The sequence below is a fragment of the Staurois parvus genome, unplaced genomic scaffold (genome assembly GCF_062004578.1).
Source record: "Staurois parvus isolate SC_StPar_1 unplaced genomic scaffold, SC_StPar_1.0 ptg000120l, whole genome shotgun sequence".
NCBI classification, from domain to species: Eukaryota; Metazoa; Chordata; class Amphibia; order Anura; family Ranidae; genus Staurois; species Staurois parvus.
Genome location: NW_028317916.1, coordinates 8,397,816 through 8,529,823, shown reverse-complemented (window position 1 = coordinate 8,529,823; position 132,008 = coordinate 8,397,816). Strand labels below are relative to the sequence as shown.

The 132,008-nt window shown below is 42.1% G+C and overlaps 1 protein-coding gene across 2 annotated transcripts; it reads left to right on the top strand.

Moving 5' to 3' along the window:
• Positions 1-36,060: 36,060 nt before the first annotated feature.
• Positions 36,061-115,339, top strand: WASL (WASP like actin nucleation promoting factor). Of its 2 annotated transcripts, XM_089672145.1 has the most exons (12): positions 36,061-36,384; positions 70,697-70,831; positions 71,555-71,641; positions 75,355-75,451; positions 78,005-78,028; positions 79,436-79,598; positions 89,035-89,077; positions 90,552-90,705; positions 109,052-109,069; positions 110,323-110,864; positions 111,970-112,081; positions 113,602-115,339. In XM_089672145.1, the coding sequence occupies exons 1-12, from the start codon at positions 36,265-36,267 to the stop codon at positions 113,661-113,663; spliced, it is 1,557 nt and encodes a 518-aa protein (XP_089528271.1). In that variant the 5' UTR covers positions 36,061-36,264; the 3' UTR covers positions 113,664-115,339. The 2 variants fall into 2 exon arrangements, with proteins under 2 accessions (XP_089528271.1, XP_089528272.1); XM_089672146.1 differs by lacking the exon at positions 109,052-109,069 and having other exon boundaries at positions 36,063-36,384.
• The last annotated feature ends 16,669 nt before the right edge of the window (positions 115,340-132,008 follow it).

The following is a 132,008-nucleotide window of genomic DNA, read 5'->3' as shown; positions in this document are numbered from 1 at the left end:
GATATTTGCACAACTGTTTACGAAATCTATATTTTCAAGAAAAAATGCACTGAAATTAATTTTAGCGCACACAAATACAATTTTTTTGCAAAAAAAAAAAAAGATGAGATAGTGTCAAACAAATAGATACCAAATATTTCAGCCCTCAAAACTGCATGTACCCATGTAATGGTGAAAAACCATGATACCGAAAATTATCAATAGGTTGTGCTTTAAATGCCTTTACAGCTCACCAGGTTAGAGTTAGTCATAAATAGGGGACCTAAAGTTATTGCTCTCACTCTGCTGTTGCAGTGATATGTCACGTGTGGCACAATCATTTACATACACGTGTTCTCTTTACATGCGTTGCACTTGTATGTGTGTGCGTGGAGCAATGGGGACGCTTTAACTTATTTCTGTTATTTTATTTATTTCTTTATATTTAATATTTTTAACAAGTTTTTTTACACCTATATTCATTGCTATCACAAGGGGCCTAATGAATCCTCTATGTGATAGCATGGACAGGTGACAGGTACTTTTTATGGAGAGATCAGGGGTCTTTTAGACCCCTAGGGGTTTATTTACTAAAGCTGGAGAGTGCAAAATCAGACTCACTTCTGCATAGAAACCAATCAGCTTCCAGGTTTCATTGCCAAAGCTTCATTGAACAAGCTGAGGTTAGAAGCTGATTGGTTTCTATGCAGAATGGAGTCTGATTTTGGACTCTCCAGCTTTAGTAAATAAACCCCCTAATGTCTCCCCAACCCTTTACTGCTGCTGTTCAAGCATAGACTGTACTTGATCAGCTGTGCCCCCACTGTCCTTATGTTTCCTGATCTCCTCCTGCTCGACTTTCTGGCAATATCTACTGTGGTCCAGTGAATGAGAGAGCCTGCGAACCACTGAGAATGGGTGCAACACTGGGGAGGAAGGGGGACCCTCCTGCAAGAATTGCAGAAATGATCGGGTGGTTCTTTAGCTGTCCGAATCACTTTTACTCTAATGCCAAATGGAATCTGAACAATGCAGAAATAAAATCAAGGCTGCAGTAGCAGCCGTGAGCTTGTTTCATTCTCTTCACATTTTGGGTGTCTTAGATATGTCCAAAATGCTGAACTAGTTAAGCGGGCCATACACTGGTAGATTTTTGTGTGAACATGCATATGAAAAATCTCATCAGCACATTTGATCGTGCCACCAAAGACTTAATGAATGTCATTCAAAAGTACTTCTAAATTTTGGTTGCGTTAGACATTCCTGAATGAAAACCACATTCAGTGTTAGAATTTTGTTCATTCAAAGGAAACATTTCCATCCTGTTCTTTCACCGCTATGGTCTAAAATGATTTGACCCCATTAGTTATGAGAATATTGAACAAGCATTCACATTTTTATCAAACAAAATTCTACCTGTGTATGGGTCAGCTTTTGTCTTGCCATCCTAAAGGGAACAACAGATAACAGCAATAAAAACCTGACAGTGGTTCTAACCACTCCATACCCTATACAAATCTAAAAATAACAATTCGGCAGGTGTTGGAACACTCTTACTATAAAACCACTATGGTCATTTAAAGCCAAACCCAAACCAAAACCTTGCTTTTAAATATTAGAGTCAATGCATTGTATGAGATCTTGCCTCAAATGTGATATATTTGCTTTAGACCTGGGGTGTACAACCTGTGGTACACAAGCATCGAGTGGCCAAAGATGGCTATAAATGCGGCCCCACACAAAATTGTAAACTTACTTTAAAATTTAGATTTTGGGGGGGATTTTTTTTTGTAAAAATGCATTTACATTTAGTGAACACATGGGACCAAAGAAAAAGTTTACAGTGGGGTAGATTACTAAAATTGGTGCACTCAGAATCTGGTGTAGCTGTTGTTGTTAGCTGTGTTTGGTAGCAATCAGCTTCTAACTTCAGCTTGTTCAATTAAGCTTTGGCAATAAAACCTGGAAGCTGATTGGTTTCTATGCAGATTTGCACCAGATTTTTCACTTTCCAGTTTTAGTAAATAACCCCCACTCTCTCTTTACTGGGCTTTTATAAGTTTTATCTTCTCAAAGAAAAATATCCCACTCTTCACAAACATGCCTTATTTATGACATCAGTTTTTGGCAGCAGCTATATTGGTGAGCAACTATTTTCAAGGATGAAGCACATGAAGGGCAAAATTAGAACCAAAATATTTGATGTCCACCTTGAGAATTCCTTGAGAATTGCTGCTATATCCATCGAACTATATACTGATGTGTTAGTTTATCAAAAACAGCGTCAAATATTGCACTGGTTTTATGTTGCCCTCTTTTACAGTACTAAAGCACGTGTGTTTTTTCAGGCAGGTTTCCTCCATGAAAGAGAGTGTTTCTGGCAAAAGAAATAGTGATCCCTTCTTGCCAAAGTGGGAACATAGAAGAGAGGTGACAGAAAAAAGACCAAGTGGTCCATTGAGTTATTTTTTTTTTTATTTTATGTCCCAGAACTTTTTTAGTCCTAGAATCCTAGAACCTGTCCTAGAAACCCAACTTTGGTCAAAACCTTTTTCCACCATTGATATATTGGTTAGAACATCTGTCAGGATTTTACTGCTGGCTATGTTTCTGCAGTGAGTTTCCCTTACATTTTCAGTTGTCACCCTGACAGGAAGTCAGCAGATTCTTTTCAATGGATTACTGTATAGTGCTACTCTGTTGAGGGTCACTGTTTTTCTGGTTCCTTCCAAGTTTTGCATGGCCAGATAACTCCATTTTCCACACTTGCATCCACTGTCAGTGAACAGTCCATGAGCTTGGTTTTTGTTATTTTTATTATTGGATATATCTTGGATAGGGTAATAGGGATTATGGGATGCCCAACTTGACTGAATTAATGTACAGGGGCAACTTATTTCCTATTTCCAGAAACAGATCCTGGGCTCTTCTTTTCCTTGAAAGTGGTTAGTCATTATGGATCAGTAGCAACTGACCGCTATGGGCTAGGGGCTCTCAACCCCTCTGAATGTTAGCTTAGATTGTTGCAGCTACATGCAGAGATATCTCCCCTCCCCTGTAGAACTGTTCCCAGCTCCACAGCCTGCAGACACTACCAGCCCTCCTGGCTGCTCTGAAGTTCTCTTAGGACAAGGATAAACGACTAAGCACTATGCTGTCCTTTGAAAGCTACATGTGTCAGTCTCTCCCCTTGTGAATCCTTGGGCGTGCTGATATACGCTCTCTGTCTTTCTTGATCCCACTGCTCCTATGCATGGATCCTGCTCATACCATGATGCTTAATGGATCCTCCCAAGCTAGCCCAAGCCCAGCATGGAGGCCAGTCCCCCTAGAGCTAGCGGATCACTTCCAGGCAACTGACAGCCTCCTCAGCACTCCATCTTCCACCATGGCAGCCTTATTCGCCCATATTTGTGGGTTGGCCACCACACTACAAGGGTTTCCAATCCTGGGATTTGTTAGATTCCCATAAACATACAAATTAGGTCTCCAGCCCTTCCGCCCACTGGCTTCTGGAAGCTTCCATGGTCCTCCAGAACCAGGTGGAGGCGATAAGAGTCCAAACCTGTTAAGCCATCCAGCCTGCAGTAATCTGACTTAATCACAGACTCACACAGTTATCATGAGTCATACAAAATAAATTTACCTACACTACCCTAGTAGCACACTAGAGGCTGCTACAACAGCAATAAATGTATTTTTCCATTGCAACAGTGGAAAGTTGCAGGTATGCACCTTCTGTCAAGGTTGGGGTTCATGGGAGATCTCCAACACAGTAAGTAAATTTTGCAACTTTTCTCTGAAAACTAAAATACACATTGCTTATACTTGTTACACAACGACAAAGCTGTAATCAGAGAAAGCAAACTGCAGGATTACATAATATTAGTAACCAAACTCCGCACTTAATTGGTAACTGCAATCCAAACAAAAAGTAAAAACAATAAACAGTGGACTAAAAAAAATTAACAAAATAATAAATGGTGATAAAAATCCCAAACCAAAAATAAAAAAAAACAAAAAAGCAGCAGCTGTATATAAATAGAGTATCTCCCAGAAGTGAGTACACCCCTCACATTTTTGTATATATTTTATTATATCTTTTCATGTGACAGCACTGAAGAAATGACAGTTTGCTACAATGTAAAGTAGTGAGTGTACAGCTTATATAATAGTGTAAATTTGCTGTCCCCTCAAAATAACTCAACACACAGCCATTATTGTCTAAACCACTGGCAACAAAAGTGAGTACACCCCTAAGTGAAAATGTCCAAATTGGGCCCAATTAGCCATTTTCCCTCCCCGGTGTCATGTGACTCGTTAGTGTTACAAGGTCTCAGGTGTGAATGGGGAGCAGGTGTGTTAAATTCACTTCAGTGAGATACTGTACATAGATCCCAACTGTCGCTGTTTTTGAGGGACTGTCCCTCATTCAGAACAAAGTCCCTCTGTCCCTCTTTCCTCCTCATTTGCCCCTCATTTTGGTCTGATCTATATAGTTGTATATAGGATAGACTACTTATATAACAAAAAGTGTTTTACTTGCTAAACGTTTCATCCAATTTCTAAAATGCTGCATTTGTAAATTACAAAAGCCAATATAAAGGAATAGTAGTGTTAAAAAAAGGACTTGTTGGTTTAACCACTTATTTTTTTTGTAAAATTCCCCTTTATGGGGTGTGGCAGGGGTGTGTGTCCTATGCCTACATACTTTTGCTAATATGTGTCCCTCATTCCCATCTCAGAAAGTTGGGAGATATGTAAATATCTGTAAATGTAGGGCTAATCCTTATTGACTATTGTAATGAGCAGGATCAGGGGCAGACTGACAACTCATGGGCCCCCCGGGCAATAGGGGATCATGGGGCCCCTGTGTCCTTGCCCACACTCAAAACACACCCAAAAAAAGCCTATAAAAGGTACCAGGGGCATTTCATGGGGCCCCCTACTGACCCCGGGCCCTTGGGCAGTGCCTGAGAGCTCGAATGGTCAGTCCGCCCCTGAGCAGGATGCAATTACCCAATTATACAATGCAACAGGTTTAAAAACATTAAGCACTAGCGTTTGCCAGCTCTTCTAAGTGCCAGGAGAAAAGATGCATCTAAAAAGCACCTATAGCTACCTTTAGGAGCATTTAGATCCATCTAGGTGTGCCAAGCATTTGGGTGTCTATTCTTTTCATTGGCCAGAATAATCATTCATTGTGGCCATGGAAATGAAGGAACACTTAAGCGTTTGATGTGCATAGCTATCAAGTACATTTAGACACGTTTAGGTGTATTGGGTGCTTTTTCTGCCAAAATGCTTCTGTTCCTGAACTCACTGGCAGTGGATTTTTTTTCTGCCTCTGAGTCTGGGTTCACACTGATGCGGTCCGGAATTCACAGCGTTTTCTGTGCGAATTCCGCACCACATCAGAATCACACCCCGTTCATGCGATCTGATGTGTATGTTAAGTTTACAACACCATGAAATTGGTCCGCAAAATGTGGTGCGATGTGCAGAATCAGATCGAATAGGTGTGAATACCCATGCGATCCGATTCTAGTGCGGACCAAAAAAAGGGTCCTGTACCTTTTTGGTGTGGGTGCGGTGCGATTAGAGCCATACAAAATGTATGGCTCCAATCGCACCGCACACAAGTCACATGTGATTTGCACAGGAATGCAGAGCGGTTCCTATGCAAATCACCTGCGATGTACCGCACAGCATGTACAGTATGTGAACCCAGGCTGAATGTCTGGAAATGTCTATGTGTGTATGGGCTATGAGGGGCATTTAGAAGCAGAAAAAAACGCAAAATGCTTCTAAATGCATAATTTAAAACATCAAATGTGCGTAAGGCCTTATTCCCCATTCATTTACTGTTTATAGCATAACATGAGGACTAAAAACCTTCAATTGTATGTATGCTAAGTGAATAATAATACAAATGAGTTGTACAAAATAATAAATATGTCATGTATGTGATTAATAATGAATTATACAAGACAATAACTATATAACTGTTTACGGTATGTTGACTGTATGACTCTATGATGGTGTCTCATGGTGTATGATGGAGATTCATTTGTATGAGACCTTTGGAGGCCACTGAGTGACCTCTAGTGGCCAACAATAAGACTGAATACAATTTTTGTATTGGGTTATCTATAAAATAGAAGAACGATGTTGCAAACTGAAAAGTCATAAACAGAATGCACAAATGTATTCATTTATTTATTAAAGTCAGTTTTTATTTATCACAAATCTGTATTTTGTTGTTATGAAAGGTCCTTGGTTTATTTATCGCAGCATAAATGCAAAGTCCCAAAGGAGACATTCCAGCTATATACTTGTATTTTCTCCCTATGGTGGACAAAACCACAAAGAGGAAATGTAAACCCAAATTAGGACAAAAATGGAATGAGTACTGACAATATCATTATTATTTACAACATGTATTCCAAAGATACAGATTGTTTGTGAATAACATTAATACTGCTTTGCACTTAGAATGTAAGGGCCATTTACATTGTTCCACTATGATAACATGCACGTTAGCAGGCACATTCTCACAAGGTACGTGTGTCAGTGTGCTGGAGTAGCATTCATTTTAAATGGCATCCCAAAGTATTAGGCAAGGCATCTGCTCTGCAGTGTGTCACAATCAACAGCAACGCATTACCGTGCATCAAGGTGTGTTAACTTATTGGAACAATGTGAACCTGGCCTCATAAAACCAGTCAATTACTTGGCAGCCACTCATACGAATAATTGTTCCAAGTAATATAACTGTGTATATTTAGCTTAGCAGAGTCATGGAATAATTGACTGCTTTACTAAAGGCTAATAGGCAGTTCAATTCACAAGAGAATTTTCCTTTAGCTTAGTGAATAGAATGAACCTAAAAATGTGTATAATAAATCCTGTGCCACCAACCTATATAAGATCTACTTCTTGTAATTATGGGTGGCTGCTCACAACAGAAAGGGTTCCCACCAAAAAAATCAATCCATCAATATATATTTTGCTGCTCCTAACTAAAGTGCAAAAATCTTCTCGAATAATCATAAATTCATATAATCTGAAAATGAAGTGAAAGTGCTAATACTATCAAAGTGCGAGTGCATATAGAATCATCCCCCACATTTGCCAAAAAATATGTAAATCTCATAAATCAGACAAATGTTGAAATAAAGTACTGTTCCTAATGTGCATATAATTTATATAAAAAAATGTCCATAGATTCATGCAATATCATAAATTAGAGTCCATGTGCTTTTCCAAACTCATGCATAGGTGCATAATCCTCCACCATTCAAAATCCTTTCTCACCTCCACTATGCGACCTGCCCTCTTACAGGTCAAAGTGCTTATTTCCTTATATTTGGATTCCTGAGGGTATTATACCTCTCATATATGGACTCTCTCCTATCCGATAAACTTGCTTTCAATTATTCAAATGGATCCTTCTATTTGTATGTGACTGGCCATTTAAAATAGTGATTTCTGGTCTGCGGTGAAAACTCACACAAGAGAGGGGATCCCCATAGTGTAGTATACAAAGAATTCACATTTATTAAATTAAAAAATGCTTGCAAGAAGTTAAAAACAAATGCGCATATCTGCAAATCACAGAACTAGTGTTCTTGCATCACTTCCGGTCCCGAGGTTCTTGGCACCCAGCTCCACCTATACGCGTATCGTCACAAATACATGACTTCCTCAGTAGTGCCACTACTACCAGGTACTACTGAGGAAGTTACGAACACGTGACAATACGTGTGTAGGTGGAGCCACGTGTTTGTGAAGCGTGTCGTCATGAACATGTGATTTCCTCAGTAGTACCACTACTACCAAGTAATACCAGGGAAGTCACGTATTCATGGCGATATGTGTGTAGGCAGAGCCGGGCGGCAGGAACCTTGGAACCGGAAGTGACGCAAGAGGGCTAGCTCCATGATTTACAGATATGCGCATTTGTTTTTAACTGCTTGTAAGTGCATTTTTTAAATTTAATATATGTGAATCCTTTGTATACTACACTATGGGGATCCCCTCTCTTGTGTGAGTTTTCATCGCAGACCAGAAACCGCTATTTTAAAGGGCCAGTCACATACAAATAGGATACATTTGAATCATTGAAAGCGAGATTATCAGATAGGAGAGAGTCCATATATGAGAGATATAATACCCTTAGGGATCCAAATATAAGGAAATAAGCACTTTGACCTGTAAGAGGGCAGGTCGCCTAGTGGAGGAGAGCGCGAATTTTAAATGGTGGAGGATTATGCACCTATGCATGAGTTTGGAAAAGCACATGGACTAATTTATAGTATTGCATGAGTCTATGGACTTTTTTTTTATAAATTGTATGCGCTTTAGGAACTGCACTTTATTTCAACATTTGTCTGATTTATGAGATTTGTATATTTTTTGGCACATGTGGGGGATGATTCTATATGCACTCTCACTTTGATAGTATTAGCACTTTCACTTAATTTCCAGGTTATATGAATTTATGATTATTTGAGAAGATTTTTGCACTTTAGGGAGGCGCAGCAATATATATATAGATGACTTGAATAGAATGAAGCTTTGCTGGCTGTTTCTTTTTTTATTTTCCTTGAATGTGATTGGGTATTCTTTGCAAAGTGAATTTTCACTGCATTCACTTAGGAAACATTTCTTTGCAAAGTGAAAAGAGAAAAATCCCTTTCAAAGTGAACAGTCTATCTGCCTTTCATATATCAACCCCTATGTGATTGACATGGGGCTTTAGACAATGAATACATATTTATAATCTGAGCAACCTTATTAGAATCCTACAAGCAATTAGATGAGGTGTCTGTAATTAATTACAAACAGTAAAAGTCAGATTATTGGGATTTCTTTGTTGCTTGCAGTGTGAAACACATGTTGGCTTATCAAGACTTACAATTGTAAGATATCCTCCTAGACTTCACAGTTCTCTCAGCTGCTTAACCCATTCACGCCTAAGGGTATAACAAATCTAAATGCCTAAGCACAATTTTGCAATGTTGACATGTGTTAGTAAAACCGTACATATCATCACAACTACTTTGTACATCCAGGTCAATTATCAAAGGAAAACTGGCCCAAAATAGTAAAAAAAATAATTCTTTTTTATTTAGCTGTGTGTTTCTTGTTACTACCATAATGTACCACCAAAGTACAACCCAAAATAAATTCTCCAGCTCTTGACGATCACAGCAATACCATATATGTGTATGTTATTTGTTGTTTGTACCCGGAGTACAGCCCAGAAACAATAGTGCACATTTTGTTTTTGTCTTTTTTTTTACCTAAAATACTGACAGTAACTGACAACGATACCAATTTTTTTGTTAAATTCTGATCTTTGACCCTGACCTTTTGACCTTAAACCAAACATTTACCCTGGCACTGAACTAGATCAAACCTTGATCTAGGTATTTTTTCTTTATTTTATTTTTTAATATTTGTTTATTTATTTATTTAATCCCCTCTATGCCATGAGTTAGAAAGATAAAATGTATCTCTCTCCTCCATTCATAGAAAGAGAGAAAAACAAGGAGGCCGGGCTGTACAGTGACTGATCACTGTGATAGCCAATCAGAGGCTATCACAGCCATCATGTGACCCGCAATCAGGACTCCCGGGTCCTGATCGTTAGAACGGGACCTGGTGCTCTCAGTGACACCGCAGTCTTTGTGCTGGGAGGGCGCCGGCGGGCTCCCAGGAGAAAGAAAGGTACACAAATATGCGGCCCCAGGGAAAAAAGCCCCGTTCTTTGAGGCCACATATTTGTGTTATGTCGGCGTCAAGGGGTTAATATAGTTACAAACTACAGCATCAGACTTCTTCTGATGGATTCTCCATTGTGTAGAATAGATGAATGCCTGAGAAATCCAGCTGCAAAAGAGAAATAAAGTCAGAAACTCATGTGGGAAAATTCTACTATTGCAGTTTCCATAAGATATTAGAAGAGAGATCATGGCTTAAAGCGGAAATAAACTTACTTTTCCATCACCCATCACCATCTTCTTCTGGGTACCAGTCTTCAGCTTCGTCCTTCTTCATTAGCCAGCATGGGATGATGTCACTCCTGTGCATGCGCAGGAATAAGTCATCCTGGCAAATAGCCGTGACAGCAATGTAAGCTGATCTGCACATGTGCAACTTAGTTTATAGTGAGCAGACAGGTAGGTATATTTTATTGCAGAACAGTAAAATACATTACAAAAATACAAAAATACAAGAAAGAGCCTTCCTGCTCGCAGTTTGTGACAACGGAACATCATTGCCCTCCCTAAACAAAAATATTACAGGCACTTTAGAAAAATGTGCGCATTATGCCAGCCATAGACGGTTCGAATCTCGTCCTGTTCAGCAAGAACAGTCCAAGATTCCAACCATGTATGGGCAGGCTGAATATACCAAGTTGAATGATCGATCAACTTGGGTACAGCTAGCCTGCCGGTTTTACATCATTAGTGCTTGCTATAGCCATTAGCAATAATCCTTGTTTTCTCCCGGTAGGGAAGCCCCCCCCACTGAGATAAAACAACAGCTCGGCAGGAGGGATTCCCCTGTCAGCAAGGTCTGTATTGATGGGGGAATCATGTGAAGTTCTTTCCTGCAAGCCTTGGTTGCAGGAAAGTAATTTGCACCGTCTATGGCGAAAAATGTTATTTTAGTTTCAAGACAGCACAGTCAGTGGCTTACTGATTAGCACCCCTGTCTTGCAGCACTAGGGTCTTTGGTTTGTATCCCAACCAGAACACTACCTACATAGAGTTTGCCTGTTCTAACTGTGCTTGCATGGGTTTCTTCCCACACTCCAGAACACATGCTGGTGGGATAATTGGCTCCTAAACTGTACCTTATATTTGTATGCATAATACTGAATACAAACTCGCCCATCCATGTCTCCCTGCTTTTTTTGGCTTTTAAATCACTTTGTAAAACACCTCCTATAATTTCTGACTGTGGCCATCTTGAGTAAGGGCAGATGATTGATGTAGCATTTACTTCCTGGAATCCATCTATCCTTAGTTCAGGTATGCAGGCAGGGGGGTGTATTTAGCTGAGAAAACGCTTCCTCTGCTCCTGAAAACTCTTGGGCTGTATGATATAATCTGCACTGAAACCAGGAACTAACTGAAAAAAAAATGTTAAAAATAAAATGTAAACCAGGAAAGTATATCATATTTACTTATCTATTTACTAATGCTAGTAGCCTAAGGATTAAAAACAGTCAATATTGATTGAGAAAGTGAAGTTCCTCTTTAAATTGTAAGCTCCCTGATTTCAGGGACTAATGTGAATGTACAATATGAAAAGCACTTTATAAATTGTTGGCACTATAAAAATACCAGGCAAAAAATCCCCCAAAAATATAATATATTGTAGCTTACCAGTCCTAAAATGTGGTGACTGCTTTAATTTTCAATTTCAATTTAACAACATCTCAGGAAGTACAGAAAATATCTGTTGATCTTATTAAAAATGCAACTTTCTTGTCACTTCTTGTAAGCTTAACTGAAATCAAGCATTTTTTACCTTCTGTAAACTACTGATCTCCCCATCCCTCCATGAAAAGGGAAAGATATGTTTGACTACCAACTATGGATCCCTCTATAGATACAGTGCAGTGATTGAGCGCAGGCACTCTAGGACATAAAGTGTGTTATTCACTGCATTTGCAGTATTTTCAGGTGAAACGTGAAAATAAAGGGCAAAAAAAGTCTGAAAGAGAAAACTAATGTAGCAATCTCATCTAAGAACTGGTGCATGTATTATGTTTTTGTTTTTGGACACTGTAATGCTAAGATGAGAATGGAGGCCAGTGGAAGGACATCACCATCCATTGGAACTACGGACTCGCGAACCTACGCGTTACGTCACCGTCTGCTCGTGACTTCCTCGGGGTCTTCCCGAGGAAGTCACGAGCAGACGGTGACGTAACGCGTAGGTTCGCGAGTGCGTAGTTCTGGTGCGTGGTGACGCACGTCCGGCATGCGACGCCATTTTGCTACACCCAGGAAGTCCCATTCACATGCAGTGTACCCACACATCAGTGAGGAGGGAGGACTGCTTAAAATGTGAGTGCGACTCTTTACCTTTCAAATAAATAAGTTTTATTGAAGTACTACACTTAGAGGTTTTTTCTTGGCTCACTGGATTGGTGAGCTATTATCCTTCAGAACTACCTTGGCTGATCAGGGGCAATAGGAGCCCCATAAAGGAGATCCAGGGAAGGAAGGAAGCTGCTGGCCCTTATAAATCAAGGATCCAGGGTGATCCTGCAAGCCTGTTGGCCCCTTGGGGTCACTGGGAGGAGGTGAGGAGGCAATCTAGCCGCTAATAGGAGAAGAGTTTTTTGACACAATCACGGATTTATTTATCACTATTGCACATTGCATGATTCTATTCATTTCCACAAAGGACATTGTTAAGATTGTTTTTCAATAGAGAGGACACTTTTTTTTGCACTGTGTGAGCACTGTAAATTATATGTAGATTTCCCCTATTGGACAAAGCTTCTTTGGTTATTTTCCATTGCCTATAATAGTAGATGTGTGTGCACTATATATATTTGTGTTAAGTATCAGTCACTTATTATTGGTATTAAACATGTTAATGTGGGTACACGTGTTTACAAGTGGGTGATAGAATTTTTTTTTTTGGAATCTTAGTTTGGCACTATTTATCTGTTTGTTACCAATGGTTATGGAGGAATATAATATATTTATTTATTTATTTTAGAGTTTCAATATTGTGTATTAGGCACATATTTCTTTATATTAATTAAGAGCGCTACACTATTTTTTATTATTCATTGGAGAGATGTTTCCTCATTTCCTGTCTCAGTGACAGTGGAACAGGATGTTGCGGGAAATCTTCCTAATGGTGACACAGACAGCAAAACTTGACAGGGATTTTAACCCTTCTCCATTTTATCCAAAAGTGAACCAAAAACCTAATACAGTGGGGGTGGAATATAGAAAATATTGTGTCAAAGCGTTTCATAGCAAACCCCTTTTTTTCCACATGGATGATATTGAGAATGGAACAACATTATTATTGTTTACAATGGTAAAATCAGTCAGTATATGTAGTAATGCATGCTTGTTATCCTCACTGTGGAACCTAAGGGGTTATTCCTCCACATTGTATAAAAAGGATGTTTGATCCTGTCTTCTCTGATGTTCCTCTTCTTCTACTGTCCCCAATCCATCTGATGATAGAACAGAGCCTTGGAGGAAAGCTGCACATGCCCAGTTTGATGTGTATTGCCAGAGAGTTTTATTTCTTAGGAGAGTGCATGTGATCAGCACAGGGCCAATCAGCGCTGTCCAGACAGAGGAGAGTGAAAACTCCTCCTACAAGCTTTAACCAGTGCTTGGCCAGACACTGATAAAAGTCACAAGACTACTCTAACTTCTGATGAGAAAAGGTATTTAGCAGTTTATATTTACTAAAATATTTGCATTTCCATGTTGTGTGTACTGTGGGAGACCAGATATAGTAGATGCAGGGTCCTGGGTTTAGTAACACTTTAATTATGAAAATCTATTCATTAGGTAGAAAAATTTCAACATCATAGTGTACACCTAAATGTTGTTTCTCTTTTCCAGTCCCATTATGGACTATTGATTCTTCACAGGAGCTATAGAGAACACTGGAGGAATCCCAGGCTTTCATTTTCATTAGTAATATTTTGTTGTCAGGAAGTTAATGTACTGGAGTGTTGTGATCTCCCTATTAAGCTCACAGGACCCATGAGAAGGCTAGAAAGGTTTGAGAACCTTGCCTGATTCCTAGTCTTCTCCTTTAAAATAAGGCAGCACCAAGAAGGTTTTTTCTCATCCTACTTCTTCAGGCAACCCAAGTATTAGGCTTCTTTTACACCGAGCTGAGCGTTTTTGAGGCTTTTATTCAAGCGTTTATTTCAGGCGGTTTTGAGTGTTTTTTTTTAGCAGATTTGCAAGTATTATAGGCAATTTTCCAGGCATTTTTCATTTAGGAGTTTTTGCTGTGGCCAAGAGAAATAGCTGCTGTGAAAAAACGCTTGAAAAAACATTTGAAAAAATGCTCATTTCCACCGTTCAGGCATTTTCCATTGAAGTCTATGGGGACAAAATGCTCAGATCTGCCTGAAAAGTAGCACAAGTACTTTTTTGAGCTACAGGCATTTTGCTACAGGAGACAGAATGCTCAAGTGTGAACAGAGGCCATTGGAAATAATAAGATTTTACTTTTTGCACGTTCACAGAATGCTCAAGTGTGAACAGCGTGTTTTAAAATCACAGGCAGAATCGCCATGATTTTAAAACGCGCCTTCAAAGTATGAAAACGCGTGATTGTGTTTTCAGGTGCTATTCAAATGTATGCCATGCGGAAAAACATTCCGCAATTGTGGCAAAAATGCCCTGCGTTTCCATACTTTGAAAGCACGTTTTCAAATCATGGGCAGAATTGTGTGAATGAAGCCTTAGACCCTGTTCACACTTGAGCGTTTTTCAGCTTTAAGCTTGATGCTCAGAAACGCTCTACAAATAATATCCTATTATTTCCAATTTGAAAAAGCATAGTGTGAATGGAGCCTAAAATATTTATAGACTTCTCTGTAAGGTCATGCCTGCTCATTCAACAGTTATCTGACAGCTATGACCACCTCTAGTTGTAATATATAAATCCATTCATCCACTTTTTTGTCCTAAAGTCAGATGGTATTTTTTTTCTTTATTAGTCTTGTTCATGCTAGAGGAGATGTCAAGTTGACGCTAAGCCAGGGGGCTTTGAACAGAAAGTAGGAACTGAAGAGGCACTGGGTCGTATTCACTCTTATACCTCACCATTGGACAAAGAGGCTTACCATCATGAGGCCAATAGTAATCCATTGAAGGTGGGAGGGAAAGCCAGTAAAATACCTTACTTCCTAAAGACACTATTTGTACATTAAAGGGCTTTATTGCTCCTCTGGGGCTCTACATGAGCATACAAGCAGGCATAGGCAGCAATTTTACTATACTTTCAATAAATAAGGGGCCCTTGTTCTCTTCCTCATCCTACCTATCTCATATATAGCATCCATTAATGACCTCAGATCAACTAGCAACCTCATCCACCTAGCATGGGCTTATCTTCACTGAGAAGGCCACCAAGGCACTCTGCGTATGCAAAGCCTTTTCTTAATAAACCGTACTGTAATGAAGAAGCTGTCTATTTTAAAACAGTATAGGCCATGGTCAGTAGAATGGATTGCCTGCTAAAATGAGCTCAGTAGTGGGGGATATATAAAATTAAGAGAGTTGGGGGGCAGTTGGCCCCAAGTTATTTTAACATATATTTTTCCTTTGAAGAGCACACACTTTTATTGTTCAAGTTTTGTTTGTGTTTTGAGGTCTTGTTGGGAGGTTCCTTATTATTTATTAACTTTTTGATAATGTATAGGCACAATAAGGAAAAATTTTTTTAAAGAAGCTCTTTCTTCCAGAACACTCATGCATATGCATGAAATCAATGCATAAAATCAATATTCTACCCTTAGATTATAACCTGTTCTGATCAGAGAGCCTTTTACTAGGCTTGATCTTAACTGATGCCATTGGATCAGTTGTAATTATTTGTTGATTCATCAGTTTTCAGAAGGTCTTTCAATGCCACTTAGCTCTATAGATGTTTATATCAGCCTGACTGATCAATATCAGTTCACATTTATCAATTTTCATGTGTTGTATCTATTTTGGTCAATGCCAAACAATTTGTCCATCAATACGAAATGTTCTACCGTCTGTGCCAAATGAGTTTTCCATCAATGTCTGTCTACCTGTTTTTGTCTGTTTTTTTTTCTCTTCTGTCTATGTCAATGCAAGCCTATCTGCACACTTATGTTTGTTTTATCAGGTCCATTAAAGCAAGCTTGTCTATCAATGTCAGTCAAGGTCTCCCTATATGTCCACCTATGTCAATGCCTGACATCTTCCCAAGTAATACCAATCAGTTGATCACTTTATATATGTCCACTTCTGAGTGTCTGTCTCTCTCTGTTAGAATTCAATAGTACAGCCAATTATTATATACATTGCTTAAAAAAATTAAAGGAACACTTTTTAATCAGAGTATAGCATCAAGTCACTGAAACTCCTGGGATATTGATCTGGTCAGTTAAGTAGCAAAGGGGGTTGTTAATCAGTTTCAGCTGCTTTGGTGTTAATGAAATTAACAACAGCTGCACTAGATGGGTAACAATGAGACCAGCCCCAAAACAGGAATGGTTTTACAGGTGGAGGCCACTGACGTTTTTCTTCTCTACTCATCTTTTCTGCCTGTTTTCACTAGTTTTGCATTTGGCTAGGGTCAGTGTCACTACTGGTAGCATGAGGCGATACCTGGACCCTACAGAGGTTGCACAAGCAGTCCAGCTCCTCTGTAATGGCACATCAACACATGCCATTGCCAGGAGGTTTGCTGTGTCTCAAGAGCATGGAGAAGATTCCAGGAGACAGGCAGTTACTCTAGGAGAGCTGGACAGGGCTGTAGAAGGTCCTTAACCTATCAGCAGGACCAGTATCTGTTCCTCTGTGCAAGAAGGAACAGGACGAGCACTGCCAGAGCTCTACAAAATGACCTTCAGCAGGCCACTGGTGTGAATGTCTCTGGCCGAACAATCAGAAACAGACTTCATGAGGGTGGCCTTAGGGCCCGACGTCCTCTGGTGGACCCTGTGCTCACTGCCTGGCACAATAGAGCTCAATTGGCATTTGCCATTAAACACCAGAATTGGCAGAACCACCACTGGCACCCTGTGCTTTTCACAGATGAGAGCAGGTTCACTCTGAGCACATGTGACAAACGTGAAAGGGTCTGGAGAAGCCATAGAGAACGTTATGCTGCCTGTAACATCGTTCAGCATGGTTGTTTTGGTGGTGGGTCAGTGATGGTCTGGGGAGGCATATCCATGGAGGGACACACAGACCTCTACAGGCTAAACAATGGTACCCTGACTGTCATTAGGTATCGAGATGAAATCCTTGGACCCATTGTCAGACCCTTCGATGGTGCAGTGGGTCCTGGCTTCCTCCGGGTGCAAGACAATGCCTGGCCTCATGTGGAGAGAGTATACAGGCAATTCCTGGAGGATGAAGGAATTGATACCATTGAATGGCACACACACTCGCCTGACCTAAATCCAATAGAACACCTCTGGGATGTCATGTTTCAGTCCATCTGACGCCGCCAGATTGCACCTCAGACTGTCCAGGAGCTCAGTGATGCCCTGATCCAGTTCTAAGAGGAAATACCCCAGGACACCATCTGCCGTCTCATTTGGAGCATGCCCTGACATTGTCAGGCATGCATACAAGCACGTGAGGGCCATACAAACTACTGAGGACCATTTTGAGTTGCTGCAATGCAATTTCAGTAAAATGGACTAGCCTGCTGCATCATTTTTTCACTTTGATTTCGGGGTGTCTTTGAATTCAGTCCTCTGTAGGTTGATAATTTTCATTTCCATCAATTGATGGGGCATCTTTACATTCCTAATACATTACCCAGTCCATATCAGTATAGATATTCTGCATGATATTTTTCTCTATTGAGATCTGATGTGTTTCAAAAGTGTTCCTTTAATTTTTTTTGGGCAGTGTATAATAATATATATTGCAGCTTACCAATCATTAGATGTGGTGGCTTCATTAGTTTTCTTTTTTTAGGCTTTTTCCCCTCTGTTTTCACCTGGTGATCTGGTCAGTAACACAGTATTATAGAGCCCCCACTCTGGACGAAGGAGCACAGAGGGCACATTTGGACACCAGCATTGGCAGTTGGGGAGTGTTAAATTGAAGCCAAATTCCATCTAATACTTTATAAGCGGTTACAGCAAACCACAAGCTGTAACAGCACGTTGTTTTCCTTCTGGGATAAAGGTTTCACATAAATAAAAGCTGATCATTGTAAGCACCCCTGTTGGTATTAAATGGTTTGTCTCATATTTGTAACTAATACATTCTGCTGGAGAGCTTGTTCTCTTGACAGACAACAGACTTACTGGCTGGAGCACCAAGTGAAAATAAAAAAAGAAAGCCTAAAAAAGAAAATGAATGCAGTCTTCACATCTAAGAATGGTTTAGCTGTAATATAATAAATCTTTTTGGGTTTTATGCCACTTTAATCCTTGAATGTCTGTCCATCTTTTTGGATGTGTTAGCTGCATGTAGCCTGTCCATTAATGTTTATCTTTATCCCTCCATTTCTATCTGGCTATTGTGTGTAGGGTTGGTGGGTTACGCTTCCTCCATGTTCTCCTCCTCATTGGGAGTCAAAATGTGTGTAACATAAGAGGCCTACCCCAGGGTGGATTCTTCTGGGCTATGCTAGGCACCTAGGACAGGGTCACTGCCTTGCACATGGGGTACCTTTACTTGTGCCATGCTCACCAATGCCCATGACCAGGGTGGAGGCCACTTTAAGGGACAACTCAACCTTAAGGTGGATCTCCAACTCAGAGATGGCAATGCACCGTGTACATTTGAGCAATTTACTGAACTCCACTTAACTCTCTCAGACCCTGTGTCAATATACACCACTACAGTCACTTGTTGTATCTAGGAGGGACATGCTGAGCCGATGCCTGCTCCATCTGTCCAGCGTATCTCTGCTACCTCTCTCGCAGTAACGGAATGGAATCCTGCTGTTCACCTAGGTCGGACTTCATGCGTGCATTCACTTTCTCTTCCGTACCTGTACACAGGCTGGGGACCTCTGAGTGCTGATCTGCTCCCTCTATGGAAGACGGACCATAAGGAGAGATAACGTTGACAACAATTCTCTCCTTACAAGTGAATTTCCCACCTTTCACAGGTACACACTTCGATACAGGCTCCTTGTTAGACCTCTGTTACACTTGGTAACCATTTCTGTCTTCATACCCCAATGTGCTTACTGACCCAGACTGGAAACCATGTGTGTGCTGGTTACTTGCATACACCCCTTTTGAATAATTACAGACCAGGCATAGGTAAGGTGTCACAAAGCTTTACTCCAAAAACTTAGGCATGACAGTCAAACAAGGGCAACAGTCTTTCTATGAACTAATTCCTAACTCAGGCATTTGGCTGCCCAAGCATACTGTTGTTGCACCCTCTAGTGTGCTACTAAAACAGTGTAGACAAATCTGTTGTTTGTGAATCATGGTAACTGTGTGAGTCAGTATGATTAAGGTTAGATTACTGTAGGTCAAGCTGGATGGCTTAACAGGTTGGGATGCTATCACCTCCACCTGGTTCTGGAGGACCATGGGAACCTTCCAGAAGCCAGTAGGTGGAAAGAGGTGGAGACCTAATCTGCATGTTTATGGGAGTCTAACCAATCCCAGGTTTGAAGGCCCTGGGGTAGAGTGGTGGTCCAGTCCATAAATATGGGATAGTCAGGCCTGCTGGGAAGTTGGGTGGAAAATGGAGTGCTGAGGAGACTGTCTGTGGCCTGGGAGGGATCCCCTAGGTCTAGGTGGGGGGCTGGCCTCCAGGTCGGGCTTGGGCTGGCTCAGCAGGATTCATTCAGCAGTATGGCATGAATAGGATCAAGGCCTGGGAGCAGTGGGAGCAAAGAGGACAGAGTAAGTACATCAGCACACCCTGGGATTCACAAGGGGAGAGACTGCCACATGTAGCCAGCTTTCAAAGGACAGCTCTTTTCTTAATCCTTTATCCTTGTCCATGAAGATCTTTAGAGCAGCCAAGAGGGCTGGTACTGTCCGATGTGCAAAGACTGACAGCTTTCAAAGAAAAGAACAGTCCAGGATCTGTTTCTGTAAAAAGGAAGTAAGTTGTCCCTGTGCATTGATTCAGTTAAATTGGGCATCCCATAATCCCTATTACCCCATCCAAGTTACTTCCCTTAATAAAATAACAAAAAACAAGCTCATGGACTGTTCACTGACTGTGGATGCAAGTGTGGAAAATGCACGTAGCCTGGCTGTGCAGAGCTTAGGGGTACCTAGAAAGACAGCGGCCCTCACGAGGGCAGCTCTACACCTGCAGACGTGAAGTCCACAACAAGGAAAAGTCCATAGTGGCAATCCCCTCCATTTTCCTCCTGAACCCACTGAAAGCCTGCTTCTTCTCGTCTCCCTCCCGCAGGCATTCAGTGGCTGCAGGAGAAAAATAGAGGGGATCAGTTCTTCTATATGCTGCCTCTGCTGCCCCTCTTATCCAGGTCCTGCTACCCAGGGGCCCCTGTGTGCTCTCCTGACCCTTCCTCACCACCTTCCACAGCACTATCAGTTTCCTCCCTTCACTCTCCCGCCGGCTACTGAGGAGGATTGTGTCAGGATTTCAGGAGGTGAATATGAAATTTACCAGCTCCTTCCTTTTCTCAATGAACCAGTGATTGGCACCAAACACTGACTCTGTCCATTCATAACTGAGGCATAGTAAACTGGGTTTGCTATGTTTCAGTTTGTGAATGAAAGGAAAGCTCAGTACAGGGCTGTTTCTGTCCTTTCATTCTGTGCAGCTGAGGCTGCAGAGATAGAGATGGAGAGCTCTGTTTTCAATCTCCTTTCTCTGTCTCAAAGGTGGAACATCAATGGTCTGTTTAGACCCCTGATATTACACCAAAGCCCCCAACGGGGAGCCTAAAAATTATATAAATAATTACAAATCAAATTATAAGAAAAAACAAAATAAAATAAAATGATAAAAAATATTAAAAAAAATAAAAATAAAAACTACTACACCGATGGTGGAACTACCAGGGTCGCAAAGGTCGCAAAGGGCCCTGGAATTCTGCCATCGTGGGGGGCCCCAAGAAAGCAGGAAGGGGGCTCACTGCAGAACCATAATAAAGGGTCCCACAATGGGAGTAAAGGGCCCAGGATCAGTGGGAAGTGCCCTGGCCAGGGGATGGGGGGGGGTCCTTCATGGTTTCTTGCACCGGGTTCTTGAAGGTTTTAGTTTTGCCTCTGTCTATCATTTTAATCTGTCTGTCCATTTGTATCTATGCATCTGGTAGTCAGTTTAAAGCCCAATGGAACTTTCAGTTAAAATGAGCTAAATACATTCCAGGTGCATAAAAAAAAGGCGTGCAGAGCGTTATAGTTTGTTTTCTTTGACAATCAGCAACAAGCTGAGTTGAAAACCAGGCTGCAGAATGGAACACTTGTTCTCTGTGTGGAAGCAGTGATCTCTCAGCTAAGGTCCACATCCTCCCTGCTGTGTGAGAGCAAGAGCTCTCCAATCAGCAGGAAATTTGACCTTTGTTGATTACATAGCTATAGGTCTGATGTATGGGACATGTTGGACTTCTGCAATGATACTACTGTATCCCACTCCCACTCTGCAAGAGGCTTTTACTACTTTGGCTGAAGCTGATTTAGAAAGAAAACTGTAAGGCATTTAATGCTTTTTTTGTTTTGATGCATCTGGTATGCATTTAGCTGATTTAAAGAAGACCTTGTGCTAAAATGTAAGGTTCACATATGTGGCTGACTCCACCCCCTATTGACAAAATACTCCATCCTTGTTGCTGATGCCATTGGGCCTCACAGATGGATCTTGGAAAAGTTCAGGATCCCAATTCTTGTAAAAGGACACAACAGCACTGTACAGAAGGTGTTCTTGCGGTATTTGGGATCCTCGATGTTATCGGGATCCTACAAGAAGATCCAATGACATCATTGTCCCTAGGCAGCCTGTCAGTATCCTAGGAGTAAGGTTTTTTGATGATTTTCTCCCAAAGTATTTGTTTTTATTTCCTTAACACATAATTTTTTAAACTGAGATTTTAATTGGACTTTAAGATCCAATCGATATGCCAATGATAGACAGTCTGCCTTTTTATGATGGTCTATCTTAGTGCCAAGAAGCCAGTTGTCAATATTTTCCTGTTTGTCCACCTCTCTGACTATGTCAGTGCCTGTCAAGCTGGCCATGGATGGCTGGTCATGGATGGACCATTTTTTTTTTTTTTCGATCAGCCAGTGGACTGATTGAAAAAAAATGAATGGATTTCTCCATCTACACAATTGAGATGGACAGAGGAATCCTCCCTACTGACATGTTGTATCCTGACAGCGAAGACTCTCTGTTCTCAGAATACACTGATAAGCGGCTGCAGCCCATTGGCTGCAGCTGCTGATTGAGCAAGGTTTTCTGACAAGTCTGTTTGACAGAAGTCAATCATTAGATCATTTTCTGTTGAGCAAGAGTGGTCACACATGGTTCAAAATTTGGCCAGTCCCAGCTGATCTGGACAAATTTTGATCCATCTATGACCAACTTTATTCTGTATCAATGCTTATTACACCTCCAGTCAGTGTCAGCCATATGGCATGCAAGAGCTTACACAGTGCTATAGACTCTTTCTTTGCTTCATGTCATAGTGCTAGGGCAATCACAACCTGCTAACACTGTCACATATGAGAGGAGAAGTGAGTTGCATGCCCTTTTAAAGCCAGAAGTTCCAGGTATTTCACTTTTCTCCTGGCAACTAAAAGATGTGACACAAGATGAAGGAAAGGTGAATATGTACTGTACTTCTGGGGAGGAGGAAATTTAAAGGGAAACCCCAGTTGTTTCCTAAAAAAATAAAAAGTCAGTAGCTACAAATACTGTAGCTCAGGGCTTAAAATTTAAGTCCTGAGCTACTAGCCAGGCCTTAAGAGTTACTCGCCACCAAAAAACACACACAAACAGAGACATCTGTACACACACACACAGACATGTACATACAGTCAGGTCCATAAATATTGGGACATCGACACAATTCTAACGTTGTTGTCTCTATACACCACCACAAATGGATTTGAAATGAAATTAACAAGATGTGCTTTAACTGCAGACTGTCAGCTTTAATTTGAGGGTATTTACATCCAAATCAGGTGAACAGTGTAGGAATTACAACAGTTTACATATGTGCCTCCCACTTGTTAAGGGACCAAAAGTAATGGGACAGAATAATAATCATAAATCAAACTTTCACTTTTTAATACTTGGTTGCAAATCCTTTGCAGTCAATTACAGCCTGAAGTCTGGAACGCATAGACATCACCAGACGCTGGGTTTCATCCCTGGTGATGCTCTGCCAGGCCTCTACTGCAACTGTCTTCAGTTCCTGCTTGTTTTTGGGGCATTTTCCCTTCAGTTTTGTCTTCAGCAAGTGAAATGCATGCTCAATCGGATTCAGGTCAGGTGATTGACTTGGCCATTGCAGAACATTCCACTTCTTTCCCTTAAAAAACTCTTTGTTTGCTTTTGCAGTCTGCTTTGGGTCATTGTCCATCTGCACTGTGAAGCGTCCAATGAGTTGTGAAGCATTTGGCTGAATATGAGCAGATAATATTCCCGAAACACTTCACAATTCATCCGGCTGCTTCTGTCAGCAGTCACATCATCAATAAATACAAGAGAACCAGTTCCATTGGCAGCCATACATGCCCACGCCATGACACTACCACCACCATGCTTCACTGATGAGGTGGTATGCTTAGGATCATGAGCAGTTCCTTTCCTTCTCCATACTCTTCTCTTCCCATCACTCTGGTACAAGTTGATCTCGGTCTCATCTGTCCATAGGATGTTGTTCCAGAACTGTGAAGGCTTTTTTAGATGTCGTTTGGCAAACTCTAATCTGGCCTTCCTGTTTTTGAGGCTCTCCAATGGTTTCCATCTTGTGGTGAACCCTCTGTATTCACTCTGGTGAAGTCTTCTCTTGATTGGTGACTTTGACACACATACACCTACCTCCTGGAGAGTGTTCTTGATCTGGCCAACTGTTGTGAAGGGTGTTTTCTTCACCAGGGAAAGAATTCTTCGGTCATCCACCACAGTTGTTTTCCGTGGTCTTCCGGGTCTTTTGGTGTTGCTGAGCTCACCGGTGAGTTCCTTCTTTTTAAGAATGTTCCAAACAGTTGTTTTGGCCACGCCTAATGTTTTTGCTATCTCTCTGATGGGTTTGTTTTGTTTTTTCAGCCTAATGATGGCTTGCTTCACTGATAGTGACAGCTCTTTGGATCTCATCTTGAGAGTTGACAGCAACAGATTCCAAATGCAAATAGCACACTTTAAATGAACTCTGGACCTTTTATCTGCTCATTGTAATTGGGATAATGAGGGAATAACACACCTGACCATGGAACAGCTGAGAAGCCAATTGTCCCATTACTTTTGGTCCCTTAACAAGTGGGAGGCAGATATGCAAACTCTTGTAATTCCTACACCGTTCACCTGATTTGGATGTAAATACCCTCAAATTAAAGCTGACAGTCTGCAGTTAAAGCACATCTTGTTCATTTCATTTCAAATCCATTGTGGTGGTGTATAGAGCCAAAAATGTTAAAATTGTGTTGATGTCCCAATATTTATGGACCTGACTGTACACACACAAAGAAACATGTACACACATGCACAGAGACACATGCACACACACACACACACACACACACACACACACACACATACAGACACATGTATACACACACAGGCACGTACAGACATGCATACACACAGATACATGTACATACACAGGAATACACACGCACAGACACATGTACATACACACAGACACGTGTACATACATACACAGACACATGTACACACAGACACATGTACATACACACAGACACGTGTACATACATACACAGACACATGTACACACAGACACATGTACGTACATACACACAAACACACACACACACGTACATGCACACACACACAGACGCATGTACACAGACACATGTACACACACACACACAGACACATGTACATGCATACACAGACACACACACACACTCACCTCCCCCCTAAAAAGTTGCAGTACTTTGTTGTTCACTCACAGAGCCAGGTACTGCACTCTAGGGGGAGGCAGAATGTGAACTCTTATATACTCTCCTTATAGACTGGATTTATAAAGAAGAATCCCAGGTATGGATATATTTACATAGTTACATTGGTCCGGATTGTATCACTGTAGTGTAGCACCCTCCTAGGAAAACTATGAGGAGCTAGTTGATTAATTTTTAGTTAGAGGCTGAATAGCAGCCTGTGCAGTAGTCAAGGGTAAAATTTTTAGTCAGGGCTAAGAAGCTCCCCCTGATCTAGAGACTTGGAGAAGTCTCTAGTATTCAGTGGGCGGGGGTGAGGAGGAGATGGTCTGCAATCTCAAGGGATTCTGGCCAATCCCCAAGCAGGAGGCTTAGTATGGGGTCAGGACAGCCCTTAAGGGTGACCGAGCCTGCTCAGTAGCAGGAGAGTTTGGGTGGAAGATGGAGTGAGCAGGATAGAGGATGGAGCCTGGAAGGGGGTCCAGGAGAGGGGCCTACCTATAGATGGAGGAGCTGGAAGGGAGGATCTCTCAGCCTCATTGTCTCCTGAGAGAGGAAAGCCTGGGAAGAAGGGAAAGAGCCATCCCAGCATAAGTCCTGAAGGCAGCCACCAACCTTCAAGCTTGCAGGAGAGACTGAGTGAGTAATCCCAAACCCCCTGGGCCAGATAAGGGGAAAGCGCATTTGGTTGGGAAACCTGACTAACCCCCATCTAGGACTGCTGATTTTAAGGAGGCAGATTCTGGGTCCTCTTGCCCAGGGATTCCCTCAGGCAGCTGTGTGAACAGGAGATTTCATCTGGGGTTTGCAGTGGTACACCAGGAGAGGCTGGATAGCTCTCCAAGAAGAGAAAACCCTTCTGAGCACTTGTACATAGTTCCAGGAAGTTGTCCTCATTTGAACAGTTCCTTGGGCATCCCATGTATCCCTCATCCCCATCTAAGTTAAAATCCCCCAATAAAATCCCAAAAAACAAGTTCAAGGACTTTTTACTATCTCTGGAGTGCAAGGCTGGAGGGAAATGCATGTTGCCTGGCTATGCAGGGCTATAGGGGGACCCAAATCTCTCTAGATCCCTGATGCCCAACCTGTGGCCCTTTGACACTTTTTTTGTGAAGTTCTTAGAGCCCCCACAGACACTGATCTGTGTTTCCATATAGCCCTGTTATAGTAGTGATTTCTAGCAGCCTCATGTAATATGTCTCTAGTCTATGACTGCTTCCTAAAGTATGTCCCCAGTCTCCAACAACCATTAAAGCATGGTCAGAGTCTCTGACAGTCTCCTGCATCATGTCTGAAGTCTCTGACCATCTCTTGTATAATGTCTGCAGTCTCTGACCATCTCTTGTATCATATCTGAAGTCTATGACAATCTCTTGTATCATGTCTGCAGTCTCTGACCATCTCTTGTATAATGTCTGCAGTCTATGACCATCTTGTGCATCATGTCCGCAGTCTCTGACCATCTCTTGTATCATGTTCGCAGTCTCAGACCATCTCATGTATCATGTCCACAGTCTCTGACCATCTCTTGTATCATGTCTGAAGTCTCTGACCATCTATTGTATTATGTCTGAAGTCTCTGACCATCTCTTGTGTTATGTCCGCAGTCTCTGACCATCTCTTGTATCATGTCTAAAGTCTCTGACCATCTCTTGTATCATGCATGATGTCTCTGATCACCTCTTGTATCATGTTCGCAGTCTCAGACCATCTCTTGTATCATGTCCGCAGTCTCTGACCATCTCCTGTATCTTGTCCGCAGTCTCTGACCATCTCTTGTATCATGTCTGAAGTCTCTGACCATCTCTTGTGTAATGTCCGCAGTCTCTGACCATCTCTTGTATCATGCCTGATGTCTCTGATCACCTCTTGTATCATGTTCGCAGTCGCAGACCATCTCTTGTATCGTGTCCGCAGTCTCTGACCATCTCCTGTATCATGTACGCAGTCTCTGACCATCTCCTGTATCATGTACGCAGTCTCGGACCATCTCTTGTATAATGTCTGAAGACTCTGAAAATCTCTTATGTTATGTCTAAAGTCTCTGACCATCTCTTGTATCATGTCTGAAGTATCTGACCATTTGTAAGGGAATTCCCATAAGACGGCTGGTGAATAGACGTGTGCATGTGCACAGAAATGCACGATAATGCACACGCACGGTGTAGATTGGCGCCAGACGGACTATTTAAAAAGTGAATCTGCCTGTGCTGAGTGCTGACTGGTCTTCAGCTGTTCCCCATTTCCTGCTCGTTCCTGTGTGTGATTTCCTTGTTGCTGATCTGGCTTGTTCCTGACCTGACTCTGATTACTCTCCTGCTTGATACTTGTTTCTGACTTCGACTCTGCTCCTGACTTTGGCTTGCTTATGAATTGGTACCTCGCTGTCTGCTCGTTGATGACCCTGGCTATTCCTTTGACACTGCTCCTGTCTGCCATCCCTGCTTCCTGCCTTGCTCTGGTGCACACCTAGCGATCTACCATACCAGCTCTGTATATTATTACTGTGCCTGAATCAGAGGTTCATCAGTCTTCCAAAGTCTCCAACTGCAAGAGCTGCAAACAACATCTGCTGGCGCTCTTGTCCTCCTGGTCCCTAGACACCCTCTGTTCCACTTCCAGTGGGGTCAGAGCTAGTGACACAAGTGAGGCCAACCTCGTCATTTCAGTCTCCAATCAGGTACGTGACAGTACCAGTCAGCCAGTGATGGAGTCTGAAAGGGAGGCCTCTGCAATGGGGGACATCTGTCAATCAATCTCTGCCTTGTCTTACATGGTGCAGAGTTTGCAAAGAAACCTTGAGAACATGGAAAACCAACAACCAACCAAGTCAGATGTCTCAACAGCCATGGGTCCTTCTGCAGTCTCAAACATAACTACCCAGACAGAGCTCAGCATGATTCATGGAACTTCTCCTCCACCGGAACCCTGGGTTCCAATACCTGAGTCAGATGTCTCAACAGCCATGGGCCCTTCTGCAGTCTCAGACATAACTACCCAGACAGAGCTCAGCATGATTCATGGAACTTCTCCTCCACCGGAACCCCTGGTTCCAATACCTGAGTGTTTCACGGGAGACCACAGGAGGTTTCGAACCTTTCGTAACGCCTGTGAGCTATATTTTTCTCTGCTACCAAGAACCTTTGCATCACAAAGCACCAGAGCAGGATTCATTATTTCACTCCTTCAGAATGAACCCCAATCCTGGGCACACCACCTTTGTAAGCAACATAATCCGGCTTTGACTTCTACGGACTCTTTTTTTCTCAGCGATGTGACAACTTTACGCTGATCCCTTCCATCGTCAGACTGCGGAATCTATGCTTAGCAAGCTACAGCAAGGCCAAAGGCCTATAGAGGAATATGTCACTGAGTTCCGTATATGATATCCATCAGTTTTGCCTTGGTCTCTCTAACATCTTGAAAGATGAGCTTGCCTGAGCTGGGGTACCAACCAGGCTAGAGGACCTGATTATCCTAGCCATTCAAATCGACCGACGGCTCCAGGAAAGGCTGGGCGAAAGAAAAGCAGGGGTGTCTTGATCTGCTCTGAAATAGAGACTCCTGTCCCCTCATCCACTGCTGTCGTATCAGACATACTCTCCAGCAAAAGGGGGCTTCGTAATTCTCCTCATAGGAGCTTTTGGAGACCACCGTTATCCTCTGCTGAACGTCTTCGACGACAAGACTCCAACCTCTGCCTCTACTGTGTTGATGCGGGTCACTATGTACTGACATGTCCAGTGAGACCTCCTAAGCCCTCTCCTAGCTGGTTCCATATGATGCACCCACAAGGAACGAGTCAAACGCACCTCTCCTTCCTTCTTCGCTTGCAACTTGTTAGAAGAATTATTTCTGTTTTAGCAATTATAGACTCTGGTGCCTGTAGCTGTTTCATGGATTCTACCTTTGCTCATCAATACAATATCCCTCTTTGTACCAAGAAACAAAGATTTTCAGTCCATCTGGCTGATGGCTCTGGTATCAGTTCTGGCCCAGTGATGCAAGAGACTATGCCAATCTTCTGCCACTCATCCTCAGGACATCAGGAACTTCTACGTCTGGATGTCATAACCTCACCAATGTTTCCGGTCATCCTCGGCATGCCTTGGCTAAGGATGCACAATCCCTCCATTAACTGGCTCTCAGGGGAAATCCTCTTTTCTTCTGAATACTGTCAGAACCATTGCATTCCAAAGGAACCATGCGCAGTGACTCCTCTTCTTAGCATCCATCCTGATTCAGAGATGATGAGACTTGTCCCTGCTTTCTACCATGATTACTTGGATGCATTCAACAAAAAGAGTGCCAATGTTCTTCCCCCGCACCGGCCCTACGATTGTCCTATTGAACTCCTACTCGGTGCTGAGATCCCTTTTTGGCAAATTTACCCTCTCTCTGAATTGGAACTAGAGGTCCTCCGGAATTACATAGATGAAAGCCTGGAAAAAGGGTTTATTCGACCCTCTACATCACCAGTGGGAGCTGGCATCTTCTTTGTCAAAAAGATAGATCATACTCTTAGACCATGTGTGGACTATCGTGTTCTAAATAAGATAACAGTCAATAACCGTTATCCTCTTCCTCTGATTCCTGAATTGTTCCAAAGGCTACGAGGGGCATGTGTCTTTTCAAAACTAGATCTGAGCGGTGCATACAATTTAGTCAGAATTCATGAAGGGGATGAATGGAAGACGGCCTTTCGAACACGCTTTGGGCACTTTGAGTACCTGGTTATGCCATTTGGGCTTTGTAATGCTCCAGCAACATTCCAACATTTCGTTAATGATATATTCCGGGACTATCTTGATTTATTTATCATTGTCTATTTGGATGACATCCTAGTCTTCCCAAGCTCAATAGAACAACACCGGGACCATGTGAAGAAGATACTGGGTAGGTTACGCCAACATCCCCTCTATGCCAAAGCTGAAATTGCGAATTTGAGAAACAGACCATTCAGTTCCTCGGACTTGTGATTACTCCTGATGGCATTGCTATGGATCCTCAAAATGTGACCACTGTGTTAGAGTGGCCCGTCCCAGGAGACAGGAAAGCGGTACAACGCTTTGTGGGATTTGCTAATTTCTATAGGAAATTAATTAAGAACTTTTCTGGTATCATTGCACCAGTCATGCAGTTAACCAGGCAACATGTTGCTTTCAAGTGGACTCCCGAGGCTTAAGCAGCTTTTGAACAACTAAAGACCTTATTCACTTCTGCTCCTATCCTGAAGCACCCAGATCCTGCTTTAGCTTATGTTCTCGAAGTAGATGCTTCTGAAAATGCTGTTAGAGCTATATTGTCTCAACGACAAGGACCCAAGTCCCTCCTTCACCCTGTTGCCTTCTTCTCTAGAAAGTTAAGCTCCCCTGAAAGGAACTATGATGTAGGAGATATGGAGCTTTTAGCCATCAAGGCGGCCCTCGAGGAATGGCGCTACTTGCTTTAGGGAGCTTCACACCCTATCCTCATTTTTACGGATCACAAAAATCTGGAATACTTGAGAACTGCAAAACGCCTAAGGCCACGGCAGGCAGGATGGGCACTTTTCTTCTCCCGCTTTGTGTTTCACTTGACATACCGTCCAGGATCAAAGAACGGCAAACCGGATGCGCTCTCATGCATCTATCATGACCCAATAGTACCATCTGTGCTGACACGATCCTGCCAGCTAAAAACAGTTTACTCCTGCAAGCAGACCTTGTATCACAAATAAAGGAAGCGGTTGATGAGCATCCACCCCCCTTGGAAATGCATCTTCAGCTAAGGGACGACCTGTATCTGCATAAAGAACAGATTTATATACCGGAACAACTCAGGACTCTCATTCTTAAAAGATGCCATGACCATTCTTTAGCGGGTCACTTCGGGATCCACAAGACCTCAAATTTGGTCTCCTTCGTTCTGGTGGCCAAACTTAATAAAAGATTGTAAAAATTACATTAGATCTTGCTTGGTATGCCTCCGAAACAAGTCAGATAGAGCCAAGACCTGGGGCCTATTGGAATCCCTTCCAGTACCTGAAAAACCATGGAGTATGATTTCTCTGGACTTTATTGTAGAGCTTCCCCGAATCTGAAGGGTTCATCACCATCTTTGTCGTGGTTGATCGTCTGTCAAAGATGGCCCATTTCATACCTCTGAGAGGGACTCCTTCTTCTGCTGAGACTGCTTCTGCTTTTATTAAAGAGATTGTGAGGTTACATGGTATTCCCAGCAATAGCGTATCTGATCAGGGAGTGCAGTTCACCTCTAAGTTCTGGAAAGCTCTGTGTGAGGCACTAGAGATCGAACTTCGCTTTTCTTCTGCGTATCATCCACAAACGAATTTGCAAACTGAGAGGACAAACCAGACCCTTGAACAGTATCTACGATGTTTCTCTTCTTACTCACAGGATGACTGGGTGTCTCTCCTTCCATTGGCAGAATTTGCATATAACAATTCCATCCACTCTGCTACCAAACAGTCCCCTTTTATGCCAACTATGGATACCATCCTTCCTTCTTGCCTGAAATGCCGGGGGAACCCGCGGTCCCGGCGGTACAAGAAAGGCTGGATTTCCTCAATAGGAATGGTCAAATGTTACAAGAAACTATTTTGGAGGCTCAGGCAAATAACAAGAGATTTTGTGACAAAAAAAGAAGGGGGAATCTGAATATGAAACCAGGAGATAAAGTCTGGCTATCTACAACAAACTTGAAATTTAGTTGCCCTTCAAAGAAGCTTGGTACAAGGTACCTGGGACCATTTACAATCAAAAGAAAGATTAATCCTTTTGCTTTTGAATTAGTGTCACCAAAGAATATGAAGATCCATCTGGTATTCCATGTCTCTTTATTAAAACCAACAGTTCCAAGTCTATTTACGGATCGAGGTCCAGAATCTCCTTCTCCACTGCTTGTCAAAGGTAATGAGGAATATGAAGTAAAAGCCATCCTGGACCGTAGAAAGAGGGGTGGTCAGACCCAGTTCCTCATCAAATGGAAAGGCTACGGTCCAGAGGATAGTTCCTGGGAACCATCCGCTAATGTCCATGCTCCACGGTTAGTGCAGGCTTACCTTCATCTTCAGCCTGAAAAACAAGCTTTAGTAGGCTGCCCCTAAGGGGGAAGCAATGTAAGGGAATTCCCGTGAGACGGCTGGTGAATAGATGTGCACATGTGCACAGAAATGCACGATCACGCACATGCACACGCACGGTGAAGATTGGCGCCAGACGGACTATTTAAAAGGTGCCTTTGCCTGTGCTGAGTGCTGCCTGGTCTTCAGCTGTTCCATTTCCTGCTCGTTCCTGTGTGTGATTTCCTTGTTGCTGACCCGGCTTGTTCCTGACCTGACTCTGATTACTCTCCTGCTTGATACTTGTTCCTGACTTCGGCTCTGCTCCTGACTTTGGCTTGTTTATGATTTGGTACCTCGCTGTCTGCCCGTTGATAACTCTGGCTATTCCTTTGACACTGCTCCTGTCTGCCATCCCAGCTTCCTGCCTTGCTCTGGTGCACACCTAGCGATCTACCATTCTAGCTCTGCATGTTATTACTGTGCCCGAATTGGAGGTTCATCAGTCTTCCAAAGTTTCCAGCTGCAAGAGCTGCAAACATCTGCTGGCGCTCTTGTCCCCCTGGTCCTTAGACACCCTCTGTTCCACTTCCAGTGGGGTCAGAGCTAGTGACACAAGTGAGGCCGACCTCGTCATTTCAGTCTCCAATCAGGTACGTGACACCATCTCTTGTTTCGTGCTTGCAGTCTCTGACCATATCTTGTATCATGTTCGCAGTCTTGGACCATCTCTTGTATCATGTCCGCAGTCTCTGACCATCCCTTGTATCATGTCTGCAGTCTCTGACCATCTCTTGTATCATGTCTGAAGTCTCTGACCATCTCTTGTATCATGTTTGGAGTTTCTGACCATCTTTTGTATCATGTCTGCAGTCTCTGACCATTTATTGTATCATGTCTGCAGTCCCTGATCATCTCTTGTATCATGTCTGAAGTCTCTGACATCTCTTGTATCATGCCTAATATCTCTGGCCACCTCTTTTATCGTGTCCGCAGTCTCTGACCATCTCCTATATCGTGTCCGCAGTCTCTGACCATCTCCTGTATCATGTCTGCAGTCTCTGACCATCTCCTGTATCATGTCCGCAGTCTCTGACCATCTCTTGTATCATGTCTGAAGTCTCTGACCATCTCTTGTATCATGTTTGCAGTCTCTGACCATCTTTTGTATCATGTCTGCAGTCTCTGACCAGTTATTGTATCATGTCTGCAGTCAGTAAAGAAAAAAATATAAAAAAATGTTCATAAATCAACTCGTGAGCCAGCTTGCCAACAACCAAATTAACCTGTCTAACAGTATGAGTTAAAAGCAGGGGTTTAGTTAGCACACATTTGCAAATACATATGAAAGCCACAGAGCCACATCAAGGCACCCCGGTAATCTGTGGTTCCTAACTCAACAAATTTGAGTCCCCTTAGTAGAGGCACATGCATTTAATGGATAGACCTCGGGCAGGTGCACATTAGGGAGCCCACCCCTCTTAAAGGCACAGGAGCGAAAAGAACACCCAGCAGTCTTGGACCATCTCTTGTATCATGTCCGCAGTCTCTGACCATCCCTTGTATCATGTCTGCAGTCTCTGACCATCTCTTGTATCATGTCTGAACTCTCTGACCATCTATTGTATCATGTCTGATGTCTCTGACCACCTCTTGTATCATGTTCGCAGTCTCGGACCATCTCTTGTATCGTGTCCGCAGTCTCTGACCATCTCTTGTATCATGTCTGAAGTCTCTGACCATCTCTTGTATCATGTTTGCAGTTTCTGACCATCTTTTGTATCATGTCTGCAGTCTCTGACCATTTATTGTATCATGTCTGCAGTTCCTGATCATCTATTGTATTAGGTCTGTAGTCTCTGACCATCTCTTGTAGAATATCTGCAGTCTCTAATCATCTCTTATATCATGTCTGCAGTCTCTGACCATCTCTTGTAGAATGTCTGCAGTATCTGACCATCTCTTGTATCATGCCCATAGTCTTTGACTATATCCTGTTGTGTGTCTGCTGTCTCTGATAATAAATATTCACTGAATTTTATGTATGATCCTTTGGTGATGTCAGGGACTACAGATGAAGAAAGTTGACCACCATTGCTCTTCTAGAAGCTGGAAGTCACTGTAATAGATTCCACTACTTCAGAGATCACTTACTTCCAGGTCCAATGTCGAGTGGCTACCCTGCTACACTGTAAACACAGGAGGGTGGTCGCTTGGCATAAGTGCCATTCAAAGAATTATTTGTAATTTCTGAATGAATGCAAATCATTCTCTGACTGGGCTTGGTAGAGAAGAGGGGCGGCGATGCACAAAGTTTGAGACGTGTATGACACCACAACAAATAGTTGTGTGTTCTCATATGTTGAAATACAGAACCCTCACAATCACTAAAGTGGTTGTAATCCCTTACATATACCCAGTGAAGTGATTGGCCTCAGGTGATACTCAGAGAATAAACAAATCCTCCTACATACATTGTACCTATTTATCTATAGCGTTCTTTCTCCATTAAAAGTGCAGAATTTACACAGTATCTCTCAAGGGGCAGCAAGATGAAATTCCATTAGCGAGGAGAGCTCTAAGAGCTGATTGGAGGGAAAAGACACACCCCCTTAACACAACACATAGGAACAAAGCTGAGGCTGTCAATCACAGGCTGTGCCCTCCCTCTATCACCATTTTTCTTTTGGTGTCAGGAAAATTTGTCAGAAGTGATTCATGCTTATAACTGAGCAACAGGGCAGCAGATAGAAATTACACTTAGTCTTCTGGATTGCGACACATACACACTATAGAGCAGGGGTGTCAAACTGGCAGCCCTCCAGCTGTTGTGAAACTACAAGTCCCATCATGCCTCTGCCTTTGGGAGTAATGCTTGTAACTGTCAGCCTTGCAATGCCTCATGGGACTTGTAGTTTGGCAACAGCTGGAGGGCCACCAGTTTGACACCCGTGCTATAGAGGGATAGGGTATGGAGGGCAGCACAGTGGCTAAATGATTAGCACTTCCAGCTGGCATCACTAGAGTTGGGGGTTCAAATCCTAACCATGGCACAACCTGCCTGGAGTTTACATGTTCTCCCTGTGTGTACTCCAAAGACATGCTGGTAGGTTAATTGGCCCTAGTATGTGTATGTATGTATGGATGTGAGTTAGGGACCTTCAAATGTATGCTCCTTGAGGGTTAGGAACTGGTGTGAATATACTATATATATATTTATGTAAATTGATGGCACTATATAAGGAAATAAATAGTTGTTCATATTTCATGTCTGAGGTTTACAACCACTTATGATGTTAACCTATGACAAAACGCGTTGGGTGAGACCAGTGACGTATGACGGCAGCACGCTGAACGCATCGGCCATATTGGATGGTTTGTTTACAAGTGCTTGCACATCGATTTTATGTGAGTGCATTATTTGTAATAAATTATATGCTTTGAGTGTACTTCACTATGATTGTCCACTCTACATTATTTGTATGAAGGGTTATTTCCATCACTGCTTCTGGAGCGACGGTATCTGGCCATAGTGTATGATTGGTTCTGAGAGGACACTTTGGTGACTGATGATATTGGGCTGTTATGACCATTCTGCAATTTGAGGGTCATATCCATCTGGTAAGCTGCTAGGCTCTATCACCTGAGGTGCAGTGTGTTTACATCTGCTCACAGAATTGGTGTTGGGATCCTATCCTTTGGATGAAGATTTTCCATTTTTTCTATTTAAAGACTTGTTTTAATTATATGGATGTTATTATTACCACTTAAGCGCTGCATCAGAATACCCTTTATGTTATATTTTACAACCACTTATACCCCAAAATGCCACCTATTGGCTGCACATGGTACATTTGAAACATTCATTCATACTTAGTTAACTAAAAAACAGCACACAAATAAATGTTTTACATGTTTACTCTTAGGCCCTAAACATAGTAATCAAGACACAGAAAACATTCTACATTCCCTTTAACAATAGCAACTTTTGCGTTTCTAAATAAGCTCTTCCGTATTTGTCTCCATTACAGGCGCCATTTTATTGAAGCCCTTATAGTGCTCTCGGCCTCATTATAATCGGCTGTCCTTCTATCCTTTCTACATTGAAACCGCAGACAGTTTTTATCTCCTCTAGTAGGCACAGCCCTCCATCACCCTGGGGTACTAGTTGAGGGCTGAGATACATGTGTACGCGCATTCCCTGTGGCTGGGAGCGAGCACGTCCCCTGCACGTCCTCCTCCGCAGCCCCAGCGCCGGCCTTCTAGTCCATCCAGGGAGGAAGCGGTGGCCACAGACACGCCCACAACACGACGACAAGCGCCCGGGACATGGAGCGGCCCTGATTCACCGCTTCCACAACGGAGACATAGCCGCCCAGAGCAAGGAGTCCGCCGGCACGGCACCATGAGTAACAACAACAACGCAGTGAACAGGCAGTCCAAGAGGGCCACCAACTCCGGCTCCATCCTGCTCACCCTGCAGGAGAACGAGGCGCTCTATGGATACCTGGGCAAGAAGTGTGTGGTGAGTGCAGCGGGCCTTCATACATATATAGAGGGGTGACAGGCAGTGCAGTGCGCACCTTACTAGACAGGAGGAAATGGTGGCTGATAGAGGTGTGTGTCCACTACCCTGCCCCATCCCAATCACACACCTCAGTCCAGGCGTATGGAGGATCTGAGCTGGAGAGCTTTCCTTGTACAGACAGCAGGCAATGTTTGCTGTTCTAAGGAGGAGTTCCAGGCAGTTATCTGTGGATTTTGTTCAGCTACATCTGACAGCTGTGTGGGAAATGGACATGTTTAGTATTGCGTTACCTAAATCCATGGATAAAACACATCTGAAAGAAATACTGTCTGTGCTGCTTGATGTGGACCTGTCAAGGACTTCACAAGTCTGACTCGTCTACATCCAGCAACCATGTCTTATTTCATCAATGCTCTGCCACCATTGAAAGCAGGCCTTCAGTTCACGTCCACTCACTTCCTAGGCTGAGGTGATGTCATCCTTCTGCAGTCAGGTGAGTGCATTTTCTCAGTCTCCTCCCCACAGTGATTACTCTGCTGCAGGCGGGAGGAAGCTTTTACTTAGTCTTCTCTTTCCCGGAGATCAGACTGTTGCAGGTGGGAGAATTTCCCTAGTCTCTTCTCCCTCAGTGATTAGTCTGCTGCAGACGGGAGGAGGCACTTCCTTATTCTCCTCTTCCCGTTGATTAGTCTGCTGCAGATGGGAGGAGGCACGTCCTTATTCTCCTCTGCCCGTTGATTAGTCTGCTGCAGACGGGAGGAAGCACTTCCTTATTCTCCTCTTCCCGTTGATTAGTCTGCTGCAGACAGGAAGAGGCACTTCCTTATTCTCCTCTTCCCGTTGATTAGTCTGCTGCAGACGGGAAGAGGCACTTCCTTATTCTCCTCTTCCCGTTGATTAGTCTGCTGCAGACGGGAAGAGGCACTTCCTTATTCTCCTCTTCCCGTTGATTAGTCTGCTGCAGACGGGAAGAGGCACTTCCTTATTCTCCTCTTCCCGTTGATTAGTCTGCTGCAGACGAGAAGAGGCACTTCCTTATTCTCCTCTTCCCGTTGATTAGTCTGCTGCAGACAGGAAGAGGCACTTCCTTATTCTCCTCTTCCCGTTGATTAGTCTGCTGCAGACGGGAGGAGGCACTTCCTTATTCTCCTCTTCCCGTTGATTAGTCTGCTGCAGACGGGAGGAGGCACTTCCTTATTCTCCTCTTCCCGTTGATTAGTCTGCTGCAGACGGGAGGAGGCACTTCCTTATTCTCCTCTTCCCGTTGATTAGTCTGCTGCAGACGGGAGGAGGCACTTCCTTATTCTCCTCTTCCCGTTGATTAGTCTGCTGCAGACGGGAGGAGGCACTTCCTTATTCTCCTCTTCCCGTTGATTAGTCTGCTGCAGACGGGAGGAGGCACTTCCTTATTCTCCTCTTCCCGTTGATTAGTCTGCTGCAGACGGGAGGAGGCACTTCCTTATTCTCCTCTTCCCGTTGATTAGTCTGCTGCAGACGGGAGGAGGCACTTCCTTATTCTCCTCTTCCCATTGATTAGTCTATATAAAATATGGAAAAAAAAGTGAGCGCACTCCAGTGAGCGACAAGTGCACAAAAAGGAACTACAAGCCCTTCCAACCAAAATAAAACAATATAAGTGCAGCGCTACAAACAATATTCAAATGACAAAAGGTGTAAACGATTGTCAGATGTAGGAATGTTGAAGATGATAGACAGTTCAGTGCAGGGGGAATCACAGGGCATATAGGTGTAATCCAATCCCAGGAATAGATAAATTGCCTGCTTACCAGAAGCGCAATTTAAATGCGCATGTACAGATTGCATGTAGCCGGAATCCCATGTAGGCGCTGCTTTCTAGTACCCAGATGGTCCGTCGGTGGTGGGACGATGATGGCCTGGTCGGAACACACTGCACCTTGGATCCACACAGAGAGCCTAAAAATTGCTGGGGCTGAGGTATGGGAACTCAGTACCAGGTGCAAGGAGTAAAAATACTCATAGTGTGGTATGTTTTAAAATTATTTATTCAAAACGTAAAGCCATATAAATTTACAAAAACGCATGCCTGCAGCCTGTAGCCAGTACGGCTACAGGCTGCAGGCATGCGTTTTTGTAAATTTATATGGCTTTACGTTTTGAATAAATAATTTTTACTCCTTGCACCTGGTACTGAGTTCCCATACCTCAGCCCCAGCAATTTTTAGGCTCTCTGTGTGGATCCAAGGTGCAGTGTGTTCCGACCAGGCCAGCATCGTCCCACCACCGACGGACCATCTGGGTACTAGAAAGCAGCGCCTACATGGGATTCCGGCTACATGCAATCTGTACATGCGCATTTAAATTGCGCTTCTGGTAAGCAGGCAATTTATCTATTCCTGGGATTGGATTACACCTATATGCCCTGTGATTCCCCCTGCACTGAACTGTCTATCATCTTCAACATTCCTACATCTGACAATCGTTTACACCTTTTGTCATTTGAATATTGTTTGTAGCGCTGCACTTATATTGTTCCATTGATTAGTCTGCTGCAGGCGGGAGGAGGCACTTCCTTATTCTCCTCTTCCCATTGATTAGTCTGCTGCAGACGGGAGGAGGCACTTCCGTATTCTCTTCCCATTGATTAGTCTGCTGCAGGCGGGAGGAGGCACTTCCTTATTCTCTTCCCATTGATTAGTCTGCTGCAGGCGGAAGGAGGCACTTCCTTATTCTCCCATCCCCATTGGTTAGTCTGCTGCAGACGGGAGGAGGCACTTCCTTATTCTCCCATCCCCATTGATTAGTATACTGCAGACGGGAGGAGGCACGTCCTTATTCTCCCATCCCCATTGATTAGTATACTGCAGACGGGAGGAGGCACGTCCTTACTCTTCTCATTGATTAGTTTGCTGCAGGCGGGAGGAGGCACTTCCTTTATTCTCCCATCCCCATTGATTAGTTTGGTGCTGGCAGGAGGAGGCACTTCCTTATTCTCCCATCCCCATTGATTAGTTTGGTGCTGGCAGGAGGAGACACTTCCTTATTCTCCCATCCCCATTGATTAGTTTGGTGCTGGCAGGAGGAGGCACTTCCTTATTCTCCCATCCCCATTGATTAGTTTGGTGCTGGCAGGAGGAGGCACTTCCTTATTCTCCCATCCCCATTGATTAGTTTGCTGCAGGCATGAGGAGGCATTTCCTTAGTTTCTTCTTCCCCTGGGATCAAACACCTGTAAGCTGGAGGAAGCAATTTATCAGTTGCCTCTTCCCCAATGCTCAGCCTGCTGTACCAGGTACAGGGGTTGGGCAAAAAAAAATGAACACAATACATGATTTGCAGGTGTGAAAGTGATGACATGTTTCTCATTGAAAGCGAAAGTGATGTATACAGGGGTTTATTTACTAAAGCTGGAGAGTACAAAATTAGATTTATTTCTGCATAGAAACCAATCGGCTTCCAGGTTTTATGGCCATAGCTTAATTGAACAATCTGAGGTTAGAAGCTGATTGGTTTCTATGCAGAAATCTAATTTTGCACTCTCCAGCTTTAGTAAATACACCCCACAGAGTCGTGTCAGAGCTTACTGAGCTTCAAAAAGGGCAAATTGTTGGTGCCCGCTTAGCTGGTGCCTCTGTGACTGAAGTTGCCAATTCATTTGCCCCTTCACGGGACTGAGATTGAACGCTGCTGTCACTTTTGCAGCGGTTTTCTAATTCTGGTTCACAATCTTGTGTAATGTCCTTTTTTTTTTTTTTTCCGTCAGTTGACCACGTCAACCGTGCTTATGCTCATCAGATGACATTTTCCCGAAAACTGCATATGTCATCATACCCTTTTGATATGGTTGCAACACGGCAAATAAACTGGCAACTTCAGCCATAGAGACACCAGTTTAGCGGGCACTAACCATTTGCCCTCTTTGAAGCTCAGTTAGCTCTGTCATGACTGAATTACTAGCAGCGCACGCAGTGAATGATGAAAGAGAGGCTTCCCACCTGTTAGCTAAGTGTCTCGTCGCACAGTGGAAGCAAAAGAATGTTACATCACTTTCAACGCTAAACATGTCATCTGCCACACCTGCAAATCATGTAGTGTTTCCATAATTTTGTCTAACCCCTGTATTTTCCCAGTACCACTTCCCCAGCGATTAGTCTGCTGCAGGTAGGGGGAGGCATTTCCTTAGGCTCATCTCCCAAGTAATTAGTGTTCTGCAGGCAGTAGGAAGTGTTTCTTTAGTCGTATCTTCCCCGGTGATTAGCCTGCTGCAGGAAGTAGTAAACATTTCCTTAGTCTCCTGTTCCCCAGTGATTGGTGTGCTGCAGGTAATAGGAAGCATTTCCCTGGTTTCTTCTCCCCAGTAATTATTCTGCTGCAGGCAGTAGGAAGCATATCTTTAGATTTCTCTTACCGGGTGAGTAGTCTTCTGCAAGCGATAGGAAACCTTTCCATAGTCTCCTGTTCCTCAGTGATTGGTGTGCTGTAGGTAGTAGGAAGCATTTTCCTGATTTCCTCTCCCCAGTGATTATTCTGCTGCAGGCAGAAGGAGCATGGTCATTAGTCTCCTTTCCCCCTGGGATCAGTATGTTTCAGGCAGGAGGAAGCATTTTATCGGTCACCATTCTCCAGGGATTAGCCTGCTATGGGCCAGAATAAGCATTTCTTAGTTTTTTTGTTTTTTTTTCCCCAGTGATGAGCCTTCTACAGGCAGGCAGGAAGAAATCTTTCCCTCAGTCTCCTCTACTTGAGTTATCAGTCTGTTTCAGGCACCAAGATTTGCATGGTTCTGTCATTTCTGGTCCAGGTCAGGGAGCACATGCTAACACTGCTTGGTGCCTGAACAAATATGGCTCCATCGTGGGAAGAAGAGTAGGTGACAGCATTGCAGAGCAGAGGAAGTAGTGTGATCTTGGAGACCTAATTGAAGAAGGCTCGCCAAAGTTGTTAGGTCTTAGTTACTCCTGTCCCTCAGGAGACCAAGTGCATGTAGCCTTTTTGTCCTGGCTTTCTAGGTGGTTGGGGTCCTGAGCTGGTGTTGTCAACCACTCCTTCCCTTCCCCCACTGCTGTTTGTCCACACTGCTTATAAGGAGGCAAGCATTCTTTAGTTCTGAGTTACAGTGCTTGTCCTGGGTAGCAGGCATGCACCTAAGATGAACACCATCACTACTCATTCAGGGGGAATGACAGGAGTCTGAGTGTAGGAGATTAGTGGAAGTAGGATGACTATGGAAGCCCAGGGGTGTGAATATAGGTTCCTGGAGAGATGAGGAGGAGATTGACGGAAGTGTAATGACTGTGAAAGACAAGGGGAGTGAATACAGGTTGCGGGAGATAGGAAGAGAAAGAGATTTCTTGCTGGAGCTGGGGAAATAGGAATAACTACAGGAGGCCAGGGAACTTAATACAGGTGCCAGAAGAGAAGAGGGTGAGAGATGAAGAATGAAATTGCTAGCAGGGGTTGAGGGAAGAGGAATAACAACAGGAGGGCACAGCAGAGACAGCAGCTATTGGTCTTTGCTGGAACTCCCCATGTAAACATCAGTAAATTGGGCTTCATACAGGGGTGGAGCTCACAGCCAGAAATACAAGATATAAACATTTTGCTTTCATGCCAAATGGTTCTGCATACATTTTCTGAAGTACAGATTATATTTTTTATGTGAATTACTGGACTAGCAAGTAAGTTTTTATTCCTGCTGAGACTACTTCTTTATTTCACTAAAGTGTTACACTTAGAATTCATATATAAACTATATCTGATGGTATAACTATATTAACCCCTTCACGCCAGCACCTCCAGCCCTTTAAGGGGTTTCTGCTGCCAAGAGGCAGGACAGGGTTTTATGATCATGTGACCACAGTGATTGGCTGGCACAGCGGTCACGTGATCGGAAAGCTTCAGATCACAAATACTATTCGGGAGCTTTCCATTAGGCACCATGGTGCACACTCAGTCCATTTGGCTTACATTTTGATAAGCGGCCTGTCGGCTTCAAGACCCAGCCACCGAGAGGCTGCATATTTGTGTACTCTTGGTACCGAGCAGTTAAAGGCCATCATCCTTTTGTTTGTAATCTGAAATAATTAGTTTAAGATTTGATTGTGTGTTCAGCACAGTTTTTTCCTTTTTAAATTGCAGTAGTAACACAATGGGGTTGATGTATTAAAACTGGAGTGTGAAATCTGGTGGAGCTCTGCATAGAAATCAGTCAGCTTACAGTTTTTTGGGTTTTTTTTTGGCAAAGCTTAATTGAACAAGCTGAAGTTAGAAGCTGAATGGCTGCCATGCACAGATTTTGCACACTCCAGTTTTAGTAAATCATCCCCAATGTGTGCTAAGTATTTAGCCAGTTTCTAAAGTTTATTAGGAACTATTATTGTCCTATTAGCATTCCTTTCTATGTATTTTTTTTTCCAACCAAAACTATGACTACTGAAGGGTGAGGTAGGCAAGATTTCCTATCTTCATGTACAGGATTGCTCAAGAGGTTTCATATATAGAATGTGTGATGCACCACTTATTGTTGTGAATCATTGATACTTACATAACTTGGTTTAACTGCATAGTCCTCTGCGCAAGAGATGATCCTCTGTGGAAGATGAATTACTATTTAGAATATTTCTCAGGAGCAGTGCCCTTTTAAGATTTTGTGACGTGTCTTTTGACACTAATATTACTTTACTGAAATCTGTGACATGTCAGTGTTGACTATCTCGCTGTTGGGCGCAGTCTTAACATTTGCACCGTAAGTGGCAGGACCTTTTTCGCTGTTACAGGCTGCCCAGAGTTACAAATATTCGAGTTACAAAGGACTCGTACTGACGAATAGAATGAGAGGAAATTTTCCCTTAGGAAGGGAAATTCACTCCTGTAAGAGTTATCACAGGAAAAAGGTGTCTCCACTGAAGGTTTATCACCCAATGCTTGTTTCCATAACAACCCAAAATTTGCACAATCCAATTCTCACAGAGACAGAAAGTGAGGTGAAATTTTCTGAAAAGGGGCACAGACAGCAAAACAAACCTTACAGGGCTGTTAACCCTTTTTGCTATCCAAAAAACTGTCTGGAGCTACTCTTAAAATATGTACCTGTTCCAACTTGCATACCAATTCAACTTAAGAACAAACCTACAGACCCTATCGTGTTCGTAACCCAGGGACTGCCTGTATTGCAGTCCTTCACTTGGAAAGTACATCCTTAATAGTTTGGAAAAGGCCCCCCCACCCTCTCAAAAAAGGAAAAAAAAATTTAAATAGCAGAATGTTTTAAATTTAAACTATTAGAAGGTGGTCCTGTTGATTTTATGCATGCGTTAATTGTGCAAATTTTTATCAAAACAATATTTTCACAAAAAATATATAAAAATCATTATTACCTCCTAGATTGTAAACTCGAAAGAGCAGGGCCCTCAATCCCCTCATGTTTTGCATTGTATTGGTATTGTACTGTCACATGTTCTGTCCCCCTTTGTAATGTACAGCGCTGAGCGAACTATTGGCGCTTTATAAATACTGTATAATAATAATTACACATAAGCAAAGCACTAGCTCCAAAGTTCCTGTGAAAATATAAAAGATTGATCTAAATTGTATTAATAAATATTTATAAATGTTAAACTGTGCGTTTGCAGAACAGTTAAAATGGCAGGTATGTAAAATTGTAAGCAAGTTATGTATGCTAAAAACCCTTACTGTTTCCTCTGTTTAGGGGCATATTTATAAAGCAGTTAAAGTAAGAATCCTTGTGCAAAATGTATGTATTCTCCCCCCGTCGCATTCGACATGCAGTACTGCCCACCAAATATGACCCTTTCAACTGAATGGGGGAAGCCTTCAGCTGCATGTAATGCACACAGTGTGGCATGCTGGTGTGGGGTTGAAGGGGTTAAAACAGACAGAAGGCTATATAACACTTTTGTGTGGTGGAACGACTTGGCAATATTAATTTAGAATGGCTTCCCAATGCAAATAGGTGGCAATGCATCTGCCCTGCAGCATGGCATAACACACATTCCATATGTGGTGGTGAGCTGTTTCAGAAAAGAAAAAGCAAAAAAAACATTTCCAGGTTTTCATCTCTTTGATGCAGTGGAGAACATTTAATGTTATGGGCACTTTTGTAATACAGTTCTAATTACTGTATGCAGTTGTGTGGCATAACTGCTTTTCTTCATTTCAAAAAATTACCAACTTACTGTTTTTTACAAGGTTATAATGTGTCATGTGACCATGCCTCTCTTCTTCCTGATAGTGGGAGGCGGGGTTACATGATACTGTGCAGACACACTGTGTGCCTGTATTCCATAGTTCGTTCATCCGGAGGCAAGAGCTAGGCTGTCTTTGGGAGGGGTGTGTGCCGGATACAGGCTCTGATTCATCAGGGGGCATGGTGGCTAAACAAACTATCGAATACAGGCAGGCCATGTGACCAGGCTAACGCAGATCAGCTGCTGTGCTTTGTGCAGTCAGTTTAGATAGAACAAGGAGGAAAGGAGGACTGGCAGGATCAACCAGGGACTTCAGAGAGATTGATTTATAAAATACACATATGTGTAAATATATTTAGGGTGACATACATTTTAGAGTGGAAGTAAACAAAAGAATATCCCAAAAAATGACATGTTACAATGCAGCATAACCTATTTGTTTTTCATACATTGAGGTGCATTGCAACATTTCATTTTGAACAGACTGCCTGTTTCAGTACACCTTTTTGCAAAAAGCTATATTGCAGTGCGTGATGTTGTGAATGGGCCCTTAATCTGTGCAGTGGAATTGAAGGTATCATGTGCATCATATTGTTATGAACATTTAAGGGTTTTTTTATGTAATGTGTATGCATTTTTTTTTATATATATATGTAATACTTTTAAGGGATAAGTCCATTTAAAAATAAAGTGAATCTTTTTTTTTTTTTTTTATTCTTAGGAGTCTGCAGAGCATTGTACCTGTGATCAGCAGGTCACGGGGGCAATGTCAGGCTCTTGCAGACACTCAATACTACTATCTGCCTATATCTCCTATATGGGCAGACAGTTACTGAAGTCCAGGAAGACTTGAACTTTGGGAGTGCTCACCAGCGCCCTCGCAGTTCATTGAGAACTACAAGCCGTCTTCTGCAGTGGTAGATGGGACATGTAGTCCATTGATTCACAGATCTCTGTAAATGAATGATGTGGCTGTGCGGGTGGAGCCATGCACAGCTGAACTGTGTTTAAATTGTGACCGCAGTTGCAGGGAGAGGATACCCTACCCTTTGTCACAATTGGGGATCAGGTCTGGGTGCAGGTAGGTGCTTTAGTAACATGTTGCACTCTGAATAAGGGTGTAATGTTACTAAAAGCAAACCTATTCTTTAAAGCTGCAAATGTCTTCGTGGAGGCATCAGGGGTCTCAACAGACTTCCTTTCTCATAGGTACCTTTTTTTTTTTTTTTTACTCAAATAGGGTCTGTTTGGAAGCTGACATTTTAATAGATTGATTCATGTAAACTTTGAATTTTAATGATAGATCTGCTTTAATACCTTGTCTAGCAACGTACATTTATATACCGCTTGGTAAACAAGGTGTTAAAGTATGCGCCTGGCGAAGGTCTTTCTGATGAGTGATTTGGGCACTTTTATGGGGCTCTGAAAGTGTACCCTCTTATGGGGTTTCCTGTGCATTATGTCACTTGTGGGTTTACAGTTGTCATTTCTCTGCTACTTTTAGGTGAAGATGCACCTAATCGACTATGATTTGCGCTTGATTAGCTGCAACGGAGGGCATAGAGAGACATTGGAGGTCAAGAAGACCCCTAGTGTCTTCTTATCGAGGACATGTCATCTGCACATGCTATGTTATAGGGGACTTGCTAACCTCCTTGTGAAGGCAATTTAAAAAAAGTAATTATCTAAAATAAAAAGCTTTTAAATCGCCTCCTTAAACACCCCAGTTGAAACAAGCAACATTTGGCAAATGTATATGTGAACATAAATTGTACAACACCTGTGAGGTATTAACGTGAAGGTCAGCATGGGAGCAATAATTTTAGGACCATAATTTATGGTTATCACTAAACTGATGGCCTGTGAAGCTTTAAATCTTTTTTTTTTTTTTGGGGGGGGGGGGGCAACTCGCTTCCCTATTAAAGCCTGGAGTGTAAGATATCGTTCCGCCAGCACTGGTAGACAAGTGGTTAATCTAAGCTGGAATTGGCAGAGTTAATCAGGAAAAATGTTTAGGTTTTATAACTTTTCAGTCATTATTGACCTTTTAAGCTCTTCAGGACGTGTTCAAATATGCACTTTGACCTCCACTGTGAAACATTTTAGTAACCTGTAGTAAACCAGATCTTACAAAATACATAGGCACCAGAAACTGAAAACATTTAATTTGTTTTTAATACGCAAAGCAAACTCTCCCTATCCATTCATGTCTCCGTGCTTTATTTTGCAGAGAAGTCACTTTCAAAGGCACCCCTCTAGTATTTCTGTCCCTAGCCAACGTGAATATGGACAGATGATTCATGTAACATTTACTTTCTGGAATCCCTCTGCCCTTAGGCCAGGCCTGCAGGTAGGAGGGTGTGCTTAGCTGAGAAAAACCCTCCTCCTCTCTTGAAGACTCCTGGGATGTTTGACGTTTTCCCTAGGCCTGGAAACCAGGAAGTAACTGAAGAAATGTAAAAAAAAAAAAAAAAAGTTTAAAACAAGTAAATATATACTTTCTATTTACTTATTTTAGCAGCATGGGAATTAAAAATAGTTAATATTGGTTGATAGGGTATAGGCCTGCTTTAATGTCAATAAAGTAATTGTAAAATTTTTTTTTTTAAATTAGAACTAAAGGCAAAACTTTTTATATATATATATATATATATATATATATATATATATATATATATATATATATATATATATATATATATATATATATATATATTTTGAATAGAACAAGGGACTGTTTTAACCCGTCAGATTTTTTTTTTTTTTCGTGGTGTCTGCCTTATTTCGGAGACTTCCTTTTACTTCTTGTCCCATAGCCAACCAGGAAGGGAGAGAAAAAGCCCTGCAAATTAAGGCAATCCCTTGGAGACCCCCAGGTCACAAGAACTAGTGTCCCCTTTGGAAGATTTCTCTCTTACTTTTCTGGGGACAACCCAAAATTTTGAATTTTTGTTACTTCTACTTTCGTTGATACTGGTAAACAGAAAAAATAGGGAGAATCTCCTTAAAAGGCAGAGGTAGCAAAAAAGGGGACAGTGGTTCTAATCCCTCTCCGCTCCACCCAAAGACTACACCCGAAGAAAAAGTTTGCCTTTAGTAATCCTTTAATTTAAAATAAACCTGTTATATTTACTTGCTCTATGCAGTGGTTTTGCACAGAGCATCCCTGACCCTCCTTTTCTGGGGTCCCTTGCTGGCATTCCTGGCTCCTCCTCCTGTTTGAGTGCCCCCCACAATAAGTCACTTAATACAGCGAAACCATTAAGGTAAAAAAGCACAGTGGCTAAATGGTTAGCACTTCCACCTGACAGTACTAGGGTCATTGGTTCGAATCCCAGCCACATCACCACCTGCCTGGAGTTTTCATGTTTTCCCTGTACCTGCATGAGTTTCCTCCGGGTACTCCAGTTTCCTCTCATACTCCAAAGACATGCTAGTAGGTTAATTGGATCCTGTCTAAATTGGCCCTAGTATGTGTATGTATGAATGTAAGTTAGGGACCTTAGATTGTACGCCCCTTGAGGGTTAGGGACTGATGTGAATGTACAATATTTATGTAAATCGCAGCAAAATTGACAGCGCTATATAAGTACCTGAAATAAATTAAAAAGGCTTAAATACGTTTAAGTCACAGACTCAAAGCTGATTTCTGACTTTGCTAACTACACAGTTGTTCCAGGTCAAAATATTGAAGCAAGAAACAGCCAGGCAACAAGCATTTTCAGGAGACGACTGGAAGTTGCAGCCTTTGCCTTATGTCCAGGTAGAGTAAAGCCAGCCATCGGGGGATTGACGTTCAGTAGGAACCAGTCAAATTTCAATCCATGTATGGGCAGGGAGATTGTACAGAAGTCAGTGTACTGACCAACTTCTGTACACCACCCTGTCGGGTTTCCCCCTCTGGATAAGTGCTATGGATTGCATGGCTGACCAGTGTACACTTGACTGTCCGAATATAATAGCTCAGTGGCGAGGATTCCTCCATCCACATTGACTGTGTGGATAGGGGAATTGGGTCTTTTTTTTTTTTTTTTTCACTCAACCCACTAGTCGAACAAAGAAAACTGACTCGTCTATGGGCTGTCTAAGGGTAGGTTAATACCAGATGCATTAGAATGTGTTAGGCAGCTATTCCAGTGCAGTCCCACCGCATGACAAAGGCAAAATGTCTGTCTGTGGGCTTTAGGTAGTGATTTCTCTGGTTTATGCAGCCTTCAGCAGTGGATGCAGCAGGTTAGTAATGTATTCTGGTTTTTCTTTACAGGAACATGCCCGCTTGAGCATTTTTAACTGTGATACAGTAAATAATCTTTCACAGAAAGGGTCGAAGCTTTCTTTAGATCTGTACAGGTGTTTTGTTACATAGTAAGGTTAGAATGCGGAGTTCTTTATGCAAACAGCGCACCACTTCGTACTCCAATCCTCCTGTCTTCTCACCAAGATCTCTTTAACCAGAACAAATTGTATGCCACAGAATATCTCTCTCCTTTGATCTTCCAATGTACTGATTCAAATCTCCAAAGAAAAAAAAAAACTAATATAGTGTAGTATTTCTTCTACAAATGTGCTACATGTGCACCTGTGTGCAATATATAATGTACAATATATAGAAAGTGTCCACCACTCTTCCTCTAAATACTCTTACCCTCTTAGGGTGAAAATGTGCATTTCACTCTTTTACTGTGAATAAAATCCACAATACATGTAACCGTGCTCCATCCACCACCTGTGTGCGAAGCAAATCAAACGTGCTCAATGCCTTCCCCTTCAGGCATGCACCTTACCCTGCATGTCTTGTGAATAGACTTTTCAAAATATGTAATCGGCGTGCTCAATCTCCTCTCCGATTCCTCATGTATTCCCAGTGATCATAAAAGATAAAATGTGCTACCATAGTGTAGTATTACGTGAAAGATCAATGTAATATAAAATTGCGCTTCCATAAGTTTGAGGTAGAAACAGCTTTATTCAACCACTCTCCAAAATGACTGCCACGGTACTTCCAGTTGTGTCTGACGCCACATCTTCTGACGCGTTTCGTCATTCAATCGACTTCCTCATAGGCATAGCTTCTTTAAATAGTCACTGTCATGCTTTCTACTGTGAAATTTCATGTGCTATCGTTCCCATGAACTTTTCCTTGTCCTCTTGTTGGATGCTGTGATCACGCCTCAGCATCAGTGGCTCTCTTCCAAGCCTAAAATGCATGTAGTTTTATTACTGGTAGTGCTCTCTCATCCACATCACAGAAAGCGTGTAATGGAAGTTCAGCACAAAGTGCCTGTGATTACCTCTTATGGAATTACATTGAGTAACCACAAAGCTAGAAGTATGTGTCATTTAATATAAAATAATTTATAAGAGATTTTACAGATGTAAGTCAGATAGTTAAATAGTTAGTCTGGCTGAAAAGACAAAAGTCCATCCAGTTCAACCATTTAAAAAAAAAAAAAAAAAAAAAGTTATCCTATACCCAGAGTTGATCCAGAGGAAGGCAAAAAAACCCAGCAAAGCATGATACAATTTGTTCCTGCAGGGGAAAAAATTCCTTTATGATCCCCCGAGAGGCAATTGGATATTCCCTGGATCAACTATACTTATACTGTAAATGTTAGTATCCAGTTATATTCTGTGTATCCAAGAAACAATCCAGGCCTTTTTTAAAGCAATCCACTGAGCTGGCCAGAACCAACTCTTGAGGGTGAACCAACTCTTCACTCAAGTGAAATTGCTCATCCTTTGCAAAGTACATTTCTCATTGCACATATCTTATGCTCTGTTGTGGTCAGTCTAATTTCTCCCATAGTCCCAATGTGGACACACGCACACAGGGTGATCCTTGTGGAGACACAGACGGTCTTAAAAGCTGGACTGGGGTTCTAACCCCTACCCACTTTGTCCAACACTGGTTACATTTAAAATGAAAAAACAAATTCATCAACGTTTGTCCTGTCAAAGTTTTTCCAGATTTGTGGCATTTAATGTGCCACTAAAATCTGGTTAAAAACTACCCTTCTGTTGCTCTCAGTCTGTTATGCTGCTGTGATCCAACTTCCTGTTAGAGGAATGGTCCCACTGTATGTAGGAAGGTAGCCACCCTCTCTTGCCCAATCTGGACAAGGGACTTTAGGATTTGTAGAGTGCATAGAGCAGTGCACATGACTGCAACTAATGTGCATTGCTCGTTCTAAATAAATGGAATTGGGGGGGTCAGTGGAGAATTTCAGGAGCTCACAGAGGACAAGGAGGCAGAAAAACACAGCAACAATTTCATGAAAAATAGATTATGAAGCTATTGAGTAGTGCATGTGTATGGATTATTTTTGAAGCCTGAGGAGATCCTTTAGAGTCACCTTAAGGCATAGTTCGCAGTTGGGCCTCTTCAAGCAATTTTCATCTGCATATATTTTTCAAGGGGTTTCGGGCTTTAGGATTTTCGTTTTAGCTGAAGGTGTGTTGGTTACAATAAGAGGAAGGCAAAATAAACATTATGTGCAGTTATAAGCCCCCCTATTGAAGCCTATAGAGGTGAAAAATGCACAACTCTGCCCCAAAAGGCTTATGTACTTTTTAGGCCTCTTGGATGCTGGATGGTTTTTCAGCTCTTCCTATGAGTGTTTGGTGATGTTTTTTTTTTTTTCCTGCCTCTAAATGCCACTGCATGTTACAGGGGTGTGGAAATTAAAAAAAAACTACAGGTCCAAGGGACCACATTGGTGTCCTAATCTTCTTGTCCCTCATGGCAATCTACTTGTCCAGATAAAAAAAAAATAAATTTTCAGCCAAAACCGTATTTAATTCTGAGGGGATATTAGGAATGTTTTAAAAACAAGAGGTTTTATGATGACTTAAGCTGTTAATATTTTTAACGTTGCGCTGATTTTCTCCTCCTCCCCTCCCTGTCTCCTGCACCGCACTCAGGGACTAGCAGGCAGCACAGAGACACCATGCAGTGTAATGAGCACTGATTGGGTGCTTCTCAGGAAAGGGGAGTGTCGGTCTTATCCTTTATCCCTTTCGATGCCAGAGCCGTTTTGCGTTTTTTGTACAAGATTAAAAAAAATCATTTTAGGCCTGAAGATTACACAAATGCCCCTAACGTGATCTATTTTCCCTAGGGAATAAAATAGTGGTAGTTCCAATTTTTTATGTCGCATAATATTACCGCAAAATTTCAGTAAAATATACAAGTTAATTTTAGGGCACAAAAAAAGCAATAAATTACCCTATTTCTTTGTAAAACATAAAAGATGAGTCAGCGACAAGTAAATAGATATAGGTACCCTATATTTTCTCTAGGTGATGCTTTTAAAGCCCCTTCTAGGTTATCAGTATAGTATTATGGAGGAGGTCTGGTGCTAGAATTATTGCTCTCATTCGGCAATATATGTAACGTGTATCGCAATCAACGGTTTTCATGCGTGTTCTTTTACATTTGTGCGTATATGTGTGGGGGGGGGATGTTATGTGCTTGGGTGTAACTTTCATTTCTTTACAAATTAAACATTTTTTTTTTTTTTACAATGTCCCCTATGTGACGGTTTTTTTGGGTGACGGGTTCTCTTTATTGAGACATCCAAGGTCTAAAAGATCCTGGATGTCTCCCCTCTGTTCCCCTGAATGTAATGCAGAGCACATCGCACTGCATTACATTCTTTCCCGGCCTCAATTGCTGGGAATCTCTCAACACGGACCTGGAAGTGACATGATATCATAACGTCACTTCCAGGTCAGGACAAGAAGGGGAGGGGAGCGGACATGTCCGCTCTCCTCCCTCCCCTCCATCCGCTGGCGGAGTCCAGGAGACAGTGGGCGGGGAGAGCTTCACACGGGGGGTGGGTGGCGTATAAGCTGGCACTGTGTGGTAGCATTCGGGCGGCAGCGCTGCCGCCCGAATGCTTCCACCTGGCAGGTGAACCCTGCTGTTTGCCCGTAGTTGGGCTGAAGGCAAAAAAAACTACCTGCGCGGTGCCCGAAACTACATGTCCCAGGCATTGGGCGATAGGAATTCAGAGGGGTTTAGAAGCAGAAAATAAACCCAATGCCAGTGCGTCCAGAAGCAGTGGCATTTTGGCAGAAAAAAATGCTCGATTGTAAACGCAGTCTAACGTGTGTTTAACATTTTAAGCATTCATTTCATCAGCCAGAATAAATTATTCTGGCCAATGAAATTAATTGATGCTCAAACGATTGACGCTGCTAAACGTGGTTAACACTTTTAAAAGTGTTTTCTATGGCAAAATGCCGCTGCTAGGACGTAAGATGTTTGAGAGACAGAGAAATGTGTGCCTCAGCTTTCAGTACAGGTTTTAAGTGACACGATTCTCAGGTGTGAACAGTCACCACAGATTACATTGGGAGTCTTGATTTTGAGCATTGAAGAACTTCGGGAAATGTGCTTTCAATCGCTCAGTTGTGAACTGGATCTAAAGTGGTATTTTATACCCTGAATGATGTCATTCCTTACTGATAGAGTAGTATAATATAATGACTTTATGTAAATAAGTTTCAGTGAGTGGTGTACATGTTCTTGATTATACTCTCAGCCAAGATTAAATTGTTATAAATAATAAACCTACTATGCTTAATAAAAATTATGGTTCAGGCCATCTGGAAAATGGCGAACCAGTGTAGGCTGAAGCCAAAAATGGTGTTATCGGGTGCAATGCATTATTTTGGTCTTTTAAAGCTTAACTCCTAGATTTGGCTTTCACTTGAACTATTTCCTTTACTAATGTGGCTGATGTCAGCGTATAAACTGGTATATTTTATATTTTTACAGTATACAGCATTTGGGCAGTGGTACAGGGACTTCCCATCTGCTTCTGGCACAAAATCTAGTTGGGTTGAATGCTCCTTAGCTTTTTACAGGAAACTTTGCACTTTTGTAAGTAAAACTTCCTTTGATTGGCTGAAGTGGTAATCATGATATCATCTGCTTGTCTCGCCACCTGAGGAAGGCTTGGCATAAATTGATAAAATGACAAGGCTTCTGTAGAATGGCTGAGGAGCAGTTTTTGGTGGACACTGCTTTCTCAACAACACTCTGATAAAGATTGTGGAGATCAGTTAAAATGCATTGGTAGATTCATCTGCAGAATGAAGTTCACTACACTCTTCTGTCTTATGCATTATACAATAAACAAAACATGATTGTAAGATAAACATTGTTTATTGCTCCCATGGGAGATATTTCCTGTTAATGTCAGGTAAGTTGAAACATTCTTTAATACATGATTCTGAAGCAGCATCTCCATACTCAGATCTGGACTGAGCTTGAAGCAGTGGATGGAGAACACTGGAAGGACAACAGGGGATATTTTGAAAGTTTTTCAGCTCCAGCGACGTATCCGTACGTCACTGAAGTTTGAGCTGTTCTACCAGGATGATGCCTGCAGCATGCCTGACCGTGTTTAAAAAAAATTTTAAAAAAATTTAAAATGCCCCACTGCTTGCACGCAAAGGCAGACGCACACGTAGGTCCCGCGTACACACAGCGATTGTCCCACACATGAGGTATTAACGCAAACGTCAGATCATGGGCAGTATTTCTAGCACCAGACCTCCTCTGTAAATCTAAAGTGGTAATCTGTAAAGGCTTTTAAACGCCTCCTATGGATAGTAAAATGTATGGTGTTTATCACTGTTGTACGGTTGTATGCAATTTTTAAAGTGTGCCATGTTTGGTATCTAAACATCTTTTTATATTTTACAAAAAAATGGGGTTATGTATTGTTTTTTTTTTTTTTGCATTATAATTAAAGTCAATATAAAAAAAAAATTGCGTTTGAAAAACTGCCGCGCAAATACAGTGTGACATAAATAATTGCACAATCCACCAATTTATTCTCTAGGTCCTCTGCTTTAAAAAAAAAAAAAAGTATGTTTGGGGGTTCTGAGAAATTTCCTAGCAAACGATACTGATTGTTACATTGTGAACAAAAAGTGCCAGAAAAGGCTTGGTCTTAAAGAGATTTTTGGATCAAAATTACACTAAATGTAGATATCTGAAAAATACATTGAATCCTTGTCTTTGAATAGATTCTGATAACCTATTTTAAGGCTACATTGCAGTTTTCTGGAACTTTTTTGTCATAGTATTGTATATTTTCACTGTTGTAATAAGGAAACTGTACTGTTATCGTCAATATAGGCCTTCACAGTCAGCCTGTCCACCCCTTCCCACACAACTGATAACCCAGTTCTTTGCTGATCAGAGCCTGGAATTTCCTATTTTCTGTTTCACCTGTGTAGCCAGGAGACAAGCTGTGAAACGCCTACTGACTACATTTCCTGAAGCACTTCAACTGAATAAATGTGCCAGTGTCCACATTCTCATTCATTTAATCCAGCAACATTGTAAAAATCGTTTTTTTAATATGAACAGTGTAGCACACAATAATTAGAATTCAAAAACAAGAAGGAAATAATGATTACTTAGGGCAGCCAAGGTTCTTTCTAATCAAAGCAGGCAGGGTAGAGCCCTCTTAAAGCAGAACTACACTGCATCTGAGCACCACAAACCAAAAATGCTATTTAAAGTGGAGTTCCACTCGCGCTGTCAAAAAATAAGTCAGCAGCTACAAAAACTGTAGCTGCTAACTTTTTAAAAAAAAAAAGCAGCCACTTACCTGTCCCTCGGTCCTGTGGTGTGTCCCCTGCAGCCCGCTTCACCGGCCGTCCTGGATTCCAGAAGGCCGGCATCTTCAGTGTGGGCACCCGGCTGTGAAAGCTTGCAGCTTCTCAGCCGGGTACCTACTGCACATGCGCGATCAGCGCTGCGCTTCATGATTGGCCCTTTAGTCTTCTGGGATCTGTCACGTGTCCCAAAAGACTACAGGAAGGGAGGGAGGACACTTTCCGTTTCTGATCACCTAGGCGATCGGACCGCAGGTTGGAGCGGGTACCTGTCAAATTCGGGTACCCGCCCGCAAAGGTGCCAATCTCTAATGGGGAGCAGTCCTTAAAGTGGAACTTCCCCTTTTGGGTGGAGCGCCGCTTTAATTCATTTTTAATATGCAAAGCAAACTCCCCCATCCATCCATGTCTCCATGGTTTATATTGCTGAGAAATCACTTTGAAAAACACCCCCTCACACCATTTCTGACATCATTTTGCCTAGGCATGGGAACCAGGAATTAATTGTGTAGCAAAAACAAAAAAAAAAAACTTAAAACAAGTAAATATAATATACTTTCCTATATATTTACTAATTCTAGCAGCATAAAGATGAAAAATAGTTAGTTGATTGAGAGAGTGAAGTTCCACTTTAAAATAGAAGTTATGATGTCTTAATTTTCCTCACAAATCTGACCAGATTTTTATTTGCTGCCTTTTATAATATTTAACATGGATTCCAATTAGATTGAGCTGATAAAAAGTATTGTTAGTATTTTGAAATCCATTTAAATGATACAGTATTATCAGTTATCTAGTAAAAGGCATGGTTCACACATTGAAACAATATGAATTCAATTTTGGAAATTCCTTTAGTTTTGTTAAAACTTCCCCCGCTCTTGAATGTCTTTACCATTTTCAAACCATTCGTGTGTGTGTGTGTGTGTGTGTGTGTGTGTGTGTGTGTGTGTCAGCCTTCAAAGTTTTGTTTTTGTTTGTTTTGTTTTTGTTTGTTTTTTTCTTTATCCAAATTTGCTTAGTTTGATAACCAAAAGACAACCATCAAAATGAGTGAAAAACCATATAAGGTGATTGGTCATCTTCTGGGTTCAGATTCTTTGTCTGGTTGATTGCTCAGCCCAGGATAACACTCCCACCACAAAATTATACCAAGATTTATTGGGGGAAAACATATTTAATTTCCATACTCGTACAGATTTGAAGACACAAAGGAGTTTATTTACTAAAGCTAGAGAGTGCAAACTTAGGCTCATTTCTGTGAAGAAACCTATCCGCTTCTAACCTCAGCTTGTTTATTTGGCCTTTGGTACTAAAACCTGGAAACTGATTGGTTTATATGCAGAAGTGAGCTTGATTCTACATTCTCCTTCTTTAGTAAATAAACCCCAAAGTATGGAAGTTAGAAAATCGACATAACCACCAACAATTTTAATTCTGTGGATTTAAGTGATGAGCGGACTATAATTTTCTCATAAATAGATTTGCCTAATTTGTAATTTTTTTTACAGATATATCCACTTTAAGCGTTAAAGTGACTTTGCTGAAATTTTTTTTAAAAAAGTGACGGTTATGTACTCTCTTCAGGGGCTATGGAGCCTAAAGTATCTACAGCATCTGACACACTTCTGGGAGGGTCAGATGTTGTGCTACACCACAGCACATGGCGAGGGACCATCAGCTGCTACTTCATTACTGTTTCCTGTAATGACATAGCAGCTGGCAGGTGAGGATGCAGGTATCCGACAGAAGTATATCAAATACTGAAGATTCAAAAGAACAGGAGGAACATGACAGGTAAACAAGATACCTCCTCTTGTACTTTTACAGGATTTTTTTTTTCTTGACAATCACTTTTAAGTTTATAGACGAAGCAAACAAAACTCTACTAGATATTCGTGCAGATATTATGATAGCCTCTCAGCCAGTGTTTGGAAATGAGTCCCCTGTATCCAAATGGCATTTGGTTATCAGTACTTTTCCCGAGTTGCAGTTAAATAGCAATATAAATTATGTTGAAAAGCCTGTTCCTGCTATTTGAATGTTTGAACTTCACCACCATTAAAGTTGTGCTCAGAAGATATTAAGAAACCAGTTTTGCTACATACCAACATATGGCTGAGGGGATGTATTTGCTTTCTTGCACTGATGCAGCGTCCTGTGTGAACAAGTTGTTGTAACTTTGCAGTTTCTTTTTTTGTTCATTATTTGATGGTTATCTTTTCAATGTATATTAATCCACTTTTGGTACAAAAACATGACCTCATTCTTGCATTGATTGCATAGGCAAATTAAAATGAATTTTAGGTGCATCTGACAATACTGCATGTTCCTTTTTGAAAGGAGGATACTGGTCCTTTCTTTGAAATTGGAGTGAGTTTTTAAGCCTGTTCATTCTGCTGCCTGCAAACTCAGTTTCTTTGCCAAAGAATGCGTCAGGCTACTAGAATAGCTCAGAAATACATCTGGATTCCTTTCATTGCTTTTGTGACACCATGGCACTTTTTTGGATTTTTTTTTTCTTTTCTGCAATATGTACGCGTCAAATCTTTCTTCTTCCACATCAACACGTTAATTAGGTCTTTTACAATAAAGAACTGTTCTGATGTAAAAAAATCAATATGCTATATTGTAAAAGGTCCACAGATATAGTTAAAAAGGCTGCACCCCCTTTGCGTTTAGAATATTTTTTTGGAGTTTAAAGGAGAAGTACAGCTAAAGCTCTTTTGGCTGTACTTCTCATGTGGATCACAGGAGTGCAGTTTGTTCTGCACCCCTATGACCCATTTTCAGCTGACAGCAGGCTGAAGTCATTCAGCCGGTCCAGGTCGGGGAAAGATCCTGACTTTTAAGTCGGGATCTACCTTTGAGTCTGGCGCAGCACCTGGTTCGTTCTCTCAGCAAGACGTTGAGAGCCTGAGCCAGCCGCTCCCTCCTCCACAGCCCAGCGCTTCAGTGAGCACGGGGTGGGGGGCAGAGCACACAGCTGTCTCTCTGCTCACAGCGGCGGGGAAAACTCTGCGATCGGTGGTCATGTGATTGCTGAGGTCTCACCATTGGAGCTGGCGGGGAACACCTAGGTAAGTATAATGGGGGTGGTGGGGGGGGGGGGGGGGGGTTGAAGCCAATACTTCTCTTTTAAATATTTGGACAAGAAGCCACAAGTCAAAGCCTGTGGACATTGTGTAAGTCTTCAAATCTGGTCTTTTTTTTAAATCTGCACCAGATGACAGCAAAGTGTCGTTTAGTGTAGTGCACAACAGCATTAAAATAGTGTTTTTGGATGATGAAGTTTCTGGGCCGCTTATTTTTCCAAGTACAGCTGTACTACACTAAATGAAATTTTGCTGTCATCTTTCTCTGTTGTTTTAACCATTGCGTTTTTGTGACCAGAGTGCTCCTTTTATTAGTAATAAACATTAGTTTATCAGTAATGAAAAGGCGGCAGCTAAATGCAGTATGAAAGTTCTTTATTATGCTAAGGGATAATAACTGGCCACTCTCAAACATGAAGCAATATGGCACATATGAGAAACCAGGTGATTTTCCATTACCCTGGAGCCCATGGCAGCAGATGGATACAGCTGGTTGGCTTCACCACTCGGCAGTGGCTCGCCAGCAGTACCACGTTGCCTGGTACCACTACCGCATCTTCCATCCACTGCTTACTCTATATACTCTTTGCTGTTTGAAGCCTGTTTTTAAATGTGATTTTGTTATGAAATTTTGATAAATCATGAAACTATACTGACATTACCTGCTTGCTTGTTTCTAGAGGCAAATTTTTTTCTGCAGCAAAACACAAAGGAATGCTCTCAGTATAATCATATTGATCGTACTTCAGTCAAGGCAAAGAAGGAATGTACTTTCTAGTCAGCATTTAGAACAGGAAATATATATTTTTCTTCCTTAGGGAGAAGAGGATGGAATTTAGATGCTTCTGCGACATTTAGAACACACACACACCCTCACCATTTACTGACCTAGCATAAAGTTTTTGTTTACTTGCAACCAAGTTTCCTATTTATATTGCAGTTTACGTATAATGCCCATCTAACTTTACAGTTTTGTCTGGAAGACAAAAAAACGTAAGATCCTGATGCACAGACAAAATAATTCCGAAGGCTGGCAGCTGTGATTACAAGGTCCAGAAATGCAAACCTGATAGAGGATTACTTTAGAGGCTTGTTCACACTAGCGGGTTGGGGGTGGTAAAACGCAGTTTAACCACATTTTTTCTGCCCTTGACAGCCCTCCCTTTAGCTGCAGAGGCAGTGACCATGGGTGTACACATGCTGTAGTCACGATCCTTTGGTTCACAGCAGGAATTAGACCCTCGGTCTCTTTCTCCGTCAAACGCGACCCATTCAGCTAAATGGGGGCGCACTGCAACAGTCCTGCAACTGCATTCAAAAGGTAAAAACAGGTGGTGAGAAGGCAATATAGCGGCTCCTCAGCACTTGTTCAATTTTCTCTAAAGAGCGATCTGCACTCGGATTGCTTTCAGAGAGCAACTGTAATGTGAACGAGTCCTAAAAGGTTCTTATCTGTGACTGCAGCTGGTTCTAGCAAGTGTCCATTCGGGGAAATGAACACTTAAAGATCTGTCAAATGTATTGCTATTGAACTCGGAAACAAAAATGTAATTTTTCAGGCCTCGTGGACTCTGGCTATAGAAAAAAAAATGCTGCTTTTTTTCTTTTTTTTTCTTCAGCCTGTACAGGCAACTCTGTTAGCCTGTTTGTTCATGCACATTTTGCCTCTTCCAGGCATATTTTTAGAAGACCATTTTTCAGGCTGGGAAAAAAAAGCCATCACATGTTTTTGAGAGGAGCTGTTGTGCAGAAAAAAAGATTGACACCCATACACACACAATTTAGGAACGTTCATCATTTTCAAGTGTACATTGATAATGGTGAAAAATGAACAGAGAGGAATGTTTTTTTTGGGGGGGGGGGGGGGGAAACACCAATCTGTGTCCCTGTCCTGTCCAAGTGTAGCAACATTGCATCTCTATGAGGAAGTGGAAAGTCAATCCTCAGTCTGAAAACCCCTCTTGGGAGGATGAACACTTGCCCTCGATCTCCATCAAACTTAAAGAAACTATTGAAATGAGGTGTGCTCCTTTTGGAAGTTAGAACCTTCACCGCCTGAGGAACCTAATGTCCCTGTATGGAAACCCTTTCAAAAACTAAGGAACCTAATAGGTCCTTTCATGTTCACCCTCTAGTACAGGGTATGCTGTACAGTGACTGGCTGATGCAAAGAAAACTGTAGACACATTCCAAGTGGTTTGTGCAGCAGTACCTAGTGGAGGAGGCCTATCACAAAAAGTGGAAAGTGCCTATGTGGATCCAGCTATTTTCTGCCTCAACACATCCCTTATGGTTTTGGCTGAGGATGTCAAAGTGGTATGCAAGAGTTTAGATGCCTGTTTTTGCTCTATCCTGCTCGGCCATGCAACCGACAGTGGTGACTATGGCCATTTTTCAAACTCTGGCAGTCTGATACAAGAGCATGGGCTTGCACTACTGTGTAGACTGTTTAGACTTCATGCACCGAAATGGCTGCACAATTATTCTGCTCAGACAGTTTTTAAGACGTGCTTAAAAAAAGACTCAGCTTGACAGAGAACGACTTTTTGGTGAGTCACTAGAAGCCTTCATTAAGGAAGTCGCATGTGGAAAAATCACCCATACCCAGTAAGAAGACCGTTAAGCTGGGCATAGACTGATCTATAATACAGATGGTACCGGTTCAACCAGCTGAATTTAGATCTGTGTTTGTCCCATCCTGTTTGAGAGAAGTTGATTGTTAGATCGACTTCTATCAAATGAACATGCTGGAAAACTTTTGTCAATCAGTGACTGCAGTCGCAGATCAGTGTATCCTGACCATAGCAGGAGTCACTGTCAGAATACAATGTTCACGTGTAGGGGGGCAATTCCTCCATCCACCTCACCTGTGTGCATTGAGGAACTTGTTGGGGTTTTCTTTTTGGTTCAACCGAACCGTCTGCTTTTGAGTTCCAAAAGATGACTTCTTCAAAAGCCAAATCGTTCCAAACGTTCTGTCACAAGTCTGGGATAACAAAGCCAACCAAACCCTCCTTACAATGAAAGGGTGCTCCCCCCTATTGCACATGAGGGTATGTGATTTGGCTTTTTTGGTTGCCTGGCGTTTGGAGTAATCTCTGGGTCCAGGGTGTGTTGTCCCTGGGGTACAGGGTGGAGTTTTCCACCACCTCCTTGCTTTATGCCCTCCAACCTTTCTGCCTCTTCAAAGAGATTGCATGCCCTCCAGAAGTTTACACCAACTTCATTCTCTGGAAGTGATTGTACTAGTTCCACATAAGGATTGGTTCATGGCTTTTATTTAAACCTGTTTACGGTTTCAATGCCCAAATGGAAGTATTTGCTCCATCCTAGACTTGAATGTTCTTAGTACCTTCTTACAGGTCCAGAAGTTCCAGATGTCGCCCCCCCCCCCCCCCCCCCCCAGTATCAGTGGTACCTGTAGTTTTTCTTTTACAAAGAATTTTATAAGAAACAGCAGAGAATCGGTCAAAAACATATGCAATGACCAGCAGGAATATGGTTCCTGTAGTTTTCATTTGGGAAGCAGCACTTTCAGCTTTCATTTTGTGCCTTTATCCACAGCCCCTTGGGTCTTTATCAAGGTGCCTGCCCCAACCCTGGTGCTGCTTCACTATCGGGGAATCTACACTGTAAGATATCTGGAAACTTTTAAAAGATCAAAGCCCCAGCAGCCAATGTGTGACAGAATCCAGACACTTTGGGCGGATTTTTAATCTACATAGTCTGCGTTGGATTACCTACCTGGGCCTAGCCCTGGACATAGCCTAAGCCTGTGTTTCTGCACTGGGAATGTCTGTTGACCCTCCGAGATCATGTTTGGACCCTACGCTCTTAATAGCATCCTACAGTGCAATTTTGCATGAGGGTACTTTTGCCCATTTTGACTTCAGGCATCTGCAGCTCAATGTGCTGACTGCATCTCCTCTTAACCTGGATAGTTCTCACAGTGGATCCCAGCCTGTCAAATTGGGACTGTATCCAAGGGATAGAAACTGGACATGTTCATCAAGGTAATCCATAATTTCATCAACATTCTCAAACTAAGGGCTATTAACCTATCGCCGCTGCGTTGGACCAACCATCAACCAGAAGCCAAAGTGCTCTTGTAGAAGCAGACTTAGTTCTGGCTTGGGCTGAAAAGCATGTTCCAGCTTTGTCCACTTTCCTGGAGTAGACAATTGGTAAGCAGTGCCTGAAAGTGCACTTTACCGTGAAGTTTTCCAGGACACCTATTGGTATCCCACTTAAACAACTAAATGAACAGTTGTGTGGCCAGAATCGGGCATTTAAAGATCTTTGCAGCAGACTCACTGGTAACCCCATTGGATCAGTTCTGGGTGATATACCTCTTCCCTCAGCTACAGATTCTTCCTCGACTGCTTCACAAGATCGGGCCGGAGGGCATCTCTTTATCTTAGTAGCACCAAATTGGTCTTTAAGTACTTTGGTATTCTACAACTCCTGGAACACACTTCATGACCGCTTCAAACCGACCAGACCTCCTGTCTCTAGGGATTAGTCTACCATCCTGCTTCATGATGGCTGGCTTTGATGGTCATGATCTCACAGAGATGTCCATGCCATCCACAGAAGTTAAAGCGATTTTCTAAAGGTTCATTTTTTTTTTTTTTTTTTTTAAATAAACATGCTATACTTACCTATTCTGTGCAGTGGTTTTGCACAGAGCAGCCTGGATCCTACTCTTCACAGGTGCCCCGCAGACTCACCTGGCTCTTTTCTGTCAGGTGCCCTCACAGCAAGCAGCTTGCTATGGGGGCACCCGCTGCTTCGTGAGTCCAATCACACATGGAGCCGCATCTTGGCCCCACCCCCTCTCCTCATTGGCTGACTGGCTGTGATTGACTGCAGTGGGAGCCAATGGCTCCCGCTTGCTATCTAAGCCAATGAGGCAGGCAGAGACCCCGGGACAGCTGAGGCTGTTATTCACATCACTGGATCATGATGAGGCTCAGATAAGTATTGAGGGGGCTGGGGGCACTGCTGCACACAGAAGGTTTTTTACCTTCGGGCATAGAATGCCTGAAGGTAAAAAACCTTGAGCCTTTATAACCACTTTAACACCTTGACAGGAGTGTCTTCTAGTGAGAAGTGTTGAAGAAAATCGCCATGCAAGTTCACTGCAGTTAGCTAAAGTAGCCAAACTGGGATGATTGTTTCCTGTGACACAATACGGCGTATTGCTGTATGGCATGCATGGGTGTTGTCAACGAAGTCCATGCACAAAAAAGCCTGCCTAGAAATTGTCAGGGCCCTTGCTGAAAAAAAAAACACTACTACTGGGACTCTGTACTCTGGAGTGGTGAGACCAAGATAAATGGTCTTGGAACTGATGGCTTCAAAACTGTATGGCGTCGTAAAGGGAGGAGTACAAAAAAAAATGCATGGTGGTGGCAGTGTCCTTCTGTGGGGCTGCATGAGCGCTGCTGGTGTCAGGGAGCTGCATTTAATTGATGGTGTCATGAATTTATAGATGTAGTGCTCTATGTTGAAAGCGAAGATGCTACCACCACTGCATGCCTTGGTCGTCATGCACTTTTTTCCCAACATGACAATGATCCAAAACACATCTAAAGCCACTGTTGCATTTCTGAAGAACAGGTTGAAAGTGATTTGGTGGCCAAGTATGTCTCCTGATCTGAACCCAATCGAACACCTATGGGGAATTCTGAAGAAATAGATTGAGCATCACTCTCCATCCAGCATCCAGGCGCTAAAAGAGGTTGTTCTTGAAGAATTGAAAAAGATAATGTTGCAATATGTTGCCAACTTATTCATTCCATGCCTAGAAGACTTTCTGTCCTTCCAAATCATGGAGGTTATAGAAAATACTAAATGTAGTAGTTTTTGTTGGGTGTATTTATTTTTGCATCAACTAATTTGAGTAAAACTGAAGATTTTATAATTAAGATATAATATTAACCTTTCATGTAATGAGCTAAACAAATGTTCTATAAAACTCAGTTTTGTCAAAATTTTGGAAATTGTTCTTGTGTTCATTGAGATATTGATTAAAATCTTACTTTTCAAAAGGGATGTACTCATTTATGCTGAGCATGGTAATTATCTTTTAAAGAACACCTTTTTTTTTTTTTTTTGTACTACAAAAAGACAAGGTGGTTTTTGTGGTCCTTAGCCTCATTATTTTTCTAATGCTTGCCATACACTGTATAAAATTCGCTCAGGTGGACTGTTGGCTGGCCGACATCCCTTGATTTGTTGGCCAGAAAACTGTTGGAGTTTGTCAGAGTTTGTGGGATTTTTGTTTGTTTACCCGCCTCTTGAGGATTGACCCCAAGTTCTCAATGGGCTTAAGGTCTGTCTGGGGAGTTTCCTGGCCATGGACCCAACATTTCGATGTTTTGTTCCCCAAGCCACTTAGTTACTATTATTATACAGTAATTATCACTTTTGCCTCATGGCAAGGTGCTCCATCATGCTAGAAAAGGCATTGTTCATCACCAAACTGTTCTTGGATGGTTGGGAAGTTGCTATCAGAGGATGTTTTTTTGTACCATTCTTTATTCATGGCTGTGTTCTTAGTCAAACTTGTGAGAGCCCACTCCCTTGGCTAAGAAGCAACCCCACACATGAATGGTCTTAGAATGTTTTACTGTTGGCATGACACAGGACTGATGGTAGCCGTCACTGGATGCCCCAAACAATCCGAAAGGGGATTCGTCGGAGAAAATTACTTCACCCCAGTCCTCAGCAGTCCAATCCCTGTACATTTTTCAGAATATCGGTCTTTCCCTGATGTTTTTCCTGGAGAAAAGTGGCTTCTTTGCTGCTCTTGACACCAGGCCATCCTCCAAAAGTCTTCGCCTCACTGTGCATGCAGATGCACTCACACCTGCCTGCTGCCATTCCTGGCCAAGCTCTGCACTGGTGGTGCCCCTATCCTTCAGCTGAATCAACTTTAGGAGACCGTCCTGGCACTTGCTGAACTTTCTTGTTCTCTCTGAGGCCTTCTTCACAACAATTGAACCTCCTCTCCATGAAGTTCTTGATGCTCTGATAAATGGTTGATTTTAGGTGCCATCTTAGTAGCAGCAATATTCTTGCCCGTGAATCCCTTTTTTGTGCAAAGCAATGATGAGTGCACGTGTTTCTTTGCCAGTAACCATTAACAGAGGAAGAACAATGATGTCAAGCACCATTCTCCTTTTTAAAGCTTTCAGTCTGTTCTAACTCAATCAGCATGACGGTGATCTCCAACCTGGTACTTGTCAACACTGACACCTGTGTTTAGGAGAGAATCACTGATATGTTAGCTGGTCCTTTGTGGCAGTGCTGAAATGCATTGGAAATGTTTTTGTTTTTTTTTTGTTTTGTTTTTTCTTTTTTGTTTTATGGGATTGTTAATTTCCATGGCAAAGAGGAACTTTGTAATTAATTGCAATTTATCTGATCTCTTTTCATAACATTCTAGAGCAGCCTTTCTCAACCTTTTCAACGTAGTGGAATCCTTGACATAACTTTCTGGTCTTGGGGAACCCCTGCGAAAAATGACTTTATCCACAATTCATGATACATTAGTGTGATAATCAGAGGTAAGAATGCTCCTTACACTTGTGGTCATTGGGAAGAATTACCCGTTTACAGATAGCTAAATAGATCAATGGTGTCAGTTGGAACATACCTGAGAGGCAAAAAATGCTCAAGGAACCCCTGGCAACCTTTGGAGGAAACCTAGTTGAGAACCCCTGTTGTAGAGTATATGCAAATTGCCATCATAAATAACTGATACAGCAGACTATGTGAAAATTTAATTTGTGTCATTCTTAAAACTTTTGGCCAGGGCTGTTTGCTGCCTGAAATTAAGATGGACACAGTTTGTGTTTTTATCCTGCTGTATTTACTCAGTGCAACTTGTACCATGCAAGTGAAAGAAACACCAACATGTCAGAAAAAAATTCAAAAACACAATCACTGAGCTAGAAAAAGGATCACCCTCTTGTGTCAGCATTTTGTTGAACCACCTGTTGCTTTAATTACAGCCTTTAGTCTGTTAGGATATGTCTCTACTAATTTTGCACATCTAGACTTTGCAATATTTGCCCACTTTTCTTTGCAGAACTGCTCAAGTTCAGTTAAATTTGATGGTGACCGTTTGTGGACTGCAGTCTTCAAGTCATTCCACAGATTTTCAATGGGGTTTAAGTCTGGGCTCTGACTAAGCCATGCAAGGACATTCACCTTTTTCTCCTTCAACCACTTTTTTTTTCCTGTGTGCTTTAGGTCATTCTCATGTTGGAAGGTGAACCTTTCCTGGAAAGTTCCTTTCATGCTGACCCAATAAAAATTACCACTGCTGCTCATAGTTAAAAGTCAGACGGCTTTGTGTGCCATTCAGAAGTTGATTAGCTATGCCTGATTGAGTTTACAAGTCATTTTTAGGAGGGGGTGATCCTTTTTCTAACTCGGTGAGTCTGTTTTTTATTTTTTCTGACATGTTCTTGTTTTATCTTTTCACTTGGATGTTATAAGTTGCACTGAGTAAATACTGCTGGATAAAACAAAAACTGTCTTCATTTCAGGATGCAAAGCAACAAAATGTGATTATTCTAAAGGGGGGTGATTTTCTACTTTTTTTTTTTCTTTCTATATACCCACTGTAAAATGGGTACTGCAGAATTCTGGAATCTGTTTGTTTTTAGCTTATGGTGGTTTCCACCTTGGTTTCCACCTTAACCACTTTGCATCTGCCCTATAGCAGTTTTACTTCTACAGGGCTGCATTCCTGTTGAAAATCACTTATATATGCGTGATTTTGCAGTTCCGCCACATGGGAGTGCAAGAGCCACTGCAGGATCGCTTTTGTGAAATGTCACAGCACAAACCAATCTACAAGTTCCCCGTCGGCACCTGCAGATCGTTGGTCAGGGAAGAACATAGCTGTATCTGTATACATAGGCACAGCCCTTTTGTGATGGGGTAGTCCTAGATCTCGTGTCTCTGCAAAGCTGAGAACGCGCAGAAAATAATTTTTTTTTTTCTTTCTTTTCCAAAATTGTCAGTCTTTTTTTGATTATAGCGCTGAAAGTAAAAACCGCAGAGGTGATCAAATACCGCCAAAAGAAAGCTCTATTTGTGGGGAAAAAAAGCACATAAATTTCATTTGGGTACAGCATTGCATGAGCGCTCAATTTTCAAAGTGATGTAACACCATATCGCAAAAAATGGCCTGTTCAGCAAGGGGGGTAAATCTTCTGGAGGGCAAGTGGTTAATCGGGACTTTGTCCTGATCCAAAACCACCAAAGGGATCTCTACGTTGTTTAGATGTAGTACAAGCAGTGCAGCTTGGTTTCTCGGCCACTGCATTCATCTGAACCTTGGATGCTGTGTTCTGCCTGAAGGCTCTTGCAAGGGCTGTCCTGTATCTCATGCCACCATCCCTAGGTGAATTAGGCAGGTTATTGCTTGTACCTTTAAAGGATAGGAATCCCCCATTCCTTGTTGGGCTTCACTTGAGTCCTATAGTTGGTGCATCTTGGGCTATTCAGCACCATGTGTCTGTTAATTAGATTTTCAGGGCCACCACCTGGCTTTCCATTTACATGTTTTGCAGTGTTTTACCAGATGGATGTACAGTCCTCCGCTACGGTCCTGAGGAGCTTTAAGTTGCTGTTTGATTTGGAAACCTGGTTCCCTGGTTTTGGGCCTATTGGCTTTGCTTGTTGTGTTACCCAACCCTTAGTTATATTATTTGGAGACATCTCATTGTTAAGATTTACACTGTATGATAAATAAGGGTTTCTGACTTGGGTCCCTTTCATGTGGGATGAATTCTGTTCCGATCTGCTCACAGATCCCCTGCTGCTCGGAGCAGAATGGGTGGATGACACATCTGTGTCTGCTCAGTTTCAACTACCCTCTGATCCGATCCGCCTAAACAGAAGATGATGGATCCCCTTCTGTTGTATGTTAGGGGGACCCCTTAGAATAGAGTTGATAAACACTTACTATTACTTGCCATTGTATTTCAGTCCAGTACTGCATTCTTTTAAGAAAACTTAAAAACTGAACTTAACCATACGTGAGCACCAGAAACTGAAAATGCTATTTAGATTTAAATCTAATATACTTTTTGTCTCTATTTTAATAATACTAGCAGCATAAGGATTAAAAATAGTTTGTTGATTTGAAAGGGTAAAGTTTTGCTTTAATCAAATTTGTAAACAAGACTCTTGCTGAATGTAAAACTTTTTTTTTTTTTTTAAACATAATCTGAATAATTTGGAATTCTTCTGAAATTTAACTTTTGCATTCACTTGTAAATTTGTTGTACGTACATTGTAAAAGGGAATAATGAATGAACAATTCATTTGATGTGCACTTCAACAATATGAAAACAGTGCCCATGGTATTTTGTATGTGGGTTTTGTATAATATTCAGTTGTTGAAGTGGGAAGAGCCTGGAGATTATGTAAAGTCTTCCTACACTTGACTGTCTTCCATTTATATGGTTTCTGCATGCCTGCTTATTAACCCTAGCCTGCTACACTCTTGTACTTTTCCTGGGTCAAATGGCCTCACACCATAACGTAATTTGTGAAGTTATTTACATGATGTATGCAAGCCTAAATTGGCCACCTTGCTTAGTTCCCGAATGTCTGGTGTGTTTAAAGCTGCATTTTTTTGGGGGGTTTTTTCTTTATGGGATACAGCACTACCAAACACATTTGCTATTGTAATGGTGTATATCCCATTTCCTAGTGCCTGCTTTGTAACTGAGAATAGTTGTGCGGCTTGCCTGCCCCCATCTGTCCTGTCCGCCATTATTCTTATTTCTATTTTCCCACAGTGCATCATGTTCTGTGGATGAGAGGTGGCGATCCTGTCATTCAACTGCTTCTCTATTCACAGATCGCGATGGCATTGTGAATTTCATCGTTTTCAAGATGTTTTTTTTTTTTTTTCCCCTTCTTATTGGTGTTGCTGATGATTTACTTGATATATGCACAAATGTCTAATATGAAGGGGTTATTTATTGCTATTGGAGCAAGCTTGGGCTTCATTCACACTTGTGCATTTTGTCATATGACTTTGGACACGAAATTGCATGTCAAGTCATACCCCATGTTTTTCAGTTTCATCCGTTCAAATATGTACAACTTAAAGTTACAGCAACTCCAAAGTAGTTCATGCATTACTGTGGTACGACTTTCATGCAATTTGAGTCCCTTAGACTGCAATGTAACCCCTAAAAAGTCATATGAAAGTTGTACATGCAACATTTGTGCAACAGTGTTCATTATGATTCCCGAAAGGCAAAGTTGTATTCAATTGCACCCATCCAAACTGCTGCAAAACCTGCATTCCACGTGGGGGGGATAAAGTGTGCTGCCAGTATATGTTGACCCCTTAACATCGGGACGGCCTGAGGATCCTCGGGTGGTACACGCGATCCGATCTGAGACACATGAGCCTGGATAGAATTCTATATTGGGCGTGTATTGACCCCCTATAATTAAGGGGCCAAAGGATCTTGTAAGCCTCCAATTTGATATCACAGTGGTGCAAATTCACGTTGGTGATTATATTGGAATGAAGATTTTTCATCATTCATCACAGAAAAAAGGAGACTGTTTTATACACTCTATAAGGACTGTTTTTTATTTGTTTATTTTGTGGCATTGGTTCACTCTTGAGCACTTTCTTGTTTATCCTCTATTGGACATATATTGTTTGTATAATATTCATTAATTTTTTGGGGTATTTAAATTTTATTTAGCGCAACACAAGGTTTTTATTTAACCCATCCAAATGTGCATCAAAATTGAACTCCAAAATTGTATGACTTTAGAGTCATAAAAGTGTGAATGGAGCCTTATGCAGGCCATAGACTGTTCGTTTATCGGCTGATTTTTCGTCCGAAAAACAAAACGTTGTTCGTTCTGTAAACCGATGTTGCCACCAATGATTTCAAAAATGCCATTGTTCACGACTTTTCCAGCATGACTGATAAACGAAATGAGGAGGAACTGCGAAAATGGGCCGATGCCTTTGCCCCACTAACAGTGCGAAAATCGGACGATTATTCTTTTGGTTGAGAAATCGGCCGATAAACGAACCGTCTATTGCCTGCATTAGACCTGCAATTTGAAATGTCATATCCTGCACTGATAATTATCTTTTTTTATTTTGCAAGTAGGTGAGATTTACTCTTAGTGACTCCAATCAATATATTCTTCTTCAGCCCCATACTTCTCATACCATACTGTACAGCATTTAGGGAGAAAGGCATTCAAATTACTGATTTGTCATTGGTTGTATTATTATTATTATACAGTATTTATAAAGCGCCAATAGTTGTACTTTTTTATATTGGTTTATTTTGTGTTTTTTTGTTTTTTTTTCATTTGTAGACTATTAGCTCGGCTGTTGTACAACTTTTTGTCTCGGATCGTAATTCCACATGGATAAAGAAATGTTGTGGAGTAGTGTGCCTGGTAAAGGACAATCCTCAGAGATCCTATTTCATTAGAATATATGACATAAAGGTAAGATACTTCTAAATGTTATGTAACCAGCAGTGCATTTTGCTATGGTTAACACACTAGATTTTGATATACATGTGCCAGGAATAGGCCAACTTCAGCATTTCAGCTGAATTCCACAGCTTATTCAGAGGATTGTCTGCCCACTGCATAGCCTTTAAAAATATGTTGGCAGTACAAAAAGACGTTAGAGTTTATTTCCATGTGCAAGCTCTTTAGTTCTCTTTTCTTAAAAAAAAAAAAAAAAAAAAAAAAAAAAAAAGGAAAAAAATAAAGGAGCAGCAGGACTTGAAGTTTATTAACCCATAGTAACTTTTGTTTATTTTTGTGAAAAACATGCGTGTAGTAGTATACAAATTGGGTAATGTTTCTTCATTGCAGTTGGCTCTATGAGCAGTATGACGACACATAGACTGTTGTTAGGGCATCTGTGAAATAGGGCAATGATTATCTGAGATGAGTAGATTAGTGTTTGGATCATGATTATCTGATTCCATGACTGTCATAGATATGAAATTCATGGGTATCTGGTCATTTATTTTGGATGACTTTAATTTTACTAGGAATTTAGGATGGAGGAAAGTCTTAGGAGGAACCATTAGGATGAATCCATTTCTCACCATGATCATCAACGTAGTTGTTTTTGCCATATCAGACCCCTAAAATTGCTAGAAGCTTATGCTTTTTTTAAAATTTGTTTTAACAAATGTATGTATGTCTTTCCAGGATGGCCGGCAACTCTATGAACAAGAGCTTTATTATAATTTTGTATATAATAGCCCAAGATCCTATTTCCACACATTTGCTGGTGACGTAAGTATGGAAGCTGAGAAGCACAGCAATTGTGTCAAAAGTATTTATTTAAATGGTGAAGTCATTTTTTAGACTGTATTTGTGTGAAAGGAATATCGGCAAATAGTGAAGGTTAGAATACTCAAAGGTGCATACATATTCCAAGGCATATGCTATTAGAAGACTTACGGCTTGTTCACACCATATACAGAGACCTGTGTTTTTCTGCACTAGAAAGATGCAGGTCTGCAAGACACACAGAAAACAATTGTTTTCTATGTGCCTCATTCACTCCAAAAATCTGGTGAGATGTGTGAGTCAGAGCTGTGCAGAGTTATGCAGCATGTCTGCACCTAAACTGAATGAAACCAACAGAAGTGAGTCCTGGGTCCCATCCAGCCCTTGGTAAGGATGGACTGAGGTAGTCTGATGAGGGGAACACTGATGGGTGAGCTGCAATGTGGAGGACACTGATGACAGAACCTTTGAGGGGTTCACTAATTGTGAGTTGTAATGATGGGGAAGCTGCAATGTAAGTGACACTGATGGAAGGAGCTGCAGTAAGGGGGACCTGATGGTAGGGATCTCTGAGGGGGACACTAATGAGCAAAAATACTAATGAGGGGAACACTGATGGAAGGCTCTGATGAGAGGGTACATTGCTAGGTTCATGCTTGTGCAGGTCCTGCCTGCATTTGCATGGGCACAGGAGCACATTCATTTGCATGGACAGCTGTAGCTACAGGAAAAACGTCTCTGACCCTTTTTTAAATAACAGTCCATTTTCCCATTATGCACATTCCTTGAATGAGCTTTCAAAAGTACCAGGTGCTGCACCACCAGCTGGATACTGGAGCATGCACAATACAGTGTAAATATGTACTCCAGCACACCACGGATCTTACAATAAGTCCCAGCTGTTTTTTTATTGAACAAAGATCACACTACAAATATAAGGTGCAACGTTTCGAAGCAGCACAAGGCCCCTTCGTCAGACTAGTGATGTTGCCCCTTATGTTTTTAATGTGATCTTATAAAAAAACAGTTGGGACTTATGGGAAGATTTGTGGTGTGCTGGTGAATATTTGCATGGTATTGACCCTTTTTTTTAATAACACGGCCACATAGAACTGCATATACGAAAATGAGCTGCATTTATGTGTGGGGGTACCATTAACTAACTTTTTGCCTGTGGGTCGAGAATGCGTGCAATTATGCACGCATTCCCCACCCACATACATGTGGGAGCTGTGATAGAAGGGCTCCCATGGGGACTAAGATGTCAAGAGAGGTTTGATTAGGACTATAGTGTAAAGGGTGCTTAGATGTGGGACTGTGATGTAAAAGGCTCTGATGGGGACTATGATGTAAAAGGCTCTGATGGGGACTATAATGTAAAAAGGAAAGCACTGATGGAGACTATGATGTAAAGGGAGGCTCTGCAATAACACTAGCTAACTGTCCGAACTGTCCTTTTCTCTCTCAACAAATGGGAAGAGAAAGTGATGACACAAGATGTGATGCCAGTCTGTGCATAAAAACTCACTGAAATGTGCAGGAAACCTCACTGAAACTGTCGTCTCTGCAAGTAATGTCTGAGCATTTTTTTCCATCAGTTTTTCTGCATGTATGGTGTGAACAAGGCCTTAAAGTAAACATGATCAAAGAAGAAATGGAAGCAAATGAAAGAATTCATAAAAGCTGATAAAGTGCTTTTACTGGTTGCTAGAAAAAGATCAATTCCAACGCAAGGAAATTATCCACAAATCAAGTATTACTCAGAAGTAACTCCAGAAGACTCCTATGCAATAATTCTAGGGCCTATTCCTTTTTTTATACACCTTGGCCAATTAAAATATAAATCCTAAAGCTCCTGCTTCGCATTGGGGGAGATTTACTAAATCTGCTGCACTCCGTATCTGGTGCAGCTTTTCATGGTAGCCAATCAGTTTGTTTAATTACGCTTTGACAATAAAACCTGGAAGCGGATTGGTTCCTCTGCAGAGCTGTACCAGATTTTGCACTCTCCAGTTTTAGTAAATCCCCCCCTACAATTGTGTCTGAAGCATCAGTCAAGGGAGTTCACATTGTGATTTTCAGTGGCTGCTTTGACTTGGGTCGACAGCACTGAAACATTTACTTGTGTGTTGACTGTATTCAATTTTAAAAACGCTTTGCTTTTTCCAAGGGATTTGGCCATTCAGCCATTGCTTCAATTAATTTTATCGTGGATACCAGTGGCTTTGATGTACTTTCTTTGATGTACGCTAAGCCACTGTTCATAATGTAAATTGAACTTGAAACATACACTCAGTTGCTGCTTAACCACTTGCCTACCGGGCACTTGTACCCCCTTCCTGCCCAGGCCAATTTTCAGCTTTAAGTGCTGTCGCACTTTGACAATTGCGTGGACACGCAACATTGTACCCATATTAAATTTTTAAAATTGTTTTTTCACACAATTAGAACTTTCTTCTGGTGGTATTTAATCGTCACTGGGTGTTTTATTTTTTGCGCTATAAACAAAAAAAGAGCAAAAAATTTGAAAAAAGTTTCTTTGTTTCTATTATAAAATTTTGCAAACAGGTAATTTTTCTCCTTCACTTATGTGCGTTGATGAGGCTGCACTGATGAGGTGGCACTGGTGAGCATTGATGAGGCACTGATGATGCTGCACTGATAGGTGGCACTGACGGGGCGGTGCTGACTGACTGTCCTGACTGGCAGGCGGCACTGCAGGACACTGGTGTGCAGCACTGCAGGGCACTGATGATCAGTGTCGATCTCCTGTGACAGTTGACGGTTATCGGCAGTACTTACGCTGTCACAGCCTGAGGAAAGTACTGCCGATAATCGTCAGCTCTCAGAGGAGATCGACACTGATCATCAAGTGCAGATGATAACCGACAACTGTATTTACTCCATGATCACGTGGTAAAAGGCCGCTGTGATCCGTAGGACACAGCAATCACGGAGATTGCCAGGTGCGCGCCCCTGGGAGGACGTCATATGACTCCCTCCCAGAACTGAGTAACCGCGCTGTAGCCTTCATTCAGCTATAGCGTGGTTACCAAGTGGTTAATCTGTCAAACATACCAAAGTGTACTTCTTTAGATTGTGAGCCATGGCTCAGTGGTGGGTTATCCTGAATCTAGTAGATTAAAGCATCTGGTTTTCTTTGGTTTGATGGGTACTAAGACCTTTCTCATTTAAGCACAAAGTCTGAAGTGATTATTTTGCCTAGCTCAGACACATCCTACATGAGTTCTCATTGTGCCAACCATGCCAAGTCCGGAGCTCCTACACATATCTGGACAAGTCAGGCAGAGTTCTGCTTCTTGCTCTAGACCTGGTGAAGGCTTGAGCCATCAATGCCACCTTGGTCAGAGGACCAAGAAAGGTATTGCTTGATTGCATGTTAGGTCCTTCTTTGCCTTAATCTTTCAGGGGCACAGTGTGCTTGGGTCCACACTGTTCCATCACCTTCTTCTGTACAAGGAAGATACTATTTGGTGAAAGTTTTTTTTCTAGTATATGTGTCTATTGTTTCATGTGAAATAAGTGCCGTTCTGGGAAAAACCAGTTAGTTGGTGACAAAAGCTATTTCAGAACAGGAACATTTGGCAAGGTTTTGTCTTTATTAGAATGCTGACCTCTGCTACATAAATAAGGGAGAGGTCTAGGTATGTTCTTGTATGTATGCATAATTGTGATCTGGTTTTTTCATATTGCAGACATGTCAAATTGGTCTTAATTTTGCAAGTGAAGAAGAAGCCAGAAGATTCAGAAAAGCAGTAACTGAATTACTTGGGAGAAGACCTAGGAAACCTGGTAAAATGTTAAAATTGAATGTGTATCTGTTTGCAAAATGGTGTTTTTTCTTAACTAGGTAGAAGGGGGAAGGAAGTGAGACCCTCTTTAAAGTTTGTTACTGTCTGTATTCCCATTAGGGAGATTCAAAACTGTTCTTGTGTCCGTCACTGAATCAGTAAGTTTTGAGAAATGAAAAATTTTACAGTTGTCCTCAGAACAAAAGCCAAAGGGAAGTCTTCCTTTTGGAACACCTGTTTCGGGCCACAACTGTCTTAAGCGGTTAATGTCCTGTTATGCCTCTGGCTTCAGGAAGTGTAGGTATACAGCAAAAAATTTACCTAGTGACTTTAACTCTTCCCTATTCTAAAATGAAAAAATAATTTCTATACATAAACTTTAAATCAGAAAAAGTACCATGTTATGTATAAAAGTTATGTACTGGCTTGGGGTCAACATTATTTGAATATAAGCAAAAACAGGTGCTGTCATTAGGGAGACTGGCCCAGTTTTATCCTAGTTCTGGTGCCTGATTTTAGGTTTGGCTGTCTAAAAATCAAAACATTAATATGCAAGGTCTGCTTTGAATCAAATGATTGGTCAGAAAAGAAGCTATATTTTTCCCTGGCACTTTTTTTTTTATTCCCAAGACAAGCTACCTGTGCATCTAAACACTCATCTCCACCAGCAAAGTGTATTTTCCATGTTGTTTATTGTATTCTGCTGATAGGACTGGTTTAGCCATTAAAGTAAACGTTGCATGGACACAAAACTTAACAAACTAATGTTTTAAACTCTGTAGGGACAGGTGTCAAAAGTGATTGTGCAGAGATCATTCTAGTTCTCCAGCTCCTCTAGTTTCCTAAGGTAGCTTCCTGAGCAAAAGGACACAGTTGGAGCTCATTACAACCATTTACTCTGTATTCAACCCTGTATTCAACAATCAAGTGCAGTCAACTCAGGGGTAGTAGAAACTATCTTGTAATAAATGATAGTGTTGTTAGGTGTCTTTAATTCTAAAGGAAAGAAAAAAACAAACTTGTCATACTTACCTGCTCCGTGCAATGGTTTTGCATAGAGCAGTCCCAATCCTCTTCTCCTGGCTCCTCCCCCCAAGCTTCTTGTTATGGGGCACTTGAGCAAGCTCACTCCTGAGCCATGCTCTGTGTCCATTCTCACACACACACACACACACACACACACACACACACACACACACTCGCCTTTCTCTCTCCTCTCTCTCTCTCCACTCTGTCCTTATTGGCTCACTGGCTGTGATTGACAGTAGCTCCCTCTGCTGTGTGAGGAGAGAGAGACCTGGGAGAGCTTCTGCCCTCATGCACATCGCTAGATCAAGATGGGGGCTCAGGTAAGCATTGGGGGGGGGGATGCACCCAAAAAGTTTTTATCTTAATGCATAGAATACCTTAAATCAGGGGTGGGCAACTGTGGCCCTCCAGCTGTTGGTGAACTACAAGTCCCATCATGCCTCTGCCTTTGGGAGTCATGCTTGTAACTGTCAGTTTTGCAATGCCTCATGGGACTTGTTTTTTACCTTCATGCATTCTGTGCATTAAGGTAAAAACCTATCATCTCTTGGTTGCCCTGAAGTTGCACTAGGGATTATGGAATTTGTAGTGTGCATAGAACTGGGCACATGACCAGAACTAATGTGCATTACTGATACCAAACAAAGAAGTTAATTGAGGGAGGAGAGGTTCAGGAGCTCATTGAGGATATTATGATCTTTGTCAGACATTTAACTGCAGGTACTGCACAGAGATTAACATGGTTGTGTTATTTCTGATCCAGCATCTTAGTCCAGCAAGAGTCCAGATGATGCCTAACAAGATGCAAGTACAGGCTTGCTCTGTGATATTGCTTGGTGGTGGTGTTTTTTTGTGTTTTTTTTTTGGGGGGGGGGCGGTGCTATTTTTTTGCCTTTCATCAGTATGGCTTAAGGTATAGCATGTGCAATAGACTTTACAGCACAGTGCAATCTTGACCCAGAAACCTTCTCCAAGGATCTTTCTATTGATTTCTTTAAAGAACTGTTATTTTTAACACTATTTTTAGTTTATTAGGCAAAGTACATATAGTACTTTATCCCATTTTCCTAGGTGCCCTAAAACAGCTGCAGTGTCAGACAGAACACCACCCTGATAGTGCACGGCTGCTTGACACTGCAGCTAGTAAGAAGCTTTGATATTGAATGCCTGGCTCCAACTCCCTCTATTGCCCTGAGGCAAACACCAGCATTAGAGAGGCAGAAGGTTGTGATGTTGGTGCTTGCCTTGGGCAAGTGCTTGGAGCTATAGACAGGCGCTTACTATTAAAGCAGCTGATTCCTTACTAGCTGCAGTGTCAGCTGGCAATGCACCAAGGGTGAGGGCACTGCAGCTAGAGTTTTAGGGTCATCTAGGAAGATGGTACTAAGTATTACATATACTTTGTCCCATCAGGAACTAAATCGTGTATTAAAAAAAAAAAAAAAAAAAAATTCTAGACCTTTAATAAAAATAGTCTGTCATACTTTTTAATGTAGTTTTTTTTTTTTTTTTTTAATTTTTGCAGATAAAAAGCGAGATCCTCCAAATGGTAAGTTGCAATAAAGTTTATTGAAGAAGCATTTTTCAATGTTTTTAGAAATTTATTTTGGACCGAAAAGCAAGTGTGAATGTAGTGAGTGTGATCTGAAACTGTTATAGTTTACCACATATCAGTATACACTGATAAACTGTAATGAGTGAATTTGCAGCAGCTCACATTCATTTTAGGATAAAGCATCAAAAAGATTTATTTTTTTCTTTAAACCAGGCCCCTTTTACATGCGGCAGATTCCATTCCAATCAGCAGAGAATCTGCTCACAGATCCTCTGCTGATTGGAGCAGAGCGGGCAGATGACATATCTGTGTCTGCTAAGTTTATACAGAGCGCGGACACGAACAGAGCCTATGGTTGGCTGGATGTAAATGGATTCTGCTGTCCATTTACACCCAACTATCCTCCGATCCACCTAAATGGAAGAAGACTGATCCCCATGTATGCCCACCTGTCCATAGGAATGCATGGATCTTCAGATCAGGTCTGTCTAAAAACGGACAGGTGGACCTGATCTGATTGTCCGTGTGAAAGGGGCCTTACAGTTAAAGTATATCTAAAGGCAAAACTTTTTTTGGAGTGGAGAGGGATTTGAATGAGTGTCAGTTTTTATTGCTGTCTGTTCCCCCGTTAAGGAGATCACTCTCTCTATTTGTTTTAATTGAAAGTAAAAGAAAATCCAAAATTTTGGCTTGTTCCCGGAATAGTAATAGAGGGGAAATGTTTCAAAGGGGATACTAACTTTGGTGACCTGGGGGTCCCCAAGGAATTTTATTAATTTGCAGGGATTTCCTATCACTTCCTGTTTGGCTATGGGACAGGAAGTGAAGGGAAATCTCTGTAATGGGACACAGATAACGAAAAAAACTGACATTTTATAACCTTCTCTTGCTTTATCCAAAATGAAAAAAGTTTTGCCTGTAGTTCTACTTTAATTCTTTTAAAAAATCCATCATAAAATAAGTATACAAAAAAGTCCACAGGCTGCATGCTGCAGGGAAGGACCCCAGCTCTTTATAAGGATTCTGTCCATATTGTAGGGATGCACCTCGCAGCCTGACTGACAGCTGGATCCACCTTTCAGTACACCTCTGAGGGCTGCAGCCAGCCGTTCCCACCCCCTCCCCAGCCCAGCCTTTCAGTGAGTGCTGGAAGAGTAGAGCGGAAAGCAGTGACTGGCAGGATCAGTCAGAGATATAAGATCAGAAGTCATGTTCTTGGTGTTAGAACCAGTGCGTGACAGCTACATGTTGACAGTTATGCCGCAGATGGAGGCAAGTATGAAGGTTTGTTTTTTTTTTTATTTGTTTTTTTTTCATATCCCATACTTCTCCCTTAAATTTGTTTATTGTAAATGTGCTAATTTGCAGAGTATTTCATATTTTGGCAATTCACGTTTACAGGGCCAAGTCTGCCGATGGCAACTGTTGATATAAAAAACCCTGAAATTACTAACAGATACAGCCTACAAATGAATAGCATTCCCTATAATAAAGAGAAGAAAAAAGGAAAACCTAAGAAGAAGAGGCTCACTAAAGCAGACATTGGAACACCCAGCAATTTCCAGTAAGTAAATGCAAATATTTATGCTGCCAGTCCCTAACACTTTATTAAACCCAAAACCAAAAATGAAATACAATGCAGCTTACTAATCATTAGATGGGTTGGGTGCATTAATTTTCTCTTGTTAGCTGGAGTACAGCTGCAATTTATTAGTGTATCTAAATTTGCTAGTACATCTAAACCCCCCCCCCCCCCCCCCCCGACAGTGCTGTTGTCCAGTGGTGCCCCTGTGCTTTTTCACCCAGAGTGGAGGCACACATTTGATTATGTTTTCTATTGCGAATAAAATATGGGATTGAGATTTGCAAATCTTTGCATTCTGTATTTATGTAGATTTTACAGCGTTCCAACTTACTTAGAAGTTTAAGTAAATATTGTTTTTGTGTGTGTGTGTGTGTATGTATGTGTACGTACGTACGCACGCACGCACGCACACACACGCCTCAAAAAGATTAAAGAAACTTCTTAATCAGAGTATAGGTTCAGTTACATTCTTGGGATACCGATCTGATCAGTTAAGTAGCAGAGGGGGTTTCAGTTGCTTTGGTGTTAATTAAATTAACAACAGGTGCACTAGATGGGCAACAATGAGACGACCCCATAAACAGGAATGGTTTTACAGGTGGAGGCCACTGACATTTTTTTCCCTACTCATCCATTCTGACTGTTTTTCACTAGTTTTGCATTTGGCTAGGGTAAATATCAGTACTGGTAGCATGAGGCGATACCTGAACCCTACAGAGGTTGCACAAGCGGTTCAACTCCTCCAGGACAGAGGAGAAGGTTTGCTGCATCTCCCAGCACAGTCTCATAGACATGGAGAAGATTCCAGGAGACAGGCAGTTACTTTAGGAGAGCTGGACAGGGCCGTAGAAGGTCCTTAACCCATCAGCAGGACCAGTATCTGCTGCTTCGTGCAAGGAGGAACAGGATGAGCACTGCCAAAGCCCTACAAAATGACCTCCAGCAGGCCACTAGTGTAAATGTCTCTGATCAGAAACAGACTTCATGAGGGTGGCCTGTGGGCCCTGTGCTCTCTGCTCAGCATCATAGAGCTCGATTGACATTTGCCATTGAACACCAGACTTTGCAGGTCCGCCACTGACACCCTATGCTTTTCACAGATGAGAGCAGGTTTTCCCTGAGCACATCTGACAGACATGAAGAGGTCTGGAGAAGCCATGGAGAATGTTATGCTGCCTGTAACATCATTCAGCATGACCGTTTTGGTGGTGGGTCAGTGATGGTCATATCCATGGAGGGATGTGTAGACCTCTACAAGCTACACAAATGGCACCCTGACTGCCATTAGGTATCGGGATAAAATCCTTGGACTCCTTGTCAGACCCTACGCTGGTGCAGGGGATTCTGGGTTCCTCCTGGTGCATGGTAATGCCAGGTCTCATGTGGCAAGAGTATGCAGGCAGTTCCTGGAGGATGAAGGAATTGATACCATTGAATGGCCTCCACGCTCGCCTGACCTAAATCCAATAGGATACCCTGGGATATCCTGTTTCGGTTCATCAGACTGTCCAGGAGCTCAGTGATGCCCTGGTTCAGATCTGGGAGGAAACACCTCAGGACACCATCCGTTGTCTCATTAGGAGCATGCCCTGACGTTTTCAGGCATGCATTCAAGCACATGGGGGCCATACAAACTACTGAATCCCATTTTGAGTTGCTGCCATGAAATTTCAGCAAAATTAACCCGCTGCATAATTTTTCACTTTGATTTTGGGGTATCTTTGAATTCAGTCCTCTGTAAGTTAATTTTCATTTCCATCAAATGATGGGCCATCCTTACGTTCCTGACACCTTACCCATTCCATATCCGTGTAGAGAACCAGCATATTTTTCACTATTGAGATCTGATGTGTTTTTAAAGTGTTCCTTTAATTTTTTTTTTTAGGTTTTTTTTGGTAAATATATTTCTAATGGTGCTATTGTTACAGTGCATTTATCTCTGAAATTCTGAGGAAAATGGGTTGTTCCAGACATTGTTCAGAAGAACAGCGTACCTTGATTAAAAAGTTGATTGGAGAGGGGAAAACATATAAAGAAGTGCAGAAAATGATAGGCTGCTCAGCTTTAAATGATTGCAAATGCTTTAAACTGGCAACCAAAACCTGAAAGACGTGGAAGAAAGCGAAAAACTACCATTCAGATGGATAGAAGAATAGCCAAAATGGCAAGGACTCAGCCAACAATCCGCTCCGGGAAGATCAAAGAAGGTCTAAAGTTACCTGTGAGTACTGTTACAATTAGAAGATGCCTATGTGAAGCCACACTATCTGCAAGAAGCCCCCGCAAAGTCCCACTGTTGAAAAAAAGACATGTGCTGAAGAGGTTACAATTTGCCAAAGAGCACATTGACTGGCCTAAAGAGAAATGGCGCAACATTTTGTGGACTGATGAAAGTAAGATTGTTTTTTTTGGGTCTAGTGGCCGGAGACAGTTTGTCAGATGACCCCCAAACACTGAATTCAAGCCACAGTACACTGAAGACAGTGAAGCATGGTTGCGCAAGCATCATGATATGGGGATGTTTCTCATACTACACTGTTGGGCCTATTTATCGCATACCAGGGATCATGGATCAGTTTGAATCCATCAGAATACTTGAAGAGGTCATGCTGCCTTATGCTGAAGAGGAAATGCCCTTGAAATGGGTGTTCCAACAAGACAACGACCCCAAACACACCAGTAAACGTGCACCATCTTGGTTCCAGACCAACAAGATTGACGTTATGGAGTGGCCAGCCTAATCCCTGGATCTTAACCCAATAGAAAACTTGTGGGGTGACATCAAAAATGCAGTTTCTGAGGCAAAACCAAGAAATAGAGAAGAACTGTGAAATGTAGTCCAATCATCCTGGGCTGGAATACCTGTTCACAGGTGCCAGAAGTTGGTTGACTCCATGCAACACAGATGTACAGCAGTTCTCAGAAACAGTGCTTATACAACTAAATATTAAGTGATTCAAAGGAAAGCAAAATCTTCAAACATTTTTCAGTTTATATAGTGAATATTTGAGTTTGTAAAGAAGAATTTTTTCTGCTATTTTTTTGAACAGTCTAATATTCACTTTTCTTCAATTTTTTTAGAGGAACAACACAAATTTGATATATTTTTCTTCATGTTTTGATTTGGAATTGAATGTGTAGTGTTCCCAATGCATTTGTGTGTATGGAAATAAAAGCTATTAGAAGGATTTTGAGCTTTATTCACTTTTTTCAACACACTAATATTTTGAACACAACTGTACAAAGAAACAAAAACAAATAAGTTCAGAAATTTAAGTTGTGTGTGATAAAATGGAATGGCATAGGGAAAGGGTATTGAACATTTGAAGAAAGGGAGGTGCAAAAAAGCATGGAAAGCCAAGACACAAGCTGAAATCTATCAGTAATTAGCAATCCTGCCACTTGTCAGTGCAAATTAATATCAGTTGATTCAGTCTCAACTGATGGCATATGCAAAGGTGTCTTATTACCAAGGTGTCACACAAGGAACATCTCATGATGGATAAAAGCAAAGAGCTCACTCAAGACCTTTTTCAACCTTATTGTTGCAAAATATACTGATGGCATTTGTTACAGAAGGCTTTCTAAACTTTTGAATGTTCCAGTTAGCACGGTTGGTGCCATAATCCGGAAGTGGATAGAACATAATTTCACCATAAACCGGCAATGACCAGGTGCTCCTCGCAAGATCAGAAGAGTTGCCCAAGAGCCAAGGACCACTTGTGGAGAGCTTCAGAAAGGCCTGGAATTAGCAGGTACAATTGTTTCAAAGGAAACGGAGTAATGTACTCAACCGCCATGGCCTGTATGCACGCTCACCACGCAAGACTCCATTGCTGAAGAAAAAGCACGTTGAAGCTTGTTTAAAGTTTGCAGCACATTTAGACTAGCCTGTGAAATACTGGGAGAATATAGGCTGGTTAGATGAGGCTAAAATTGAACTCTCTGGATGCCATAATACCCACCATGTTTGGAGATCAAATGGCACTGCACATCACCCCAAAAACACAATACCTACAGTGAAGTTTGGAGGTGGGAACATTATGATGTGAGGCTGTTTTTCCAGCATGCGGTACTGGCAAACCTCATATCATTGAAGAAGGATGAATGGAAAAATGTACCAAGACATTTTCGATAAAAATCTGCTGCCGTCTACCAGGATGATGAAGATGAAATGAGGGTTCACATTTCAGCAAGACTAAGCTTAGGAAACTCTCCGTTGGTTTCAAAGAGAGAAAATAAAGCTGCTAGAATGGCCCAGCCAATCACCTGACTTGAATTCTAAAGAGAATCTTTGGAAAGAACTAATGATCAGAGTTCATAGAAAAGGCCTCCGGAGCCTTCAAGATTTGAAGACTGTGTGGAAGAATGGGCCAAAATCACACCTGAGCAATGCATGCAGCTAGTTTCTCCATACAGGAGGCATCTTGAAGCTGTCATTACCAACGTAGGATTTTGTAAGAAGTATTAAATACATTTCAGTTAGTGTGTTCAATACTGTTTCCATGTATCATTCCATTTTATTACACATAACTTAATTTCTGAACTTCTTTTTGTTTTGGTTACTTTGTATGGATTGCATGGGTTGTTACAGACGTGAAAATTTCATGTCAATATCACCTTTTTAGAATATATTTACCGAGAAAAATGGTAACGTGTTTGTTTATTTTAGTGTGTGTGTGTTTTCAATTTTGGTATATTGCAGTCTGATACTACATCTACCCTCAGTACCCCGTTAATGACTAAATGAACCAGAATTTTGGAAATGTTTGCAAATGTATGTGAAAGGAAAAACTGAAATATCACATTGGCATAAGTATTCAGACCCTTTGCAAGAACACTTGAAATTTAGCTCATGTGGCTCCCATTTCTCTTGATCATCACCTGTGGTAAATTAAATTGATTGGACATGATTTTTAAAGGCACATACCTCTCTATAAAAGGCCTCACAGCTGAGCAAGAGCCATGTGGTCAAAGAAACTGTCTGCAGAGCTCTCAGATAGGATTATTGCCAGCTACAGATCTGGGGAAGGCTACAAAAAAACTTCTGCTGCACAGTGGCCTTCATAATTCTCAAATGAAAAGTATATGGCACAACCAGGACAAGGTTCAAGAAGAACCATCACTGCAGCCCACCACCAATCTAGGCTTTATGGCAGAGTGGTTAGAAGCGTTTCTTCAGTTCAAAACACATGAAAGCCCGCTTGGAATTTGCAAAATAAGCATCTGAAAGACTATCAGACTGTGGGGAACAAGATTCTCTGGTCTGATGAAACCAAGATTGAACTGTTTGGCCTCAGTTCTAAACGTTGTCTGAAAGAAAACCAAGCACTACTCATCACCTGCCCAATACCATGCCAACAATGAAGCATGGAGGTGGCAGCATCATGCTGTGGGGGTTTCAGCAGCAGGGACTGGGAGACAGATTGAGGGAAGGCTGAATGGAGCAAAGTACAGAGATCTCAATGAATCCTGTTCCACAGTGCTCAGGACCTCAGATTGAGCCAAAGGTTTTCCTTTTAACACATGAGAGCGATCCTAAGCACACAGTAAAGACAACACAGGAGTGGCTTAGGGACAACTCTGTGAATGTTCTAGAGTGGCCCAACCAGAGCCCTGACTTGAACCCGAGACCTGAATATGGCTGTCCACGGTCGGTACCCATTCAACCTGACTGAACTTGAGAGGAATTGCAAAGGCAAATGGGAGATAATCCCCCAATTGTGGTGTGCAAAGCTTATAGCGTTATACCCAAGAAGACTCGAGGCTGTAATTACTGCCAAAGGTGCTTCAACAAAATACTGAACATTTAAGTACTTTTTTTTTTTTTTTCTTTTTTTAAACGTTAGACATTTCTAAAATTCTGTTTTGACTATTTCATTACGGGGTACTGACAGTAGATTAATGAGAAAAAATGCTTTCTACAAATGTAGGCTGCAATATAATAAAATTGAAGGGGGTCTGAATACATTAGGAATGTACTTGTATATCTATGCACATTATATCTCTGAAAAAAAAATTAATTCCTGACAATGATGTTGGGTGATCTGGATGACTTTTCCGTTTTTACTGAGCAAACGTCAAATGCTCAAGTAATGCAATGCCATGTAAATTTGTAGTGCTCAAAAACCTGAAAAAAAGCCATCTTGCTATTTTGTGCCCTCGTCAATGTGACTTAATCTTATCTCAATGTTATGCTAACATTTTATGCAAATTGTTTTGTCTACTTGTAAGGCAATGTAGCATTGAAAGCAGAATAAAGCTCTCCTAATGTAAAACGCATACTTTCATTTTGATGTTCCACTACATAAGTCACACTAATGTGCTAAAATTTTAATCGGCAGACTTTGTTGATTATTTTTTGCAGTTATGTTGGGGGGTAGGGGTGCAAATTACGTTAAGGAAGCATTGAAAAAAAATTCCAGGAAAAGGCACCCTTTTTTTTTTTTTTGTCTTTCTTTCTTTTACTATATATTCCCTTTTAAAGCCAAGAAAATAAAAATGTTTGTCCAAGTTTCCTACCAAACTGAAGCTATGTGTCCCAGAATAAAATTATGCATTATACATTAGAGTAGACTATAAATGTTGAAGGTTACAATGTGTAGAACTGCGGCATTGCCAAAGTTCAAGGGAAAAAAATGGAGACTTGGGTATTTTAGGCCTGTGGTCTCAAGTGGTTACCCATTGTCCTCTGTGAAGCAGACAATAATTGGAGGTGTGAACTGTGAAGGAGTGACATTGTAAGCAGCTAATAGTGTTGTTGCCCCCTCTCCCCTCACTTCTGTTGAGGAAACATATTTCCAGTTGACATAAATGGCCTCTTGCATGCCTTTTGAACCTTAGGGGTAGTGACCTAAGGAGTTGGGGCTTCTGTACATGGGTGTGGACAGCAGTACACTGTCAAGAAGGGCTGCAGAAATACTCTCCTTGATGGTGTATGGCCCTCTGCCTATATGCATGGGTCCTAAAGCTGGCTACACAAAGTACATTTTTAGTGTGAAGCAAACTCATGGACAATTTTTGTAATGTTATTAACCGCTTCCTGGGTACGTCGCTCTGGCTGTACTAACACAGGAGCACGCAGCGCTCCCCACCTGCGACTGCTGTGTCTGGCGAACACCGTGGAATGAAGATCTCACATCATTAGCTTTCCTGTGCTTGGCCTTACAGTACACCCATTCTATCTTCCCAATATTCACAGCTCTCTTCACAGCACTGGATTTTCATGCTTCACATTGTTTTCTTTATACCTGGGAGTTTGGACCTTTTTTTGATATTCTGGGAGGTATAAACAAATTTCCTTTTCTTGCCTTTTTAGAAGTGTCTACAAGCATTTAGATGCTTTTTTAGATGCTTTTTAAGTTTGAAATTTCTTTTTGTTTACAAACTTTTATTCAATATAAATTGATGGTACAGAAAAAGTACAGTTGTACAAATATACAAAATAGGGTATTCCAAAACAAATTATTACAGGTGAATGTATATAACCAGGGGTAAACAAGACAATACTAGGATTTAATCAGAAAAGGCCAATATGTGTGATAGATAAGTGATCCATTTAGTAAAGGATAACAATGGGTCAGTTATTGCGTTTTTGTAATTTCTATTTCCCCAAACACAGCTAAACTTACGGTGGCTGAGCGCAGGTAAATGCTCAGTGGGAATGGTACAATAAAAACAGTTACATGCATTGATATGTATTTGAAAATATCCTCTAAATGCATATAAGCACAGGTTTGACACAGCCATTTTGACCTTATGCTTCTCCCCTTTGCCAGGCAATGTGGAATTCTTTCTGCATCACGCTAAACTTTACCCACCTCCCGCACGCCATATAGTAATATGACTGATGCAAGGTGGTTCTCTTGTTCTGGGAGGACGTCATATGATGTCCTCCCATGCTAACCGCGCATGCGCGGCTCCAAGAGCGTGCAGTGTGGCGGTCGGCGGTGCGCTGTGTCCCTCAGACACAGTGGATCACTGATCCACGGAAAGAGCCGAACATGTCGGCTCGGTCATGTGATCAGCTGTGTCCAATCACCGGTTATCGGCATTTCTCTCCTCTCGAGCTGTCACGCTGACAGCTCGAGAGGAGAGGAGAGCCGGTAATCTGCATTCCGCGGAGGGGACATGTACACTGATCATCAGAGCACTGATGATCAGTGTGCCCTGATGATCAGTGTAGCCCCAGCAGTGCCACCTGTCAGTGCTCATCAGTGCCACATGCCAGTGCCACATCAATGCCACATATCAGTGCCTACCAGTGCACATCAATGCCACATATCAGTGCCCATCTGAGCTGTCTTTCAGTGCCACCTATTAGTGCTGCAAATCAGTGCCCATCAGTGATGCCTGTCAATGTCAATCAGTGCCACCTATCAGTGTCCATCAATGGAGCCTATCAGTGCCCATCACTGCAGGCTCATTAGCGCACATCAGTAAAGGAGAAAAATCACTTATTTACAAAATTTTATAACAAAAACTAAAACTTTTTTTCAAAATTTTCAGTGGTTTTTGGTTTAAGAAAAAATAAAAAACCCAGAGTTGATTAAATACCACCAAAATAAAGCTCTGTCTCAAAAAAATGATAATTTCATATGGTACACTGTGTTGCATGACCGCGCAGTTGTCATTCAAAGTGCAACAGCGCTGAAAGCTGAAAATTGGCCTGGGCAGGAAGGGGGTATAAGTGCCCTGTAGGCTTGTGGTTAAAGAAAAGCACAGTCTGGGTAGTAAAAATTCTTCTCCCTTTTGGCCCAGTTCGTACCTGTGCAATGTGTTTTGTGTGCATTACCATATAAGCTCTACATAACATGCGATTAGTTCATCAAAGATGATTTAAAACACACGTGTGTGAACAGAGTCCTGAGGTGTTTACAGTGATGAAAGGTCTGTGTCCCAGCTAAACCAGATTTGAATTTTTGCAGCATTTGGAAATTGCTGCAATATTTCTTCATTAGCACTTCATGTTTTTCATGGGATATGCTGATCAATGCACCCCAGACATTTGTAGTTGCATCATATGCTAAAAAGTGTAACATGGTCCTTTACAGAGGGCAATTAACAAAATATGCCTTATTTTGCTTTATTGTGTATAAATTACAAAATGTCCATGCAGTTGTTAAAAAATTATGTTAAAAGGAAAAAAGATGTGTTATTGGGTTTGTAATCCACTATTGCAAAAGAGATAAAAAGATGTGCACCTTTTTGTCAGGCCTCATTTCCATGTGCGTTTTTTGGGGCTGACAACAATTCCCTTCAAAGGAGCAAGCAACAAAGTATGCCCCAAACTCACATGTGAATGAGGCCTAAATCTCCCCCTGTGATATTTAAACAGTGGTAGGTATACCATGCGAACTGCATGCTTGTCAGGGTTGACATTTTACTTCATGTGGTTATTTTTTTCTCCCTTTAGGCACATTGGACACGTGGGCTGGGATCCAAACACTGGGTTTGATGTAAGTTTAAATGGGATTCTAAATTCATGTTTTTCAAAAATATGTTGAATTGTTTTGTAGAAAATACATAAACTATTAGGTAGTAGACCTATAGACATTTTTTTCCATTTTGGATAGAGTAAGGAAGGGTTGTAACCCCTATAAGATTTTTTTTTCCCTCCGTCTGTGTCCCATTGCTGAAATTTCCGTTCACTTCCTGTCCTATAGCCAAACAGAAAGTGAGAGGTTATCCCTGCAAATTAAAGGAATTCCTTGGGGACCTCCAAGTCACCAGAACTAGTGTCCACATTGGAAGATTTCCCCCCTATTACGTTATCGAGGATAGTCCAAAATTTGGGATTATTTTTACTTTCAATGATCATGGTGAACAGGAGGTGTACCTGAGCAACATGGGAAAAGTCCAAGATCACCATGCACAGTGTCTCCTCTTCACACCTGATTTAAACCTCTATTTGTCGTACTACCGTGATTCAATCATGTGCATTGCATGGCAGTAATGGGTTTAAATCAGGTGGTGAGGCAACATATCGCCTCCTCACCACCCATCAAACACACTCAGATCCCTTTTCAGAGTAGCAGCAGTGCCTGCTGCACTTGTTAATGAGCCTTAGTTGCATTCAGCAGCGGCACCTTAGGACTTGTTAACAAGTAAAGTTGAGGGATTCAGTCTGTAAATGAGGCCACTCTGCAAGTTTCTGGCAATTGCATGCTTCTGCGGGGTCCAAGGGTTTAAAGCAGGTGGTGAGAAAGCAACAGAACACTGGCTCCCGCATTCAGGAGTTTTGTGCATTTTCAGAAAGGACACAAAACTCACAGCATATAATAGAACTCTATGGCTAAGCGCAGAACATCTGAAGGGAAGCCGTAGATACACTGCACCCACAGTGTGGGTAAACCACAGCACATTAGTGTGAAAGCAGCCCTATACTATTATGCCAAGTGCATTGCTTCACACGGACCTGAAGATCTCTTCTTTCCTGCTGCTGGCACCACTCTGGAGACTGCTAGATGGAATAAGAGGTGGAGTGCAGATGGTATCACTCCGCATGGAACAGGAGTCGGCACAACAGAGGAGGCATCGGCTTATGTGGTTCTTGCTCCCTACTACAGCTCCACCTCTACAAGTAGTCCCTCTGCATTGCACTCTGATGCTCTAGGACGATGGGTCAGCAAGCCCAGACCACGATCTACCAGTCACCTTGCCACAATCTACTGGTAGATTTTGCTCTAAGGGTTGCTGACTGCATGTAAGTGCCAACTAGTGGCACATGGACATGGGAATAGTTTTCTATGTTTGTTCCTGTGTACTTTATAAAGCTGATGCTTTTTTTTTTTTTTTTTTTTTTTCCCTTGTGGCAATTTATATTCAGTAGAATGTTTAGGCAATATTGCCTTTATTCATATTTGTGTATTTGACAAGTTTGTTGTACATGCATATTTTATTTCAACATTTTTTAAATTTTTTTATTTAAAGGTAAACAATTTGGATCCAGAACTGAAAAAACTGTTTGATTTGTGTGGTATCTCTGAAGCGCAACTTAAGGATAAGGAAACTTCAAAGGTCATTTATGACTTCATTGAAAAAACAGGAGGCGTTGAAGCTGTAAAAAATGAGTTGCGCAGGCAGGGTACGTTTCATCTGGCATTCCTCTATCTTTTATTGAATGAATTGCTTATTCTAAACGGGCAGTGAACATTCTTAAGTCACTTGTAAGAAGGAAATGCAAACTTACTCCAGCTCATAGTTTTGTATGTTCCACACTGGGCATATATTTAGATATTTAACATAAAACACCCTGCATTTCTGTCTTTCAAGATGTTTTATTATACATTTTGTGACCTTCTTGTTACTTTTTGGCCTTTAATATACAGTGAGGAACAGAAGTATTTGAACACCCTGCGATTTTGCAAGTTTTCCCACTTAGAAATCATGGAGGGGTCTGAAATTCACATTGTAGGTGCATTCCCACTCTGAGAGAATTTAAAAAAAAAATTCAGGAAATCACATTGCATGATTTTTAAACAATTTATTTGTCTTGCACTGCTGAAGATAAGTATTTGAACACCTGAGAAAATTAGTGTTAATATTTGGTACAGAAGCCTTTGTTTGCAATTACAGAGGTCAAACGTTTCCTGTAGTTCTTGACAAGGTTTGCACACACTGCAACAGGGATTTTGGCCCACTCCTCCACACAGATCTCCTCTAGATCTGTCAGGTTTGGGGCTGTCGCTGAGCAACACGGAGCTTCAGCTCCCTCCAAAGATGTTCTATTGGATTTTGGTCTGGAGACTGGCTAGGCCACTCCAGAACCTTGATATGCTTCTTACGGAGCCACTCCTTGGTTATCCTGGCTGTGTTCTTCGGGTCGGTGTCATGTTGGAAGACCCAGCTATGACCCATCTTCAATGCTCTGACTGTTGCTCAAAATCTCACAATAAATGGCCCCATTCATCCTCTCCTTAATACAGTGCAGTCTTTCTGTCTCCTTCGCAGAAAAGCAGCCCCAAAGCATGATGTTACCACTCCCATGCTTCACAGTAGAGATGGTGTTCTTGGGATGCAACTCATCCTTCTTTTTCCTCCAAACATGACAAGTGAAGTTTAGATCAAAAAGTTCTACTTTGGTCTCATCTGACCACATGACTTTCTCCCATGCCTCCTCTGGATCATCCAGATGGTCATTGGCAAACTTCAGACGGGCCTGGACATGTGATGACTTGAGCAGGGGAACCCTCCGTGCAATGCATGATTTGAAACCATGACGGCATAGTGTTCTACCGACAGTGACCTTTGAAACTGTGGTCCCAGCTCTCTTCATGTCATTGACCAGCTCCACCCTTGTAGTTCTGGGCTGATTCCTCACCTTTCTTATCAGTGATACCCCACGAGGTGAGATCTTGCATGGAGCCCCATCCGAGGGAGACTGACAGTCGTCTTTAGCCTTTTCCATTTTCTAACAATTGCTCCAACAGTTGATCTATTTTCACCAAGCTGCTTGGCAATTGCCCCGTAGCCCTTTCCAGCCTTGTGGAAGTCCACAATTTTGTCTCTGGTGTCTTTTGACAACTGTTTGGTCTTGGCCATGGTAGTAGTTGGCGTCTGACTGACTGTGGGGTGGACAGGTGTCTTTAAAGTGCTCAGACAGGTGCTACTAAGTTAGATTAATGAGTGGAGTAGAGGTGGACTTTTTAAAGGCACAGTAACAGGTCTTTGAGAGCCAGAATTCTTGCTGTTTCTTAGGTGTTCAAATACTTATGTTCAGCAGTGCAAGACAAATGAATTCTATAAAAATCATACAATGTGATTTCCTGAATTTTTTTTTTTATTCTGTCTGAGTGGGAATGCACCTACAATGTGAATTTCAGACCCCTCCATGATTTCTAAGTGGGAGAACTTGCAAAATCGCAGGGTGTTCAAATACTTCTGTTCCTCGCTGTATAGTCCCTGAGATTCAGTCTGTAAATGCAGTCTAGAGTTTCCTTCACAGGAAGTATATTGTTTATGTACAGCCAAAGATCCTTTTTGTAAGTGAAGTTTGATTTATTTCTTAAATTCTTTATAGTTTCAGAGCACGTAAGCACATGTTTAGTTAAAGCTGTGTAGTAGCCCTAAAGGGTTTCTAGCCAACAATTCTCAGATACATTATGCCATTCAGATGCTTATTTGTTGGTATCATCCTTGCCTCTATCCTAAACTGTTTACACACAACAACTTAGATCTATGTGTTCAGTTCCTATCTCTGCCCTCTATGTGTAGCAGAAGGAATCTAATCAGAGTAGCCAGGAATTTTTCAGTCTTCAGTTGTCAAGCAAGCTGTTTCCTCATATTTTTTTTTTTCTACTGCTGTACCTTACAATAGAGCAGAAATGCATTTCTGAATACTTAACATACCAAAGTAGTTATATAAGCATTTCAAATATAACTGCCATTATTTTTCTGTACTCTCCTATGGCTTGGAAAATGGCATGTTCCGTCAAGGTCTTTTGTGTACCAAGGTGCAATTACTTTACTACCAGCACCAGCGCAGTGTCTGGGGATAATACTGTCAATAACTACAGCCTATTATATTAACATTGGGAAGCAGAACTTGATGACATTTGTAAGAATAATTAGTAAAAGAAACTGAGAGGGTGCCGCCCCATAAATGTGTAAGTGAATTCAGTTAAGCAGCTGTCCCTTTAAAGTGTAAGAAACACTTTCCACTATGTGAAGAATTATATGTAAAGTAGGTGGCTAGCCCTTTAAACCAAAATGCTTATCTAGTGTCTTGAAGCAAAATAAAAACTGAATAACGAGTATATAACACATAAGTGCAAAATAATCAATATGAAGTCCAAAAAATCTTGTGAAAAGTTCCTAATCACTGCTTTCTTGAAGATGTAATTAGGTAATGACAAATCTTCATTTAAAAGAAGTGCTCCACTGCGTGAAAATATAGGTGAATTGCTCACTCACGAGATTTCTATGGCCAACAACATAACCTGCAAGCTTTAGATCTCATAGCCCAGGTTATGGGAGCACTGTATTCAGTATCTCAGTGCACTGAAGCTAGAGACGCTTACATTCATCTAAATGCTTTTTCAGATGTGATCAGGTGAAAAAAATGATGAAAAGTATTCAGCAGTATTTTTTCCTCTGATTTCTCCCCCCCCCCAAAAAAAAAGCGGTTTATAGTCCACTGAAAGACACAGGAATTATTAAAAGAGAAGTGTGGGGTTTAGAAAAACAAAAAACAAATGTTCATACTCACCTAGATTCTGCTTCTGTCCCCTGCTGCCTCCAAGAACTGAGCTATCAAAGACCACTGATCACCTAGTTCTCAGTCTTCAGTGAGCAGAGAGCCAGTGACTCGCTGTCACTTGAGTGACAACTGCCGGCCAGGGATCTGGGTGGATCCTGACATTAACCATTTGCCCTCCAGAGGTTTTACTAGAACCCCCCCCCCCCCCACCCCTTCTCCTGACCAGGCCATCTTTTGCGATACAGTGCTGTGTTACTTTAACTGACAATTGCGCTGTCATGCAACGCTGTACATGAATTAAATTTGTTGATTTTTTTCTCACAAATAGAGCTTTCTTTCGGTGGTATTTGATCACCTCTGCAGTTTTTATTTTTTACTCTTTAAACAAAAACATACCGAAAATTTAGAAAAAAAACAAAAACCTATATTTTTTTACTTTTTGCTATAAAACATATCCAATTAAAAAAATCAAATTTCTAAATAATTTTAGGCCAAAATGTATTCTGCTACATGTCTTTGCTAAAAGAAAAAATCCCAATACGTGTAAATGAATTGGTTTACTTGAAAGTTATAGTCTACAAATGGTGTATATATACTGTAATTTTTTTTTTTATACTAGTAATGGCTGTGGTCAGCAACTTATAGCGGGACTACAGCGGTCATTCTGACATTGGGTGGTGACTAACTGCCAATGACATCCACAGTGACACTAATACAGGGATCAATGCTAATAAAAGCAATAACACTGGGCAGGAAGGGTTTAACATCTGGGGTGATCAAAGGGTTAACTGTGTGCGGTGTGTGTTTTACTACGGAGACATGCTGCTTTGTATTTCTCAGCTGCACATAGAAATACAAAGCAGCATGTCCTTGCTGACAGGAGAGTCCTGTTTGTTTACACACAGGTCTCTCCCTTGTCAGCTTTCCCCGACAATCGCCGAGTGCCGGCCGGGACTCGGTGATTTATCTCTCTAGCTGCCAATAGCGGCATGGGCAGGGCGGCATGCGCACCTCCTACCTGGGTATGCAGATCGTGTGTGTGTATATGTATATGTATATATATATATATATATATATATATATATATATATGTGTGTGTGTGTGCGTATGTGTGATTTTGTGTCGCCCTGTAGCAGTACTTCTACTGTATGGTGGTGGGTAAGTGGTTAAAGTCAGGATTCCTCCAGAGTCTGGACATTTAGTCTGCTGCTGGCTGAATACAGGTCACAGTGTACTCCTGTGACTCACAGGATAATGGCCAAAGAGCTTTGGTCCTGCTTCTCCATTAAACAGTCTGGTTATACTGGTACCTACAGGAGGTTGGAACACAGGCAAATAAATATTGTGGAAGTCTGCCCCCATATAACTGTCTGTAACTGTCGTGTCTCAGTTTCGTTTGCTATTGTCCTAGGAGGTTGGATGCATTTTCATTCCTGATAAGTCCTACCATAATTTTGCTAGCCTTATTCTTATTTTTCTCTGTTGCTTTCAATCGAGATTATTCCTTTGACACCCCCCAATTCTGGGATGACTCCTTTAACAGGGTATCCTTTTCCTGGAAATGTTGTCTTGTTCTCTAGAACAGATAGTTGCTGAGTCATCCAGTGATCCTGCTAAAGTTAGGTCTTTTTAACTGGCATCCACTAGGCATCACTTGAATGAATGCAGTGCCTTCACATTTGAAAACTTTGGGAAATCTCCCTACGACAAGTTGGCTGACCGGCTTCCCTTTCTAGACAGCACTGTGTGTATCAATCATGTCCGTTTTTTTCTGGATTCAGAGCAATGCTTTGGGGGTTTTGTCGACTTGGGGTCCCTGGATTAAAGAGTGACAGTTCAGCACTTGAGTGTGTCTCTTTCTCCTTGGCAAGAAGTATCTGGTGCTACAGAGGCTTCATTAATCCCATGGACAGTCAGCAGAAAGGACACAATGGGACCTTGTTGCAGATTTCACCTAAGAGGGATAACATAGGTCCAGAGACCTTCATAGGACCAGTTTACTGGGGGGTGTGGCTGAACTGCGGTCTTTGGGGAAATTCTGCTTAGTTTCCTTCCTTTGTCTTATATTCTGTCAGGAGAATGTTTCTAGTAACACTAGGATTTTTACCCCTTTCTACTCAGAGAACGCTGCTATTTTCAGGGATGGGTTGGATGATTCTTGACTTGAAGATGATTTGTTGAAGTTCAAATCAAGCATCAGAATGGGGTGAAAAAGGGGAATTTAAGTGACTTTGAACGTGGCATGGCTGTTGGTGCCAGAAAGGCTGGTTTGAGTATTTTTCAAAAACTGCTGATGTACTGGGATTTTCACACAACCTGTAATGAACTGCCTGGTGGTACCTCTAGCAACCCACGGAATAGGATTCCCCAGAGCGCGGAGTCTAAGTCCCAGTCTGCTTGTTCACCAGGGCCCCTGATGGTGGGGATGGACTTGGAGCAGACAGAGACCAGGTTGCGGCCCCTGAGTACACCCACCCGTGGTAGAGGGATCCGCCAGAGGCATCTGCAGGATGAGAGCCTGATGTGAAGAGCGGATGGGTCCGAGCAGGACGGATGGATGGATGGCTGAGCAGAAGCGTGGTCAGACAGGCCGAGCCGGTAACCATGGGGACAGCGCGGTACAAGGCAGCAGGCAGTGAATAGTCTGGTCACTCGTCGGGTCAGTAACGGAAGGTCAGATCCAATGAGGGGCATCCAAAAGAGGTCAGGCAAGCCAGGGGCCAAAGCAGGAGAATACAGCAAAGTCAGGAACAATCCGGGTCAGCAACGATCAATCAGCACAGATACAGGAGCAGGAACAAACAGAAGAGACCATACGGCAACCATTGGATTTAAATACCGCGCCCTGCGCTGTCATTGGTGCCAGAGGCGCACCCGCTGTCCCAAGTGCGCATGCGCGAGTTCCGTCGTGGCCGCGGCCGGCCAGGACCTAGTGCCCGTACACCAGTACGAGTCGGCACACTGTGCCGAGGCACACGCTGCGGTGGCTCCTGACACAACCTTCTCTAGTGTTGTATAGAGAATGGTCTGAAAAAGAGAAAATATCCAGTGAGTGGCAGTTGTGCGGACGAAAAATGCCTTGTTGATGTCAGAGGAGAATGGGCAGAATGGTTGCTGGACATTCAGATGGTAGGGTCAGAATTTGGCGTAACCAACATGAAAGCATGAATCCATCCTGCCTTGTATCAGGCTAGTGGTGGGGGTGTAATGGTGTGGGGAGAGCTTCTTGGTACTAGCAAGGTGTACTTTATAAAGTAGCCGGTGAGTGTAAATCTTTTGACACTAATTTAGACCAAAATGTATTCTGCTACGTATCTACATGAACGTAACCCAAATCAGTGTTTATTACTTAGTTGGTAAGAAAGTTATAGAGTCTACAAACTATATTATATATCTAAAAATTGATAAATCCTGATGTACTGAGGGCTGATCTGATATCTTGATGCCAGGACAGTACAAATACCCCCAAAATTTTGTAAGAGGCATGGCGAGTTTTTTTTTAAGTTGTCTTTTTTTTTTTGTAATTTTTTTTTTAGAAAATGGGGGGGGGGGGGTGTTTCACTTTTTTTTTTTCTTTTTTTACATACTGTCGCCAGTGTAGTACAGCATCATCATATAACTGGTGCAATGGTGATCAGGGATACGGACTGGGACCGTATGTTAAAAAAAAAAAATTATATATTTTTTCATTTGTGTTTTAATTTTTTTCATTACTTTTTTTTAAATGATATATTATGCTTATACCAATGAATTTCATTGGAATAAGTAAGCATTTTTACTAAATTAAACTTTTTTATTCAGTAGTTTTTGTTATCAGCTGTGATTGGCCATATCTCATCACATGCTACAGAAGGGCTGTGATTGGTCTGTACATGTGATCACTCACAGCACACTTGTAAGCAATGAAAGGAAGCCATTCACTGTTTACAACTGTTTTGTGATCTGCTGTGATTGGACACATGATGTCCTCCCAGGACAATAGGGTTCCCGCTCGGCTGTCATATTGCAATAGGCTGAACGGGAAGGAGTTACACATGCTATGTCTGACCAGACTTCCTTTCCCTTAAGCCAAGGATCAGTTATTCTAGGTGTTTTTATGCAGATGTCAGATTTGGCTTTTGCATTTAACAAAAAGTAAATCTAAACTTAAGCTGGCCATTGAAATTTGGCTGGGTGAGCAAGAACCGGCCACATTTCGATCAGCAAGTGTCTGTTCCTCCCCAACAAAAGTTGTTTGATCAAGGGACATCCTTTTGTCAGTCAGTGGCTGCAGTCGCTTATTAGTGTGTTTTTGTTTTTTTGTCTTGTCTTGTTTTGTTTTTTTTTAGGCTTTTTTTCGTTCTGCTCTCTGGCTGAGCTGAAATAAATGAGTAGTCTACAGCCTGCTTCTGAAGAGTTCCTACTTCTGCCACTAGAGGGGACAATTTAAACAGATTTGTTTCATTTCGTATATCTATATCTGTAAATCTTTCATTTATTTTTTTTTTTCTTGCACAAGCAGATGGAATATGCACGGCACTATCAAGGATTTCCTTTTTTTTTTTTTTTTCTTTTAAACCTGTTTTTTGAGATGTTTGTTTTTACAAAAACAGTATAATATACCACACTGAAACATTGCATAAGCTTAGCAGTACAGAGTATAAGTATAGTGGGGAAAAAAGAGAGGGTTACAGGATAGGAAATTTTGTATTCAAACAAACAACATAAGTATGTCCAGAGATTAGTTATAGACCAGAAATGTTACTACTTGGATGTACAGTGCTCAGCATAAATGAGTACACCCCAACAGAATTGTAAGGAATCTTTACATTTCTTTCAGAACTAACATTTTCTACACTACAAAATGCTCCCACAAATGCGGGTCATTGATTGCAAACAAGATTTGTTATTTGCACACACAAAAAAGTATTTTTCCTGACATTCATTCCAGAACATGTTGCAAAAATGAATAAACCCCAATGAAAGTATTAGGAGCAAAGCTAAATTTTATACAACAAAATCTTAACAAGAATTCAACTACAAGTCAGTCTAATTATTCATTAAACGGGTGTCCAGCAGACAGTTGATTATAAAAGGTTGGAAGAAAACTCCTTCCCATTTCATGCTGCCATCAATGGCACCACATGGAAGAGAAATATCACAAGGCCTGTGAAAGGAAATAATTTCTTTAAACAAGAAAAGTGAAGGCTACAAGAAGATCTGCAAACTTTTACTTATCAGTCAGAATACTAAGCAAAAAGTGATACAAAAATTTAACAAAGCTGAAACTGCAACCATCTCAGAGACGTCCAGACCATCCATGGAGGTTAACACCTTGACAGGAGCGTGTTCTGATGAGAAGGGTTGAAGAAAATCGCCATGCAAGTTTACTACAGTTAGCTAAAGAAGTAGAAAGCTAAACTGGGGTGATCACTTCTCGCGATGCAATACTGCGCACACTGCAGAGGAATGGCATGCATTGGTGTCATCCACAAAGGAAGCCTCTTCTAAGACCCATGCTCAAAAAAGCCCGCCTAGAATATGCTATGGCCTTTGCTGAAGAAGGCGGCGACCACTGGGACTCTGTACTCTGGAGTGATGAGACCAAGATAAATGTTTTTGGAACTGATGGCTTCAAAACAGTATGGCGTAGCAAAAGTAAGGAATACAAAGAAAAATGCATGGTGCCTACAGTGAAACATGGTGGCAGCATCCTTCCCTGGGTCTGTATGAGTGCTGCTAGTTGCAGGCAGCTGCATTTCATTGATGGTATCATGAATTCACAGATGTACTGCTCTTTATTGAAAGAGAAGATGATGCCATCACTCCATGTCCTTGGTCGTTGAGCACTTTTCCAACACAATGATCCAAAACACACAACTAAGGCCACTGTTGCATTTCTGAAAAACAACAGGGTGAAAGTTATTCAGTGGCCAAGTATGTCTCTTGATCTGAACCCAATTGAACAATTTTGAAAAGAAAAGTTGAGCATCACTCTCCATCCAGCATCCAGGCTCTAAAAGAGGTCGTTCTTGAAGAATGGAAAAAGATTTTGTAATATGTTTCCAACTTGTTCATTCCATGCCTAGAAAACTTGATGCTGTCCTTACAAATCATGGAGGTCATACAAAATACTAGATGTAGTAGTTTTTGTTGTGGGGTGTATTCATTTTTGCATGAACTAGTTTGAATGACAGTGCATATTTTGTAATCTAAGTTATATTATTAACCTTACTTTCATGTAATGAGCTAAACAAATGTTCTATAAAACTTTGTCACAATTTTGGAAATTGTTCTTGTGTTCATTGAGAGATCGATTAAAATCTTACTTTTCAAAAGGGGTGTACTCATTTATGCTGAGCATTGTATATCTGTGTACAGCAATTATAAAGAAAAAGACCAGTAAAGATAATTAAAAAGTATTGAATAGATTTGAGTGATATTGATATATACACTATATTGCCAAAAGTATTAGGACACCTCTCCAAATCATTGCGTTCAGGTGTTGCAATCACCTCCATGGCCACAGGTGTATAAAATCAAGCACCTAGGCATGCAGTCTGCTTCTACAAACATTTGTAAAAGAATGGGTCACTCTCAGGAGCTTGGTGAATTCAAGTGTGGTATCGTGATAAGGTGCCACGCGTGTAATAAGTCCATCTGTGAAATTTCCTTGCTACTAAATATTCCACGGTCAACTGTTAGTGGTATAACAAAGTGGAAGCAACTGGGAACAACAGCAACTAGGCCACGAAGTGGTAGGCCACGTAAAATAACAGAGAGGGGTCAGCGCATGCTGAAGCGCACAGTATGCAGAAGTCACTGTCTGTAGATTCAATTGCTAAAGACCAACAAACTTCATGTGGCATCCAGATTGGCACAAAAACCGTACATAAAGAGCTTCATGGAATGGGTTTTCATTTTTCGGGCAGCTACATCCAAGCCTTACATTATTATTATACAAGATTTATATAGTGCCAGCAGTTTGCGCAGCGCTTTACAAAATGAAGGTAGCCATAACAGTTGCAATACAATTTGGAAGCAGAGGGCCCTGCTCATTAGAGCTTACAATCTAGGAGGAAGGGTTGGGTAATACAAAATGTAATAGCTGTGGGGGGATGAGCTGATGGAGGAAATAAAAGGCAGTTTACTAGTTAGAAGCAAACTTGGCTTCTTTAAAGAGAACAGTTTTCAGGGATCGTCTAAAGGTGCGTAGATTAGGAGACAGTCGGACAGACAGATTGGGTAGGGAGTTCCATAGGATGGGAGAAGCTCAGGAAAAGTACTGGAGGCGGGCATGGGAGGAGATGACATGGGAACTACAGCGCATAAGGTCTTGGGAGGATCGAAGATTGCAGTTTAGTAGAAATTTTGAGACTACATTCAGTGATGTAGCTGGGGGCAGAGTTGTGGATGGTTTTGTAAGTTGTTAGTATTTTGAATTTTATTTGTTGGGTGAGTGGAAGCCAGTGGAGGTATTGGCAGAGAGGGGTATCGGACACTGGACAGTTGGTTAGGTGGATGAGCCGGGCAGCAGTATTCATGATGGACTGGGGGGGGGATAGCCTATGTAAAGGTAAGCCAATGAGGAGGGAGTTGCAGTAGTCGAGGCGAGAGAATACCAGGGAGTGAATTAGCTTTGTGGTATCATTGGTTACAAAGGGGCATATTCTGGAGATGATGTGGAGGTTGAGGCAGCATGATTTGGACAGGGATTGGATGTGGACCTGAAAGGATAGTTCAGAATCCAGGGTTACCCTTAGCACTCCGGCATGTGGGGATGGGTTGATAGTGGTACTATTGATCCTGACTGAGAAATCAGGGGAAGAGGCGCGTTGGGGAGGAAATATTATGAGCTCAGTTTTGGATAGATTGCGTTTTAGGAAGTGGTGTGACATCCAGTTTGATATGTCTTAGTAAATCGGTAATATGTGAGTAAACCCATGGGGGTGTGTTGAAGAGTAGAGAGAGATTTGTCTGTCATCAGCATAGAAATGGTATTGGAAACGATAAGCTGACCCAAGGAAGAGGTGTAGATCGAAAATAGGGAGAGGCCCAGGGACAGAACCTTGGGGGACCCCGACAGTAAGAGGAGCAGGAGAGGAGGAGGTAGAGTTCTAAGTGACACTGAAGGTGCGGTGAGATGGGTAAGATCAAACCAACGGAGAATACAGTCACGGAGACCAAGTAAATAGTTTTTTGCAGAGGAGGGGGTGGTAAACTGTGTCAAAGGCAGCGAAGAGGTCCAAGAGTAAGAGTACGGAATAGTGATCATTAGTTTTAGCAGTTAGCAAGTAATTTTGTGAGTTTTAGGAGAGGAGTTTCTGTGGAGTATTGTGGGCAAAATCCAGACTGAAGGGGATCGAGATGGTTATTCTCAAAAGGTGGCAGCTAAGCAGGTTGTAGACTAGACGTTTAGAGTTTGGAGGCAAAAGGTAGTTAAGGAGATGGGTCTTAGGTTGTTGAGATTGGTGGGGTCCAGTGAGGCCTTTTTAAGTATGGGGGTGACTAGCGCATGTTTTAGAGAGTTGCGGAAGATGCCAGTAGAAAGAGAGAGATTGAAGATATGAGTTAAAGAGTGAAGGATAGAGCCAGAGGGTGACTAGTATTTGCGAGGGAACAGTGGATGCATCGGTGGTTCGTTTGGTGAGCTTGGTGTGGAGTTGTTTGCCCCGGGGTCTTTGCGGGGAACGGGTCACTCTTTGCGTCTGGGGGAGGGGAGGTTTGGTCTCCGGGCGCGGAGGGGTTTCTTCGTGGTGGGAGCTGTGTTGGGTGGGCTCCCACGGGGGTTGGTTCTGGCCAGCTCAGTGTATTGCTTTGGAGGGGGCCTGGGTTCTTTCTTGGATGCATAGAATGTGGCTGGGTGCTGACATTTGTAGGCAGGGTTGGTCCAGGGAGTGTCTGGTTGCCTCTCGGGGGATCGGGAGGGGTTTTTTTTTCTCCTGCAGGAGAAAATTGAATCATGTTTTGCTGGGTTTTTTTTACCTTCCTCTGGATCAACTGTGGGTGTGGAATTATAACTTTTTTTTTTTGTTTAATGGTTGAACTGGATGGACTTTTGTCTTTTTTCTGCCAGACTAACTATTTAACAGGGTCCAGGGGACAGGTGGTTAGGAGGGCTTTAGAAAAAAGTTTACCAACCTCCTCTATAGTAGCTGGGTTAAACAAGGGAAGTATAGATTGTGCAGGTGGACAAGGAGTGTAGGGTGAGGGAGATATCTGTACAGTGGAAATCTCATCACAAATTGTATGACTCTTATTTTTGAAGTGATTAGTGATCTCCTGGGCAGTGATTGAGTTACTGGTTGGAGGTAAAGAAGGACTAAGTAGAGAGTTAAAGGTAGAAAAGAGCTTATGGGGATTGTGTGTGAGTGTGTTAATGAGAGTGATAAAATAGGTCTGTTTGACAGTGTGGAGACCGGAGTTGTCTTTTTGAAGGGCAGATTTATATTGGTCGAAGTCTTGCTGGGTCTTAGTCTTGCGCCATAAATGCTCCAGAGCATGGCTACATTTTTTAGGCATCTGGTATTGTCTGCTTGCCAGGGCTGTAGCGGTCGGGGCCTAATTCTGTGTGCAGTGAAGGGGGCCGATGTGTCCACGGTGGAGGACAGTGAACTGTTGTAGACAGAAGTGGCTAGGTTGGGGCAGGACAGGGCTGAGATTTTGTCATAGACACAATCTGTTGCCGAAAAAAGAGAGGGGTTTAAGATAGCGAAGGTTTCTAGTGAAGACGAGGAGGAGGAAACCAACGAGAGAGTGAAGCTAATAAGGGAGTGATCAGAGAGAGGAAAAGGAAAGTTGGTGAGGTTGCAAGGAGTGCATAGGTAGGAGATTACAAGGTCGAGGAAGTTGCCATTGGAGTGCAGGTGAAACTCAAAAAATTAGAATAACGTGCAAACGTTCATTTATTTCAGTAATGCAACTTAAAAGATTAAACTAATATTTGAGATAAGGAGATGCCCCCCAGCTGTTTTACCACACCGCATGGCCTGTATAGGACGGCCGGTGGCCATCTTTGATTCAATTTGTAAGTGTGTTTGATTTTATTTGCAATATTCTTCATTAAAGCCTACTACACTATCAAAGCTCTTGTCTGGGGCTCTTTTTGTATGGGTGCCCCGGCCTTTTGAAGGTTTTCACCGTATCCTGCCTACCCAATACCTGATGACTGGGATGATCCCCCTGGTGGCTGATATTGGCATTTATGGAGGCCTTCTGTTGATCCTGGATGCATGACACCTGGTGGCTACATTAAAGATGACTGCTACCTTTCCAGTGTTCCATATCCAGAGTACCAGGAGTAGGTCTTAAATACTCCATGCGCAAGCACCTCATCTATCTGGTTAGTGTAATCTACACTCGGGTTCACCATCACATGAGTCACGGTTACTCTGCTGTACCAGTTTATTGACGCTTCACAGAAGTCACGTTTTTATCTTTCACTTTTTCATTTATGAACTTTCATTTATTGAATTTTAAGATGTATACCGTCATTTTACTTTATTTTATTTTGATTTAATTCATTATGGCAATTAGCACTGCATTTTATCGTTTACTATATATGAGATACTCATTACATGCAACACAAGATAGTTCAAGCCGTGGTTTGTCATAAATGTTATGATTATGGCTTACAGCTCATGAAAACCCGAAATTCACAATCTCAGAAAATTTGAATATTGTGAAAAGGTGCAGTATTCTAGGCTCAAAGTGTCCCACTCTAATCAGCTAATTAAGCCATAACACCTGCAAAGGGTTCCTGAGCCTTTAAATGGTCTCTGTCTGGTTCAGTAGGAATCAAAATCATGGGAAAGACTGCTGACCTGAGAGTTGTGCAGAAAACCATCATTGACACCCTCCATAAGGAGGGAAAGCCTCAAAAAAGGTAATTGGATGGAAAAAAAGTTGGATGTTGGATGTTTCCAAAGTGCTGTATCAAAGCACATTAATAGAAAGTTATGTGGAAGGGAAAAGTGTGGAAGAAAAAGGTGCACAAGCAGCAGGGATGACTGCAGCCTGGAGAGGATTGTCAGGAAAAGGCCATTCAAAAGTGTTGGGGACTTTCTCAAGGAGTGGACTGAGGCTGGAGTCAGTGCATCAAGAGCCACCACACACAGACGGATCCTGGACATGGGCTTCAAATGTCGTATTCCTCTTAAGCCGCTCCTGAACAACAAACAACGTCAGAAGCGGTTTACCTGGGCTAAAGAAAACAGACCTGGTCTGTTGCTCATGGGTCCAAAGTCCTCTTTTCTGATGAGAGCAACTTTTGCATCTCATTTGGAAACCAAGGACCCAGAGTATGGAGGAAGAATGGAGAGGCACACCTGCAAGATGCTTGAAGTCCAGTGTGAAGTTTCCACAGTCTGTGTTGATTTGGGGAGCCATGTCATCTGCTGGTGTTGGTCCACTGTGCTTTATTAAGTCCAGGGTCAACACAGCCGTCTACCAGGAGATTTTGGAGCACTTCATGCTTCCTTCTGCAGACGAGCTTTATGGGGATGCTAACTTCATTTTTCAGCAGGCCTTGGCACCTGCCCACACTGCCAAAAGCACCAAAACCTGGTTCAATAACCGTCTTGATTACTGTGCTTGATTGGCCAGCAAACTCACCTGACCTGAACCCCATAGAGAATCTATGGGGCATTGCCAAGAGAAAGATGAGAGACATGAGACAGAACAATGCAGAAGAGCTGAAGGCCGCTATTGAAGCATCCTGGTCTTCCATAACACCTCAGCAGTGCCACAGGCTGATGGCTTCCATGCCACGCCGCATTGAGACAGTAATTGCTGCAAAAGGGGCCCAAACCAAGTACTGAGTACATATGCATGCTTATACTTTTCAGAGGTCCGATATTGTTCTATGTACAATCCTTGTTTTATTGATTGCATGTAATATTCTAATTTTCTGAGATTGTGGATTTGGTGTTTTCATGAGCTGTAAGCCATAATCATCACAATTATGACAAATCACGGCTTGAACTATCTTGCTTTGCATGTAATGAGTCTATCTCATATATTTCACCTTTTAAGTTGCATTACTGAAATAAATGAACTTTTGCACGATATTCAAATTTTTCGAGTTTCACCTGTAGAAGCATGTGTCCATTGTTTTAGGTCAAAAGAAGTGGTTAGACTTAGGAGTTTAGAAGTAGCAGGAGTGTTAAGATTAACAGGGATGTTGAAGTCACCAAGAATGTTTGTGGGAATTTCAGAAGAGAAAAAGTAAGGCAGCAAGGCATAGAAGTCATCAAGGAAGCTTGATACGGGTCCAGGAGGCCGATAGATCACAGCAATTCTTAAAGAAACTTGAGTGAATAGAAGAATACAGTGAACTTCAAATGAGGAGAGTGACAGAGAGAGAGGTGAATGAAGGACGTGAAAAGTGCTTTGGGGTGATGGGAGGATTCCAACTCCACCTCCTTTCCATCCACTAGGCCTGGGAGAGTGAGTCCAGAGGAGACCACCGTGGGAGAGGGCAGCAGAAGAGGGAAAGTCAGATTCCTGAAGCCAGGTTTCCGTAATTGCAAGCAGGTTAAAGGAGTTTGTGATAAAAAGGTCATGGACAGAGGTGAGTTTGTTACAGACCAGGCATTCCAAAGGGTACAGGAAAAAGGGAGGCGGGTTCTTGAAAGAAGAGGAATAGCATCATTGCTGTTACGGGTGTATTGTTCTAAGGAAAATGACGGTCCAGGATTTGGTGAAATGTCTCCAGATGTTAGGAGAAGCAGAAGGGTGAGAGAGGTAATATGGAAGTATGACTTATATGGAGGGACAGGTCCCAGTGTCCTAGAGGTTTTATTAGTATGTTGGCTCAGAATTAGCAGTAGTTGAGTACAGTAATAAGGTGAAGACAGGAGTGAGGGTGACATATGTAAGCTGAGGGGTGAAGGAGAGTGAGTTTGAAGAGAGAGGATACAACTGTGAGCAGGAGGAGTAGGGAGTGGTGAGATGAAGAAGCAGACTAGGTATGAACTGAAAGAGCTGGATGGGGAAACAGGTCACATGTAGTCTGATTAGTATTTGAAGTTGTCTGTTGTGGTTTTTCGCTTTGTGCATTCGCTGAAGTGCAGAGCCGATCTGCAATGCTCAGTACTTAAGCCAACAATCAATACTTTAAGCAAGATGATAGTTGCCAATGCTACACTTGGCTGTGCCTCCCCTAAGGAAGGCCTAAATGTATACTGAGTTGGGTGGGGGTATTGCCAATTAATTAGGAATGCTTAGCAGAGACACATGGCTAGCAGGGCAAACTTCTCACAAAGGAGGACTACAAGAGACAACGAGAGCAGGAGGGCAGAGTTGTAAAGATTAGGATCAGCTCATAACTTTAGGTTAGACAATAAGAGCAAAATAAACACCACAGTAATATGGACAGAGATTTTGGAAGCAGTCAGAATTACCAATAGTTTTGAATCAACTTCAGTTAGAGGTGGATTTTAAAAGCAGTATAGATTACCATATAGCAGGGTGAATTGGCATTCATACATGGCATGGATGATAGTACAGATGAATATTGCTCACAGACATTTACCATATAGCAGTGCAGGGTGAATTAGCATTCATACATTGCTTGGGTGATAGTACAGATGGGCATTGCTTCCAGACATTTACCTGTGATAGGATAGAGAAGAGTTATTCAGATGATGCAGAGCTGAAGTGCAATGCAAAGCGTCGGATGCAGTGGTGTAAAGCATGCCGCCACTGGACTCTAGAGCAGTAGATGAATCACCTTTCTCTGTCTGGCAATTCAATGGACATGTCTAGGTTTGCCAGTTGGCAGGAGAATGGTACTTGCCTGACTGCATTGTGCCAAGTGTAAAGTTTGGTGGAGGGAAAATTATGGTGTCGTGTTGTTTTTCAGGGGTTGGGCTTGGCCCCTTAGTTCCAGTAAAGGGAACTCTTAAGACGTCAGCAGTTGAGACATTTTCTCTGTCTGGCAATCTAATGGATGTTTCTGGGTTTGGGGATTGCCAGGAGAACGGTACTTGCCTGACTGCATTGTGCCAAGTGTAAAGTTTAGTGGAGGGGGCTTATGGTGTGGGGTTATTAGGGGTTGGGCTTAGCCCCTTAGTTCCAATGAAGGGAACTCTTTATGCATTAGCATACCAAGACATTTTGGTCAATTTCATCCTCCCAACTTTGTGGGAACAGTTTGGGATGGCCCCTTCCTGTTCCAACATGACTGCTTCAGTGCACAAAGCAAGGTCCAGAAAGACATGAATGAGCGAGTTTGGGGTGGAGGATCTTGACTGAGTCCTGACCTCCAACCAATAGAACACCTTTGGGATGAATTAGAGCAGCCTGTGAGCCAGGCCTTCTCGTCTGACATCAGTGCCTGACCTCACAAGTGTGCTTCTGGAAGAATGGTCAAATATTCCCATAGATACACTCCTAAGCCTTGTGGGCAGCCTTTCCAGAAGACTTGAAGCTTTTATAGCGGCAAAGGGTGGGCCAACTCAATATTGAACCCTACGAACGAAGACTGGCATGCCATTAAAGTTCATGTACGTGTAAAGGCAGGCATCCCAATACTTTTGGCAATATAGTGTATATCAGATTGTAACAATCCCATGGAGCCACCAATGCTTCCACTGCATCTGCCCAAGAGTCCTTTGCCCTTGGTACAAATTTACCCTCCTTTCATCTGAGGTACATCAGAAGCAGCCATGCAGGCTGATGTTACTATTTTATAGACACACTCCTAAACCTTGTGGACAACCTTCCCAGAAGTGTTGAAGCTGTTATAGTTGCAAAGGGTGGGCCAACTCAATATTGAACCCTACGGACAAAGACTGGGATGCCATTAAATTCATGTGCATGTAAAGGCAGGCGCCACAATACTTTTGGCAATATAGTGTATATAGAAAGCAGTGCAGCATTTAGGCTTGTTTCAACACAAATGCTGCACTACTTTGTTATATGAAAAATTCCACACCAACACCTTCCATACCAATATCATTCAGATTTTTTTTCTGTCCTAGCGGTTTTTGCAGATATGAGAACCAAGGCAAATTCCTTATTTTGTGGTTATTTTTAAGGATTTCCTTTTTATGTATTCTGTCCTAGCGGTTTTTGCAGATATGAGAACCAAGGCAAATTCCTTATTTTGTGGTTATTTTTAAGGATTTCCTTTTTATGTACATGTATTTTTGCACCTAGAGCTATTTGACTTTTCTTTGATGAAAAAAAATCTAATATAATTGCAATTTAAATGTAGACTAATATATAGAGTGATCACATTGTTTTATAGGTCCTCCACGTTGGATTGGTATGTATGGGACTCTGCATAAAGTGTGCGAGAGTTAAATGCATGGTTTGTGCTGTGATTTTTTTTTTTTCTAAGTAGCTTTAAAATGGATTTCATAGTAGATGCTATCAAATTGAACAATGTTGCCAAGATATGTTTAGTGTCCATGCTTGTAACCTCTAGCATGTCCTTTGTGATATCTAGCATGTGCTTTCTAACCTCAAGTGCTTGTGCAAAAATGTAAAACCTGCCAACATTGGCCAAAAATAATGGCAAAGCCTTGGGATGCTGTTTAGGTTTCATAAGCACTAGTTTGATGTGAGTTGTAGCTGTATATTAATGTGCAACGTCCCCTTTTAGTGAACTTGGTAAAAAGTGTTGAATTTCTTTCACTTATTCACTACAAGGGTTAAACACAAACACCACATGAAAAAAGTTTACATTTGAAGTGACAAAATCAAAACGAAGAACACCTTGCGAAGTTGAACAATATTGGGTTAATTTTCAGTCAGTATGTGTTGACTGTAGAGTTTGTGTGTCTTAGCTCTTTGATGTTTGATTTTTGGGATCCACTTGGGGTACTTAACAGTATTTGTAGCCAGACTGTAACCAAATTTCAGGCTTTTCAGTCATAAAACTTAAAATGATTTCATTGTTCAGAGGGAGCAGTAACATAAATATTGGTAGTATATCACACATGGTAAACTGTGCTTACAAAGGGGAACCAATACTATTAGCAAGCACACCACCTGAATGCCACATATATTCAGTATGCAAATGTACTACAGATGTCTAATTGCCGCCTCAATGAGCTAGTCTCAATGCTAAGGCTGTGTTGTGAACTTCAAAGGGGGGCACTTAGTACGCTTTTGAATCTTGATATAAAAATTGTAATTTTTTTTTATTCGTTATGTTTGGGCCATAATTCACTGAAATGGAAATTCTGTTTGAAAAGCAGATAACCAGAGTTGTAGAGTTGTGTGTTTTTTTTTTTTCTTAAACCATATAGCAGGGCAAGTTTACCAATTCCAGTAAAACGAAAACCTGTGTTATTGACTGGCTTACCTATTTAAGTTACACTTTTGCAGATAAAATTTTTCCAGACATACTTTTTCTAGGGTGATCATGTATGTTTAAACCATTTGTTCAGTATTGATATGGCAATTTGCAAGTATTGTGTCTCTTTGTTTTGTCTGAGAAATCAAGAAGATTCTACAACTGTAATAGGAAAATATTTAATACATTAAATAATGCATTTTGTTTTGTTTTTTTAGCTCCACCTCCACCACCACCTTCAAGAGGTGGCCCCCCACCTCCTCCATTACACAGCTCAGGGCCTCCACCACCGCCTCCACCAGCAAGGGGTGGCATCGGTAAACCACCACCACCTCCTTCCAGAGCTCCTACAGCTGCACCCCCACCACCTCCACCTCTTCGGCCTGGGACAGCAGGACCGCCACCCCCTCCACCTAACAGAATGCATGCTCCACCTCTGCCAGGTCACGCTTCATCTGCACCTTCTAGTCCTCCACCCCCTCCTCCTCCTCCAATGTCAGGATTTGGGGCACCTGCCCCACCCCCTCCTCCACCCCCACCAGGTCCTCCACCTCCTCCTGGTCCTCCACCTCCACCTGGATCTGCTGCAGATAGTGACCAACAGATGGCGCCTTCTAATGGCGGCAAATCGGCTCTACTAGAGCAAATTAGGGGAGGAACACAATTAAAGAAAGTAGACAGTAAAGATAATCGACCTGTGTCTTCCACTGGACGAGACGCTCTTCTAGACCAAATACGACAGGGTATTGTGTTAAAGCCTGTAAGTATCTACTGTGAATGATTCTCATTTCATGCAGTAAATCGCAAAATGTGCAGAGGTAGACTTACATTTTAAGCACATCTTAACCACGTACCCTTCAGAGGATTTACTCCCCTTCCTGACGAGGCCATTTTTTGCGCTATGGTGCTGCGTTACTTTAACTGACAATTGCATGGTCATGCAACGCTGCACCCAAATGAAATTTACGTCTTCTTTTTTTTTTTTTTTTTTTTTTTCCATGAATATAGCTCTCTTTCAGTGTTATTTGATCGCCTGCGCGGTTTTTATTTTTTGCGCTATAAAAAAAAAAGACTGACGATTTTGAGAGAAAAACTATATTTTTGACTTTTTGCTATTAAACATGTCCAGTTAAAAAAATACAATTTTGTCATAAATTTAGGCCAAAATGTATTCTGCTACATGTCTTTTGCTAAAAGAAAAATCCCAATACGTGTATATGAATTGGTTTATGTGAAAGTTGTAGCGTTTACAAATGGCGATATATATGCTGAGATTTTTTTTTTTTTATATAATCGTAATGGCAGCAATCAGCGACTTATAATGGGCCTGTGGCAGGCATTCTGACACTGGGGGGAACTGACTTGGTGTCACAGATATCCCCCGTGACACCAATACAGTGATCAGTGCTAATAAAAAGCACTGACACTGTAGTAATGGCACTGGGCAGGAAGGGTTTAACGTAGGGTGATCAAAGAGTTAACTGTGTGTTGTGTTACTATAAGCTGTGTGTGTGTGTGCTTTCAACTGTAAGCACACTGCTTTGTATGGCTCTGCTATGCAGAGCCATACCAAGCAATGTGCAGTTGCTGACGGGAGAGAACTGTATTGTTTACATACAGTTCTCTCTCCCTGTTGGTAATGCTCGGCGATCACCAGGTGCACACCCCTGCCGCCCTGTAGCAGTATATCTGCTATAGGGCAGTGGGAAAGCGGTTAAAGAGAGTATAGTGGTTTTTTTTCTTCTTCTCTATACATGTACAACAGCATGTCCCTGATTGTATTGCAGTTTTTGTGCTTTGCAAACAAGTAATCTAACCTGATTATTTTTTCTACTGTTTACTGATTTTCTGTGAACATTTTCCAGAGGCAAGAGGAAACTGATACTGCAGCACCTTCAACTCCCACAGCCCCTACAGGAATAGTGGGTGCTCTGATGGAAGTGATGCAGAAAAGGAGTAAGGCCATTCATTCTTCAGGTACTGAGGTTTCTCCATAACTTCAATATTTTTTGTTTTGTTTTGTTGTGTTTTTGCTCCCCTTCTTCAAATGGCCTAGATAATGTCATGGTTACAAAATTAAATGCAGCATCAGCATAGCAGTGTTCAGCTGATAAAATGAGCCCCCCCCCCAAGCCCCTGCTGTGACAGCAGGTTGGGGATCTTCTCCCTGCACCTGCTGTCAAAATTAAAAAAAAAAAAATTCAGCTTTGCGGGGCTCCTCCCACCCAGCTCTGTCATGCATTCACAGAATTCTGTTAAAGGGAGAACTACAACTACCGTTCGTCAGCCATTGCAGCTGACGGCTTGTAGTTCTCGAACTACCAGGGCGATGATGAACGTTCTAGGTAGTTCATTGATCCTTCCTGGTATTCAGTAACTGCTTGCCTGTACGAGCTACACTGACAAAAAAAAAAAAAAAAAAATGAATGCACTTCTTTTTTGCAGGTAAAAAAAATGCATTTATTTTTTATAAGGTGAACTTATGCTTTAATTGAAAAACTTTGACTCGTGCACCAATTTTACAATTATAAAACACATATTCAATTTAAACAAACACCCTTTATGGTTTATTATCAACAGATTAACACATTTTAGTATGTGTTAATTCATGTGCATCAGCATGCATTTGCAGTATTGTTGTTGCACTGGATGAGAGTGGCAAATTCTGCTTGCCCATTCAGATCCTTTTTTTTTTTGTTTAATTTAACTTTAAAGATTTTTTTCCAGGTATGGGTATTTTAACATGGTTACATTGGTCCAGCTTGGACCAATGTAACAATGAAATATACCATACCTGTTGGATCCTCCTGGAGGCTGGAAATGGCTGTAGTAGGCACAGCTACTTCAGTGATCCTCACTAGCTTTCAAGTTCTGTAGTAAGTGGCTTTCCTGCTTACTTGAACACAGGTGGTCGCCCACTCAGCATGGGCGCCATTCAGAGAACACATAGTATTTTTTCAATGAATGCAAAGCATACTGTGATTAATTGAGGTAGAAAGGGTAATTTATGATCTTCCCCTCGTTCAATCAGAGAACATACCCTAGAATGTTTAACCTTGGTAGAGACCCAGAAGGTGACACCCACAGGGTAAAATGGCAATTAAAGTTTAATTTCCCACATCTCTGGCTAAAAATCTTAAAAATTAGTATCTGTTGGTGTACTGAGCAGGCTAGATACTGAGCCATGGGAAGCAGAGAGAACTGTCAACAGACCTGCGTAACACGATAATGGAACTTTATAAAGTTGGAAAAGGATATAAAAAGAGGTCCAAAGCCTTGAATATGCAAGTCAGTTAGTACTGTTCAATCGTCTATTAGGAAGTGGAAAATTCCAAGCCAAGATCAGGTAGACAAAGAAGGATTGCAGCCACAACTTCCAGAAGAATTTTTCGGGATACAAATATTTGGTTAGATTTGTTACTTCAGTTTGGAGAATGTCTAAAGGAGAGTCTCATGCTGTTTAATGTCTAATAATGTACCTTTCTCTTCCCTGATAGACACTGATGAAGATGAGGATGATGAAGAAGAATTTGAGGATGATGATGAATGGGAGGATTGATCTACGCATTATATAAATATAATATATATTTTTTTTAAGGTGAATGAATACTAAACACTACTTTCTGTCTATGAATTCTGTAAAATTATCATGTAAATGGTCTACCAATTTGCTGTATATTTTTGTTGCCTTTTGCTTTTTTAATAATCTGTGCAATACCTCATTGGAGATGCAAAGGTTTGTCATAACACTGCACACACATCTTCCTCCCTCTGTGTGCAAACTCATGTGACTTAGACAATGATATTAGTGAACACATAACATCAAACTGACAAGCTGTAGGGGAGATAAGTGAGGCAGTGACAGAAAACCTCTAATGCAATTGTTATAATTAAAAAAAAAAAAAAAAATACTATTTTCTTACCCTGATTTTTCTGTATCTAAATTTCTTAAGGAAATCTAGTATAGCACTACATTCTTTTTTAAGTGATGCTGATCTTTGCTAATTAAGCCCCCATAATTTCCATTGCAAAGCTAAACGTATGTTAATTATGTATGGGTTTTTTTTTTTTTTTGGCACAATGTTTTACACTACAAAAACATCAGTTTGTATTCTTGCAGCCACTACAGATATTGCATCTGCTATAGGAACAGGAAGAAGCAAGCAATAGCATCTGCTGTTTTTCAGAAATATTACTTGACTTTGGATTATTTTTTCTTTCCACTCTGTATCTACAAAATCTGCACAGTTCTCTACAAGTTACTATGAATGTGATATCAGGGCTGAGGATAAATGACTGACACAGCGATGCTACATGTAATGCTCTAATGTACAAGACAACTCATCATTGTAAAAAAAAATAAAAAATAAACACTACTGCTGGGTTAGTAAACAGCCCAAGATGACACTCTGAGAACACCAGGCTTTGTAATGTAGCCTGTTTTGCACTTTTATTGTATCCACTTTGACAGAACCGCTTAGTGCTTGCTTCTCTAATGTTGGGTTAAGTTCCAGAATTGCGTGCAAGTCGCATTGCAGAAGCTCCAAAATACATTCAGTGCCGTTTTCTTGTGCTGCATTCTGCTGTATCAAATAGCAAACACTAAAACAAAATCATACAAGAAAATCTATCTCGAATGGCATATGAATATTAGTCTATATGGTAAAATAAACACTAATATGTAATGAACCTGCCTATTGCAATATTCTGTTATCTAATGTATAGCTCTGGAGAAGAGAATGGAATGAATGACAAATAAAGAAAGTTCACACAAATTGTATACATACTGTAGCTGATATTTTACTTCATGGTCTTTGTGTAGCACATTATGCAATAGGTGGACACAGTGTAGGCTTAGGAGCCAATCATTCCAGTCTGTGACTCAGCGGGCACTTTCTAGTAGTTGGCAAACATGGGCTTCCATTGACACTAAAAAGGCTCACATCTAGTTGCCAGCTATAATTTTTAGGCTCACTGACTGCTTGGCTTCTGGGGTTTAGGAGCAGTTTTATGTATCTAAGCCTGTGTAGAACCTGACACCTTCTCTAGCTGAGCTGTAACAAAAAAATTCTATTGCTTTGCTTGTTAGTTTAGCTTTTATTGTAAATGTTACTGGCTGTTTATGACTTATGAGGTTATACTTACAGGCTGGCCCTGTGTAATTTTATATTCTTGAAATCCTACTAAATAATGGACTCAAATAATCATGCAATTAAAATGATCATGTAAACTTTATAGCGTACTTGGTGCATATTGAGCGGTGTGTTTTATTATTGCTGTTGAAAAAATTGACAAAACAGTGCAAACTGTTTCAGTGTGTTTTATATTTTCTGCATCGTGATGTAGAAAAATATATTTAATGTTTCCAATGCTTCACCAAACTTCATGCGACTCCAGTTTTTGGAATTTGAGGCACTCCGGAATAGAATTATATTTGGAGGTCGCCGTGGTCAAAGTGGCAGTTTTCTAACAGCACTGCAGGCCTACTTTAAGTGGAAGTCCAGACTCTATGAACGAAGCTTTAAACAACTTACACCCCCTTCCTTCTAACTCCTATTCTGATTACCCTGTAGAAGGAAGATGCTTATACTTGCCTATTATCAGGGCGCTCTGGTTTTGTCACATGATTGACGGCCACAGAGGAGAGAGTAGGGACAACCAACAACGGATGCCCCATAATAGGCTCATGGGTGATGTAACCACACAGGCATTTCAGCTGTTGTCGGCATACTTTTTCCCCTGCTGGGAGATCGCTTGACTGAACCAGAGCACCCTGAGAAAAGTTAACTATAAACATCTTCCTTCTACAGGGTAGTTAGAATAGGGGTTAGAAGTTGGTGGGAACACTTTTAGGCTTAGTTAGAGCCTGGACTTGCACTTTAAAACAATGGCATGTATGTGCATGTATAGTAAAAGAAGAGAAAAAGTAGTAGGATTGCACACTTGATACCACTTCACTTTAACGCTAAACACTTTCGAATTTTATGCATCTAAACTGGCCATATACGGTGCCTTGAAAAAGTATTCATACCCCTTAAAATTCACATTTTTTCATGTTACAATCAAAAACGTAAATGTATTTTATTGGGATTTTGTGATAGACCAACACAAAGTGGCACATAATTGTGAAGTGGAAGGAAAATGATAAATGGTTTTCAAACTTTTTTACAAATATCTGAAAAGTGTGGCGTGCATTTGTATTCAGGCTCCTTTTACTCTGATACTCCCAACTAAAGTCTAGTGGAACCATTTGCTTTCAGAAGTCACCTAATTAGTAAATAGAGTCCACCTGTGTTTAATTTAATCTCAGTATAAATACAGCTGTTCTGTGAATCCCTCAGAGGTTTGCTAGAGAACATTAGTGAACAAACAGCATCTTGAACGCCAAGGAACACATCAGACAGGTAAGGGATAAAGTTGTGGAAAAGTTTAAAGCAGGGTTAGATTATAAAAAATATCCAAAGCTTTTAACATCTCTCAGAGCACTGTTCAATCCATCATCCGAAAATGGAAAGAGTGGCACAACTGCAAACCTACCAAGACATGGCTGTCCACCTAAACTGACAGGCTGGGCAATGAGAGCATTAATCAGAGAAATAGCCATGAGGCCCATGGTAACTCTGGAGGAGCTGCAGAGATCCACAGCTCAGGTGGGAGAATCTGTCCACAGGACAACTATTAGTCGTGCACTCCACAAATCTGGCCTTTATGGAAAAGTGGGAAGAAGAAAGCCATTGTTGAAAGAAAGCCATAAGACGTTCTGTGTGCAGGAAGCCATGTGGGGGGCACACAGCAAATGTGGTTGAAGGTGCTCTGGTCAGCTGAGACCAAAATTGAACTTTTTGGCCTAACAGCAAAACGCTATGTGTAGCGGACAACCTAACACTGCTCATCACCCTGAACACACCATCCCCACCGTGAAACGTGGTGGCAGCATCATGTTGTGGGGATCCTTTTCTTTAGCAGGGACAGGGAAGCTGCTCAGAGTTGATGGGAAGATGGATGGAGCCAAATACAGGGCTATCTTAGAAGAAAACCTGTTAGTCTGCAAAAGACTTCAGACTGGGGCGGAGGTTCACCTTCCAGCAGGACAATGACCCTAAACTTACAGCTACAATGGAATGGTTTAGATCAAAGCATAATCATGTTAGAATGGCCCAGTCAAAGTCCAGACCTAAATCCAATTGAGAATCTGTGGCAAGACTTGAACATTTCTATTCACAGATGCTCTCCATCCAACCTGACAGAGCTTGAGCTATTTTGCAAAAAGAATGGGCAAAAATTTTATTTTCTAGATGTGCAAAGCTGGTAGAGACATACCTAAAAAGACTTGCAGCTGTAATTGCAGCGAAAGGTGGTTCTACAAAGTATTGACTCAGGGGGGCTGAATACAAATGCCCGCCACACTTTTCAGATATTTGTGTAAAATTTGAAAACCATTTATTATTTTCCTTCCACTTCACAATTATGTGCCACTTTGTGTTGGTCTATCACTTAAAATCCCAATAAAATACATTTACGTTTTTGGTTGTAACATGACAAAATGTGGACAATTTCAAGGGGTATGAATACTTTTTCTAGGCAGTGTAATCATAGAGCAATTTCAGAAATACAAAATGCCTTTGTGTAAAAATAATTGTTTTTCTTTATGGGATATTCTTGGCTGCCAGTGGTCATCAACATCTCGAGTAATAAAAAAATATGCTTTCCGCTGGGATTTTAAAGGGGAGTTAGTGTTTACATTACATTATTCTGGGTTTTTATTTAGGTGATCAGCTAATTTGCATATTAGAAACCCTTAGAGCAGTTTAAATCTATCATAACCTAAGAATATAGTTTCTGAAGCTAGGACACTTAGAACTGTAGATTTTTTTTTTAATCCCTGTAGTTCCCCTTTTTTAAAGCGGAACTAAACTCGCCTATTCTTTTACAGCCAATCAAGTGGCTATCTTAGCCTCTGATCTACAGTTGCCATGGTGCTTCACATCTGAACAGTTATGACACTAGCCATTGGATGACTCGACAGTTCAGTTGTGAGCACAAGCAACTGTGATTGTTCTCATTCATAGCATGCCTTGAATATAACTGTTTTGGGAAATGGCTATATGAATGGGTTTAGTTTCACTTTTAATGAGCAAGAACTTTGTAACTACACTTTTTTTTTTTTTCTTTATCTTACGAAGTTATACTAATTATGGTCTTACTGTAAATACAAGTAATGTTAGGAGGGCAGTACACAATCATTTTGATCAGCTAAGCCATATAATATGGTGCCCATATCATTGGGTTTATTTGGAATGGGTGTTTTTATTTGGATTTCTTTCTCACAGCTATAGAGCAGAAGGGTAATTTGTGTGTATCATGATCGATCTTTCAGTAGTTGTAATTTATTTATGAATGAATAGGGATTATATCAAATCTGTGATTTGTATGAATGCTTTACATCATAAAGTGTGTTTAAACCCCCCCCCCCCCTCGAAAAAAAATACCATATTGCAGCTTAACAGCCCTGAAATGTGGTGGCTGCAGTCGTTTTTTTGTTCTTGGTATTTTTCCTTTTTTTTTTCTTCCAGCCAGTTACACACTTCCTTTTCAAGTATAGCTACTCACTCCTCAAATGTGTATATATAGAGAAGCAACGCAGCCACTTTGACAGCAGCACTGTCAAGGTTAGGGTTAGAGTTGAATGGACTAGACTTTTTGTCAAGATTCCTCTAGAAAGTGTACTAGGTGCTACATAGTCACTGTGGCTTTTATCGCAATTGACTCCCTGGCTGCTCTTTGGGAGACTCCCCAGACCCCACCAGGAAAATGATGTGGGGCCAGCCTTTAAAGTTGCTTCGGGTATTGGGTCATGCATATAATGCTTGCCTAGGTATGTAGTAGAACTCAGAGCATTACCAGCAGGGTGCTATACAGGTCCAGAGCCGAGGTCCTCTCCCTAAAGACCCCTTAGAAGGTATACTCAATGGGAAGGCAAAAATCTGGATTGGGCTCAGCCCCTAGCATTCGTTTTCAGTTCATGAAAGTATTGTTGCAGTCGAGGCTGCAGCTGTATCTGGGAGCCCATTGTGCTGCCTGTTCTAGTCACTAAGTGGTTAAAGGATAAGTTCCCCTCTGGGAACAGGTTACATGTTTAACCCATTTTTAGGGTGGAACATGTAATATGTTCCCACTGCTACCCAGGGGCGTATTTGCCGCGAGGCTAACAAGGCATTTGACACTTCCATGGCAAAGGGACGGGCTGCTGTGTCTTACCTGTCTCCGTGACTCTGTGTCCAACTTTGATCTGGTCCACAAGGTGCTGCTGGAGGAGGGGTCTGGTCCGGTCCGGTGTCTTTATCTTCTTGGATCGCTATGTGGGCAGGATGACATGCCGCCCCTCTCATCTGGCCACACCTCCAGAATTACTGGGCAGCCTGTCCCTCCCTCTCCAAGCTCTGCCTCCTCGCTGGTGATTGGCCGCCGGATCTGTAGCTCAGGGAAGGCACACAGGCAGCCAATCACCAGCGAGGAGACAGAGCTTGGAGAGGAGGAGCCGGTCGGCAGCGCGAAGATTGAAGAAGCTGATCGAGGGAGGGACCAGCCGGAGTCGGTGAAGAGGAGAGCGGTCGGAGAAGGAAGACAGCTGACGGGTAAGGTAAGTGTCTGATCTGGGCAGAGCAGATGGTGCTGCTGCAGCCAGTTATGCTGGCTGTGGATGGGAGAGGGAGGGAGTCTGGGCTGGAGCAGGGGTCAGCACAGCAATGTAAGCATCATTGGTGTCAGCGGGAGGAATAGTGCCCCATCATTGGTGTCACTAACACCAATGATGGGGCACTATTCCTCCCCCTGACACCAGTGATGGGGCACTGTCCTTCCACTGACACCAATGATGGGGCACTGTTCTTCCACGGACACAATGATGGGGCACTCTTCCTTCCACTGACACCAATGATGGGGTACTATTCTTCCAAATAACACTGATAATGGAATAAAATAAGAGGTGAGCCAAAAGGGGAAGGGTGGAGTTTCCAGATGAAGGGGAGGATCTTAAACAGGAAGGGGTGGGATAAATTTAAATTGGGGGGGTGGTGCCCGATTTTAGTCTTGCTAGGGCAGCACAAAACCAAAATATACCACTGCTGTATACCCGCTATCCTCTCTCCCTGTGACAGCAGTACAGGGAAGACGTTCCCGATACTAGCTGATACTTTTTGAAAACAGCCACTGATCGCTGGTGCAGTGCTTTTTTTTTTTTTTATATTAAATAACATCCTTTAGTGTGGAGCACTGGGCTGGAACTCTCTCTTCTCAACTGCATGTGTGTACCATTTTGTCTAGATGCACACAGCCAATAGCTTCCTGCCTCACCACTACTACAAAGCACAGTGATCCTTAGATGTTATTTGGGTTCCCACTGCCTACAGTCAATAGTTACAGAAGGTTTAAAGCAGTGGTTCTCAACCTTTCTAATGCCACGACCCCTTAATACAGTTCCTCATGTTGTGGTGACCCCCAACCATAAAATTATTTTCATTGCTACTTCATAACTGTAATTTTGCAGTGGGAGGAGTAGTGCCATGTCATTGGTGTCAGTGGAAGGAGTAGTGCCCCATCACTGATGTCAGTGGGATGAATAGTGCCCCATCATTGGTATCAGTGGGGGGAATAGTGCCCCATCGTTGGTATCAGTGGGAGGAATAGTGCCCCATCATTGGTATCAGTGGGAGGAATAGTGCCCCATCGTTGGTATCAGTGGGAGGAATAGTGCCCCATCACTGGTGTCAGTGGGAGGAATAGTGCCCCATCACTGATGTCAGTGGGATGCATAGTGCCCCATCGTTGGTATCAGTGGGAGGAATAGTGCCCCATCACTGGTGTCAGTGGGAGGAATAGTGCCCCATCACTGGTGTCAGTGGGAGGAATAGTGCCCCATCACTGGTGTCAGTGGGAGGAATAGTGCCCCATCACTGGTGTCAGTGGGAGGAATAGTGCCCCATCACTGGTATCAGTGGGAGGAATAGTGCCCCATCGTTGGTGTCAGTGGGAGGAATAGTGCCCCATCGTTGGTGTCAGTGGGAGGAATAGTGCCCCATCGTTGGTGTCAGTGGGAGGAATAGTGCCCCATCGTTGGAGTCAGGGGGAGGAATAGTGCCCCATCATTGGTGTCAGTGGGAGGAGTAGTGCCCCATCATTGGTGTCAGTGGGAGGAGTAGTGCCCCATCATTGGTGTCAGTGGGAGGAGTAGTGCCCCATCATTGGTGTCAGTGGGGGGAGTAGTGCCCCATCACTGGTGTCAGTGGGAGGAGTAGTGCTCCATCACTGGTGTCAGTGGGAGGAATAGTGCCACATCACTGGTGTCAGTGGGAGGAGTGCCCCATCATTGGTGTCAGTGGGAGGAGTAGTGCCCCATCATTGGTGTCAGTGGGAGGAGTAGTGCCCCATCATTGGTGTCAGTGGGAGGAGTAGTGCCCCATCATTGGTGTCAGTGGGGGGAGTAGTGCCCCATCATTGGTGTCAGTGGGGGGAGTAGTGCTCCATCACTGGTGTCAGTGGGGGGAGTAGTGCCCCATCACTGGTGTCAGTGGGAGGAGTAGTGCTCCATCACTGGTGTCAGTGGGAGGAATAGTGCCACATCATTGGTGTCAGTGGGAGGAGTAGTGCCCCATCATTGGTGTCAGTGGGAGGAGTAGTGCCCCATCATTGGTGTCAGTGGGGGGAGTAGTGCCCCATCATTGGTGTCAGTGGGAGGAATAGTGCCCCATCACTGGTGTCAGTGGGGGGAGTAGTGCCCCATCACTGGTGTCAGTGGGAGTAGTGCCCCATCACTGGTGCCAGTGGGAGGAATAGTGCCACATCATTGGTGTCAGTGGGAGGAATAGTGCCCCATCATTGGTGTCAGTGGGAGGAATAGTGCCCCATCATTGATGTCAGTGTGGTGGAGGGGAGAATAGTGCCCCATCATTGGGGTCGGGGGGGGGGGGAATAGTGTCCCATCGTTGGTGTCAGTGGGGGGAGGAATAGTGCCCCATCATTGGTGTCAGTGGGAGGAATAGTGCCCCATCATTGATGTCAGTGTGGTGGAGGGGAGAATAGTGCCCCATCATTGGGGTCAGGGGGGGGGAAATAGTGCCCCATCGTTGGTGTCAGTGGGGGGAGGAATAGTGCCCCATCGTTGGTGTCAGTGGGGGGAGGAATAGTGCCCTATCGTTGGTGTCAGTGGGGGGAGGAATAGTGCCCCATCATTGGGGTCAGGGGGGGGGGAATAGTGCCCCATCGTTGGTGTCAGTGGGGGGAGGAATAGTGCCCCATCACTGGGGTCAGGGGGGGGGAAATAGTGCCCCATCGTTGGTGTCAGTGGGGGGAGGAATAGTGCCCCATCGTTGGTGTCAGTGGGGGGAGGAATAGTGCCCCATCGTTGGTGTCAGTGGGGGGAGGAATAGTGCCCCATCGTTGGTGTCAGTGGGGGGAGGAATAGTGCCCCATCGTTGATGTCAGTGGGGGGAGGAATAGTGCCCCATCGTTGGTGTCAGTGGGGGGAGGAATAGTGCCCCATCGTTGGTGTCAGTGGGGGGAGGAATAGTGCCCCATCGTTGGTGTCAGTGGGGGGAGGAATAGTGCCCCATCGTTGGAGTCAGTGGGGGGAGGAATAGTGCCCCATCGTTGGTATTAGTGACACAAATGATGGGGCACTATTCCTCCCACTGACACCAATGATACTTACCTTGCTGACCCCTGCTCCAGCCTGGGCTCGCTCTCTCACTTACCTGTCAGCTGTCTTCCTTCTCTGGCCGCTCTGCTCTTCACTTACTCCGGCAGCTCCCTCGGTCTTCTTTGATGTACGTGCGCTGCCGCTCGGCTGCTCCTTTCCAAGCTCCACCTCCTCGCCGGTGATTGGCCGCCTGTGTGCCTCTCCTGAGCTACAGTTCCGGTGGCCAATCAGTGGCGAGGAGGCGGAGCTGCTGAGCGATCCCGGAGGTATGGCCAGGTGACAGCAGCGTATCATCCCGCCCACACATCGCCGGAGACTGCAGCGGTGTCTCGGTTCCTAAGACCATCGGAAATATGTGTTTTCCGATGGTCTTAGGCGACCCCTGGGAAATGGTCGTTCGACCCCCAAAGGGGTCGCGACCCCCAGGTTGAGAACCGCTGGTTTAAAGGATAAGTTCATCTTTGGAACGTTACATGTGCCACCGGTTTAGGGTGGCACATGTAACATATTCCAATAGCTGCAGTTGCCCCCGCCGTCCCCTCCCCTTTCTCTCTGACAGTACAGGGAGAAGTTTGCCCATACTATGTCAGATTTTTTTAAACTGCAACCGTACGGGGCTCTGCCCACATGGGCTTGTTGCTCCTTTACAGAGTTCTGTGAATGAGTGCCTACAAGTCCCAACAGCCTTAGTGGCTGTGGGCTTGTAGTTTTCAATTAACTACCACGGTGCTGTGGAGCGCCATGGTAGTTCACTGAAGCTTCCCGTAAGTATATCTGCTTGACCATACTTCCCATACAGCAAGCAGATATTCTGCCAGGTCTGCAGGAGACCTGCATGGCATTAGCGATCTACTGATCTCTAGTGCAATGCTTTCCAGGCTCCTTTGGACAAAAATAATAAATGCACATTTTTTGTTACCTTCAAAAAAATGGGCATTTATTATTTGCGTCTAAAAGGTGAACTTATCCTTTAAAGTGTTACTAAACCAATGCCATCACCCTGCATTCACTATATCTGGTCTCCCACAGTACACACAACACGAAAATGCAATTATTTTAGTAAATATAAACTGCTAAATACCATTCTCATCAGCAGTATATAGCAGTCTTGTGACTTCTATCAGTGACTGGCTGAGCACTAGTTAAAGCTTGTAGGAAGAGTTTTAATTTTGCTCTGTCCTTTGAGGCTGTATAGCCCCTGACCTTCTGTCTGGACAGTGCTGATTGGCCTTTGCCCAATTACATGCACCCTCCAAAAAAAGAGAAAAAAAGCTGTCTAGCTATACACACCAAACTGAGCATGTGCAGAGTGTCTCCTGGGGCTCTGTACTATCAGCAGATGGATTGGGGCCAGTAGAAGGAGAGGATCAGAGAAGACAGGATCAAACCGCCTTTTTACACCATGTGGAGGATTAACCCCTTACATTTCACAGTGAGTATACAAGCATGCTTTACTGCATATAAAGACTGATTTTACGGTTTGGTTTAGTTACACTTTTAACCCTTTCTGCTTTTCCGCAATGGTTGAGTACCCTGGATCTTAATCCAATAGAAAACTTGTGGGGTGACATCAAAAATGCAGTTTCTGAGGCAAAACCAAGAAATAGAGAAGAACTGTGGAATGTAGACCAATCATCCTGGGCTGGAATACCTGTTCACAGGTGCCAGAGGTTGGTTGACTCCATGCAACACAGATGTACAGCAGTTCTCAGTGCTTATACAACTAAATATTAATTGATTCAAAAGAAAGCAAAATCTTCAAACATTTTTCAGTTTATATAGTGAATGTTTGAGTTTGTAAAGAAGAATACAAACACTTCTATTTTTTGAACAGTCTAATATTCACTTTTCTTCAAATTTTTTAGAGGAACAACACAAATTTGATATATTTTTCTTCATGTTTTTTATTTGGAATAGAATGTGTAGTGTTCCCAATGCATTTGTGTGTATGGAAATAAAAGCTATTAAAAGGATTTTCAGCTTTATTCACTTTTTTCAACACACTGCTATTATTTTGAACACACCTGTATATGATCATTGAAATATATATAACTGTGAAAAAGAAAGTTCAATTATCATATGTGTGTGTGTATATATATATATATATATATATATACATACACACACACACACACACGATCATTGAACTCTCTCATTTGGGGGGGCACGATTGTTGTGTTGCCTAGGGCAGCACAAAACCTAAATACACCACTATCTAAGATGCTTATCTTCATATTCCTATTTTCCCACCTCATCAGTGCTTTCTACACTTTGCAGTAGCTGACAAAAATTTCCAGTTTGTTGAACTGCCTTTTGGCCTGTCCTCAGCTCACAGATATTCACAAAAGTGCTTACACCCTTTCTTGCCCTCTTAAGGACTCAGGACATTAAGGTCACGGGGAATCTGGACAATCTTCTGAAGTACTCATCTCTCTTCCACCTATCTGCAATGTCCAAAAGACTATTCAGATACTGCAGGCTTTTTGGATGGGTAACCAACTTTAAAAGATCCATTCTTCAACCCTCCCTCTGCATGGAATACCTGAGATGTATTCTACATACAGCCCAAGTAAAGGTCTTTATTCCATGAAAACAAACTGGTCTCTCTCAGATCTCCCTTTTGAGCCTTAAGGTCAAAGAGACATTCCCACTTTGAGATTCTCCTTGAGAGTTGTGTGCCTTATGCTGGCCTCCTTCAAGGCGGTTTCATTTTCCCAAGTTCATTCATGAGCTCTCCATAAAACATCTTGTTGGTGTGGAATAAACATGCTTCTTCTCTGGACCTCCCTATCCTTCTATTCAGCCTAGCAAGGAACTTTTCCCTAGCCTGGTGGATTTCCAACCCAATTTTGGCAAAGGGGAAGTCCTTTTTTCCAGGTCATTGTAATGTGATAACTAATACCAGCCTCTCAAGCTAGCAGGAGTGTTCCAATCTCTTACAGTTTAAGGAACATTGTCACTCAAGCCAAACTTCCCATCAACATCTTGGATATCAAAGTGATCAAAATGGCTCTGCACTAAGAAACTCACCCTTCTTCAAAGACGCATGATCAGAGTGCAAACAGACAACGCCAGCCTTAAATGAAGACAGTCTGATCATCTCATGAATGCAGAAACACTGTTCACATTTGGGCATGGACAGTTGGAAGGTGGAGTACCTCAGTCGCTGCTGCCTGGATCAAAGAGAATGGGCCTTTCACTCTGATATCGTCAATCTGATATGTCATAAAGGGAGGAGTACTCTAAATGTAGATATCCTGGCCTCCTGGTTCAACAAGTTGCCTGTGTATGTGAACAGAATCAAGGATCCTGTAGCATTGGCATTGGATACGCTGATCATTTCCTACACTCAGTTTAGGCTAATTTATGGCTTTCATCCAGTGTGAATTCTGCCTCAACTACTCTGAAGAATAGAGCAAGAGCATTGATTCTCAATGCACCAAACTGTCCCAGAAGAACCTGGTACACATGCTCAGATACAACCGCTAGCCTCTTCCAAGCAGGCCAGGCCTACTGTCTCAGGGCCCCCTGTTCCAACCTGCTTGTCAGTCACTGGCTTTAATAGCATTGCTGTTAAAACCCAGGATTTGAGGGACAGGGGCTTCTGATTCTGTCATTCCCACATTGCTAAATGTAAGAAAAGCCACTTCCAGAATGATCTATTATCGTACTTGGAAATCTTTGCCTGGTGTAAATACAGGTATTTCAACCCCAGAGATTATTCTGTGTCTTACATTCTGGACTTCTTACAATCAGAACTTAGCCTTAAGTACTCTTAGGAGATGGGATTTGGTCTTGTCCATTCTTTTCCAAAAACTTCTGACTTAATTTTTCCTTGTAAAAACCTTTATTCAAAGGTTCACCTGTGCTTCTTTGGGACCTCAGTTTGGTTCACTCTGCTTTGCAGAAACCACCCCTTGAACCCATCAGAGAACTCTCTTTAGATTCCCCCTCTACACGGTAGCCTTCTGGCAGATTTTTTTCATGTGTTAGATTTGTTTCTGAATCGGCCTCTCTCTTGTAAGAAGCCATTCCTCTTTCTTTACAAGGATTAAGTTGTCTTGTGTTCCAGACCCTCATTTCTTCCCAAGGTGGTGTCAACATTCCACTTCAGTGACATAAACTTTCCTTCCATCCTTGGACCCTGCTCCTAAGCACCCAAGAGTGGTTGTTGTACACTTTGTGGACATTGGTCAGAGCCATTAGAGTGTACTTCAAAGCTACAGCTTCTTTCTTGAAGACTGATAGGGAAATCCTGTTTCAAGATCCACCATTGCTAGATGGATAAGACAACTCATCTCAAGAGCTTACATTCTAAAGTATAAAGCACCTCCTACACTCATATGTTCTCACTCCACTAAGTCGGTAGGAGTTTCCTGGGCATTCTGACATCAAGTCTCTGTTGCCTAGCTTTGTAAGGCCATTACCTTGTCTTCTGTTCATACCTTTTCTACCAGATGGATGTTAAATCCTCTGCAGATATAGCTTTCAGCTGCAAGATTCTTACAGCCAAAGAGAGAGATATCTGGCACAGTGTACAGAAAGCAGTCCAAGATATGTCCAAAGGTTATTAGAGGCTGGTACACTTGGGGAATATTTATAATGATCCAGGTGGCTCAGATGCATGACCCAGTGGCTGCCACTTATCTGTAATGGATAAGGAAGAGTGAGAAGCAGCACGTTCTGAATGTAGCATAAAGAAGGCGCTGCTTCTCTCTTCCTTAAGGTTCTCACAGCAGCACTCTGAGTTGAGCTGGCTGACTCTTGTTCTTGTTGGGTCTGTTGGCACAATTCCATTTGCCTTATTATTGCCCACCCTTCTTATTCAGCACAGTGGCTAAATGGTTAGCACTTCCGCCTTGCAGTACTAGGGTCATTGGTTCGAATCCCAGCCACGGCACCTCCTGCCTGGAGTTTGCATGTTCTCCCTGTGCCTGCGTGGGTTTCCTCCAGGTACTCCGGTTTCCTCCCACACTCCAAAGACATGCTGGTAGGTTAATTGGATCCTGTCTAAATTGGGCCCTGTATATGAATGTGAGTTAGGGACCTTAGATTGTACGCCCCTTGAGGGTTAGGGACTGATGTAAATGTACAATATATATGTAAAGCGCTGCGTAAATTGACGGCGTTATGTAAGTAACTGAAATAAATAAATCAATTGCTTGAGGATATCCCAGGGTTTATGAATATCAAGCCTTCATCCTGTTTTGTACTGTTAAGTTCCATACCTTGGAGTACCTTACAGGACACAGACCAACCTCCCCTCTGTTGCTTTGTTACATTGTATTGCTTACAAAAAACTGAGGACTCATGGAGTGGGATACAGTTATAGGGGAATGACCTGGGTGTATGTCCTCAAATTCTTTGCCAGTGGCCAATCACATGAAGGTACTAGCCTATAACCCAGGGTCTATGAATATCAAGCCTGTATTCTGTTGTGCACTCCAAGATAGGGAATTTACAGGTAAGTCAAAATTCCCCTTTATCCCCCTCACCAATGTGATCTATGTTTTGCTTTGAATTAACAGTATTTTTAGTTTGTGGTTCTGCCGTTTGACCTTACCATAGCACCCAAGTTTACCAGGTTGCTGGCCATGTTACTTGCTCAGGGAAGCTCCATTCTGGGCTATCTGAATGACTTGCTTCTATCCCTGGACTCACATATGTGTTTGACCAGGATACCCCTGCAGTGGTGGTTGTCCCATCTCGAGCTGGAATTAGGGAAGTCCTTTCTTCCGGTGATCTGAAAGGTACTAATCATGATGGATGCCAGCCTGCTGGGCTGAAGAGGAGCCCTGTAGTTACTATTGGTTCTGAGGATATGGTCATCAAAGAAAGTTCTGCTACTGATCATTGCTTTGGAGCCCATGCCCAATTCCCACCAGCTGCCCTGTTAAGCTTTTGTTGGGCAGCAAAAATGTAACTGTCCATTCAGCACTGGAACTCCCTACATCAGGGTTTTCCAGTCAGGGGGTACAGTCCAACAATGCCATGTGGCATGCATCAATTATCAGGTCGTGCCATAAGTCAGGCTGTTCTGAGTAGTGGTGTTCTGTCTGATCTTAGCAGAACTCTGCATTCTGGCCCTGTCTGCAGTGTACATTCCAGGTGTAGAAAGTTGACTAACAGAGTTCCCCAGCCACTAATGTCTGCATCCCTGAGACTGCTCTCTCCTTGTTGAGAGACTTTGGGCAGGAGGTGGCTTGCATAGTGTCACCTGTAGGTTTTCCAATTACTCCGTATTCCCTCAGCCTGGGTTTATTGATTTTCCAAAGACTGCCTTCTGAGCCTATTGGGGATATTTCTTTTCCTTTCATATTTTGTAAAGTTGCCTTTCCTGTAGCCAAAACCAGAGTTTGGTGGGTTTCTGAGTTTGTAGCCTTTTCCTGTAACTTTTTCTATTTCTTGTGCTTCACAAAAACAGAGTTGTTTTGCGTGGTATTAAAAGCAACACTAATCACATATTAAAAAAAAAAGCCATAGCAGAATTCCTAAACTTGATTGATCTAAATTCTATTTCAAGTGTTCCATAAAGTGCATTTCTATTTCCACAAAGTGCAAAGCCCATTGATGAAAGTGCCAATATAAAGTGAAGATTTCAGTCTCCTGTTTTTCCAAACGTGCTGTGCCTTTCCTATGTACGCCCAAATTGTTGTTGATCACTAAAGTTTATAAGTTCAATGACCTTGGTTAAATCTTCTGACCACAAAAGTGCTCTGGGGAAGATGGACATCCACTAACACCTGGGTCCAACATACAGCAAAGAGGGAAAACAGGCTCATTGCACACACATCTTTTAATGAAACAGGTTAAAACAACTAAAATTCACTAACATCCTTTGGTGCTTAATATCCAGCACTTGGAATCAATCACTCAGTCTCATTTAAAAAAATCTGCACCACTTTGTGGTTACATGCGTACAACCACAGAATGCATGTTGATGTCACAGGGCTCCACCTAAGTCCCTTCTCAAACTTCCATCTAACACACCAAATCCAACCCAGGGATCAGCCTGTGTATCCTTGTATTCGTATACTTGTATTCCCTAAGAATAGATTCCAGATCCAGGAGGTGGATTGGAACCTACAAGCGCCCAACCAACTTCCAACAGCAGAGTTTCAGTTCAGTTGTGCTTAGGATATGCACTTTATGGATCACTCACTAGAGCACCTTATACAGGATTTCGGTTAATCAAGTCTGTGAATTGGATTGTGTTGTATTTATTTATTTATTGATTAGCACTGTTTTTATCATCCCTTTTCCAATATCTATTTGATATTTACACCGCTGGATTGGGTTGTGGAATTTTTAGTGTTTGTAGTTTGCAAAGTTATTTTGAGTCCTGGAGCCTTCTATTTACACAAGGTAATTTTTACCTTACTCAGGACATTGTGTTGGAATATTAGTATCCTGCTCTTAAACATTCTAAGGAGCTTGCCCGCAGCTGTTTGTACCGTGACAGTCTTCCTCTCAGCTACAGATTCTTTTTGTCAGCCTAACACCCTGGTTGTATTACCTTAGGTTCTAGGTAAGGGCAAGCTCCTTAAAAGGACGCTTTGTAGGACAACATTGTCAAGAAGTTTACAACTCATGGCACTGTAGCTAATCTCCCTGGACGTGGACAAAAGAGAAAAATTGATCAAAGATTGCGAGAAAGGATTGTTCGAATGGTGGCTAAAGAACCTCAATCAACTTCCAGACAAATTCAAGCTGACCTTCAGGCACAAGGTACAACTGTGTCAGCTCGCACTATTTGTCACCATCTGACTGAAAAGGGACGCTATGGTAGGAGGCCCAGGAGAAACCTACTGCTGACACAGAAACACAAAAAACACAGATAGGAGTTTGCTGAAACTTACCTTGGGAAGCCAAACTCCTTTTAGGAGAATGTACTGTAGACAGATGAAACAAAATTACAGCTTTTTGGTAAAGCCCATCATTCTGTTTTCAGAAAAAGAAATGAGGCCTTTAAAGAAAGGAATACAGTCCCTACAGTCAAACATGGTGGAGGTTCACTGATGTTTTAAGTTTGCTTTGCTGCTTCATGCACTGGATGTCTTGATCGTGTGCATGGCATTATGAAATCTGAAAACTACCAAAGAATTCTGGGGTGCAATGTAGGGCTCAGTGTCAGAAAGTTCGATCTCTGTCAGAGGTCATGGACCTTACAGAAGGACAATGACTCAAAGCACACATCAAACGCACCTAGAAATGGTTTCAGACAAAGCTCTGGAGAGTACTGAACTGACCAGCAATGAGTCCAGATCTCAATCCCATAGAGAACCTGTGGAGAGATCTCAAAACAGCAGTTGGGAAAAGGATCCCTTTCAATCTGAGAGACCTGGAGCAGTTGGCGGAGTGGTCCCCAATTTCATTAGAGAGGTGTAAGAATCTCATTGATGGTTATAGGAAGTGATTGGCTTTGGTTATTTTTTCCAAGGGGTGTGAACCAGTCTATGAAGACTCTTTGAATAAAACTATAGACAGGGTGCAAATATACTGAAATGTGGCCTTCGGGTATTCTGGTGCTTTTCAGACCTAGGGGTGCTGTGTCGGTTAGCTGGAGAGTACGCTCCAGGTTTAGAGCAATGGTACAGCTCCTTAGGTGTACCCAGTCTCTAGTGTCCCCTGATGGAGATAACTTAGTAAGTGGATCAGCACTAAAAGCTCTGCATGCGCCGCTTACAAGACCTGTGTGTGCTGTGTCAACTGCAGAATGTTCTCCATTTTAAAGCAATGGTAGAATCTCTGGTGTATCCAGTCTCTAGTGTCTCCCTATGCTGCAGGTATCTTGGTAAATGGTATCTCTAATATAAGCTCTGCATTAGGTACTTTCTAGCCCTCTGTGTATTGGTCAGTTAGTTGCAGAGCACTACCCAAAATATAGAGCATCAGTACAACCTAGTCGCTAATATTCTCCTGTGAAAATTGACCTCAAGAAATAATGAAAGCATCCTAGTATATTAACTTTTGATGCTCACAGACCTATGTACCAAAGAGTCCTCTCATTTTTTTCAGACTAGCTATATTGTGACTGTCATACCTCTGTGTTAGCAATTGGTGTGAGTTTGAAGGTCTTCCTTGAGGCCCCTGTGTGTTTATTAAGTTAAGTTACACTTGGTACTCTACCCTTTTATATTAAAGGTCTCCTTCACTTCTTCCCTTTACATTACTTTAGAGATAGTTATATTATTTTGAATTTCCCTGAAT

Bases quoted from the DNA above. Each gene is read 5' to 3' on its own strand.
- WASL (XM_089672145.1), top strand. From the start codon at position 36,265: ATGAGTAACAACAACAACGCAGTGAACAGGCAGTCCAAGAGGGCCACC. The intron at 71,642-75,354 runs GTAAGTATGGAA...TTCATATTGCAG, and splicing joins TCCACACATTTGCTGGTGAC to ACATGTCAAATTGGTCTTAA. The intron at 110,865-111,969 runs GTAAGTATCTAC...AACATTTTCCAG, and splicing joins AGGGTATTGTGTTAAAGCCT to AGGCAAGAGGAAACTGATAC.